This window comes from Mya arenaria, chromosome 8 (assembly GCF_026914265.1).
Source record: "Mya arenaria isolate MELC-2E11 chromosome 8, ASM2691426v1".
In the NCBI taxonomy this organism is placed as follows: domain Eukaryota; kingdom Metazoa; phylum Mollusca; class Bivalvia; order Myida; family Myidae; genus Mya; species Mya arenaria.
Genome location: NC_069129.1, coordinates 61,565,130 through 61,692,266, shown reverse-complemented (window position 1 = coordinate 61,692,266; position 127,137 = coordinate 61,565,130). Strand labels below are relative to the sequence as shown.

At 38.1% G+C, this 127,137-nt stretch overlaps 8 protein-coding genes, 2 long non-coding RNA genes and 2 pseudogenes across 15 annotated transcripts; 3 read left to right on the top strand and 9 right to left on the bottom strand.

Annotated features, from left to right (window-relative positions):
* LOC128244433 (uncharacterized) overlaps window positions 1-6,428 on the bottom strand; it is a 25,741-nt pseudogene extending 19,313 nt beyond the window's left edge.
* Window positions 6,429-16,067: 9,639 nt separating this feature from the next.
* LOC128242554 (steroid 17-alpha-hydroxylase/17,20 lyase-like) lies at window positions 16,068-32,141 on the bottom strand. 2 transcript variants are annotated; one of them, XM_052959745.1, is made up of 12 exons: window positions 32,101-32,141; window positions 31,826-31,950; window positions 24,967-25,161; window positions 24,541-24,618; window positions 20,380-20,478; window positions 19,839-19,932; window positions 19,235-19,393; window positions 18,203-18,420; window positions 17,917-18,042; window positions 17,634-17,738; window positions 17,302-17,436; window positions 16,068-17,025 (listed from the first exon to the last, which is right to left on the bottom strand). In XM_052959745.1, the coding sequence occupies exons 3-12, from the start codon at window positions 25,118-25,120 to the stop codon at window positions 16,679-16,681; spliced, it is 1,515 nt and encodes a 504-aa protein (XP_052815705.1). In that variant the 5' UTR covers window positions 25,121-25,161; window positions 31,826-31,950; window positions 32,101-32,141; the 3' UTR covers window positions 16,068-16,678. The 2 variants fall into 2 exon arrangements, with proteins under 2 accessions (XP_052815705.1, XP_052815704.1); XM_052959744.1 differs by lacking the exon at window positions 32,101-32,141 and having other exon boundaries at window positions 31,826-32,087.
* A 2,625-nt stretch (window positions 32,142-34,766) lies between these two features.
* On the bottom strand, window positions 34,767-43,943 carry LOC128242555 (steroid 17-alpha-hydroxylase/17,20 lyase-like). 2 transcript variants are annotated; one of them, XM_052959747.1, is made up of 11 exons: window positions 43,644-43,943; window positions 41,599-41,759; window positions 41,190-41,267; window positions 40,655-40,753; window positions 40,319-40,412; window positions 39,703-39,861; window positions 38,861-39,075; window positions 38,602-38,727; window positions 38,327-38,431; window positions 37,961-38,095; window positions 34,767-37,789 (listed from the first exon to the last, which is right to left on the bottom strand). In XM_052959747.1, exons 2-11 carry the CDS (start codon window positions 41,750-41,752, stop codon window positions 37,443-37,445), a joined length of 1,512 nt encoding a protein of 503 aa, XP_052815707.1. In that variant the 5' UTR covers window positions 41,753-41,759; window positions 43,644-43,943; the 3' UTR covers window positions 34,767-37,442. The 2 variants fall into 2 exon arrangements, with proteins under 2 accessions (XP_052815707.1, XP_052815708.1); XM_052959748.1 differs by having other exon boundaries at window positions 43,891-43,936.
* Window positions 43,944-49,726: 5,783 nt separating this feature from the next.
* LOC128244432 (steroid 17-alpha-hydroxylase/17,20 lyase-like) lies at window positions 49,727-53,056 on the bottom strand (annotated as a pseudogene).
* Window positions 53,057-53,739: 683 nt separating this feature from the next.
* Window positions 53,740-56,157, bottom strand: LOC128245053 (uncharacterized). The gene is made up of 3 exons (XR_008263043.1): window positions 56,035-56,157; window positions 54,116-54,306; window positions 53,740-53,780 (listed from the first exon to the last, which is right to left on the bottom strand). It is a non-coding gene; the product is annotated as an uncharacterized LOC128245053 (long non-coding RNA).
* A 1,834-nt stretch (window positions 56,158-57,991) lies between these two features.
* Window positions 57,992-61,890, top strand: LOC128243553 (uncharacterized). The gene is made up of 3 exons (XR_008262852.1): window positions 57,992-58,130; window positions 59,020-59,289; window positions 61,739-61,890. It is a non-coding gene; the product is annotated as an uncharacterized LOC128243553 (long non-coding RNA).
* Window positions 61,891-71,431: 9,541 nt separating this feature from the next.
* On the top strand, window positions 71,432-77,735 carry LOC128244430 (plasminogen-like). The gene is made up of 3 exons (XM_052962438.1): window positions 71,432-71,657; window positions 73,324-73,593; window positions 76,636-77,735. Exons 1-3 carry the CDS (start codon window positions 71,432-71,434, stop codon window positions 76,710-76,712), a joined length of 573 nt encoding a protein of 190 aa, XP_052818398.1. The 3' UTR covers window positions 76,713-77,735.
* Window positions 77,736-86,343: 8,608 nt separating this feature from the next.
* Window positions 86,344-98,173, top strand: LOC128243552 (plasminogen-like). Its single transcript, XM_052961394.1, has 3 exons — window positions 86,344-86,743; window positions 89,150-89,419; window positions 98,035-98,173. The coding sequence occupies exons 1-3, from the start codon at window positions 86,518-86,520 to the stop codon at window positions 98,109-98,111; spliced, it is 573 nt and encodes a 190-aa protein (XP_052817354.1). The 5' UTR covers window positions 86,344-86,517; the 3' UTR covers window positions 98,112-98,173.
* Window positions 98,174-99,081: 908 nt separating this feature from the next.
* On the bottom strand, window positions 99,082-102,438 carry LOC128243551 (uncharacterized). Its single transcript, XM_052961392.1, has 2 exons — window positions 102,299-102,438; window positions 99,082-100,065 (listed from the first exon to the last, which is right to left on the bottom strand). Exons 1-2 carry the CDS (start codon window positions 102,344-102,346, stop codon window positions 99,397-99,399), a joined length of 717 nt encoding a protein of 238 aa, XP_052817352.1. The 5' UTR covers window positions 102,347-102,438; the 3' UTR covers window positions 99,082-99,396.
* Window positions 102,439-102,644: 206 nt separating this feature from the next.
* LOC128243550 (F-box/LRR-repeat protein 8-like) lies at window positions 102,645-104,820 on the bottom strand. Of its 4 annotated transcripts, none has more exons than XM_052961389.1 (2): window positions 104,800-104,820; window positions 102,645-103,826 (listed from the first exon to the last, which is right to left on the bottom strand). In XM_052961389.1, exon 2 carries the CDS (start codon window positions 103,822-103,824, stop codon window positions 102,655-102,657), a length of 1,170 nt encoding a protein of 389 aa, XP_052817349.1. In that variant the 5' UTR covers window positions 103,825-103,826; window positions 104,800-104,820; the 3' UTR covers window positions 102,645-102,654. The 4 variants fall into 4 exon arrangements, with proteins under 4 accessions (XP_052817349.1, XP_052817348.1, XP_052817351.1 ...); XM_052961388.1 differs by lacking the exon at window positions 104,800-104,820 and adding an exon at window positions 104,720-104,786; XM_052961391.1 differs by lacking the exon at window positions 104,800-104,820 and adding an exon at window positions 104,519-104,549.
* Window positions 104,821-109,522: 4,702 nt separating this feature from the next.
* On the bottom strand, window positions 109,523-111,258 carry LOC128242466 (uncharacterized). Its single transcript, XM_052959623.1, has 3 exons — window positions 111,140-111,258; window positions 110,207-110,335; window positions 109,523-109,732 (listed from the first exon to the last, which is right to left on the bottom strand). The coding sequence occupies exons 1-3, from the start codon at window positions 111,189-111,191 to the stop codon at window positions 109,608-109,610; spliced, it is 306 nt and encodes a 101-aa protein (XP_052815583.1). The 5' UTR covers window positions 111,192-111,258; the 3' UTR covers window positions 109,523-109,607.
* A 6,609-nt stretch (window positions 111,259-117,867) lies between these two features.
* Window positions 117,868-120,007, bottom strand: LOC128242276 (uncharacterized). The gene is made up of 3 exons (XM_052959369.1): window positions 119,887-120,007; window positions 118,956-119,084; window positions 117,868-118,078 (listed from the first exon to the last, which is right to left on the bottom strand). The coding sequence occupies exons 1-3, from the start codon at window positions 119,936-119,938 to the stop codon at window positions 117,954-117,956; spliced, it is 306 nt and encodes a 101-aa protein (XP_052815329.1). The 5' UTR covers window positions 119,939-120,007; the 3' UTR covers window positions 117,868-117,953.
* Window positions 120,008-127,137: the final 7,130 nt, after the last annotated feature.

Sequence of the window (127,137 nt, the reverse complement as noted above, 5' to 3'; positions counted from 1 at the left end):
TCGTTTGCATCCATAATAGCTACGATAGTTGCTAAGAAATATGGAATGCCAATGTGAATCAAATTTGTTTTTTTCTCCAAAGAAATTAAAAAGGCAGAATCTCGACTTACGATCCTCCGAAGCATAAGCCGGTAAGGATATTGCCCACTATAAAGTTGATGTGTTCGACAGGGTCAAAGGGCGAGTCCGCGTGCCCGTCCATCTCCGCCAGTGCCGTCTCCAAGGCCACATGCACACGGTGTTCTAGGGCCGGTCCCTGCATGTAGTATCTGTGGAATGTGTGTGGGGGTTAAGATTATACGTGTCTTTAATGTTCCTTTACCTATTAAAATACATATGCATGTACTAATGCGCCAGTCAATTGTAACCACGGCCCCCACAGGTCCGGGTGTATACCGGGGATAGCCGGGGAAATGGGCCGTGTTTTTACTTTTCAGGTGGCCCCGCAGTGACGGGTGACTGCGTTGGTTTTGTCTTCACGCCAAACTTAGCGGGAAATTGGCCTTATCTAGGGTCCCTTGTATGCGGGGGCATTTGGCGGGGGGTTTACCAGCAGATTGTCCCCGCAGGGCGGAGACTTTGCCCGGCTTGGCTGGACCGAAATTCAAAGTCCCCGCTATTCCCCGGACCTGGGGGGCGTGGTTACAAATGACTGGTGCATAAGCATTAAAGCCTACCTCAGACTGATCACGAGAGCTTCATTCAGAACGAGTCAAAGAAATCCATTGGATACAACAATAGAAAATTATTTATTAACGAAGTGTACTCCTTTTAGTTATCAATTCATCAAGCGTCGTATGACGAAGATCAGGTGCAGATTAAGATGGGAATATTGAGCGATGCGCTCGAAGATCCTATCCTGTTCGGAAACTTTACAGACCTCAACACTGGATGGAGCGTTACGCATAGGGTAAAAATAAAATGAATATGTATGTATAAACATGAACAAACTCTTAGTTAGAACGTAGGTGAGGTTTGAAACTGATTGATTAGTTCTTGACTACGTGGCTTGCCCCTGTTCTTTCCAGTTGTATTATAAACAGTTATGTAAAAACATCGCATAGGAACCTTGAGTGTTTTTGCCGTACCTGAGGGCCTTTGAGGAGAGTTTACGGTGTAGTTTCCATGTGGGAGAGTAGTTACTGAACGCGATGTCCCGACACCCGTCCGTAAACATCTCGACTGGAGCAACATTGATTACACTTTAATTTACTACATATGTCGGAGAGCTATCAGTCACTAAAGCAACAGTTACCTCTGGAAAAACTGTTTACAACTCCCAACTTGAAATGTATCATGTTTAGCAATAGAACTGTCTTTCTTTATCGATTGAAATATGTATTTGCTATACTGGCATGTGTATCAGCGGCCGCATGTATCCGTGCGTTACCTGAGGGTGTGATAAGCCTGTTGGCAAAGTCTGTGGACTTTTTCACGAGAACCTCTAGCGCCTCGTCTATCTTGTTTACCACAACTGTCTTCATTGGACCTGCAAGGGAAACACACAATATCATTCTGATCATTTATCCAACAGAAGTACAGGGACCTACAGGGGGTCACACTCATTCCGTAATTATAGATCAATTGTCCCACAGAAGTACAGGAACCTACAAGGGGAACACACTCATTCCGTAATTATAGATCATTTATTCCACAGAAGTACAGGAACATACAACGGGAACACACTCATTCCGTAATTATAGATCAATTGCCCCACAGAAGTAAATGGACCTACAAGGGGACACACTCATTCCGTAAATATAGATCAATTGTCCCACAGAAGTACAGGGACCTGCAAGGGGAACACACTCATTCCGTAATTATAGATCAATTATCCCACAGAAGTACAGGAACCTACAAGGGGTCACACTTATTCCGTAATTATAGATCAATTGTCCCACAGAAGTACAGGAACCTACAAGGGGTCACACTTATTCCGTAATTATAGATCAATTGTCCCACAGAAGTACAGGAACCTACAAGGGGTCACACTTATTCCGTAATTATAGATCAATTGTCCCACAGAAGTACAGGGATCTACAAGGAGAACACACTCATTCCGTAAATATAGATCAATTGTCCCACAGAAGTACAGGGATCTACAAGGGGTCACACTTATTCCGTAATTATAGATCAATTGTCCCACAGAAGTACAGGGATCTACAAGGGGTCACACTTATTCCGTAATTATAGATCAATTGTCCCACAGAAGTACAGGGATCTACAAGGGGTCACACTCATTCTGTAATTATAGATCAACTGTCCCACAGAAGTACAGGAACCTACAAGGGGTCACACTTATTCCGTAATTATAGATCAATTGTCCCAAAGAAGTACAGGGATCTACAAGGGGTCACACTTATTCCGTAATTATAGATCAATTGTCCCACAGAAGTACAGGGATCTACAAGGGGTCACACACATTCCGTAATTATAGATCAATTGTCCCACAGAAGTACAGGGATCTACAAGGGGTCACACTCATTCCGTAAATATAGATCAATTGTCCCAAAGAAGTACAGGGATCTACAAGGGGTCACACTTATTCCGTAATTATAGATCAATTGTCCCACAGAAGTACAGGGATCTACAAGGGGTCACACTCATTCTGTAATTATAGATCAATTGTCCCACAGAAGTACAGGGATCTACAAGGGGTCACACTCATTCCGTAAATATAGATCAATTGTCCCACAGAAGTACAGGGATCTACAGATCAATTGTCCCACAAAAGTACAGGGATCTACAAGGGGTCACACTCTTTCCGTAAATATTGATCAATTGTCCCAAAGAAGTACAGGGATCTACAAGGGGTCACACTTATTCCGTAATTATAGATCAATTGTCCCACATAAGTACAGGGATCTACAAGGGGAACACACTCATTCCGTAAATATAGATCAATTGTCCCACAGAAGTACAGGGATCTACAAGGGGTCACACTTATTCCGTAATTATAGATCAATTGTCCCACGGAAGTACAGGAACCTACAAGGGGTCACACTTATTCCGTAATAATTCAGAAGTACAGGGACCTGCGACAAGTGTAGCGAAGAGAAATAGAGTGAACATTGCGTCAAAGCCCTCTTTCTTTAGATAGAGCTCAGATTAGTGACAGGGTATTGGTCCATGATTACGATTAGCCTGAAGGTCGAGTCTGGACTCAAAGATGGGATCAGTTGCACTCGCGACTATAAGGGTTATAACTCATGAACAGTGGAACGAGTACTATACTTTTTACACGGCATGTCGTCAAAGCAATAGCGATAATTACTGAAACATGGATATTATTAGAACTTAGCGTGAAATTAAAATAAGAAACGAACAGAAGAGCCGTGAATGTATATCTTAGAATATATTCACTCACCTAGATGGATGGTCAGAACTGGTCCGTATACCTTCGACCATTCAAACGCTTGCTGTGGAAGGTCATTTAACGTTAATTCTAAAATAAAAAAGTTGAACAGAGTGAGATTATAAGTATCTTCCAAAGCTGAGAGTGTAAGATAGGTTCATCCCGACCCGAGCGTAGGGTGTTTTGAGACAACGCGAAAACTTTTTCTTCTTCACAGGACATTGCGACAGGTAAACACTGAAAGTTTACCTGTCGCACCAATTTTTTACCTGTCGCAATGTTACAAACAGTATTCAGTTACATCAGCCTAAACCTTGATTTTAAGCCTCTTTTTTAAATAAGTTTTGTAATTCCCCATTATAACAGGTTTAGATCTTTTTGGTTAGATTTGTCCTACAGAACTATAATAAATTACAAAAAAGCCAAACATCATGTAAAAAAATCAATATTCGGATCTTATAAATGTCATAATTTTTTTTTATTCCCTTGCCTCCCAAAAAAAACTCATATCTGGTTCGTCTACCCATGGAACAGCTAGATCGTACTCTTTTAATTCATCTTTAAATTAAAGATACAGTACGGTTATAAAATGTAACGAATTGTACTGCAAGTCAAACTCAGGCACAACATTTATGCAAAAACGAAAGTTGTGTTCTTGTTATTGGCAATGTTAAACAGAGCGGAAAGAAAGTCAGCTCGGTATATTAATCAGTCATATTTAAATTAACACGATTGCCGGGAACCACTTCGCCGAAAATAAATACATACGGAATTTTGTAATTTCCGAACATTTCCGTAAAATAAAAGTATTAGAGGACGAGCTGAAATCGGAACCTTACGCGTTTTATCGGCTTTTACGGAAACATGTCGAAACAGGGTTTACAAATAGTGATACACAGATTAACACGCTGAATAATCATGATATAATAGTTAAAAATAACTCTGAACATTTATTTTGAAACTGAAAATAAATTTTCCGAAAATTAAACGGTGCTGACTTTAATTTCTCACCGGACATTGTGACCGACCAAAACAAAAGTTTCGTCGGTCAAAATGGAAATATACCGGACATGTCCGATTGTCCGACGGACATTCGCATTGTCTATGTTTTGAGGAAACGAGGTTTACCGAGTTTCCGCAAAACAGCCTGCGCGAGCGTTCGAATGAACCTACCTTACACGAGCGAATACGCTTTTTCTACCATCTCAGTGAAACAAAATTTAGTAAAAACTGTATTTCTTGCTGGACCTCTTTTGTACGTAGTGAAAATAAATGCGTATGAATGCGTGTGATAATTCGTGGTTGTGATGGATATGCGCGCAGTGATTTAGATTATGTTAATAGTCAAATCGTTATTTTAATAGTTCTGAGGAGAGTGAAGCATTATTTCTTGAAAGGTGCGTGAAAACTTTCTTATGGTGACATTTGAAACGAGAAATAAATAATTAGCATTCTAAATACAAGACATGGTTTCAATGATGCTACAGACGACAGTCTTTAACCAGGGAGGTAATTACAATGTGATGACCATTAAAAAGGAGTTCCATACGGGTTCTTGTTTTATCTTTGCCCATGGGCATTATAAGAATTTCTAGCATGGTTAAATTTTCGGATCTACTTATCTGGGTGGAAGAAACACATATATGCGATAGGTGGGTTAGGGGTGTGGTCAGAAACTATACCTATGTTGATAAAGATATTTAAATTTCTAAACTCGATTTATATGAAGAAAAATATCAAAGGTGCCGTATGATAGAGTGGATATATCGATGTTTTGTAGCTGCAACATGTTTCAATATAAAATTAAATTAAGTTGAAACAAGTATGCAACGCGAGAACTCTTATAGTAGTGTGGCTTAGATATCTTGATCGATTAAAGAAATCATGCAAAATAAAATGAAAAAATAAAATTTCAGTGGTGTTTTCCTTACTGTAAGCATGTCCCAGCAGGGGGAGCGCGATGCCTGGGCGGGGCGGGTAGTTATAGCGCATGCGCCTGAGCAGCCAGAAGGAGAAGAGGCCCGCTACCAGGGCAACCAGGCCCGTCGTGATAGGAGAGGAAGGCAGGTACGCCTCCACCGACATAGTTAGTCTGGAATATTACAAACGCTGTTTATTCACTTGGTTACGGTTCCATATGGAAGATGCATCACATGAAACCGTGATTTGTCATTCACATATTTTCTGAACAATTTTAAAATAAGCCTTGTACTAAAATTGTTTTATGTTGAAAATCTACACCAACAGGGATTTTAGTGTGTTTATCATAAACATGCAATAAGCAATATTGCACCACATGTAAAATTTAAAAATAAACCACTCGTAATGGATAATTGGGGGACCCCACCCCCCAGGGGGTATACTTGGTTAAGCTTGTCCGTCTGTCTGTCTTTATAAGACACATTCATATCATGAATAGCTTTCTTTTTAATATTTCACATTTCAAATTTGCGTGTTACCTTTATACCGGATACCATTATGTTTGGGAAAACATTTATATACATCTTACGTATATATGTAACAGTACAAATATTACTTGGCGGCAACAGAGCAATCTTACTGTACCCAATTTGCCTTTATTAAACATAAATCTGATGAGAACTGGTTAAATAGAAACGGTTTGTCTTTAAATATTCCAGTCTCGTTTAATAACTTATGAACGTGACAGAAACTATGATAGATGAATACAGTAAATATTACAATTAATATTAATGAATTGTTGAAAACTGTACAGAAAGTAAGTGCGTTTAATTAAATGTTGTTCTGTGACTTATTAATGAGCATCATTTTACGAAATTCTATTCTTTTACACATTATCAAAAATCGTAAAAACAGTATTTCAACGAAAAATTATTCCGTAGTACAGTACTCAGTGTTTCCAGTAAGAGCCTCACTTTATTTACTAAATGGTGATCTTACCTTTCAGATGTATCAGTTAGTCTAAAATAATAGACGTGTTATACGGGATTCTTCCAATCCCTAACGTCTAAACGGGAATGTGCAAAAAACGGGGTGTTTTAAAAATATTGAAATTGTTTTAAGTGAAGTATTTTATGGTTGAAATTGATCATAAAGAGTTATATTCATATTTTACCATGTAAATGAAATGTTATTTTGCACTAAACAATCATTAAATGCATTAAAACAAGTTGTTTACCTTTCCAATAAAACGAAAGTTGACTGACACAGACAACAATTATGCGAAGGGGAACAACTCGATACAATCGTAATAGCTCGGCCTCCTCCGACAAAGCTTCGAGATAGACCTCGTTATACAATTGTAACAACTCGGCCATGGCCGAAATGTTCCGAGCGATTTAAAACTGTGCCCTAAAGCCTGCAGGTGCCCTTCATGTATATATCGTTTTGTTTTGACAGAATGAAATGAAAAAAAGCCGTCAAACTCATAATTATAAGTTGGATATTTATTTTTTTGTGTACGGAACTAATATAAAATAACATTATCTGGTAATATTTCTTGTTTTTATGATATTTTATAGACGCTATATGCTTTAACCCGGAATCCTGATCGGAACAACTACCCACTTTTGATACTAAACAATTTGTACGTGAAGGATTTGCCATATCAAAAATCTAAAAAAAATCCGTCAATGTACAATTATTTGGACTAATGTATCAGTAAGAAAATTCCAAGTTATAATGACAACGAAATGTTCAGTCTTGTTTATATACGCATTTGCATCCTGCCGCAAATAAACCACAAGCTAGATCATAACATGACCTTTAAATTATGCATGACTCAGTCAATATGATTATTTTAGTAGTTCATACTTGTACACCGTATATCACGCGCTAGATCCTTCCAGTCGTGTTTCGATGTTTACAAGACAATGATACTTTCTAAAGAATATTTCCACAATGAAACTACACTCAACAATACTTATAAACACAAAATACACAATAAATGCAACCAAACAGGCTCAAAAGCAAACAATCGAATAGCTGGTTCAATCAATATTGAGGACCTGCCTGTGACGTCGAGGGTCAAAATCAAGCACATAACTATAACACAGATCAACATTGAGCACAGAATATAAAATAAGCGGTGAAAATCAAGCACAGAACTAATATAACATAGTTCAACATCGAGCACAGAATATAATTTAGAATAAACGGTGAAAATCAAGCACACTTTTGTTTCGTTTTCTTTTGTTTGCATCATCTGAACATTTAATTATATAAATACAATCGACTCAAAATAAAGTTTCAAGTATGGGAATGTGCATTTTATTTTAAATGCAGGAGTAGATTCATTTAGGGATTTTCCAACTACGACTTAATTCCTTTACAACGTGATACTTGCATGATAGGTCGAACAACGATGGTGAAATGAAATATCTTTTTATTTATCTAAATAATTAAATTATATGACATCAAAACATTTTAATACTGATTGTGACTTTGTTAGATGGAATCTCATGATATGAAATGATAATCTTAATATTTAGATGATAGCCAGGCGCGAAGCTAGGGCCAGTTTTGGAAAATGCAGATGGATACCTAACCCTTTCATCCACTACCCCCTCCCCCCGGCCCCCGTTTTTATTTCAAATTCAGTTATTTTGGTATGACAAAAGCTTCGACCTGTCAAAATTTCATTACGCAACTGCGTTTTTGCGTGCAGTCAGCTACGCGCCTGACAGCAGCAGCTGTAGCAGTATTAGTTGTAGAAATGGTCGAATCAGCATCAGCAGCATCAGCAGCAGCAGCGGGGTAGTAGTAGTAGTAGTAGCAGCAGCAGCAGCTGCAGTAGTAGTAGTAGTAGTAGTAGTAGTAGTAGTAGTAGTAGTAGTAGTAGTAGTAGTAGTAGTAGTAAAAGTAGTAGTAGCAGTAGCAGCAGCAGCAGCAGCAGCAGCAGCAGCAGCAGCAGCAGCAGTAGTAGTAGCAGTAGTAGTAGTATATAGTGTAATGCTAAAGGCCCTTAATTGCCCATCTAACCTCAAATCATTGAGCATTGGGTGCGGGGAAGGGTCCGGCTCATGAGCAATTTTAAAGTACGGCCATCCATGATACATTTGAGATTATGTTGACTTTATAAAACACATGAATGATAAATCCAATACAAATCTCCAACTTTAAATTGGGATTAAATTCAACTGAATGACTAGGTCGAGAAATATGCTATTATACACCGCAGTAACCTGAACTTAGTCAGGCGAACAATTTGGCCCCCAGAATGAACTGATGGTGAAAGGATTGAAAACAATACTATTATTGTAATACTTCATTATCAAAGGTAAATTTAAAATAAAATTAATTTCAGACTATACGGACAATTTTAAAACACATTTATTATGCAGTCCAATTCTGCATGTCTGAGTTAGAATGGAATTGAGATATTTCTGTAATACGTCCTGAAATATATGCTAATCTTTTTGATTTCACTTAGGTATATTTTACAAATAAAATCATGGTAATATATCTGTTTTTTTTCATACACTTAATGAATAGCAAGTATCAATTGAAGTGGTGCAAGGTAATAAAGCCAGCAATATATATCCCGACATACACGTTTTCTCTTATCGGCTTTAAATTTATTATTCATGACAGTAGCACTTTTTTTGTACAAGCATTGTTTATATTATTGATTGTACAAGCAATGCAGCCTGATATTGATTGTCATCATGTATATAAAACATAACGTTCCAAGTTTATGTATGTACTTATTGCCAACCAGAATAAACGGTTTTACAAGATACAAGATACAAGAATCTTTATTTAAAGCCGTGTATGTGTTAGCAAAACACATTAGCTCAATGAGCTATTTTCAAACATGAATAACAGACATACATAACATATAAAAAAATAACAATGAGTTTGTGACCTGGAAAATACCCATATATGTTATGGCGGAATGGAGTTTAAACTGTCGAAATAAAATAAAAAGAGCGTCGTGCAGAGTATTTGGTTGGCAAAGCTTAACTATTTCACCAGGCACGACAACCCCACTTTTCCAACTTCTGTTCAATAAACTTTAAAATTTGTACGTTACCACTGATTGCAGACTGAATATTGCAAATACGATTTGTATGCATCTAAATGCTAATATCACATGAGTATTTCAATATCATGATACAATACATAATATAATAAGGTAACAAAGCTTAAAAACCAAAGTAGCCATTTTCTCTTCATAAAATGTGTAGAAAAATCTAATGCATCAAAACCAATTTGAGTTATTTTCTTCCCTAACACATTTGTCGACCCCACGGTTATAAAAACAAAGAAGATACGAAGATACCGCACCTGTCCACTAGTCAAAAGGACATGCAAGGCCTGTATCCACTAGACAACGGATACGCGAGGCATCTCTCCACTAGAGCACGAAGATACCGCACCTGTCTCCATAAGTCAAAAGGACATGCAAAGCCTGTATTTATTAGACCACGGATATGCGAGGCATCTCATCACTAGACCAAGGACATGCAAGGCCTGTATCCACTAGCCAACGGATATGCGAGGCATCTCTCCACTGGACCAAGGACATGCAAGGCCTGTATCCACTAGACCACGGATATGCGAGGCATCTCATCACTAGACCAAGGACATGCAAGGTCTGTATCCACTAGACCACGGATATGCGAGGCATCTCATCACTAGACCAAGGACATGCAAGGCCTGTATTTACTAGACCACGGATATGCGAGGCATCTCTCGACTAGAGCACGAAGATACCGCACCTGTCTCCATAAGTCAAAAGGACATGCAAAGCCTGTATTTACTAGACCACGGATATGCGAGGCATCTCATCACTAGACCAAGGACATGCAAGGCCTGTATCCACTAGCCAACGGATATGCGAGGCATCTCTCCTAGACCACGGATATGCGAGGCATCTCTCCCCTAGACCACGGATATGCGAGGCATCTCTCCCCTAGACCACGGATATGCGAGGCATCTCTCCCCTAGACCACGGATATGCGAGGCATCTCTCCACTAGACCACGGATATGCGAGGCATCTCTCCACTGGACCACGGATATGCGAGGCATCTCTCCCCTAGACCACGGATATGCGAGGCATCTCTCCACTAGACCACGGATATGCGAGGCATCTCTCCACTGGACCACGGATATGCGAGGCATCTCTCCACTGGACCACGGATATGCGAGGCATCTCTCCACTAGACCACGGATATGCGAGGTATCTCTCCACTAGACCACGGATATGCGAGGCATCTCTCCACTAGACCACGGATATGCGAGGCATCTCTCCACTAGACCACGGATTTGCAAGTCACCTCTCCATTAGACCAGGGAAATGCGAGGCCTGTTTCTACTAGACCAAGGACTTGCAAGGCATGTCTCCACTATACCACGGAGTGGCCGCACCTTTCTCAATCAGTCAAAAGAACATGCAATGCTTATCTCAACTAGACCAGGACATGCGGGCCTGCCTCTACTAGACCAAGGACATGAGGGCCTCTCTCCACTAAACCAAGGACATGCGTGGCCTATCTGTACTAGACCAGGGACTTGCGAGCCCTGTCTTAAATTGACCACGGACATGTAAGTCAAGTCTCCACTATACCACGGAGACGCGAAGCATGGTCCACAAGACCACGGAGATGCGAGGCATGGTCATTTAGACCACGGAGATGCAAGACATGTCCCTACCAGTTCAAGGACATGCAAGACCCATCTTAACTAGACCACGGACATGCAAGGCATATCTCCAGTAGAACACACAAATGGTGGCCTGTCTCCACTAGACCACGAACAAGCAAGGCCTGTCTCTGATAGACAACGGCATCGGAAGGCCAGTCTTCACTATACCATGGACAATTGGCGGACATACGAGGCCTTTGTCCACTAGACCACGGAGATGCGAGGCCTGTCTCCACGAATCCACGGACATGCGAATAATGTCTTCACTAGGCCACGGAGATGCTAGTCATTTCTCCATTAGGCCACGGACATGCAATTCATGTCTACACTAGACAAGGGAGATGCGAGGCATGCCTCCGCTAGGCCACGGAGATAGATGGCAAGTCTCCACAAGACCACGGAGACTTAAGGCATGTCTACACTAGACCACGGACCAGGCATGTTCGCATTAGAGCATGGGGATGCGAGACATGTCTGATCATGGAAATAAATGGCATGTTTTCACTGGAGCACGGACATGCTATGCATGTTTCCAGGAGACCACGGAAAACTGAGGCATTTCTCCAGTAGACCACGGATATGTATGTTTGCACTAGACCACGCAGATGGGAGGCATGTCTACATTAGACAACGGACATGCGAGGCATTTCTCCAGTAGACCACGGATATGCGATGCAAGTTTGCACTGGACCTCGGAGATGCGAGTTATTTCTCCAGTAGACCACGGATATGCGATGTAAGTTTACACTGGAACACGCAGATGCGAAGCATGTCTCCACTGGACCACGAAGATGCGAGTTATTTCTCCAGTAGACCACGGATATACGATGCATATTTGCACTGGAACACGCAGATGCGAAGCATGTATCCACTGGACCACGGAGATGCGAGTTATTTCTCCAATAGACCACGGATATGCGATGCAAGTTTGCCCTGGAACACGCAGATGCGAGTTATTTCTCCAGTAGACCACGGATATACGATGCATGTTTGCACTGACAACGCAGGTGTGAGGCATGTCTCCACTAGACCACGCAGATGCGAGGCATGTCTCCACTAGACCACGCATAGATTAGACGCATTTTTCTTGCGTTTATGCTGTATGAACACAGGGTGGCACGCAATCTTCTTGAGCTCTTGCTCGCTTGCCGTACTGCTTTCATGAATCCAACATAAACGCAAAAAGAATGCGAACAATTACATATTTACGTATCAAATGATTATTCATTACGATTACATATAAGTAGTATCTTTATTAGTTGAGAATTTGTTATAACAGTAAAGTAACCGACGACATACGTTTGTATAAAGAGGATCTCAAATTCGTGTTTATTTTGTATCGAATTTATTTTATTCATTTTAAAACGATAAAAAGATTACCTCCGTGAATGGAGCACAATAAATGTTGTAAAATCCACCAGAAAAAGTGGGATTTTATGTGGAATCAGTGACTGTGAGAGTAACTGTCTGATCTTGAAGGTTGCTGGTAAACTGCCTTGCTATGAGCGTTTTGAAAGGAAGTAGACTTTCATTGGAGTACAGGAAGTCATTCTAAAAATGCCGTCCATGTTTCTTTTTTAATTATGTTTAGCCTAGACGTCATTCACAACAAATTTAAAAAACACTGTTTATGGAATAAATTCCTAAATTTGTATCCATTACCATATCCATTTTGCAAATTCACAAGCTATTTCTTCAAAATAGTCCTTTTTAATGCCTGATTTCAGTTGACAGACGCTTTCTTATTACCCAAAAGAAAATGGTTACACACAACTATATTTTTAGGTTTTAATCTGCAGTATTATTTATAAAATTGAACAACATTAATTGTCACATAATATATATTTATATATTAAATTTAACAAAAGACCAAAATAAGACTAAATATTGAAATAAACCTAAGTATGTATACCACGCCGGGTAATCATTGGAGCCATAACATTTTGTTATGTGTTGAAAATGCTCCAACGCGTCTTTCGTTATAGTGCCAATGAGTGGAATATGGATGTAAACAGTGAGTATGGTTTCTTATTTTTCATTTTTAGAGGTTTATACGAGTTAATTTAAAGATTTGGAGAATGTAGTTCCACATAGGAATGGCCATGAGTTGTTCTAAATGTAAAAGATCTGAATAAAATTTAATATCTGATCGTCTAGAACTTGCATAACTTGCTAGACGTGAGTGTTGACAACGTAAAAATCTGGACTTTCGTGAGAATTGTCCACATGCCTTAGGTTTAAGCATTTTCTTTACATGTGTGTGTGTTTTTATTGACATAAGGTTGCCGCGTTACAAATTATAGAAATTTATTTGTTACACTTGCTGCACTACGCTCGATTTTCTGAACGTTGTGGTGCCAATGAATAGGTTGTGGTGCTCATGAATATAATTTAGTAGGAAACGAATTGTAAAAAAAACTGAAGCAATTTCATAACATGAAAATTAACAATGAACTGAATTAATATCATTTTCGATCTTTTTAAAGTAAATTTTTGGAAATTACCATTTAAGTGGAATTGATAGAAGCACGTTATGGCAGAACATTGTTCTTTGCTTTTTTCCGACTAGAGTGCGTTTTTGACGTCAAACTTAAAGATGATAGGAGGTGCGTGGAGGTAAAAAAACAAACTATATTGGCAAACTTACAATAATAAAACTAATGTGTTTAATAGGTTAGTAATTAAACCATGACAAAGCCGGGCCTTTGCGTAATAATTGGCCTTCGTGTTCGTATAGACTACGTCTCGGGTCGTTTTAGACACTTGTGCACTTTCTGCCATGTATTAACTATATTTAAGAACTGTTTTGATAAAACACTGAAGAGATATATACAAATTAATTAAACATTGTTTCCATAATGTAAAAGAATATTTTTCAACTTAAAAAATCCGTCCGCCGTGAGTAACGTGCCTAGTTTGCGACGTGCACTCGCCAGCGGTTCGAAGAGACCTTATGAAGTTTCATAACACCTGTAAAGGCAAACTGCAAATTTTTATTCTTTATTATTCCCATGTCTATTATTCGAAGTAAGAGCACACTTTGAGTATTTATAATGTATGGTCGTTTTTGGACGAGAGGCTTGGTGCAAGCGCAAAAGGGAAAAAAAGTAGAAATGTTTTTGTGGCAATAGATGGCAATTAAAAACCTCGAAATAATTGGAGAATTTCGAACCGTGACTGGGAGGTTTTAGTTTTTGCCAGCATACATACAATTGATTGTTTACATGGGAGCACCAGGAAACTTAACCGCCTCCTGGCAGGAAGACGACAGGGTGGAAAGAGCTCTTACAGTTGCCAGATTGTACCTAAGGTTGTTCTTACCGCGAGAGTTACGAATTAAGTACTTGGAACAGTTTTTTGTTGTCTGAAGAGTGTGTCAGTATCTGAATGCTTTAAAGACACCAAAACAAAGGACACGGAGGCAAAGAAAAATCCAAGACATCCAAGTGAGCGCAAGTACTGCATCAAATGCACTTGTGCTACCTGCTCAACTTGAAAAAATAGAATGCATGCAAATGAAGTTTAATATCGATAATATTCCACAATCTGAATGATATTGCTATTAGTTATATTATGAAAAACTACATTCCTTTAATCTAAACAAAAATAATAAATGTTTGAAATAATTTCATTCTAATTATAATTTGAATAAATTATTGGTATACAATACAGCATTTAAGTTGCATTTAATAACGACAGTACTGCTAAGGGAAGTAGCAGCTCATTGTTCAATAGCTAATAGTTATGTGTAACCTTAACCAGAGAAAAGAAAGTTACATTTGGATGTTCTCGGCTTTATTCGTTGAGCAAAGCAATGGTGTTTGGTAATTTTAGATCGTGTTTGAAAATGCATGTTGTGTTAACAAATCGGAACAGGACTATTTAATGATATATACTGAAATCGATGTAAAAAGGATTACTTTTCTTGTTTAAATTGACTACACTTATATATTGGAATAATATTAATAAATGTGCGACGAAATTCTGGTCGGCATTTTGAACATGTTTATAAATTTTGTTGTGAATGACGTCCAGGCTCAACATCATTAAAAGAGAAGTCTGGACGGCATTTAAAAATTACTTGGATTACAGGATGCTGAAAAATTCCTTGTGTTGATTTATATGGCTAAAGTTTTCTTGTGTTGATTTGAATGTATGTGGCTATAGTTGTTTATAGATGCAATGTTCTTGTGTACTGATGTTTGCATACATGTAATCTGGTTCGCAGGAACATTGTTGTCATTCAATTTCTGGACGAGGTATTTTCTGGCACTGTGGTAAGTGAGGTGTTTGTTTGGATTCAGCGAAACCTTCAATACCATTCGTTTCATCGTGGAGCTGAGTTTGTTGACACGGAGATGACAATCATGATTTCTTTTGAAACATCGTTTCTGATGTTTGTTTACACATTTTTGACAGCGCGTATTAATATATTTATCCGTTGTGCGGTTACCTAATTTGCATAGTCATTACACTAGTTATATAAAATTATTGCATGGGGTTATATCACTCATGCGCCGAAAGTTATGTTATAAAAAGAATAGCTTAAATTATTTACGTTTATCATTGGATATATGACGTCCGCTTATCTAATCGAAGAGCAATAATGAAAGAAGCAATGACGTCATAACTTCTTTTTATTATACAATCTGAACGTGATTTTATCTTAAAAAGGACTAGGCTTGTATGTTTTTGCTTAGTTGTTAGTCTAGTGTCACTAGTAAAAGGCAGCATGTACCTGGTGTTTGCATTTTTGTATGGGCCACTGACTGTTGAAGATTTTTGAAATATTCTGTTCTTTGACTTCACATATATCGATTCTGACAAGTGCACCAGCAAACACCAAATAAGTTCAGAGTCCAATTTTGATGATCGACAAAAAAACGCGAAAGGGCTACCCACTCTTTTTCTGTAGATTGCCAAAAATGAGCTCTAACGGATTCTTAAACACCCTGTCAAATTTACTTGTAATAATCGTTATACCGAAAGAATACTTTGAGATCCATCTCAATTTTTTTTTAAAGAGTGTTATTTTATCATGTCTACAGTTTAGTTCGAAGACTTCTTTTATATATATATATATATATAAGAGAATTTACAGTTTACAATTATAAAGAACTTTATTAAGCGGTAATTTCAAATCCGTTATCCAAATGTATCAAATTATACAAAACAAAGTTAATATGCCTGTCAGTGTATTTTCATTTTTGCAGAAAACAATACAAAGCAGTCTTGATGCCGGATATTAAAATGCACTTTTGTCTAATCTTCGTTAATATAAAAAAAAAACATTTTTAAAAAACATGGCATTTCAATAAAATGTTTCTGAAAGTTAATACTTTCACTCCGTATTATGAAGTGAAAAATATCATTTTTAACTGTTGCAATTTCACTGATAAAACTCCATATTTCATCGAAAAGCGAGAGAGAAAATTATTTCATTCACGTTTCTGCATCTTACAAATTTGATAAATAATGTTATCGATTGTTCTGACAGACACGGATTTCAATCTGTAACTCAATTTTATTATTTAACCACCAGATTGAATGATTTCTTAATCCCCGCATTTAAATAATGACCGATTGATTTACTTCAAATTAAATTCTAGAATACTGCTATACTATTCATTATTGCCTCACAAAAACAAACAAAAAACAACAGATTGCAATTCATGTCACATCCTTCACATACAGATCTATATCCGTCTTTCCATGAGAAGTTTCTGTGACTTTGGAATGTTTGACAGCAGACTTCTCTCAGGAGAGATGTCCACAACGCGTCCTGCCTCTGGCGACCACCGATAACGCTGTAGTAAGCTGGCGAAGATCAGGTGCAACTCCGGTTTCGCAACGAACTCGCCCAGGCACACTCGTTTGCCTGCTCCAAAGGGGAGCCAGCTCTTGGGTTTTGGTCCGAGCTTCCCGTGCTCGTCGAGGTAGCGCTCGGGTTTAAACTTCTCAACCTCGTCCCAGGCATCCGGGTCGTGGTGCAAGGCCCAGTGGTTAATCATCACCGGCGTGCCTTTAGGGATTTTGTAACTTCCTGTAAAAGATGGGTTAACCGTCAAATAACAATTATTTTAAAAGGAACCCTCATGCCATGAGTACTTTTAACTGTCTAAGCATAAGGTTGATTTAACATTCTGAGACACATGCCTTTATTCATATACGGAATAACATAACGAGAAATTGTGTCCGTTATGACTTTACGATAAACTTATCATCTATGAATAAGGTGTTTTAAATAAATATATTTTGAGATCAGGGGTTTCGCAGCACTCCTCCGTTACACTTCTCAGCATGTCCATTGAATACTTACCTATGGATGTGTCACAAAGCGTTTCGTGCCAAACGCCGCTGGGGAGCACGGTGGCGATGCGCATACTCTCATGCAGCACGGCCTCAGTGTACGCTAGATCTGGTCGGTCGCTCAACCCTGGCAGACGACCACGGCCTATGGGTGAAACATACCCTGATTCATGAACTTAAGCTATGAAATTACCGAAACTGATATAAACATAGCTGAACATGTAACTTAGTGGTTCTTTTATCGCGTATACATCAAAAACACAGCTTCTATCATCCTGCATGTCTGTTACTTTAAATGCGTTGCTTATAATCTCCTGCTGTTGCATATTCCATCCCGCTTACCCACGACTCTGTCAATTTCCTCATAGGCTTTCGCTTGTATGTCCGGGTAGGCGGCCATATGTAGCAGCGCAAACCGCAGTGTCATTCGGGACGTGTCCACACCCGCTGTAAGGACAGGTAAGAGACATGAAATAGGATTTAAAGATTTACATATGGAGAAGTAGAATAAAGCCAAAAGTTGCGTTTTTCGGTATGGGTCGTTTATTGGCGATTTTAGAAATGTTGCTTCAACAAAAGATAGCCACACAACCATCAATCAATTGTTAACACACCGTCTTCTTACCAAAGAATATATCCGAAAGTGTCTGGATGATGCGTGTGTCTGTCAGGGCGACAAGGCCATCCCCTTCAGATTCCTCAGCCTCCATACGAGCAAGAATAAGGTGGTCCACGAGGTGACGCAACTCGTCTGGGGGAGGGAACAAAGGGGTATTACACATTGACACTGGATAAACAACATTTCACTTATTGTTATTCTACTCCTTTCCGAGTTTGGCAATACTGCTCTATCACAGACAATTTTAAGCATCATATTCATTATTGTTACTAAGTCACAAATAACGGCCTACCTCGTTTAAATGTCTTCTTTTCCTCATAGTATTTTTTTCCTATGAAGTCCTCTATTATGTCCTTGTAGAACTGCTCTAGTCTTCGGAATCCCTGTGACTTGTAAACGTGCCTGATGGGTGGCAGAAAGTCTTCCAGGGTCCCTGAAGCCAGCCCGTCCGAGAGCAGAAGGTCCTCTTGCTCTAGGATGAAGTTTACTTCCTTGTCCTCAAAAACGTATCTGGTGAAAAGTTTATGTATTTGAGCGTATCAACAAATTGTTTTATTTTCCTTGCCCTAGTCACGTTAGTGATCGTCACCACTGGTACTTTATTTCGTTTATACTTCTTATTCAGTGACGCAAACCGCTATAGTGTAACATGGGTATCCGTCGGGAAGTCGATTCTTCTGTCCGGCACCTGTGTGAAGGCTTATTTTTGGTAGCGTCAAGATGTTTTGTCCCCTAAATCAACCTCGATCAACTTTTGGCAGTTACTATCAAAACACCCATTATCCTACCAATTTTGGTATTTTATATCAAAATTCGACAGATATCATCATCATCATCATCATCATCATCAGTAACTTGAACAATAACTTTTACACGCCAACTAGATTTTTTAACAATTGACGCTGGAAATTAATAGAATTGTAAAGAAATAAAAAAAATAATCTGATAGGTAAAAGTCGGCGGCGGCTACGAAGACGTCAACGGCAACAAATCACGATAGTGATGAAATGATAAAGAAAATAACGATTTCCTAGAAACTACCAAAAAACGTTCCTTTGTACGATCCGAACATGTCGTGACAGTATGTACCCTTTAGGTAGTCATTTCCCAGATTTGGGGCCGCCAATGACCGGAGTATCACCCCTATGCGCGAGGGAACCTTTATCATTCCACTGTTACACTCTTTACTGGCATTTCAGCTCAGTATGTTGTGACTAAGTATTCCAAATAGCCACTATAGTTAATTAGTATTGTGAAATGCCGATTTGAGTCAAATTGCTCTTTTACTACAAAGACAAGGGCAAAAGGCAGAATCTCGACTTACGATCCTCCGAAGCATAAGCCGGTGAGGATATTGCCCACTATAAAGTTGATGTGTTCGATAGGGTCAAAGGGCGAGTCCGCGTGCCCGTCCATCTCCGCCAATGCCGTCTCCAAGGCCGTATGCACACGTTGTTCAAGGGCCGGTCCCTGCATGTAGTGTCTGTGGTATGTATGTGGGGGTTAAGAATACACGTGCTCTTAATTTTCCTTTACTAGTCAACATACATATAGTAAGAAATGAAACCTCGATCCGCCGGATAACTCGAGTTCCGGTCAGAGAAAATCCATTGGATCAGACAATGTGCAATAATTTTTTGACGAAATAATTCATTCATTTTAATGTTTATTACAACTAGCATCCCGTAACTTAAGAATGGACTTCTGCAAACGCGATGCCCGAAGATCCTGCTCTGTAAGGCAACTAGACAGGAATAAACACTGTACATAATAACCATAGGTCTGAATATCAAAACTCTTTTAAAATAAAACAAAAGAAAAGATTGAAAATGGCTCATTTTTACTAATGAGCTCGTCCACTTTTTCAATTGTATTATTATAATAACATAAAGAATAAACATAGGATGACAACCATTCCATGTTTATACCTAAGGGCCTTTGAGGATAGTTTCCTGTGTAGTTTCCAGGTTGGCGAGTAATTGCTGAAAACGATGTCCCGACCTCCGTCCGTGAACATCTCGACTGGAGCAAGCAAATAAGGAAATTGATAACACTTGTATTTATATTTTCTGCACATGTGTAAGAGTTATTGACGATTAAAATCAGGTAACTTTTGGTTAAAACAGTATAATATATACATGTATATATAAGCAAAATAAATACTGTTTAACCAAAGGTAGACTGAACTGAATATATATATACACACAACTTTTACCAGTAAAGGATAGAGGAGAAAGCCCAAAGGCTTATATGGAACCCCTTTCCTCAGTTTTCTTATATTACAAGAGTGTTCAAACAGTACGGTCGGACGGACGTGAGCTCGCAAATAGTAATTTTTTTATCTTCTGTAAATTATCTTAAAAACTCAAATTTTGAATATGTATAATGTCAGGCGCTAGAATTTTCATTTTGAATTATTTAAATATGTTTATTCCTTTGTGCACGCGCATCAGTGGCATCGTGCGTTACCTGAGGGTGTGATAAGCCTGTTGGCAAAGTCTGTGGACTTTTTCACGAGAACTTCTAGCGCCTCGTCTATCTTGTTCACCACAACCATCTTCATTGGACCTGCAAGTGGAACACACTTTATCATTTGATAATTATATATCAATTAACCCAAAAAACTACATGGTCCTGCAAGGGGAACAGACTTTATCATTCAGTTATTAAAGATCAATTATCCCACAGAAGTACAGGGACCTGCAAGGGGAACACACTCATTCTGTAATTATAGATCAATTATCCCACAGAAGTACAGGGACCAGCAAGGGGAACACACTCATTCTGTAAGTAAAGATCAATTATCTCACAGAAGTACAGGGACCAGCAAGGGGAACACACTCATTCTGTAAGTAAAGATCAATTATCTCACAGAAGTACAGGGACCTGCAAGGGGAACACACTCATTCTGTAATTATAGATCAATTATCCCACAGAAGTATAGGGACCTGCAAGGGGAACACACTCATTCTGTAATTATAGATCAATTATCTCACAGAAGTACAGGGACCAGCAAGGGGAACACACTCATTCTGTAAGTAAAGATCAATTATCTCAAAGAAGTATAGGGACCTGCAAGGGGAACACACTCATTCTGTAATTATAGATCAATTATCTCACAGAAGTACAGGGACCAGCAAGGGGAACACACTCATTCTGTAAGTAAAGGTCAATTATCTCAAAGAAGTATAGGGACCTGCAAGGGGAACACACTCATTCTGTAAGTAAAGTTCAATTATCTCACAGAAGTATAGGGACCTGCAAGGGGAACACACTCATTCTATAATTATAGATCAATTATCTCACAGAAGTACAGGGACCAGCAAGGGGAACACACTCATTCTATAATTATAGATCAATTATCTCACAGAAGTACAGGGACCAGCAAGGGGAACACACTCATTCTATAATTATAGATCAATTATCTCACAGAAGTACAGGGACCAGCAAGTGAAACACACTCATTCTATAATTATAGATCAATTATCTCACAGAAGTATAGGGACCTGCAAGGGGAACACACTCATTCTATAATTATAGATCAATTATCTCACAGAAGTACAGGGACCAGCAAGGGGAACACACTCATTCTATAATTATAGATCAATTATCTCACAGAAGTATAGGGACCTGCAAGGGGAACACACTCATTCTATAATTATAGATCAATTATCTCACAGAAGTACAGGGACCAGCAAGGGGAACACACTCATTCTGTAAGAAAAGATCAATTATCTCACAGAAGTACAGGGACCTGCAAGGGGAACACACTCATTCTATAATTATAGATCAATTATCTCACAGAAGTACAGGGACCAGCAAGGGGAACACACTCATTCTATAATTATAGATCAATTATCTCACAGAAGTACAGGGACCAGCAAGGGGAACACACTCATTCTGTAAGTAAAGATCAATTATCTCACAGAAGTATAGGGACCTGCAAGGGGAACACACTCATTCTATAATTATAGATCAATTATCTCACAGAAGTACAGGGACCAGCAAGGGGAACACACTCATTCTATAATTATAGATCAATTATCTCACAGAAGTACAGGAACCTGCAAGGGGAACACACTCATTCTATAATTATAGATCAATTATCTCACAGAAGTACAGGGACCAGCAAGGGGAACACACTCATTCTATAATTATAGATCAATTATCTCACAGAAGTACAGGGACCAGCAAGGGGAACACACTCATTCTGTAAGTAAAGATCAATTATCTCACAGAAGTATAGGGACCTGCAAGGGGAACACACTCATTCTGTAAGTAAAGATCAATTATCTCACAGAAGTACAGGGACCAGCAAGGGGAACACACTCATTCTATAATTATAGATCAATTATCTCACAGAAGTACAGGGACCTGCAAGGGGAACACACTCATTCTATAATTATAGATCAATTATCTCACAGAAGTACATGGACCAGCAAGGGAAACACACTCATTCTGTAATTATAGATCAATTATTCCACAGAAGTACAGGGACCAGCAAGGGAAACACACTCATTCTGTAATTATAGATCAATTATCTCACAGAAGTACAGGGACCAGCAAGGGAAACACACTCATTCTGTAATTATAGATCAATTATTCCACAGAAGTACAGGGACCAGCAAGGGGAACACACTCATTCTATAATTATAGATCAATTATCTCACAGAAGTACAGGGACCAGCAAGGGAAACACACTCATTCTGTAATTATAGATCAATTATTCCACAGAAGTACAGGGACCAGCAAGGGAAACACACTCATTCTGTTATTATAGATCAATTATCTCACAGAAGTACAGGGACCAGCAAGGGAAACACACTCATTCTGTAATTATAGATCAATTATCTCACAGAAGTACAGGGACCAGCAAGGGAAACACACTCATTCTGTAATTATAGATCAATTATTCCACAGAAGTACAGGGACCTGCAAGGGGAACACACTCATTCTGTAATTATAGATCAATTATTCCACAGAAGTACAGGGACCAGCAAGGGAAACACACTCATTCTGTAATTATAGATCAATTATTCCACAGAAGTACAGGGACCAGCAAGGGAAACACACTCATTCTGTAATTATAGATCAATTATCTCACAGAAGTACAGGGACCAGCAAGGGAAACACACTCATTCTGTAATTATAGATCAATTATTCCACAGAAGTACAGGGACCAGCAAGGGGAACACACTCATTCTATAATTATAGATCAATTATCTCACAGAAGTACAGGGACCAGCAAGGGAAACACACTCATTCTGTAATTATAGATCAATTATCTCACAGAAGTATAGGGACCGGCAACGGGAACACACTCATTCTGTAAGTAAAGATCAATTATCTCACAGAAGTACAGGGACCAGCAAGGGGAACACACTCATTCTATAATTATAGATCAATTATCTCACAGAAGTACAGGGACCGGCAAGGGAAACACACTCATTCTGTAATTATAGATCAATTATCCCACAGAAGTACAGGGACCTGCAAGGGGAACACACTCATTCTGTAATTATAGATCAATTATCCCACAGAAGTACAGGGACCTGCAAGGGGAACACACTCATTCTGTAATTATAGATCAATTATCCCACAGAATTACAGGGACCAGCAAGGGGAACACACTCATTCTGTAATTATAGATCATTTATCCCACAGAAGTACAGGGACCAGCAAGGGGAACATACTCATTCTGTAATTATAGATCAATTATCCTACAGAAGTACAGGGACCAGCAAGGGGAACACACTCATTCTGTAATTATAGATAAATTATCCCGCAGAAGTACAGGGACCAGCAAGGGGAACACACTCATTCTGTAATTATAGATCAATTATCCCACAGAAGTACAGGGACCGGAAACGGGAACACACTCATTCTGTAATTATAGATCAATTATCCCACAGAAGTACAGGGATCGGCAAGGGGAACACACTTATTCTGTAATTATAGATCAATTATCCCGCAGAAGTACAGGGACCGGAAACGGGAACACACTCATTCTGTAATTATAGATCAATTATCCAACAGAAGTACAGGCACCGGCAAGGGGAACATACTTCATCACTCTGTTATTATATATCAATTAAGTACAGGGGGCATTTCATAATAAAGGAACGGAACACCGACAAGTGGAGCGCAGAGAAATAGAGACGACTGTACATGTTATTATTCTAATAGCAGTAAACTTTCCGCCAAAATCGACTTTCTTTAGTTAGAGCTCGTTATGTGAAGGGCCTCGGTCCATGATTAAGAACAACTTTATGGTTAGTACGGACACACTTTCTTTAAGATAACTACTGTCATCTTTTTTCCGTTAGTTTTACAGAAATAAATGAAAAACGTGTACAACTTCAGATGGTTTTAAAATTTAGGAAATACAATTTTAAAACGTCAACTTGAAGGATTGTAACAATGAAATGAACATTTGCAATTTTGCCATTTAAGTTTGAACTCAGACTTGAGTGTTCTTAATCATATCCCTAGATCTTAAAGATCGGATCAGTTTTGACGGTATAAATACTTTTTACATGACAACACATGGGTTATATAAGTACATTGTATGAATTAGAATAAATAAATCAAACAGAAGAGCCGTGTTTGTAATGTTAGATATTCACTCACCAAGATGGACGGTCAAAACTGGCCCGTACACCTTCGACCATTCAAACGCTTGCAAGTAAAGGTCATTAAACGTTATTTCTGAAACAAAGAGTCGTATTGAGTGAGAGGAATACACATTCGATAGGTGGGTAAGGGATGTGGTCAGAAACTATACCTAAATGTGTATTGATGATAAAAAAATAAAACTTCTATACTCAATTATAACTACTTGCAGATATTAAAAGTGTGGATCTACCGATCGGTCGGAGCAAAATTAGCATGCCATTCATACGACAGTACGCACAAGATGACGGAATTGTTTTTTCATGTGAAATAAACTTTTATGAGACATGAGAACACGCAGCATGTGGCTTTAATCGCATGGCAACCGATGTAACAAGTTAATCAAAATGGATTGAACATGATAATACAATGGGGTTTCCTTACTGTAAGCATGTCCCAGCAGAGGGAGTGCGATGCCTGGGCGAGGCGGGTAGTTGTAGCGCATGCGCCTGAACAGCCAGAATGAAAATAGGCCCGCTACCAGGGCAACCAGACCCGTCGAGATGGGAGAGGATGGCAGGTACGCCTCCATCGCCATAGTTAGTCTTGCCGCTATGCCACAAAAGCTGTGTATTCACCCTGTTAAAATACAATATGTAAGATGCATCACATGTAAGATTGCACCATTAATCATATAATGCGTCACATGTGAACCACTTTTAAACATCAGTCTTGCTCCATACGTATTATGTGAAATTGTTTGTGCAATGTATCGTTTATGCAATTACAAATGCTGCATTGGAGGTAAAATTTTAAAATGGAACACTTTGAATTGTTGTCTTTTGGAATTTCATCTCAAGGTGGGACATACCGCGTGTGGGTATACTGGATTCAGCTTGTCCGTATGACTTTCTGCAAAACTTAATCTTGTGCACACCATCTAAAAATCCGTTCCGGGTTTGGATTGAACTCCGCAAAATTGTTTGATATAAATCGTTGGCAGAGTTCGCTGAGGGTATTTGTTTTGGCCCATAGAAATGTTTTCGTACATAAAGATTATTGTGCACGAGTCATCTCCAAAACCCTTAGTGGCTGAGTCTGGCTGAAACTTCACTGAAGTTCTAAATTTGAAGACAAGAAGTGCATGCCATTGGCAGGGTTCGCTCGGTCTATCGTTCACAGAGTAATGGCCATATGATCTTTGCGCACGCTTCATTTGACAAAATTCTTAGCCAGATCTGAATAAAACTTCAAAATGACTGAATAAGCTTAAGCATAGCGATGCATGTCGGGAGCTGAGTTTGATTGGTGTATCATTCACGAAGTTATTGCCCTTTGTTGTGTTTTTTTCTTAAAATATACTGTACAGGGATATAGCGTGAAAGTGTAGTCTGCATTACATCTGTAGTCTATTCGAATAAAGGCCTAAAACATGTATAGTCCTGTGTCAAGGCTGCGTGTTGTTGTTGTGGTTGTTGTTGGTAGTGGTGGTGGTGGTGTTGCTGTTGGTAATTTGAAATTGTACACATACATGGATTATAATCCTTAATCATTTTGTACTTTTAATTGCTTTAAAGGGGTTTGTACATCGCATGTCTTGGAAATTAATGAATTAAACTTTGCATATTGATAGATTTGTGTAGGAATTGTATCACATGCGTACTTTTTTAAGTTGACTCGTTCATACTTTGATTTTATTTAAACATATGTTGTCAAAGCTTAACTCGGAAACGTTTGAAAGTGATTTAATGAAACTTGGGATATAACTAGATGACAATGTGTAATAGGGCACTGCAAAATATACTTTTTGACCCGTTCTTGCAAAGAAACCTCTCTATAATTCTTGATTTACTTCAAATTAATATTGTTTACAAGAAAACGTTTTGTTGCATTTTATCTCCACTTACTTTTTTCCATTAACTCCCAACTATTATTTTATTAACTTTAAATAGATAATGTTTCAAGTATTAGCCTGAAATGAAATGATGATGATGCTGATGATGATGACGACGACGACGACGCCGACGACGACGATGGTGATGATGATGACTTCGACGACGGTGGCAGCATGGGTCGCGGCGACGACGACTCGGATGGTGGTGGTTCAAATAATAATGATGATGATGATGATGATAATGATGATGATTGTCGGATTATTTATTAACTATTGGGATAATAGATAAAGACTGCTATGTAATTTACGATGTTTATTCGACGCTATCTAACTACAGACTGCTGATAAGCTTGGCCACTCGCAGGTAGCCGATATCATATTACAACAATAATGATGATGGTGATGGTGATGATGATGAAGATGATGATGATGATGATAATACTGTTGCTGATGAATCTGATGATAATTTGATTGCTACAGCTGCTTCATTCTGACGACGACGATGCCAATGACAATGACGATGACGATGATGATGATGATGATGAATACTACATACGGTGCGAAAAACAAACAGAGAGTGCAGTGTTTTACATATGATGCAAGGCTATTTAAGTTTTAAATAGTTCACGTATTGGGCAGTTTTTATGATAACCTTCATTTATAGCAAATGAGGCTGTATACATCTTACATATAAAACATGTAACAACACGTATCAACACAAACATATAAGTCATTATCGCCTCGTTTTATGACGTTATTTAGTCTATGATATAAACAGTAAATTATCTATTCTAATGTCCTCATACCCTAGGAAATTATCCAAATATATATGTACGTGAAGTTAGCGGCCTAGCGGTCTAGCGGCCTAGCGGCGTGACGTTAGCGGCCTAGCGGCCTAGTGGCGTGAAGTTAGCGGCCTAGCGGTGTGAAGTTAGCGGCCTGGCGGCCTAGCGGCCTAGCGGCGTGAAGTTGGCGGCCTAGCGGCCTAGCGGCCTGGCGGCCTAATTATTTTTTTTTATTTCCAAGCAATTGTTAATGCGTTTTTTTTAAAACAATGATAAATCAAGGTTTTTTATTCATATAGTTACATAGCATTTGTTTTCAAATAAGTCAATCAAGCACTTCAGCGACCTAGCGGCATAGCGGCGTGAAATTAGCGGCCTAGCGGCCTAAATTGAATCCTATTTCAAAGCATGTATACATGCATTTACTTCTAAAACAATGACATTTTAACTGTTTTATGCACAAATTAACACATTGAAGCGATTATCAACAGTTTTTTTCCAAAAACGTCGATAAAGCAGTCAGCTAATTCAAAGCATTAAACATGCCTGTTCTTCTAAAACAATGATGTATTAACTGTTTTTATGCACAAATTATCACTCTGAAGCGTTTTTCATTTTTTTCTTCAAAAAAGTCGATCGAGCACTTCAGCGGCCTAGCGGCCTAGCGGCCTAGCGGCGTGAAGTTAGCGGCCAAGCGGCCTAGCGGCCTAGCGGCCTTAAATGGTATCCTATTTCAAAGCATGTATACATGCATTTTCTTCTAAAATAATGACTTATTAACTGTTTGTATGCACAAGTTAACACTTTGAAGCTATTAGCGATTATCAACAGTTTTTTTTAAAGCGTCAATTAAGCAGTCAGCTATTTCAAAGCATTAAACATGCCTGATCTTCTAAAACAATGATATATTTACTGTTTTATGCACAAATTATCATTCTGAAGCGTTTTTTATTTTTTTTCTCAAAAAAGTCGATCGAGCACTTCAGCGGCCTAGCGGCCTAGCGGCGTGAAGTTAGCGGCCTGGCGGCCTAGCGGCCTAAAATGGTTTCCTATTTCAAAGCATGTATACATGCATTTTCTTCTAAAACAATGACATATTAACTGTTTGAATGCACAAATTACCACTTTGAAGCTATTAGCGATAATCAACATATTTTTTTTCAAAAAAGTCGATTGAACAGTCAGCTATTTCAAAGCATTAAACATGGCTGATCTTCTAAAACAATGATGTATTTACTGTTTTTATGCACAAATTATCACTCTAAAGCGTTTTTCATTTTTTTTCAAAAAAATCGATCGAGAACTTCAGCGGCCTAGCGGCCTAGCGGCGTGAAGTTAGCGGCCTGGCGGCCTAGCGGCCTAAAATGGTATCCTATTTCAAAGCATGCATACATGCATTTTCTTCTAAAACAATGACATATTAACTGTTTTTATGCACAAATTAACACTTTGAAGCTATTAGCGATTATCAACAGTTTTTTAAGAGCGTCGATTAAGCAGTCAGCTATTTCAAAGCATTAAACATGCCTGATCTTCTAAAACAATGATATATTTACTGTTTTATGCACAAATTATCACTCTGAAGCGTTTGTCATTTTTTTTTCAAAAAAGTCGATCGAGCACTTCAGCGGCCTAGCGGCCTAGCGGCGTGAAGTTAGCGGCCTGGCGGCCTAGCGGCCTAAAATGCTATCCTATTTCAAAGCATGTATACATGCATTGTTTTTCTAAAACAATGATATATTAACTGTTTTAAGCACAAACTATCACTCTGAGGCGATTATCAACCTTTTTTTCAAAAAGTCGAACAAGCAGTCAGCTTTTCAAAGCATGTGAACATGCCTATCCTTCTCAAAAATATGTTGATAATCGCCTCAGAGTGATAGTCTGTGCATAAAAACAGGTAACATATCATTTTTGTAGAAGAAAATGCATATATACATTCTTTGAAATAGGATAGCATTTTAGGCCGCTAGGCCGCTAGGCCGCTAACTTCACGCCGCTAGGCCGCTGAAGTGCTTGATCAACTTTTTTTGTAAAAAGTTGAAAAACGGTTCAGAGTGATAATTTGTGCACAAAAACAATAAATATATCATTGTTTATCATTGTTTTAGAAGATCAGCCATGTTTAGTGCTTTGAAATAGCTGACTGCTCAATCGACTTTTTTGAAAAAAAATATGTTGATTATCACTAATAGCTTCAAAGTGTTAATTTTGTGCATTCAAACAGCTAATATGTCATTGTTTTAGAAGAAAATACATGTATACATGCTTTGAAATAGGAAACCATGTTAGGCCGCTAGGCCGCTAACTTCACGCCGCTAGGCCGCTGAAGTGCTTGATCGACTTTTTTTCAAACAGTTGAAAAACGGTTCAGAGTGATAATTTGTGCATAAAAACAATAAATATATCATTTTTTTAGAAGAACAGGCATGTTTAATGCTTTGAAATAGCTGACTGCTTTATCGACGCTTTTGAAAAAAACCTGTTGATAATCGCTAATAGCTTCAAAGTGTTAATTTGTGCATTTGTTTTAGAAGAAAATGCATGACTGTATACATGGTTTGAAATAGGAAACCATTTTAGGCCGCTAGGCCGCTAGGCCGCCAGGCCGCTAACTTCACGCCGCTAGGCCGCTGAAGTGCTCGATCTACTTTAAAAAAAAAAGAAAAAAAAAAACGCTTCAGAGGGATAATTTGTGCATAAAACAGTAAATATATCATTGTTTTAGAAGATCAGGCATGTTTAATGCTTTGAAATAGCTGACTGCTTAATCGACGCTTTTGAAAAAAATATGTTGATTATCGCTTAAAGCTTCAATGTGTTAATTTGTGCATAAAAACAGTTTATGTCATTGTTTTAGAAGAAAATGTATGTATACATGCTTTGAAATAGGATACCATTTTAGGCCGCTAGGCCGCTAGGCCGCCAGGCCGCTAACTTTACGCCGCTAGGCCGCTAGGCCGCTAGGCCGCTGAAGTGCTCGATCGACTTTTTTTTTAAAAGTTGAAAAACGCTTCAGAGTGATAATTTGTGCATATAAACTGTAAATATATCATTGATTAAGAAGATCAGGCATGTTTAATGCTTTGAAATAGCTGACTGCTTAATCGACCTTTTTGGGAAAAAAACCTGTTGATTATCGCTAATAGCTTCAAAGTGTTAATTTCTGCATTCAAACATTTAATATGTCATTGTTTTAGAAGAAAATGCATGTATACATGGTTTGAAATAGGATACCATTTTAGGCCGCTAGGCCGCTAGGCCGCCAGGCCGCTAACTTCACGCCGCTAGGCCGCTAGGCCGCTGAAGTGCTCGATCGACTTTTTTGGGGAAAAAAATGAAAAACGCTTCAGAGTGATAATTTGTGCATAAAAACAGTAAATACATCATTGTTTTAGAAGAACAGGCATGTTTAATGCTTTGAAATAGCTGACTGCTTTATCGACGTTTTTGGAAAAAAAACCTGTTGATAATCGCTTCAATGCGTTAATTTGTGCATAAAAACAGTTAAAATGTCATTGTTTTAGAAGAAAATGCATGTATACATGCTTTGAAATAGGATTCAATTTAGGCCGCTAGGCCGCTAATTTCACGCCGCTATGCCGCTAGGTCGCTGAAGTGCTTGATCGACTTTTTTGAAAAAAAGTTGAAAAACGCTTCAGAGTGATAATTTGTGCATAAAACAGTTAATTTAAAATTGTTTCAGAATAAAGGGTAAAGAAAAATATTCTGAATAGATAACAATTTAAGGCCGCTATGTAACTATATGAATAAAAAACCTTGATTTAGCATTGTTTAAAAAAAAAACGCATTAACAATTGCTTGGAAATAGAAAAAAATAATTAGGCTGCCAGGCCGCTAGGCCGCTAGGCCGCTAGGCCGCTAACTTCACGCCGCTAGGCCGCTAGGCCGCTAACTTCACGCCGCTATGCCGCTAGGTTGCTAACTTCACGCCGCTAGGCCGCTAGGCCGCTAACTTCACGTACATCAAATATATTGTAAAAGCCTACCTGAAAAGAACTTTTATGTACTCTTAATGTGATATTTGATCATTTATCTATCGCTCCTGGAACTCACATTGTATCTGTAATACCAACTGTGTTATGATACTAGTCAATTATTATTATGTTATATACCTTATGTTTATACTTACACTGCACTTTAGATATGGTGACCTATAGACCCAACGGGTCGGGTGCAAACGTTTGTATATATGTTATTATTACTCTGATTGAATTGCACATGCCACATTAATAAACAATTTACTTACTTACTTAATTAATCAATTAATTTAAATGTGCCTCCATTCATTCACTTACCCACGCAATATTAAACATAACAGGTCTAAATTAGCTGTCTACAGCAAAGGTCACAATTAATAATGAACGTTCAAAACTTTATTGATAGTATATATGCGTTTAAATAGCTGGTGACCTATTTTCATACTCTTAATAACCAATCTATTTACAACTGACTCTATTATTAATACGGATTCTTCTTTTGCCAAATCAACAATCATATTATCTAGACCTGAAATTAGTATTTACTATGCCTGATGATTGTTCTCTTATAATATTCTGCAGCGAATTCTGTACAGAAACGGTTAGATTATGTATAAACATACCTCTACAATGTATGCACACGATTATCCCAATTTGAATCCCAAAGAAATGTTTACTCGTGTGTTTATGTATGAATCGACCGTTGAATTAGAACGATCGCATCAGCATACCACCAGTCGATCATGACCTAGTCAATATTGAAAAGAATGTAAACAAATGCAGCGAGATATTCCCGGTGTAATGCTTCGGTCAATAGAATAAATCCACCGTGAAACTTCTCACAACAATTACTTCTAAATACCTAACAAACAAGAAATACAACCAAGCAATATCATACACAATCGATGAAAGCTGAGTGAAGCGTCACACTTCCCATTCAACCTGTGATATACAGGGCTAAAATCAAGCACATTCTTATAATATAGTTCAAGATCGAGAATAAACTGTCAAATTAAAAGCACAAAACTGCGACTTAGTTCACCATCCGTAATTCCTGTTTTCAATGCTTTTATCATGATATTTTGACATATCATCATCTGAAAATTGGAATGTGCACACGGGGGTTGGGGGACGTCCCCGCCCCTTAAATTTAACTTTTTATATCAATATCGGAGAAAAGGAGTAATTTAAGACGCACTAAAAATGCACCATTTGGGAATACGAATTGTTCAGACTTAATTTCCTTGGGGAGAAACCTCAAACCGATTTACAAAAACTTTGTATTCCATATTCATTTCAGTTCTGGTTGAGGGAAAGGCGCATGTCGAAAGGTTGCGCCCCTAAGTTACGCCCCCGACTAAGTCACGTCAATTCATGGGCACCGCCCCTGGTATTCAGGCTTGGAGAGTGGGTGCGTGAGTTGAAAGAATGAGGTTCGAGAAAAAACAGTAAAAGTTAACCTCCCTCTAGCGCTAAATCCTGGACCCGCCCCTGCAGTCTGAAATTAATCACGATCTGTCTCGCCCTTGTGGCAGAGCGTTATAGTACATGTATCTTGGAAGAGGTTTGTAAAGTTTGCGCGTAGCTCGTAGATCGTACATCAATGAAAAAAAATGAATTGATCGACCTGGATCGAACGTAGATAGACATTGTAATGGAAATCATATTTACTTGACCTGGGTCATAGATCGTAGCTCGACAAAATAAAATAACATGCACGTATTACCGACCTAGATCATAGATAGTTTATCGAAAATGTAATATACACCACGATGTGTTGCCTCATAGTTCAACACAATACAACAACATGCGAATTCTGTCGTCCTGTGTCGTATATCGAAAACCCTATAGCTATCGAAAATGATTAGCTCATAGCTCGACCAAAGAAAACAACATGCGAATTTCTTCGATCTGGATCGTAGATCGTAGAACGACACTCTGATAATCAACAACTTAGATCGACATTCTAAGAAACAACGAGTTCGGTTGACCCGGGTTATAGATCAAAACCGATCAATAAAACAACATTTAAATGTTGTTATTTTATAAAATGGAAATTTAAAAAAATGAACGTAAAAATATCAATTAAATTAAAGTCAAGGAGATAAGGTAATACAAATTCAAGTAGAAAGGTTTTCACCAACCGTAAGGACATAGGACGGATATTTAAAAACATATCGGTCTGATATCAGACTTCTATATTTTCCGATCGGTTTAAATATTCAGCATTGTCTTGTTCCCTAAGTTCGAATATGCGCCGAAATAAAATGCAGGTTACAATGTTTGCTGTTAAGGAACACCAAACGTAGGTTTGCGTTGTTAACCTAGAAATTACAGATACTTCAATTATATGGAAACCATATACGACAGATGAAAATTCATTTAAAAAGGATCCCGGCGAGTATCCCACGTCGAGACGACGTCGTACCGACCAGGTGTTTGCTGGAAACTTTTAACCGACCGAATTGGACGAAAAATTCGATCTGTTGAAAATTAATAACGATTTAATCATGATGAAATTGTTTCAAAATAATTTCTTACCCCCCACCCCCCGCGCGAGGAGACGCCAGACTACCGCCATTTCTAACGAATTGAAAGATAATGTTCAAAGTCTTCCGAATGCAATTAACTCAGAACAGAAATACAAGTACTACTCACTCTAGATACTAGTATTATAAGAATTTTTATTAACTAGACAGCTAGGTAATTATCGCGAAAATTAAGTGGTTTACACGAAACAGTTCGCGAACGCTATCATGTTCTACGGCAGTTATATGCCATCATATTTTTACCTTGCTGTTTGTACCGCTCATTTTAAGCAACCTTAGACATCACACATAAAATCATAGCGCTGAAAGCGCTGAAAGACTGTCGATGATGTAACTTAAGCAAGCAGTCTTTTCAAATGAAAAGCGATAAATCAGTTTCATAAATTTGATGAACTCTCTTAAAAGTATATGAAACAGGATAAATGTGATTATAATAAGCACACATATATCGCCCCTATTTAGTCATGTAATGGAATGGTCTTTACGATTTTCTTCTTATTATTAATGTGTCCTAAGTTTGAACCGCTTTAAGTCAGTTTAATGTATACATGTTGATGTTTGAAATGCTTCAATGTTTACTATTTGACGAAGTTTATACCAGTTTAAGTAAGCGTTTGCATGCCATCGTTAAGTTTAGTTTAAATGCAATGTCTTTAAAATGCAAATACAATACAAACTATACGCAATATTCAAGGAACAGAATGAACATATAACTTTAAATATGCTCTTTCAATGGCTTAGTATGCCTTCCAGAAATTCTATCACAGATTCACATACATGTATCTACTAAATTTGCTTTCTAGTTACACTTTCTTTAGTTATTCACTGTACAGTGAAAATAAATCTGCATGGTGCTGTGGCATCCTAAGAAGAAGAAAAAAGTAATGTCCTAGACTTCAAACCTGCAACGTCCATTTTACTTTTTATGTGAGTATTGCTAAACATAGTATTTAGGTGATACATACTAATAAGAAAATTACTTGGCCGATTTCATATTATTTACTTACAGTCAGGTATATAATAACTAGAAACATAAGCAAATCGGATAATTTACAACTGCAAAAATAAATGTAAAAACATAATCTAAGCACTCTTTTACAGCAAATTACAAGATCATCGACTTATTTAGTGGGTTAGATAATAAGAAGAAACAAAAGGTACACGAGATATTTTCCGACAGCAAATTTTAATTTTTTAACTATTACCTTAACATTAAATGCAATATACAACTTCTGGAATTTTTTTTCAACTGTGGAGTAGTATTGCTAAAAATGAACTGACAATGTCTGGGTAATGGAACCATGACTACAATTTTTTATAACCTATTTTGGGACTGCTAAAATATATGTACCACTGTATTCGAGGCATTTGGGCATTCTTCATTTTAATTAGTTGGTTAACATTTAATTTCAAAATTGTTGCACGAGAATCGAGGATTAAAAAAACAAACTCCAGATAACTTTTTCCACTTTTAAAATACTTGCATTTATAAAATCTAAAAAATTCAACGTCAAAAAGTAAAACTAACTTAAATACATTTCAGTGGTTGAGCAGCACAGGTTCGTTAAATTTAGTTTGGTTATTATGGTAATTGACTTACACTTCATACAACACGTCATATAGTATCATTTTGATATTTTTAAATGCTCATTGTGACACGTGCATGGGTTTTGATATGACAACAAACATGAAACTACACTGTGATGTTACCAATTTTAAATTAAAATAAACCATGTGAAAATAAACAGTTTTTCTCTGCATATTAACTAAATATCACACGAAATAAATGTGATTACATCATTCGAGTTATTCAAAAATAAATTTAACACTTTTCTTTTGATGATTTAAGCGCATTCTACAAAAGGTTTCCCCCAGTTATTCTATATTGGTCTCACAAGGTCAGATCAGCAAATTGGTTCCTCATCGCTGGGAACTATCTCTATAAAGTGATAGCAGTAGTCCGGAAAATAACCTTCTTCTGTCTTATAAAGTTGTAAAGTATTTCACAATTTGTGGCTTCCACCGTTACCGTTGTTTCTTTGGTAGGTTTTTCTTTGTGTATTTAATGTTTATGTTTGGGATTTAGTATTTCATATCTTTACTTAAATGGTGCATGATAAATTGATATGGAAGAAGTTATATTGTAACGGTTCACTTATTTTCTAGGGATAACCTAATCTGACAACCTTACTCTATAATGTAATTTATATATGAGAGGTTCATCCAAGAGAGTTATTAAAATGGAACATTCCTTTCTGGTCACGTGATGTGAGTTAATATAACCAAAAAAAACGAGAGGCATAGGAATTGTCAGTTCGTGTCTCGACGCCGATGGGAGCATCACTTCTGATAAATGCGTCAATTGCGATACAGACGGAGCAGCGCCAGTTCGCGTCTGATAATCTTACTCGAATTATGTTATGTTATGTTAGTTACAACTTTATTTAATATTACAACGGTTGTGAAACAAGCTATTACAACTTATATTAATCACTCTCGTTGGCACGATGTTGCGCGTTGTGGTGTGGCGGAAACCGGAGTACCCAGAGAAAACCCACTTGTCCGGCTTGGTGACCACTAACCAAACTCACATGCTCCCAGGCCGGGAATCGAACCCGGGTCGCCTTTGTGCGCTAACCACTGCGCTAGCTAACCGGACAACCAATTATGTTATGTTGTAATCACTAAATGTTTATTTTTTGTAATAGCTTTAACTGTCCTTATAAAACGTTCGAAAAAAGCTAATTATGGTAATACAAACATTATACGTGCTCAAGGTTTAAATTATCTAAATAAGTACTGAAAACATTTGCTTTCTAAGCCTGCCAAACTTTTTTTTTCAATTTGATGTTCGTTTGTTTTAACAAGAAATGATTTCATGTTAAAAAGTAATGGACAATGTTCATCTGAAAGAAAAGACAATACCTATCGATTTCAAAATGACTAAAAAGAGTAATACCGTCTTTGGAACGTCATAATCTACAACAGACCACACTATCACAAAACTACTTACGTCAAATCTCAATATCATTCTCAACTCATTTTACCACATAAAAGCATAGTATGATTCAAACTATTATATGTTTTTACAGTTTTAAAGACATATTTTCTCCTAGAATGTTTTTTTATAGAAACCTCGTATTGATATTTCGAAGAGAACTTATTCTAGGGCAGCTCATATATTGGAGTAATTGTTAAAACATACAGCTGTTCTCAAATACATTTTATGCTTAAGATTTCTTTTCATTGTATTCATGACCACAGTTTAAAATCAACATATCGTATGGGGGAATGCGCTTTATTAGGTGTAAAATCTTATTCAATTTTAAATAAGGTTATAAATTATGTGGTAAAATGAGCTGAGTCTAAGATTGAGATTTGACTTAAGTACATTGTGATACTGGGGCCTGGAATTCCCGGAAGCCAATGTTATACTTTTTTCTAGAATCTTTGAATGAAACTTAATTATCTATTGTATTTTATTTATGAAGCTGGTTTGGGATATGTTGGACTTACGATTTCAATCTGTATTCCAATCTGTATTCCAACTTGTATTGATTAAAATACTGCGACTATATTTACTCCCCCCACGTAGATTGTATACAATTACGTTTTCGATTCTACACGTAGTCAATGTCCGATTATTCAAATAACCAAATTACATTATATGCTACACCCTATAAATATGAATCTATATCCGCCTTTCCATGCGGAGTTCCTGCGCCTTGGGAAAATTTGAGAACAGGCTTCTCTCGGGAGAGATGTCAACAGGGTGCCCTGGCTGTGGTGACCACCGATAACGCTGTAGTAGGCTAGCGAAGATCAGGTGCAACTCTGGTTTCGCAACGAACTCGCCCAGGCACACTCGTTTGCCTGCTCCAAAGGGGAGCCAGCTCTTGGGTTTTGGTCCGAGCTTCCCTTGCTCGTCGAGGTAGCGCTCGGGTTTAAACTTCTCAACCTCGTCCCAGGCATCCGGGTCGTTGTGCAAGGCCCAGTGGTTAATCATCACCGGCGTGCCTTGAGGGATTTTGTAACTTCCTGTAAAAGTCGAATTTCCATTCAAGTAACATCGTTGTTGTAGAAAAATGTGTCCATAATGACATTAAGATATGCTCATCATCCATGCCAAGATGTTGAAAAGAAATATATTTCCCAGTTTTCGTACCTCAGCTACATTCACGTTTGTCATTACGTGCAATGAAACCTTACCTATGGATGTGTCACAAAGTGTCTCGTGCCAGACGCCGCTGGGGGCCACGGTTGAGATGCGCATACTCTCATGCAGAACAGCCTCCGTGTACGCTAGATCCGGTCGGTCGTCTAGCCCGGGGAGACGGTCACGGCCTATCGGAAAAACACACACTGTTTCGTAAATTTGAGTTAGAGCGTACAGAAACTGATATAAACATCCCTGAACGTGTAGCCGAGTGGATGTTATATCGAATATAAAACGCGGTATTCCTTTTACATGTTCTGGGATTTTGCTTTAAAAATGTTGCTTTCAACCCCTGCTGAAATTAGTCAACCACGTGCCACTTACACTCATTAAGATATCATCCATATTATCCCGCTTACCTACGACTCTGTCTATTTCCTCCTGGGTTTTCGCTTGTATGTCTGGGTAGGCGGCCATATGCAGCAATGCGAACCGCAGTGTCAGTCGGGACGTGTCCACACCAGCTTTAATGAAAGGTATATCGGTCAGGGAAGTTCAGAACATGGACTGAAAAACCTTTAATATAACAAACCAAGTTTGACTTTTTCTGTAGGCCTGAAATGGCAATTAAATATTACTTTGCCGATGCTAGCAACGCATCCATAAACTAATTAAAAACACGCCGTCTTCTTACCAAAGAATATGTCCGCAATAGTCTGGATAATGTGTAAGTCTGTCAGGGCGACAAGGGCATCTCCTTCCGATTCCTCGACCTCCGTACGAGCAAGAATAAGGTGGTCCACAAAGTGACGCAGCTTGTCTGGGGGAGGGATAAAGGGGGTAAGGCATATGGAAACTGGATATACACACTTTACTTATTTTACGTCTTCTTGTTTTACGGAAAGTTTTAAACATCATATTCATCATTAATGAGTCTCAAATAAGGCAACCACCTTTTTTAAATGTCTTCTTCTCTGCATGGTATTTCTTCCCTATGAAGTCCACTATCAGGTTCTGGTGGAAGTCCTCTAGTAATCGGAATCCCTGTGATTTGTAAACGTGCCTGATGAATGGTAAGAAGTCCTCCAGGGTCCCCGAAGCAAATTCTTTGATAAGCCGGTCCTCTTGTTCTAGGATGTAGTTTACTTCCTTGTCCTCGAAACCGTATCTAGTGATAAGTATATGTATTTGAGAGTTCACTATCGTGATCGTCAACCCCAGTACTTTATTTTGTTTACTACTTATTGACCAAAACTCGATCGATGTTTGATATCATCATCATCATCGCACCTGCCATCGCCACCACCATCACCATCATCATCATCATTATTATCACTATCATTACCTTCAGTAACGTTCACTATCACTTTAACATGCGTATGAGAGCATATTGTCAAAATTGCCGATGATAGAATTGTTTCAAATGTATATTATTTCTTTTAAAAGTAATAAGATGGTCGGTGACGAAGACTTCTACGGCGATGATGATGATGAAACGATGATGAAAATAATGTGTTTTTTTGAAAATTGCAAAATTACAATTCATTGCACGATCTAACTTGCTATTATATCACATTAAATTAAGTATCGTCACTTCTAAGACTCGGCGCTACCGCTAAACGGAGAACCTCACGTGTATACGTCTTAACCATGCTCAAAAGTTCCTAACTGATTTTTAATTGACTCAGTATTAAGTATAGTTGTTATACTACTGTATTATAAATATGGAATGCTACCGCAAGTCAAGTTCCCGTTTTATACAAAAGGTAAGGGGAAAAACAGAATCCCGACTTACTTTCCTCCAAAACATAAGCCGGCGAGAATATTGCCAACTATGAAGTTAACGTGCTCGACAGGGTCAAAGGGCGTGTCCGCGTGCCCGTCCATCTCCGCCAATGCCGTCTCCAGGGCCGCGTGAACACGGTGCTCTAGGGCTGGTCCCTGCATGTAGTGTCTTTGAAACGGGTATTGGGGATAAGAATACACGTGTTCTTAATTTGCATCTTAATTTGCATCAACTAGTTATAATACATATACTTGGAAACAAAGCCTTGCTCCTCCTGATAACTCGAGATTCTGTCAGAGGAGGTCAAAGAAGTTCATTGAGGACTTTTAGTGACAAAATAACCACTGGCATTACAACAAGCATGATGCTGCACCGCGTGATTCAAGAATGGCAAACGCGATCTGCAAACGCGGTGCTCGAAGATCCTGCCCTATTTGACACAACTTAGCATATATGAAGCTTAAACATATATGTATCAAAATGAACAAACTCTTAGTAAGAAGGAAAGTGAAGATTGAAATTGACTTCCATTTTTTACTAATGGTCTTGTCCAATTTTCCAAATGTATTATAATTAAGAATAATTTAAAAACATACATAGGATGAACATCATTCCATATCTGTACCTAAGGGCCTTTGAGGAAAGTGTCCTGTGTAGTTTCCAGGTGGGCGAGTAATTGCTGAAAGCTATGTCCCGATTCCCGTCCGTGAACATCTCGACTGGAGCAATCAAATAAGGAAATTGATTACACTGGCATTTAAATGGAGAGTTATCGGACATTGAGATTAGTTTTCTGGTCCTGCGGTCAAGCATTATGGACGGTTGGACGCGACCTTGTAAACAATAATGGAAGTTTCGTTTTTCAACGAGTGAACTATGAATTGCGATTGTGCAATGTGACATATATGTTTATGAATTATCTTGCACGTGTCTTAGTTGTCGCGGTGTTTTGGTGTGTTACCTGAGGGCGTGATAAGCCTGTTTGCAAAGTCTGTGGACTTTTTCACGAGGACCTCTAGCGCCTCATCTATCTTGTTCACCACAACCATCTTCATTGGACCTGCAAGGGGGAAACTATATCATTCTGTAATTATAGATTGATAAAGTCCACTTTCTTAAGGTAGAGTTTGACAGTGTCTGGGTTCATGATTACAAAAAGCTTCATGGCCATGTCTGGAGTCAGACTTAGAAAAGAACTTTTTTCGTTTCAAAGGATAACTTTTTTCCGTTTGTTGAACATATTTTTTGGTAAAACACGTACAATTTTGGATAGTTATAAATACTGAAAATACCATCATAAAAACTAGAAGGAATGTAACAATGAAATGAACATTTGCAATTTTGCCATTGGAGTCTGAACTCAGACTTCAGAGTATACTTAATCATATCTTTAGGTATTAAAGATTGGATCAGTTTCGCCGGTATTAATACTTTTTACATGACAACACATGGGTTATATAAGTACCGTGTATGTATCTTAGAAAACATTCACTCACCAACATGGACGGTCAAAACTGGCCCGTAAATCTTCGACCATTCAAAAGCTTGCAAGCAAAGGTCATTAAACGATATTTCTGAAATAAAAGAGTCGTACTAAGTGAAACAAATTCACAATCGATAGGTGGGTTATTGTTGTGGCCATAAAGTATACCTTTATTGGAAAAATATTTAAAAAATTCGATTATGACAAAATATAAAAGGAACCGTATACTAATGAGGATCTACCGACTTATATAGGCATCTGGTAACTAAAAATCGTATATCTCATAAGATACCTTTTTCATGTGGAATAAACTTTTATCAGACATGACAACGCGAAGCAGTGTGGCTATAATTGAATGACATCTGATGTAACAAGTAATGCAAAGTTGAATGTAAATGAAATTTCAGTGGTGTTTTCCTTACTGTAAGCATGTCCCAGCAGGGGGAGCGCGATGCCTGGGCGGGGCGGGTAGTTATAGCGCATCCGCCGGAGCAGCCAGAAGGAAAAGAGGCCCACTACGAGGGCAAACAGGGCCGTCGAGATGGGAGAGGACGGCAGGTACGCCTCCACCGACATAGTTCGGCTGGAACATCACAAACACTGTTAATTCACTCTGTTATGGAGCTTTATGTAAGCTGCATCACATGTAAGATCGCATCATTTGAAATAAAAATGTATTGTATGTGAACTATTCTGAAATTTAGCCTTGCACATTACGTAAAAAACATCATCATATCTGAAATTCTTTGTGCAATGTATCGTTTATGCAATTAACAATGCTGCACCACAAGTTGAATTTTAAAACACTTATTAGCTTGGGTTGTGTTTGACTTTCTGCAGACCCAATCTTGTTCACATCTTAACTTCAAAATTCCAGACCTAATTAGGATTGTACGCTATACAAGTGTTTGGTATGCAATGTTGGCAGGCTTAGCTGTGAGTTTTTGATTTTTCAGTTTTGAAGTTGTGTCCCATTGTTGTTTCATTGATTTTTGGACACTTTAATGTACATGCACAGAGCAATGGTCATTTTGTTCTTTTTACCATGACGTGAGCTTCAAAATGACTGAAAGTGATGCATGTCGTGAAGTTAACTCATTTTATACTTTGATTTTATTTAAACGCATGTTGTCAAAGCGTAATTCGGAAACGTTTGAAAGTAATTTTATAAAACCTGAGACATAAAAAGATGACAATGCGAAATAATCCACTGCAAAAAATACTTTAACTATTTGACCCGTTCTTGCAAAGAAACCTCTCTTTAATTCTTGATTTACCTAAAAAAAATTACTTTTTTAATACAAGTCTGAAACTTGTTTAATAGAAAGTTTATCCTTTTGCTCCATTATTATCTCCCCTATTCACTTCGCTCATTTCTAAGTCCTTTGCTCTTGCATATATATAACACTTCTAACATGCTCCCGTCATCAGATTTCGAATAAAACACGTCATAAACATTAAAATACTTTAAAAACGAATAAAACATGATGATGAAAATGATAATGATGAGGATGATGAGGATGATGATGATGATGATGATGATGTTGGTGGTGGTGGTTGTGGTGTTTGTGATGATGATGATGATGATGATGATGATGATGGATGATGATGATGACGAGGAAAACAATGACCACAACGACTAAGATTGCGACGACGAAGACGATGATGATGATGATGATGATGATTATAATGATGATGATGATGATGATGATGATGATGATGATGATGATGATGATGATGATAATGTTGACGACGACAATGATGATGCTGATGATGATGATGCTTATGCTGCTGCTGCTGACGACGACGATGACGACGGCACCAGCCGGACGACTATGAAGATGACGATGATGATGATGATAATGTTGATGAAGATAATGATGATGATGATGATGATGATGATGATGACTTCATACGGGTCAACACTTCAAAGGTACAGTTTTTTCATATGATGCAAGGCTATTTTTAATATGTTGCAGTTTTTATGATAAAATAATCTATAGTAAATCGGAGTTTATATATATATACATTAATGTGATATATGTAACAACACTTACCAATACACATATACTGGACATTTAAGCCTCATTTATGATGTAATTTAGACTTATTTATACAAATGTGCCTAAATTCAGAAACTAAACCACTCAATATTTAACATAACAGTTCTAAATTAAGAAGCTGTCTACAGCAAAGGTCACAATTAATAATGAAATATTAAAAACTTTATTGAAAACAAGACCGTTTAAAATGCTGGTGACCTATAATCACACTCTACATAACCCTCTAACTCTATTTAAAACCGAGTCTATTTTTAATAATAGTGATTCTACAACTGCAAAATCAATAATCCTACAAAATTATCTCAAAATACAATTACTATTTACTATGCCTGGTAATGGCTTCTTCTCCATTAATATTCTGCAGCGAATTCTATCAGAAACGGTTAAAGTATGTATGAACTTACCTGTAAAATTAATGAACACGATAATCCTAATTTGAATCACAAAGAAATGTTTGCTCGTGCGTTTATGAATGAATGGACCGTACAATAAGACCGATTGTGTTTATGTACGCATCGACAAACCACCATCAATGACCTGATATTAATGGCTTTGAAATATGAAACAGAACGTAAACAAATGCAGCTAGATAACTCCGTTTTCAAGACAATGTTACTGTCAAAAGAATATGTCCAAAGTAAAACTACTCACAACAATGACTTCTAAATACAAAACACACAACAGACAACTACAATCAAACAGTATCAAATACAAGCTATGGCTCTGACGTAGGGTTAAAATCAAGCACATTATTGAAATGTAGGTCAACATGTAGAACATCGTCGAATAAACTGTCAAAATCAACCACAAAACTAAAACATACGTGCACAGCGAGAATCAAGCATACGTAATTCCTTTTTTCAATGTTTTTATCATGACTGATCTGAAAAAGAAGACGGGGCGGGGCGACTACCCCCCCCCCACCCTTTAATCCTTAAAATTTTACATTTTTATGTCAATATCGTAGTAAAAAGTTATAAGATTTATTTATTTATTTATTTATTTATTTATTTATTTATTTATTTATTTATTTATTTATTTATTAAAATTAATTAATTAATTAATTAATTTATTTATTTATTTATTTATTTATTTATTTATTTATTTATTTATTTATTTATTTATTTATATTTATTTATTTATTTATTTATTTATTTATTTATTTATTTATTTATTTATTAATTTATTTTAATATATTTATTTATTTATATAAATATATTAAAATAAATTAATAAATAAATAAATTTCATTCATTCATTCATTCATTCATTCATTCATTCATTCATTCATTTATTCATTTATTTATCTCTTTTTATTATTATTGTTATTTTTCAGGCGTTAAGTTTTGGAAGAAAATGGCGCTGGATTCTTTTTTAATTTAAAAGTTCAAAACATGCCTTTTAATGCAAAAACAATAGTTAATTAAAGCGCGAATGCGCTGAAAGACTATCTGCGGGCAAATATGTAAGAGTTGCAAATTTTATTTGAACAATATGGGAATGAATGGAGGGCACATAGATAAAAGTGAAAACTGAGCCGAGGGCCAAGAGCGCTTGGGCCCATATTGGGCAAGGTAAACATACATATCTATATCTATTTTATGGCGTCTGGTGTCATTTTGTCTTTGCAAAAGTCACTTTAATCGTCGTAATCCCCCATCCCCATGTATTTAAGGTTACAATGCATGCCCCTTTCAATCGTTTCTAAATGTTTTTCGTTGCTTTGATGAGATATCATACGATAGGAAAGTATAATGCATCATATATATATCATTTCCTTTTATGAATATACACGTTTTGTTTAAGGAAAATCTTTTTTGTACAAACAACTTCAGTAATAATTCCTTTCAAAATGCACAGCTTATCACTTCAGTCGACGTATCCCCCACCCCCATGTATTTAAGGTTATAATGCATTCCCCTTTCAATCGCTTCTAAAGGGTTTTCGGTGCTTTGATTAGATATTATACGATAGGCAAGTTTTATGAACATACACGTTTTAATTGTTTAAGGAAAATGATTATATTTTACGAACAACTTAAGCAATAATTCCTTTCAAAATGCAGAGCTTATCAGATGATCGTTTTCCCGCGGTGAAGACAAACATGTAGTCAGTAAATGTATGTAGAAACTATTTTTAGATTATCGAAAATTGTCTGTTCTAAGAATGAGAAGAATATGATTGTGCTTTTCCAAGTTTTATTGATACATTTATGTTATTTATGTTTTATGTAAGTATCTTTGAAGAAATAGTACTAGTGCTGTTTTGAATGCTTCGCACTCTTAGAATGGTTTACAGGTTTAATCCGAAATACTTTGCTTGACCAAACGTATGCATAACTCACTGTCGTATCAGGGCATGTGTGCTTATATAAATTGAAAGCCTAATGTCTAAAACTATGCCACGAATACAACGGAACGAAGCTTTTAGGCAAATCAATGAAAACATCTTATTAGAAAAGTATACGCCTTAAGGCATAGAATAAATAGTATTTTGTTATTGTATAGCAGGCAAATCATAGTATTTGAAGTATCATTTTTGTTTCTTATTTCATAAAAGTAATATAAAAAATACACCATTAAAATTAAGCGTGCTTCAGGGTCACGCCGGGTTACAATAACAAAACCTGCAGGCGATGGGGCACTTGCGGTCGTTATAATTTCTGGAACATCTTGGGCTAAACTCGGAGTGAATATCATTATGATATCTTCCTACTAGAGTCTCCATTATTTTGACCCACATTAATCTGATAAATATAGCGATCTAAAAATAGTTATATGCTGCTAAAAATAAAACGCCGGGAAACAGAAATAAAGCGCGGAAATAGCCGAACAAGCAATAACTCATACTCGGACCGCAATACAACTAATCTATTTTTATGGTTTCGACGTCATTCTGCTAAACCAAGAGCGCATTGACACAAAACAATTGGTTAAAACGACATGAAAATAAGTAGTTCTTCGGATTTTGCGGTCTTAAGACTCCTGCATGCGCAGGTAGTCTTAAAACGACACGTTTTAATATGAAACATATGTGGATCATAAACAAACAAATACTATCGACAATAACTGAATATCAATTATCAAGTTGGCCTCACTAATACACTGTTTATATGTCTACAAGTATGATAAATGCTATGTACAAGGCTGTGTATAAAGTTTAGAGCCGTCTACAGTGCCAAACTTGGTTTGAAGGCCCTATACATGAAATGTTACAAACTTTCATTTGTATTCAGTTTGAGATTCATTATATAATGGTCTTTTGCATAACGTATCAGTGTAAACGAGAGTCAGTAAGCAAAATTTACGATAGAGGATTTTATCCAAAATCTGAAAAAAATGTTTTGTAAAATTTGCACATCTCCATATTACCCCTTAAAATGTTGCAAATGATTTGCGTTTTACGTCTGAAAGGGGTTGTTCCTCAAATGAACTCTTGAGATATTTTAATTGTTAGATTCACTGTGGATGAACGTCAACGCAGTCTGACTGAAGTACATGATCTTCCTCGCTTAAACTTGCTTCCCATAATGACAAAGCGTATTAGCATATTCCTTTTAGAGAACGAAATCGAGCTCTAAGAGTAAATAAATCCTAAATTTACATTGAAATGAAGTGTAAAGTTTAATGTATTCCGATTACGCGTTTTACTGCACATGCAATAATTTTGTTTTTATAAGATGTTCCAATGCTTGTCATAGTTTGTATGCTTAGTTGGAGTTCAAACTGCTTATGTTGTCATTATTGATCACTAGCTGAACGAATCGTAGTATGAATTAACATTTATCTCGTAATTTGAGTTTGATAAAGGAGATTAAGGATCATTAACAAAACATACCAGATCCAAATATAACTAGCGTGCATAACATAATACACACATAACATAGCACGGCTCATGCAATTGTGTATGTAATGGGGACCACATTTTACTTCAGGGCAAAATGCCTTTCATAACCGGTTTTTCGTGGCACTGTAACCCCCCATTTCGAATACAATGAGAAACCTCACGCGATGATTTATGAAAATGCGGGCAACTTCCGGGAGCCTTAACCTTGGGCGGCCCTGGGAGCCCTCCCCCATTTGGTTAGAAAGGAAAACGTCCAGCGGTGATTCATACGAATGCTGGCTCCATCTTCGAGCCGGAACCGGGACCATTCATTTTAGTGGCCGTATATGGGATGGGGACCACACATTTGATTCAGGTCAAACGGCCTTTCATTACCAGTTTGGGAAACACTGGGAGCCCTTTTATTTGAGATTAATATTTTATTAATATTATATTAACTACTTTTAGTTAACAAAATAAATATATTTAAAACAAGTTTCAATGTAATTTGTTCTTATTAAAATCGTAACCAATGACTTTTAAAGCTGCACTCTTACAGATATACCATTTTTACATCTGTTTTATTTTTCTGTCTTGGAAAAAGAAAAGTTTTGCGTAAATATCTGCAAAACAATTATCAAAGATTGCTGACAGAAGATCAGATCGCAGATTTTCGTATTTCCGTTCGAGAAAACATCAATTTTTGAACTTAATATAAAAACTGCGATGTATTTTTTGTCAGCAGTCTTGTATAACTGGCTTCCATAGATTTTCGCAAAAATTGACTCGTTCCAAGACAAAAGAAATAAAATAGTTGAAAAACGTTCAATCTGTGAGAGTGCAGCTTTAAGTGAGATCCATCAAAGTAACAATAGTTCCGGCGTAAACACTGAATGGCCTTACGTCCCGTTCACGGAACCGGACATGTCTGATACTAATAGTTAACGTTGGTACACGTCGAGAAATATGTCGGCGATTTGGGAAGTCTATCTCACTATTATCATCGCACACAGCTATGAGAGCACAATTGGGAAAATAAAATCTCTGTTTCTTCTAACCCTACTGACTCTATTTTTCTTCCCGATCGTACACTTATTTTTCCGTTTTGGTCGACATGTGGATCTTTTAATTAATTAATGATTTATCGAATGAATTTGAATGAGTATGTAAAACTTGGTAAACGAAGGAAGAAATTCTGTTGCTTTTAGTCGGTCAGCATGATAAACACATATCACTCAGAAACACACTTCCAAATGTATGCCAAAGCTGTTTATTGAATTTATCACTAAAGCAACCATATGGCGCGTTCTATGGACGGTGTCTTTTATCGCCTTAGATTTATGCGACATCTATTAATTTCTACGAACAATGTTTTGGCATCAAAGTATGAAAACAGTGTTGAACATCGCTTATTTCATTTGACATGTGTGCACCGTCATTTCTATTCATATTGGTGAACAACAACACTTCCATTGCTACTACCCCTTTCTTATCACGTTGTCAGTTGACCCACTGAAAAGTCATACAGTTTTGTAGTCAGCTTGAATATTCACCAATTAAGACATTTGGTATGATGCAATAAGCATAAACGGGAAAGAATTTGGCACAGCCTCAAATGTTTGAGTGGTATCGGCGATCCCGTAATGGAAGATGGTTACTAGAAGATGAGAAGGGGCCCGGCCGTAAGGGTTCAGCTTTGAGTGGACGCAACGTAAGCAATGATTAAAGACGGGAGATTGAGATAGGACTGTATGGCTGTCAATTAGTGGACAACCCTGCCTTTTTCAACACTATTTGATCAAATGTAGGGATCCAAACAATTGGTAAAACTTGATATTCAAATATTATTAAAATGCCAATGCACTTCCGTATCTTTCTCTGTATGTTATCTGTGATCAGGGGCATAATTATGTTAGATTCGATTGGCTAATTATGTCTTTCGCTCGACATAGTATCTCGTTTGCACGACTTAGAATCTTGTGCGCACGGCTTAGTATCTTGCGCGCACGACTTAGAATGCCGGTCACACGACTTTATATGTCGCGCGCACGATATGAATAAAAACATGCATATGTCACATCTGTTACACCGTAAACTGTACTACAGGTATTAAACAGAAATTAATTTTGGCAAGATATTGAACAATAATTAGAGTAGGTTTAGAGCGATAATTATGTGCAGTCTAGCCATCGGCAAAGGAATTACCACGGTTTGAGGACGCCTGCTCATTTTCACGGTTTGATCAGTATATATATATTATATGTATAATTATATATATGCAGGTGTATCAAGCGAAAGCAGGGTGAAGACATGGCATTATTTGATACTATTCATTTCAGGCAATAGTTTGAAGATGCTAAGTATATAGCCACGTCAATGAACTACAAATGTGGCTTAATGATAAAACAAAACCATTTTATTCGTGTTTTACTCATTACCTATATAGCAAACACTGTTATAGTCTTACGTCTTACAATCAGCAATTTCAAAATGTATCTAAACTTATATTGATTAAAATAAAAGTCAATTTTAAAACTATATTTACTAGCCTCAGGTATATTGCATTCGGGACATTAAATTATGTTTTCTATATTACACGTAAACAATGACCCATTATTTAAATAACCAGCCTGCGTTATATGCTACATCCTATAAATATAGATCTATATCCGTCTTTCAATGCGGAGTTTTTGCGCCTTGGGAAAATTTAAGAACAGGCTTCTCTCGGGCGAGATGTCAACATGGTGTCCTGGCTCTGGCGACCACCGATAACGTTGTAATAGGCTTGCAAAAATAAGGTGCAAATTTGATTTCGCGACGAACTCGCCCAGACACACTCGTTTGCCTGCTCCAAAGGGGAGCCAGCTCCTGGGTTTTGGTCCGAGCTTCCCGTGCTCGTCGAGGTAGCGCTCGGGTTTAAACTTCTCAACCTGGTCCCAGGCATCCGGGTCGTTGTGCAAAGCCCAGTGGTTGATCATCACCGGCGTGCCTTTAGGGATTTTGTAACTTCCTGTTAAAGTTGAGTTTTTATTCAAAATAGCATCGTTATGTAGGAGACATAGTTCCCATTATGACTTTACGATATGCTCATCTTCCATGAAGAGATGTTTACCAGAAAAAAATATTTCCCAGCTGGCGTATTCAAAATACATTCATGCTTGTTATTACGTGAAATGTAGCCTCACCTATGGATGTGTCACAAAGCGTTTCGTGCCAGAGTCCGGATGGGACAACGGTTGAGATGCGCATACTCTCATGCAGAACGGCCTCCGTATAAGCTAGATCCGGTCGGTCGTTTATTCCCGGGAGACGATCATGGCCTACGTAAAAACATAATCTGATTCATAAAAATTGGGTTAGAAAGTATAGAAACTGATTTGGACATCGCTGAATAGTTAACCCAGTGGGTTTTATATTGACTAGAAGTAACAAGATCGCTATTACATGTCCTTGGTTTTTGCTTGAAATCTGTTGCTTACAATTCCTTGCTATAATCAGTCAACAACGTGCCACAAATACAAATTAAGCTATCATTCCTTTAATTCCGCTTACCCACGACTCTGTCGATTTCCTCCTGGGCTTTCGCTTGTATGTCCGGATACGCGGCCACATGCAGCAATTCGAACTGCAGTGTAAGTCGGGACGTGTCTAAACCAGCTGTAAGGACAGGTGTATCGGTCAGAGGTGTTCTGATGAAATGGACGGAAAACCTTGTCATATAACTTTAGAGGTGTTAGAATCATACCAAAATTTGCTCTTCTCTGCCGGGAATGGTGATTAAATTTTACATAACAAATGAAAGCAACGCATCCAACATTCAATTTCAAACACGCTGAATTCTTACCAAATAGTACGTCCGCAATAGTCTGGATAATGTGTGAGTCTGTCAGGGCGACAAGGGCATCCTCTTCTGATTCTTCAGTCTCCAAACGAGCAAGAATAGGGTGGTCACGTAGTGACGCAACTTGTCTGGGGGATTAATCAAGAGGGTAAGATTTATAGACACTGGATATACAAACCTTACTTATTTTATTTCGTTCTTCAGTTATTGATACTTTTCATCACAGAAGTTTCTAAAGTAGTTTTCATCATTGTTTATTTATCCCAAAATAAGGCACCCACCGCGTTTAAATGTCTCCTTCTCTGCATGGTATTTCTTTCCTATGAAATCCACTATTAAGGTATGGAAGAAGTCCTCCATTTTTCGGAATCCCCGTGACTTGTAAACGTGTCTGATCGGTGGTAAGACGTCCTCAAGGGTCCCCGAATTAAATTCTGTGATGCGCCGGTCTGCCTGCTTTAGAATGTAGTTTACTTCCTCGAAACTGTATCTGGTTATAAGTATATGTATTTAAGATTTTACAACTGCTCGTCAACCCCTGTACATTTCGATTTCAATTGACATTAAATGATACAGATCCTAATAGTAAACCGAGGGAATCCGACGTTTAGTCGGTACTTCTGCCTGACATCAACACCATTATTATTACTGTCACCATTATCACAATCATGATCATCAGTAACGTGAACTATCCCTTCTGTATACACATACGAGAATGTTGTTAGCCTTGACGATAAAAGAATCGTAAAGAAATATCAAGAATATTATTCGTTTAAAGGTAATCTGATCAATAATAATCGGCGGCGGAGTAGACAAAGAAGACTACGACGGCGGTGATAATGATGAACGATGATGAAAATACAGGTTTCTTAAAAACTTTCAACTTACGATCCATTACACGATCTGAACTTGTTAGTTAATCACATTATATTACCTACCCTTTGCGTATTATTCACTACTAAGACTTGGCGCAACCAACAAACGGAGTTCCACACGTTATGTGTCTGAACCATTCTCAAAAGTTCTTTACTCTTGTTTAAGTGACTCAGTATTATGCATAGATTTTTAAATATAAATTAGAAATATGGAATGCCAACGTAAGGTCCTGTTTTACTCAAAAGAAGAGGGGCTAAGCCTAATCTCAACTTACTCTTCTCCGAAGCATAAATGGGTGAGGATATTGCCCATTAGGATGTTAATGGCCCGAAAGGGTCGAAAGGCGTGTCCGCGTGCCCGTCCATCTCGGCGAGTGCCGTTTTCTTGGCCTTGTGGACACGGTGCTGTAGGGCTGGTCCCTGCATGGACTGTCTGTGAAATGTGTGTGGGGGATACAGTGCACGTTTTTTATCAACAATTTATACTAGGTTATACTAAGAATTGAGGCCTCAATCCGCCTGATCACTCTTTTGTGTCAGAGGTGGTCAAATAACTCTATCGGATTCTATAATGTGCAATATATTGAAAAAAATATATTCATTTTATTGGTAATTAAAACTAACATCGCACGACTAAAGAACGATTTTCTGCAAACGCGGTGCTCGAAGTGAGACAAATTTAAAATAATAAAGACAGTATGACGTCTAAACATGTATCAAAATGAACACACTCTTAGTAAGAAGGAACATGAAGATTGAAAGGGACTTCCATTTTTTATCAATTTTCTAAATGTATTATTATCAAAAATAATACAAAGAGCAAAGATTGAATGAACAACACTCCAGGATTGTACCTGAGGGCCTTTGCGGAAAGTTTCCTGTGTAGTTTCCAGGTTGGCGAGTAATTGCTGAAACCGATGTCCCGACACCCGTCCGTGAACATCTCGACTTGAGCAAGCAAATAAGGAAATTGATTACACTTGAATTTAAAAGGACCATCGCCCATACAGTTATGTTTTCTGTTCGTGCGTTCAAGGAATATGAATGATCAATCGCGAGCTTGAAAAATAATAAATGAAGCTTTTGTTTATTAATTAGTGAAATATAAATTGCGATCGCGCACTGTAACATTTTTGCATATGCAATTGCTTGCACGTGTATCAGTGGCTGCAGTAGTTGTGTGCTTTACCTGAGGGCTTGATAAGCCTGTTGGCAAAGTCTGTGGACTTTTTCACGAGTACCTCTAGCGCCTCGCCTATCTTGTTCACTACAACCATCTTCATTGGACCTGCAAGGGGAACACACTCATTCTGTAATTACAGATCAATTATCCCACAGAAGTACAGGGACCGGCAAGGGGAACACACTCATTCTGTAATTATAGATCAATTATCCCACAGTAGTACAGGGATCTGCCAGGGGATCTCAATTATTCTGTAATCATAGATCAATTATCTCACAGAACTACAGGGAGCATATCATAACGAAGGACCGGGACACCGACTAGTGGAGCAAATTTCTTTAGTAAGAGCTCGATTTTTTGAAATGGTCTGGGTCCATTATTACGAACAGCACCAAGGCCGAGTCTGTACTCAGACTTAGAAAAGCATTTTATTATTAACAAAGGACATCTTTTCCCGTTGATTTTACAAAAATAAATGTAAAACACGTACGAATTCAGATAGTAAAAGTATTCATAAAATACCATCAAAGGAGTGTTACAAAGAACTGTTTTTTGCAATTTTGTTATTTAAGTCTGAATTTGAGTGTACTTAATCATAACCCAAGGTCTTAAATGTCGAATCAGTATCGCCGTTATATTTAATTTTTACATGTCAATACATGTGTTATATATGACCTTTGTTTGAAAAAGAATAAATAAAACAAATAGAAGAGCTGTGTAGGTATATCATAGATAACATTCACTCACCAAGATGGACGGTCAAAATGGCCCGTAAACCCATTCAAACGTTTGCAAGTAAAAGTCATTTAAAGTTATTTCTGAAATAAAAGAGTCGTACTGAGTGAGACAAATACACATGCGATAGGTGGGTTAGGGATGTGGTCAAATAGTAAACCTTTATGATAAAAATATTTAAAAATTCAAAACTCGATTATGACGAAAAATATCAAAGGTGCCGTAGGCCGGAGCAAAATATGAATGATTTCATACAAAAATAAGTACATGATATCTGAATTGCTAAAATTAAGTATCGAACATTGCTGAATAAATATATCTTTAGGAATCCTGTAACTGAAATATCATAATAAGAAACTTTTTTTAAATGTTCAAAGAGGATTAAAAATGGTATTTAAGAGGGGGGGGGGGTCCTTACTATAAGCATGTCCCAGCAAGGGGAGCGCGATGCCTGGGCGGGGCGGGTAGTTATAGTGCATGCCCCTAAGCAGCCAGAAGGAGAGGAGGCCAGCTACCAGGGCAACCAGGCCCGTCATAATGGGGGAGGACGGAAGGTACGCCTCCACCGACATGGTAAGTCGGGAATATCACAATTGCTGTTTATTCACTCTGTTACGAAACCATATATAAGATGCATCACATGTAAGATTGCACAATTTGTTATAAACAAAAGCATTATATGTAACTAAATATTCAGTCTTGCAACATACGTAAAAAAATCAACATCATATCTGAAATTGTTTGTGCAATGTATCGTAACTGCAATAAAAAATGCTGCACCACAAGATATATTTTAAAATATAACATAATTGTTGGCTTTGGTTTTGGTTAGGTTTGTTTTTCTGCTGACCTAATCTTGCGCACACTTTAACTCTTAAATTCCAGACCGGATTGGGATTGAAAGCCGCAAAAATGTTTGGTATGCATTGTTGGCAGGTTCGCTGCGAGTGTCCATTCTTGTTTTATTGTTGTTTTGACAATTTAATGTATTTGCTTTTTCTTATGTCACAATATAGTGTGTATACGAAGACAGCTGATCTAAATTAAACCTCAAAAATGACTAAATAAGATTAAGCCTAGTGATTCATGTCGTGATCAGGTCTTGATTGGTGTACTATTCAAAAAGTTATTGCACTTTGCTTTCCTCATAATGATAATGCACATGATGAATCACATGTGACTTTTATAGCTGGGGAGTTTGCATCGGCATATTCAGGGGTTGTCCTCGTGATTATAGTATAGTCCTGAATAAGCAAGAATAATCCTGTGACAAGGCTTGGTATTGTTGTTCTTGCTGTTGGCAATGTGAAATTGTACGCAGTGCAGGATTGTAATTCTTGATCATTTTGTACTTTTAATTCCTTTTCAAGAGGTTTGTACAACGCATGACTTGAAGATTAATGAATGGAACATTGAACATTTATAGATAGCAGTGTGAACTTGTGCACTGCGCAAGAATGGTATCACAAGGGCGCTTTGTGTGAAGTTGACTGCCTTTAACTTCGATGTTATTTAAGTTAATGTCGTCAAGCCATACTCGGAAGCGTTTGAAAGTAATTTTACGATACGTGGGACATAAGTAAAGGACGATGTGAAATAGTCCACTGCAAAATTTACTATATTTATTTGAACCGTTCTTGCAAATAAACCTCCTTTAAATTCTTGATTAATTCAAAGAAATATTGCGTTAAATATTAGTCTGAAACTTCCGAGGAAATAAATAGAAAGTCTGACCTTTTGCTGCATTGTTATCTCCCCTTAATGATCTTTTCTATTGCCTTTACACTTGCATATAACATTTCCAACATGCTTCCGTTTAGGAGTCATCCGTTTTCGAATACACCATATTATACACATCATTTCAAAGTCTTTTAAAATGAGCAGAATATGATGATGATGATGATGATGATGATGATGATGTAAGTCTATGTAAGTTTAAAATAGTTTACATATGGTTCAGTTTTTATAATCATCTTCATCTGAAGTAACTGATAGTATATCTATAATAAATTATGATATACGTTACAAAACATAACAACATAAATATATTGGTCATTTAAGCTTCATTTTATGACTAAAGGTCAATATTTATAATGAAATGTTCAAAACTTTATTGAAAGTAAAAGCGTTTAAAATGCTTGTAACCTATAATCATACTCTTCATAACTAACTCTATTTAGAGCCGACTCTAATTTCAAAAGGATTTCTAGAACTGCCAAATCTAATATCATACAAAAATATCACGACGTACAATTTACTATGCCTGGTGACGGCCTGTTCTCTTTTAATATTCTGCAGCGCATTCTTTACAGAAACGGTTTGTTATGTATGAATTACCTTTAAAAAGTATGAACATGATAATCCTTCACTGAATCACAAAGAAATATCTGCTCGTGTGTTTATGTACGCCTTGACCGTAAAATGAGAACGATTGCGTTTGACTTTCCACCACCAATGTCCTGACATTTAGGGCTTTGAAACATGTTTCAATATTGAATATAATGTAAAGAAATGCAGCTAGTTAACTCTGTTATCTCTGACCTACATCTACCAAACACACAGATAACTACAATCAAAAACAAGCTATGGCTCTGATGAAGGGTAAAATTCAAGCACGATAGTATAATGCTGTTCATAATTAGCATGCATAACATAATATAAATATGACATGACATGACCCATACTATAATGTAACCAATTATTGGCGGAACTGTGAGCACCCAATTCGGAATCAATAAAAAAAATCATGCGCCATGCGCCGATTAATGAAAAAGCTGGCTCCTCCCAATTAACTTATCTTAAATAATAAATGACTATGATACATGTCATAGAATCATAGCTTAAAGAAAATATATAGAAGACAATTGAGAATACTATAATTTAAGTAGAGACCACATAACATCTTCTATTATAGCAATCCTGACAATTTCATCCAACCATGTAATGGCATGTCTTGCTGATTTAAGACAGGAGCCAAGCTCTCACGGATGTATAACTTATAAATAAGTTTTGCGAAGATGGGATAATAAACAATGATGTTATGTTGTTCAAGATCTCAAAAACAGCAATCTTGCAAATTTGAAGGGCCATAATCCAGGTCGGATCAAACTAGTTTTCAACAAAGCTCTGATAAATATCTGACTACTATCTAAATTGGTAAACAGGCTTGTTTTCGAAAAGAAACGCGCTCATATGGGTATCTAGCTATTGTATAAGTTTGACCCGCCTTGCCAGATAAACTTTCTCCATCCACGGCACTAACCTAGTATTCTCTCTATATATTTTACAACGATTGTGAAGAAAGCTATGATAGCTTATACTTAGTCACTCTCGTTGGGTTGATTTTACGCGAGAGTGTGGTCTTGTGTTGTGGGGGAAACCGGAGTACCCGGAGAAAACCCCACTTGTCCGGCTTGGTGAAAAATAACCAAACTCAAATCATATATTTAAAGAACAGATAGTCCAGTTTAACAAAAGTAAGAAGGAATATTTCTCACGGACCATAAAATTTAATGCAAACTATTGTTTACGTTTATATAATGGTTGCAGGCACGGGCAGGAGGTGTGGTGAAGCAATTACCGATTCTACACCAGCACGTCAAGCGAGCTGTTCCCTAGCTTTACTGCAGTGTTTATTGTGTTTTAAATAATCAGTGTTGATGAAGGCTACACATGTTTATACATATTGATTTAACTTCCGTCGAGGCGGCGGGGTATTTATTCGATATGCCAACGCTTTAATACATCGAAAGATAATCTATTTCTCGTTTTGTTTTTCACTTTAAACATTCAAGCGATAAATTAGAGAATTACAACGACTTCAAGCTATGGTGGTAAAGTTCAAGTGTGCTGATTGATTTGCATTATCCGTACGGTTCATCGTCAAAACATTATTAGATAATTTTGAATTGCTTCATTTATTATGGAAATTACAGGAAACTTTTTACAAAGCGTTGATTTAACGACGTCGCAGCATTTTAAATTGATAGTTTATAATTGTACTGCCTTATTTAGCTTTATTTCGTTGGAATCGTTGTCTAAGACAACGTGCATAGTTTCGTGTTGATCGCTTTTAAAAAGTCGCAGCATTTTTAATTGGCGATAAGAAATTGCACTGCCGAGCTCCACATCATTCGTCAGGCTGGTTTAATATATTGATGTGTGTGGCTGCTCTTTTTAAAAACAGTCAGGGACAATAATCCGTAAAATGGCAACTTTATGGAAATATTCTTGTTTTATATTTATTTTGTTCCTTCTGTTCGACCATTCTCGCGCCGTGCGTAAGAACCGTTTCCATGGTAATGCTCTGCCAAACGAGCTCTATAGTTTTGACCGGTCGACCTTGGTGGCGGAAATACATACAGACACGCGGATCCAGTGCGCCAACCAGTGCCGTCTCCGCGCCTGCACTGCATTCCTCTGGAAATATTCGAGTAAGTGCATATGTTATTTTTACCATAATCCTATTTGTTTTGTTTATCATTTAATTTGTTTGAGTTAACGGCCTTAGTGTAAATTAATAAAACTTCTCAAGGACCGGGCGACACGGACAGAAAACCACGCCAAATACATCAAACACAAACACTTAGTCAGCACACACAACACCAACGCAACAGACGATCGTAAAATGTATCTCACAGGTATAAAAGCCAATGCAACTATTTGTCCATCATAAGCTTCACGCCTTCGACCTATCAATGAACCACTTGAACTAATCTTAAGCTAGTGTAAGTTCAAAACGGTTCGTTTAATAAAAATGTTTGACCCTTTGTGTGAGGTACGTTGAATTATGAATCCGATATCAAGCTCAACTATCGCGAAAATGCAAGTCAAATCGCACTCGCTCAATTCAAACAGATTTGCACTCTCTCAACAATTCAAATTTCTAGATGTTTTTAACCTTGTCAAACACATATTCTCTCACCAAATATGTTGCTTAAAAGTTTTGGTAATGTAAAATGAATTTTACAGCAGAAAATGTAATTCAGTACAACTAGTTATTTTTCAAAGAGTAGTTAAGTACATTCCTTGCACTATAATTGTTTTTCTATTAAATATTGACAAAGGTTTTTATCATCACATGATATGAGAAATGACGTTTTTAAAATAGTTATATAATAAAAAAATATATACAATATAAAAATATATTTAGATAACAAGATTTGTGTTGGAACTGCTCTGTTTCCAACAAATACACCTTTGTCCGTCTGTTTGTCTAATTAAGGTCTAATATGGTTAGATAATAATTATGTTTAGTGCTACACACATGTCAAATTATCCGAAAGTATTATTTTTATTTTTCAAACCCGTCTTGTTTCCCAGCTGTAAGCGACGACCGGTGTTTTTCGGCGGATTACTGGCAGTACTCCGGTACATGGGCGCGGACTAAGGGCGGAATAGCCTGTCAGCGCTGGGACAGCCAGTTTCCCCACGGTCACTCCTGGAACCCTTACTACATCCCGGATAGCTCGCTGACGGCAGCCCAAAATTACTGCAGGGACGTTACTAAGTCAGGCTACCCCTGGTGCTACACTGTCAGAGGCGATGTGAGGTGGGAAACGTGCAACCTCTATAAATGCTTCTTCAATGACAGTAAGTTATGGGATACGTATAAAACTCCACGGAAATCTCGATACCCAGTAGTTGATAATACTTAAATCAGATGACGACCATCATTGATTATTTATTTCATGATGTATTTTGTTTTATAACAAAATGTATAAAATTAAAATACACGTGTGTTTTCGAATTAAATTTTGGCGGGCATGCCTTGGCCGCAAATGGTCAAACTCGTTTTGGATTGTTTTTGTTCATTCGACAGAATCGATTGCTATATTTATCCGCCTACCTAATGATAGTTTTGGGAAATTGTCTGGCAACGCAAAGTTGGTGAGGAGTTTGGCGATCTATGAAAGTGGGGATTATTTTACACACAATACACTCACATTTGTATTTCTGCAAAAACACTGTCTATTGAGGGTTTTAAGCAAAGCGTTCAAACTACAATTATCTTAATGCCACTTAATGTAACTTTGAACGTTTTCGCTTCCAGTCTTTAAGACGCTTAATGTATATTTATTGTTTATGGAATTAAAGTTTCCTTTTCCATTTCTGAAAAACGCTTGAATTTAAACATGAATTTTTGAAATAAAGGTTGGTGCCAGGTTGGAATAAGACAGGAACGGTAGAAATGTTTGACATGGTAACCCGTCATTTACCCGCTGTTACTTGAGTACCTATTCAATTTATACATGTATATATCGGACAACACACACCATTTAACAGTTGAAACTATTCCAAAAAAGGTGTCCATCATCTCCGACTGTGACTGCCATCAATGATACTATTCAAATAAAGGTGTCCATCATCCCTGGTTGTGACTACCATCAATGATAATATTCTTATAAAGGTGTCCATCATCCCTGGTTGTGACTGCCATCAATGATAATATTCAAATAAAGGTGTCCATCATCCCTGGTTGTGACTGCCATCAATGATAATATTCTTATAAAAGTGTCCATCATCCCTGGTTGTTAAGGCCATACATGATGCCAATTATATAAATGTGTACAGCGTCTCTGCCTGTTACTACTATTAATTATATCAATGGGTCAAACATCTCTGGCTGTGACTGCCATATATTATACCAATTATAGGTGCAATAAAAGTAGTGATGCAAAAATTTAACTTCGGTACTGAATTAAAATAAGAGCCAATTATTTACTTTTTACAGAACAGTTTTATTGTTTAAGACTAGCCAGTTTTTAGTCGTCATGGGACATTCTAATTATTAATTTTTCAATCAATTAGCCAATTATAGTATAGTCCGTAGTGAGTTTATTTTTAATTGAGTCCATAGCATCATCAATATGTCCTTTATTTATTATTAACCATAGAGATGATTTTTGCCCATAGGACATTTTGAATATGAATTAAACATATCAAATTTAATAACAATGGCTAAAACCTTTTCATGATGGGTGAGTGCTGATATTGTCTGGACGGTGGCCGGGCAGAGATTTGGATGGTTTCTTATAAATAGGTGGTCGACCACTTTTTGTTATCACTTGTTCCAATATTTTTCCTTTAAAACTATGCGTATGTTTTCATTTGCAGGTTTCAGTCATGCTATATTTCGATACATTACGTATGTCTGTTATTCACGTCGGAAAATATCTGATTGAGCTTATGTTTCTTTGTAACATATACCCGACTTTGAATAAACATTCTTATATGTTTAAGATGTTCAAAGACATCAATGTTAAACAGATTGGAATATGTTTCCATGCATATTTTTACAGTAGTGTTAAACCACTACGATAGCCACTTTAAAACTGCCGAGGAAATGTACACATCTTTTTTACATGTAGTTATATAGACATTTATAAATTAAGTAACGTTTCTGCTTATTGTTAGGTTCGTTCATTTAATATAAAAAAATATAACAAATTTTTAGTTTATTTTTCGTACCAACAGGAAGTTGTGATTTAAGGGCTCGGCATTGGGTGTATAGGAGCTAGGCAGTTAGACTGCAGACTTCGCTGGTTCTTTCCAAAGACACCGAAGGGTAATTCTTCTGCGGACAGTTGATGTCTGATATTTATGTTAAAATAATACCGTTAACAAATGACCACATTCCTAACCAAATTTTTACGCAGGACAGTTTCAAAGATTGCTTTTATCAAACTTTAATGATGAAAGGTGTTTAGGGTCGACTTTTAACGGGTTCAAAGGTCAATGTAACACGGACCGAACAAGAGGCAGGTGGAGAATGTAGACGGTTTCGCGTATATTGTCATTTATTGTGGCCCGCGCAATACGCCATGAGATCTAATTAATAACTGTTTCTTGTATACAGAGACGCGTGATGCCAGCAGGACCAGATCCATTGGTTCACATACAACATGCATGAGGTATCTACGGCCAGTGTGAGTAGCTTGTGGTCCTCCTGTGTGTAGGAGGACAACCAGAAGATGTGGACAGTTTAACCTATATAGCCATGGTCTGAGGCCCATATCACCCTCTCATGTGTATATTTCAGATAATTGCCGACTGTACGGAGTCGCAGGGGGACATCAGGAGAACGTGGACGGTCTTACCTATATGGTGATGGCCTGAACCATCGGGACGCTATGAACTTCGAGATGCTACAAGTGTAACGATCCTTGGGATAATAAAACTTGCGGATTTCTATCTCTCGTTTTCTATTTTTACTCCCTGATATGCGTTCTCTCTTAATACTTTCTTTTCCACATAAGGTATTTTGCCTTTAACTCGACAAATGGAAAGATTTAAACTTAATTTGAGCGCAATATCCCTATTGGACAACTTGTTCAAAAGAATCGGAAGACATATTGTAACAAAACAATGAATAATTCAAAAGAAAGACATGACGATACTATGTAAATAGAATTTCAACTATTATTACCTCATGTACAGTTCTATATTTATGTTAGAAGCCAGAATGTTCAGTATTGGATGTTATTCTTAACCACTCAAACGTTTCCAAATTGAATGAAATTTGATTGTATATTTCATAAAGCTTGTATGCGAAAGCAATATCTAACACATTACAAACGAAAATGTATAATGAATAGGATCGTCATTTTTGTTGCATTCAGGACGCTATAACAGAAAATTATGCAATCCATGTATGTTAACAACGCATTTACGCACGCTTCTTATGGCGCGCAAACTCGGACATTCTGTACCTTTCTTTCGGACCATGCTTAATGTCAGTATTTGAATGATAATATATTTTATAAAATCGACTTTATGATAAATTTATATGTTAATTTGTGTTTCGTTGATTTAAACATGTTTTGTATGTAGAACAAACATATGAACGTACTGGATTCAAGGGAAGCCAAAGGCGTGTATGGAGCCCTTTTCCTTACTATAAACAATCGTATGAATTTATGACATCCAGTGAAAAACGATTATATTCTGTGTGTAATGAAACATAAATTGTCAAACAATTGATTGTAGATTTATTCATTTTCGACCATAATTTATTTGTGTTCGCCATAGTTAATCTATTCCTGAGTGAAGTATGCGGTTGTATCCACTTCACCGCATCCTCAATAATGACTTTGGAGTAAAGATGTGCTTTCAAATTGCAATAATGAGTCCTGAGCATTGCATGCTGAATACTTGAAAAGCGGTCACCAAAGTTGAAATGTGATGGAATCGAAGTTTTTTCCGAAATGTTCCGAAATTTGTATTGCTACAAAATGAGCTCGACCGCTTACCCAGACAATCCGGCTTCGTCATCTAAATTTAAGGTGACCATAAAACCCATAATCAGTGGAGTGTTTCATAGCAAGATTAGACACTGCCTGTTCCGAACGGGTACCAACGCCACTGATATTGCAACCCATAGTTTTCGACAAGGTGGTGCAACTTATGGCTACCGTATGGTCTTTCTCCAGATGCCATATGGACAGACACTTGGTGATTGGAACTCTTCGTGCTACCAGTACTATATTTACAATAATGCTCAAACTAGTATTTATATTGTAAAGAAAATACAAAGCTCTATAAAAAACTAAAAGTAATCCTTTTCTACTTACTACTTCTTAGCGGTATTGGACTGTTAATTTATATTTTAACAACAAATGTAATTTGAATAATTAAGTTTTTATTTGTGTTAAAATTGGAATGCGCTGATTATATTATGTACTTGTTTGCCATATAATATTTTGTATGTGCTTTATACAATACTGTATTGTTCGCGCGCTTCTGTAGTTTTAAGCAATAGTTTAGTGTATGTGATAAAACTCCTTTTAACCCCTTATGCAGTTGTTTGTTTAAGTTTAATTTAGCTACCAAATTGAATTAAGACAAACTACTGCTGGTGCCCCTTTTTCACACATTCTGGTCATGTGACCTCTTTTGTGTTTTCTTGGAGCCAATTCCTCACTTCATGCCAGTCACATGCGTGCTTATCAGACTGGAGGTTTGCAATATATTCAAATTAGCCTCCCACCCAATCCCACTTTTCTAGATACCGTTAATAGTGTTACTTACTTTTATCCTCTGATGTCGATGACGCTTAGTTTACATTTTATCAATATTTTATCAACAAATGCATTTTTTATTATTTTTTATTGTTTATATTTGTGTTAACATTGTAATGCGCTGATCAAATTTACTTATTTAGTAATTATTTGTCATATAAAATTGTGTATGTGCTTTATATATGTATTGTTCGCGCGCTTCTGTAGTTTGTGTACTGAAGCTCCCTTTAACTCCTTATGCAGTTGTTTGTTTAACTATAGAACTCTGGTAACTGAAACATTATACATGTATATCTAATAAGAAACCTTTTTTAATGTGGAATAGACTTTTATGAGACACGAGAACACGCAGCAGTGTGGCTTTAATATCATGGAAACCGATGTAACAAGTAATGCAACGAGGATTAAAAGATAATTCAGTGGGGGGTTCCTTTCTGTAAGCATGTCCTAGCAGGGGAAGCGTGAAACCTGGGCGGGGCTGGTAGTTGTAGCGCAACATTTGTGTTTAATGTGCCTACATTTAGACTTATCCCACTCAATATTTAACGTAACACTTCTAAATAAGCTGTCTACAGCAAATGTCGCCATTACTAATGAAATGTACTATACTTTATTGAAAGTAAGGGCGTTTCAAATGTTGGTGACCTATAATTAGAATCATAATAGCCAACTCTATTAAGAGCCCAGTCTATTTTGAATATGGATTCTGCAATTGCCAAATCAATTATCATACCAAATTATCTCCACGTACAATTAATATTTTCTAATCCTGGTGATGACTTGTGCTATTTTAATATGATTTCGCGAATTCTTTACAGAAAGGCTTAATTATGCATCGACATACCACCAGCAATAACCTTGCATTGAAATATGTTTTAATATTGAATAAAAGGTACACTTATGCAGCTAGTTAACTCCGTTTTAAATGACTTTATATGTACCAAACACACAGATAACTAGCCTCAATTACAAGCTACGGTTCTGACGTAGTGTTAACATCAAGCACGACGTTAGAATATAGTTCAACGCTAACTAGCATGCATAATATAATACATAGGTAACATGACGCGACACATACTATTATGTATGCCATGAGGCCACACTTTTGTTTTAGGTCAAAAGGCCTTTCATAACCAATACGTATACCATGAGAAAATTCATGCAGCGATTTATTAAAATGATGGCTTCTCCAGGTAGACTGGACCATGCCTCAAAATAAATAGAGTATATCTACTTCCCACGATCGTTATAATTCATCCTTCATACTAGATTTAGTTACAAGTCTGGTGTCTTTGGTTAATTTTGCAGTGAATTTTGGATATGCTGAACTCAAAATCGATAGGTGCATGATTGTTTACTTGTCAGGACCTTCTGTTTTTGAGAACAACCGGGCCAAGCGTTCTTTTATTATTATCTGTCATTGTTTATGTCACTGTGACGTCAAAAGGGGTCCCCGGGAACTTGCCTACAAAGATTTAGGCCAGACCTCACCTTGATGATTGAACACACGTTTAGCACACAGTCTGACCGACATACATGTCCAAAGCGACACATCCAACTGCTTCTTTGATTATTATTATTTATTCATATATTTTATAATTATTATTTGGAGGGGGGTATGATAATCAGAGGGAGGTGTGTGATGTTAATTGAATGTAAGATCTGGTACTTGTCGGCTGCAATTTTAACTGCCTGATTCTTTTTATAGTCAGAAACTCATCATGGTAAGAGAAGCTTTGCTAGTCACTTTCTGTGGTATGCAATGCAGATTTATATCAATTAAGATTTAAGTTATTAAATATTAAACTGATTTAACCTATATGTGTTTTTGACTTGCGTAAAATATAAAGAAATATCAAATTTAACATTTACTTATCTTAACTGAGAAAATGACTATGAAACCATAGCTTAAAGCAAATAAATAGAGGACAGTGTTAAATTAGAATTTCAGTAGAATTTTCAGATAGCATCCTCTATTACAGCAATTCTAACAATTTCAATCCAGTCATTTATGGGTATATCTTGCTGATTTAAGAAAGGAGCCAAGCTCGCATGGATCGGTATCTTATCGGTATCGGTAACTTATTTTTAAGTTTTGCGAAGATAGGATAGTAAATGAAGATGTTTTTGTGTTCACAAGTTCAATAACAGCGATTATGTAAATTTCTAGGGCCATATTCCAGTCATGCTTGGTCGGATCATTCTAGTTATAAACCAAGCTCTGATAAATATCTAACTACTATCTAAATTGCTAAACATTAGATAGTAAAAATAGGATCTCATGTGGCCACACGGTCAATTATTGCTATTGTGAGTATTTTAAGGGTAATAATCCAGTCATGCATGGACATATTTGGCTGGTTCAGGAAATAACCGATATCACACAGATATCTAATCACTGTATATGTTTGGTAAATTTCGGAAAGTACATGAAGTCGCTATTGTGTTCAAAAGTTAAATAAAAGCTGTTTGCCAGTTTTAAATTTAAATGGTCACAATCCAGTCATTTATGGATAATGGTTTGTTTTCGAAAGGAGTCCATCTCTTATCTGGCTAGTGTAACAGTTTAGAGAACATCGGATAATAATTTTTGCTATTGTGTTCAAAAATTCAATTATGACAAATTTCCAAATTTTAAAGGGGTAAATTCCAGACATGCATGGACGGATCTGACTGGATTTCGGAAGAAGCATATTTTTAATTATATCTTACCTCTGTATTAGTTCTGTAAATATCGGATTATAATTGAAGGATCTATTGTCATGATCACTAGCTTAATAATTGCACTTTTGACTACTTCAATGGCTATAAGAGCCTGTACGGATCTGGCTGATTTCAAAGGAACTCATTGATATTTTCCAACTGTAAAAGCTTTTTTTAAACATCGTATAATAAATGATTGCATTATCTTGTAAGGATCTGGCTGTTTTCGAAAAGAAACGCGCTAATATGGATATCTAGCTATAATAATTGTTTAAGTTTGGAACACGTCCGATAGCAAATAAAGATAAAATGGCGCTCACGAGCAACTCATTACGGATGGATAGACGGACGGACAAGGCGCCATGGCATAGTCTCTTCTGACATTTGGCCAGTAAACCCAATAAACAAGGAGGTTTTAATTACACGAAGTCGTGTACCATACTTGTCGTACTTATGGTATCTCTCCGTAACACTCAATGTAGATCCTCTTATGGTCAATCCTTGCATCGGGAAATTGACAACGCTTCAATGTGTCTCGTTGGTCAATTTCTTAACGCGACACTTAAAGTACGATTTTTTTAATGCACAGTTATTTCATTTTGTATGATATGCCTCTCAACAAGCGAGTTCCTCGTTAAGAAAAATGGTTAGACATACTGCTAACCACTCGGGAGTCGACCCTGTTTCCGCGCTTAATATTAACACATTTATTTATATATTTTTGGCAACAGCATCTCCCCCAACAAAAACACTCACCAAAATGTCTATATTTGAACAATTGGCCTTTTGGAAACTTTCTTCTTTGATGATCACTGCTGTTTCCATTGTTTTTTCTTCTTCTTGCACTCTTTGTGTTTGAATGCTCGTCGCATATCTTTCTCTTAAACTCTGAAGGTATTGGCTCCAAATTGTCCAAAACATATTGATCGAGCAATTATAGATCAGTAGTACAGCTACAATGGGAATATGTTCTGAGTAAAGCTTTAAAGCACATACTATTTGGGAAAATCCCTAAACATCTAATTTTTATAGGGAGAGATGTATAAGTATCGATACATTTCAGAGATTAGACGTTAAATGTTTTCTAGTAAGAGCAGTAACTATTAATAATTTTATTTAAACTTTAGTTTAGTTTAAATCAACTTGATCATATATTATGTAGTTCGTAATTCATGCTTTATAGCTGGGAATTATTTTCACGTCAAATGTTGCTTATTCAGGATCAACCATTGGTTCCACATGAATGAGAATCAACCAAACAAATACTTATAATTATGCACATGTGATTTCATAACTGCCTTGCACTTTCCATACATCCACTTAATATGACAAGGGCTTTCGTAATGTCAGATTCCATGATGGTTAGAATAGCACCCGCAAATCTGTGTAAGCATTGCGTTTCATCCGATTTCGGCCAAGTGTTTTGGAGGTGTCAACAGTCAGGTTTGAATCTCTTTCAAATAACTACCTATTGATCAATAACTCATTGTAAAATAGTTTGAACTGAACGTTCAGAAAATATACACAACATGGCTTGGTACCAATCATTCCTTTCCAGTGTAATTATACTTCGACCAGTGGTTATATAGCACAAGTTTCGACAAACTAAAGAAAGACACAAGGATATACAGATGGATGGACATACGGTGAAGGCAAACCAATATGCATCCACATGAGCGAGGAGGCAAATAATGTTGTTGTTTTTTCTACTAGTAAACAGAGACGTTATTTCTTTGTGCAACCGATTTTAGTCAAAGTTTCTAAATAATTATATGGCATGAAAGTCTGTGTCCTTTAAATTTCATCCAGAGGCCCTTTGCAGTACAGAAGTAATTCATCAACTTTAAAATGAAAACAAAAGTATATTTCAAAGATAAAATCAAGCCATGTACATCAATATAAAGAAGGAATGTTTGATCATTTTCCAGATTTCCCCAGATGACTTTTATATATTTGCCATGCGACTAATAAACTTAAATAGCATTTAATTCCTTAGGCAGTCATGCTTTATTCCAGCTGCGGAATAGTTAACAAGCGACACTGACAGCTTTAACAATATCGAATTACTCATAGAATAATTTGTTGTTCACCATGGCATGTGGTTGGTAACAGACACCATTATTCGCGTTCGGGGAACCTTTGAAACATTTGGACGTTAATTATGTTACCCTAAACGCCACAAGTCAATTGATTCATGACGATGATAACCATTTGTTTTAAGACAAACTATACCGAAATAAAATGATACAAAAACACAAATCCGTGATTTATGCATTTGATGAAAATTTGCGGTAAGCACAGTAGCAGGGAGGACACTTCGACATCGCTCAGAATCGGCCATTACCTGCCCATTATTTTATTTCCATAATCGGTGGATAATATTAGTGCTGATGGTCATCAGGCGAAACAAGTTTACCACTCTAAATAAAGTGAAAAAACATTATTTCGCCGTGCTTGCTCCTTTCATTAAACGACCAGAAAAATGGTTTTGCCAAATTCACTCGCTCGCTCCAATTTGTTTCGTCCAAAATCCATAGAATAAAAAAATAATTGTGAGAGGTATTTATTGGCAAAACGTGTTATATAATTAGGTCACAATTAAATTAGGTAAAATGCGTTGTCAATGGGAATGCATTCTAGTTTTGATTTATGTGAAAGTGTATATTCAAAGAATAAATTGCGTGATTAATGTAATTATCGGGATATGAAGGATTTCACGCTACTTTAACCAGCTCAACTGCGTTTGTATCCCTGATAATGACATCATGCAGTTCACTTCTTTTATTATATGATTTAGTGCGATTTATAGAGTTGTATATATGAAAAGAAGTTGATATTTCACTGTTTTAAACAGAGAATATATCAAATTGATACTTTTCATTGTATTGAAATTTTAGCCCGCTCTTAGTTCCATTTGAAACATCAGCAGTCATAGGGCTGGGACTCAATTCTAACGACATAATTTCCGAAATAACGTTACGTGCATCTACGAATTGGCGCGTTTTTCTAAAACCGTGTAACGAAATGACTTTTAGCTCCAATTCTAGGCATATAATAAAAGGAAAATTGCCTTTTTAAGTTCAAGATAGCAAAACATTTCACATCCAGAACACCAGGCAATTTTTTTCACTCGTGGCCACGCCTCTCGTGATATATATATATTGTGTTCACTCGGTGAATTATAGATCTTACACAGAAACAAACACGTATCCTCTATATATTTTCACTAACAGTTTATCATATATTTCCAGTTTTGTTAAAAAATTACTTTTTGTTAATTAATAAAACCTGACAGTAAATCTTTCTCATCCATTCTGTAAAACGAACGACTCGACCCTACCGGAAAAAAACAACATATGACGTAATAATAACGAGTGGAATTTTAATCACTTCATAGTTGATACATTAAATCACTTTTTAACGTTAAATTCAAACGCTTATGACAACAATGCATTAAATAGGTCCTTAGTCAACATTTTTCAACATGTTCAAGTTGTTTGTGATGCTTTGTTTTTGTGTTCTATGTCTTTGGCGTTTACCCAGTGCCATTAACCAGGGTTTATGTTTAAACTTTTCGCTACTGAGCTTGTTTCTGTAATTTTCACATGAGTATTGTTCTTGGCTTGCTGACACAATAATAACAAGATAAACATTTTTCATTTTATATTTAAACACGATAATTGGGGATTCGACTACATCCGAAGACGTTGCGTTTAGCGGAAAATATTTGCAACTGCAATTGAAGGTAGGAAGGTTGAGGCGTAAATTAAATGGTATGGTGTAAGGTTTTTCCAAGCGCATCATTAAGACTCTAGATCGCTCACATCAAATCATTGTGAATGGATGTGGGAACGAATCTGGCTCTTGATCCTGTTTGAAATCAGTACCAGCTTCCAATGATACATTTTAGATGGTATGGAAATTAGAAAATATATAAACGAATAAATTAAATACAATCTAATGCAAAATCTTGGGGTTTACGTACTGATTAAATCTATTAATCGATCGATATGCATTTTAATTTGAGAACATAGCAAAAATGAATACTGAGAGAGTATTCCTATCCAAACCTTTCGCAACAAGTAGTTTTAAGTAAACAGTGTGAACCGAATCTGCCTTATGGTAAATTCATGCTATTATGTTTTTGTTCCAAGTACACTGTGATTATATTAAATTATTAACAAACTGGAACAAGTAAGCAGGGTCAACCTTTTGAAGGTAAAACATTTACAAGTAAAACCAAGTCAATGTATCTATTCACTCATACTCTTGCACAACATGAAAAGAATGAGGTAATTGATAAAGACAATACAAATCAGATGCTCAATTAAAGTATTTAAGCATATAAGATATATTCAACTTTATCATATAGTTTCGTTTAACAAAAGTTAGGATGCATATTGCACATGGTTCATCGGATTCAACGTAAGATATTGTTTACGTTGATATAATGGGTACAGGCACGGACCTGGAGTGGTATTGAATATGCAACTTAAGTCAATCTTATGGTCATACATCATTGACTTCATTTGCTCTATTGGTCAGCTATTGATAACAAGTAAACCGATTAGCTTCATCGTCCTCAAGTTAAGAGTGAATAACAGCCCAGCCCAGCAGATGTAATGAAGCAATTTCCGACTACACGCCAGCGCGTCCATCGAGCTGTTCCCGAGCGTTACTGCAGTGTTTATTTAGTGTTGATAAATATTGATGCATTCTACACAATCATGTCTCTACAAATTCTTTTTTCTTCCCTCGGGTTGGCGGGGTGTTGATGTAAGAGTGGAAACGTCAACTGCCATATGCGTCGCAATACAATTTATTTCTCGGGGTTTTTCACTTAAAACGTTCAAGCAAGTGTAAAACACTTATTAGCAGATAAATTCGAATTGCTTCATTCATTATGGATATGACAGGACAATTTATGTCAAATTGTAAAATTGCACTGACTCATTTAACAGTATATATATTCGTTTGAAAATTTGCTAACTCAGTGACAAAACAAACGCACGATGGCGAGCATATGGAATTATTCTTGTTTTATATTTATTTGGTTCGGTCTTTTCGACCTTTCTCGCGCCGCACGTAATAACCGGTTCCATGGTAATGCTCTGCAAAACGAGCACTATAAATTGGACCAGTCGATCACGGTGGCGGAAATACACACGGACACGCGGATCCAGTGCGCCAATCAGTGCCTACTTCGTGCCTGCAAGGCATTCCTCTGGAAGTATTCCAGTAAGTGCAGTGGTTCTTGTTACCTTATACCTGTTTTTGTTTTATGTTAAAAAGAAAAACAAACAAACACATACAATATCGAAATATCTTCCACTCTCACTCACGCGCTTTTGTGCTCGCCTCGGTCTCGTTTTCCCGCGCTCTCGGTCTCACTTTGGCGCGCTCTCGGTCTCCCCCTCTCGAACAATAACCTAATATATTGTACATGTTTATTGAACTTAACGGAAAAACAACCACATTATTTTGCCTTAAAAACATCATTTTCTGTTCGAAAATTGTTGTCAGTGCAATCAGAACAATAGAGATACTCAGAAAACCCAATTGTTCTAGTTCTTAATTTTGTAGAAAGTATATGATAATTAGCATTGTTATTTATTGTTTTTTAGTTCACTCAATAATATTTTCTTTCCTTATTTATCAGTTTCAACACTCGTGATTTATGTTTTACTTTCTGAAATAAATACTGGTTAATCCAAGGTTCGAAATTGCGGTAAAAGAACGCCCTAGAGCATCACTTGGGGATTAACCGGTTGTAAGGTCTAAATAAAGTCGTGGATTCCTAGACCCTGTGTCATAAGAAGACCACTATGGCATAAGCCGGATTAAAGGTTTTAATTTAGTCTTGGATTCCTAGACTCTGTGTCCTAAGAACACCACTTTTGCACAAACCGGATTAAAGGTTTTAATTTAGTCTTGGATTTCTAGACTCTGTGTCTTAAGAACACCACTTTTGCATAAGCCGGAATAAAGGTTTTTAATTTAGTCTTGGATTCCTAGACTCTGTGTCCTAAGAACACCACTTTTACATAAGCCGGATTAAAGGTTTTAATTTAGTCTGGGATTCCTAGACTCTGTGTCTTAAGAACACCACTTTTGCATAAGCCGGATTAAAGTTTTAATTCCGTAACTCTGTGACCTAAGAGCACAAGATGGGGAAACCCCCAGTTTAATAAATCTTGTCGTGGATACGTTGGCGCTATGACCTAAGAACACCACGTTAGGATAAACCAGATTTAAAATCTGAATATATTCCTTGATTCCATGGCTCTGTTATAGCCTTATTTTGCTTTTTGCAGGGGAGCTTAAGAGGCTTAAACTAATCTGAAGCTTATATTAATTCCAAACAGATCGTTTAATGTAAATAATAGTGTATAATGCTTTTGTGTGAGCTACGTTAAATGATGTATCTGATATCAAGTTTAAATATCGCGAAAATTCAATAGAAATTTAAAATCACTCTTTATATTTAAACTCGTAGATGTTTTTAACCTTTTAAAACACGCATTTCCTCAGAGAAAATTTTGCTTAAAAACTTTGGTAAAGTTCCAAAATAAATTCTGCAGCATAAAAACTACCTCAGTGCGAATCGTTGCTATATAATAAGCATTTAAGTACATTCCTTGTTCTAGAATCATTTTTCTATGAAATATTGACAAAAGATGTTTATCAACACATATAATATATGATGTTTAACAAATAGCTAAACTATACAAGATATATTCAAATATTAAGATTTGTCAACGGCACTGTTATCGACAAAAACACCTCTGTTTGTCTGTTAGTCTAATGGAGTTTTATTATGGTTAGCTAGTATGGTTAGTGCTAGTCACATGTCAGTACGTCCCAATGTATCATTGTAATTAATCCAACCCGTCTTGTTTCCCAGCTGCAAGCGATGATCGGTGCTTCTCGGTGGACACCTGGCAGTACTCCGGTACATGGGCGCGGACTAAAAGTGGGATAGCCTGTCAACGCTGGGACAGCCAGTTTCCTCAGGAGCACTCAACGGACCATTACAACATGCCGGAAAGCTCGCTAACGGATGCCAAGAATTACTGCAGAGACCCTTCTAGGGCAGGCAACCCCTGGTGCTACACGGTCAGTGATGCTAAGAGGTGGGAGAGGTGCAACCTCCATAGATGTTTCTCCAACAACAGTAAGTCATGACCGTTTACATAGACTCTCTATTGAAAGTTCTTTAATCGGAAAACGATAACCCTTGATTAATTATTTCATTATGTATCTTGTTTAGGAAAAATATACTATATCAAGATATACGTGTGTTTTAGAGTTCACTTTTTGCGGGCTTGCCCCGGCCACAGATCGTCAAACTCATTTTTATTTTTTTTTGTGCGTTCGACAGAATCGATCTATGTTAAGTAAATGAACAGAGCATTTGACAAAACCAGCTTAACGAATGATATTTTGTGGAAAAACAAACTGACTGAAATATATTCAATGAAACCATTTTTGGTGCATTGGTCGGAATTGTTTTACGTGAACAACACAATCACCCAAACAAAATTGCAAACTCCAAATGTATTTGTTTGTTAATGTGATTCGGCGTCATGTACATTTTATGCCACTTTGTTAAGGTTTTTGTTAGGCATTTAGACATGCGGTTTAATATTTTATTATGTTAAGGATCCTATTTCTTCTTCTTTTAAAACCGTCTTTTGCTGGCTAAGAATATTCCGGCATGTGATGTCTTTTTCTTCAAATAGTTTACATAGGTAATCATTTCGAAATTATGTTTTGCTTATGCATGTCGTTTTTATTTTTAATAGTGTGTTCTTTATTTGTTCCTAGTTTTAGCTCAATGATGCTTTTTATTATGAAAATCTATGATCACACAGTCAGTCTAAAACCTTTTATTTTTAAGGCAGACCGTTCAAAGGCGGTACCTAACAATCTTTGAGAAACATACCTAGTTTTTATAAAGTGTATATACACTGTGCTATTTGTGGAGTTTTGTGCTATTGTTCAATGTTTCTTGTTTGTGATTTTGTTTTGTTTTTGTGTTTATGTCTTTGGCGTTTACCCTATGCCATTAAACGGACTTTATGATTAACCTTTTGGCTACTGAGCTTGTTTCTGTAGTTATCAAATAAATATTTACCTTGTCTGTGAATTCGGTATGGTGGTAGATTGTTCTGTCTTTGTAGAGTTTGATGGAAATTTTGCCCGCTTATGTACGTAATGGTTGGTTGTTTTTATTCTTTATATGCAGAGATAAGGCATGTGTGGATAAAACATGAATTTTCAAAAAGGCTGGTGCTAGGTTTGGACAAGGCAAGGACGGAAGATCGTCAACTACCCGCGGGTACACGAGTAACTTTTCAAAACACACATGCATATATCGGACAAAATACGACATATAACAGTAACCATAAAGTCAAAAACAACAAAAGAACAATTTGGAAGTGTTTTCTGTCCTTTGTCATATGCAAAAACTAGAAGTCGTCACTGTTGTTACGAGCTTAGGCAAAGAGATGAGGAAATGACATCTATGGAAATGTACATGGAGAAAAAACACCTTCCATTTACTTCAAAAATCAGGATACGATGAGGATAACGTCAAACGCCCCCAAAACACCAAACTTTAGATGGTATAACGATAAGGATCGGGTTATCGGTACGGAAATTGTACCCGGCTTGCGGATGCCCGGGTACAAGTCCTGCATTTTATATAAATGGTTTGACCGTCTCTGGCTGTTACTACCATCTATGATATTAATTATTATTTGTGTCCAACATCTCTGGTTGCTTCTGCCGTCTTTGATACTAATTATATAAATGGGTCCAATAGCTCTGACGACTGTTACAGCAATCTATGATGCTTATCATATAAATGTGTCCGACATCTCTGATAGTGGCTGCCATCTATGATACTATTAATATAAATGGTTTCACCATGTCTTGCTGTAACTGCCATCTGAATTGAAAATAAGTGCAAAATGTTCAATTTTACAGTACAGGTCCATGTTTTAGGATATCAAGTTTTTAGTCGCCATGGGATATCTTAAATATTTATTTTTCAATAAATTAGCCAATAATTGTACAGTGCGTAGTGAGGTTTTTAATTTAGACTATATCATCATAAATGTATATGCCCTTAATTTAAGATTACCATAGAGATTGTTTTGCCCATAGGGTAGTTTAAATATGAATTAAAGATATCAATTTCAATATCAATGTCTAAAACCTTTTCGTGATGGGTAGTTGCTGATATTGTCTGGACGTTGGCCGGGCAGATATTTGGATGGTTTCTTGTAGATAGGGGGTCGACCCAATCATTGGAGCAACCATGCTTTTGTTCGCTACTGTTTCTAATTATATCAGCAAAATCTAATATAATAAATTAAGTACCTCCTCTTAGCATAACTTTCGTAATAATATATGTCAAGCAAGCTGATCACCAGCTCGTTGTGATGTTTTGATATGTTATGGGTTTTTTTATCCATGTCGGAAATTAGCTCATTGAGCTAATGTTTCTTGTTAACATATACCCGACTTTGAATTAAGACGCTTGCATTTTGTATCTTTTCGATATTAAAAGGCACCAATATCGAACAAATGGGAATATGCTATTACATGCATGTATTTTTACTGTAGTGTAAAAACACTTCGATGGTCACTTAAAAACTGCCAAGGAAAACATCTATTTTACATGTGTGTACAAAAACAGGTATACATGAAGACACGTTACTGTTTGTTTTTATTATCATTCGTATAATGATATATAGGAGGTGGGTTTATTTGTCGTACCCGCGAGGAAATTGTAGATTTTAAGGGCTAGGCAATTCGACTAAAGTCGCTTGTTCTTTCCAGAGACACCAAAGGGTTATTATTCTACGTACAGTCGATGTATAATGTTTATTTTAAAAACATACTGTTAACAAATGGCACATTACTAATCAAACTTTTACACCGGACTGGACAAGGAGCAGGAGGAGAATGTGGACGGGTTCGTGTGTATGGTCATTTACTGTGGCGCTGGCGCTACGCCATGAGGTCTAGTTAATAACTGTTTCTTGTAGTCAGGGACGCGTTAGGCAAACAGGACAATATCCACTGGTGCACATACAACATGAATGAGGTTATTATATACGGCTAGAGTGAGTAGCCGGAAAATGTGGGCAGTAATTTAACCTATATGGTCATGGTCTAAGGTAACCATCTCGTGTGTATATTTCAGATAACTGCCGACTGTACGGGGCTGCAGGGAGTCAGAATGAGAACGTGGACGGTCTTACCTATATGGTGATGGCCTAAGCCACCCGGACGCCATGAACTCCGAGATGCCACAAGTGTAATCATCCGATCCTTGTGTTAATGAAACTTGAAAACATTGATTACTGTCTGTTTCTCTATTTTTGATCCCCGATATGCGTTGTCTTTCAATACTTCCATGTCCACTTCGGGTCTGTTGTCTAAAACTTCAACAAATGGAAAGATTTTAACTTAACTTGACCGAAAAATCCATACTGGACAACTTGTTCAGAAGAATCAGAAGACATATTGTAAAAAAAAAACAATGAAGAATTCAAATGCAAGACATGGTGATACTATTTAGATACCGTTTTAATTATCATTGTACTATTCTATTTTCAAGTTGGAAGCTAGAATGTCCAGTATTGGCTGTATTTTTTTACTACTCATATGTTCCCAAATTGAATGAAATTTTTATCGTATATTTCATAAAGCTTGTAGGCGAAAACAATACCTGACAAAATACAAACACAAAATGTATAATGAATAGGAACGTCACTTTTTTGCCATCAGGACGGTATAACAGAATATTATGCAATCCATGTATGTTAACAACGGAGAATTGTGCTATAATGGATAGTGGTTTTGTTATCATTAATATTACCAATAAGCACTCTTTACCTGCAATAACTAACGCGCGTATTAAACGACATTTCAGCAAACGCACGCTTCTTATTATGGAAGGGATTATCCGCCAGTTAATGAATGCTGCTTTATGACATTTCTCATTTTAAATTGCAAGTGCATTCGTCTTAATGGCAGGTGCTTTCGTGCAATTGCTTCGTGCCTATTTGTTATTGACAAACGCATTTGACAATGTTTACAACTTTAATTTGCCTTCACTTAATTGCTTAGTGTTTACGTCTAAACAACAAATGACAGGCATCTAGTTCTTTCATTTAAATAACTTAATAACTAAATTGTGGCAAAAATATATCTGTATTGGGTTCAGTAACTTTTGCTTGAATCACGTATTACAATCTACAGTTTCCTAAATGCTATAATAAAATAAAATTACGATGATAATTTCAAGTGTTATTGAATCATTCATTAGTTATACACTTCCCCTAATCCCTGTATGCAGCATGGCCTTCTGTCACCATTAAACCACCCTCACCAGCAAATGTGCAAACTATGTTCTATTCACTTTCACCTTGTCCGATCAAAAACTCCGAACAGAAGATAATGTTGTCTCAATTCATTGGAAAATCAGACTCACCCAAAGACCAATAACGTACAGTGCCACTTATCCAACTTGTTGTCTGCAGTATCCGGCACGTCGTAGTTCACACCAAATGACATAGGCACACTTCCACGTAAAGCAGCCACCTACCCGTTCTTAGCCGACATACCGGTCAGTGACAAATCTTCCCTGAATGCGTGACGCCAGAAGCCGTCGGCGTTGGCATCCCACTGAACACTTAAGGCGACCCCGATCGGCTCATTCTTCAAGAACGAGGCTCTTATAAAACGGATAGCTATGGTCTTCTATAATTCTTTTACCTGTCGAAAAGCCGGTAGTGTGTCATAAAAGAGTTGAACATACAATATTTCAGAAGACATGTGTGAAGTCCAAGGCGAGGCCCAGTTTTCTTTGAGACCAACTATTATGTCAATATATGAATGATAATATATTTTATAAAATCGACATTGTGATAAACTGATATATTATTTTTGATTCGTTGATTTAAAAAGTATTTATTTAGTAACATGTTAAAGAATTAAGTCGAAGAAAAAGGCGTGTATGGAACCCCTTTCCTTACTATAAACAATCGTATGAATTGATGAAATCCAGTGAAAAACGTTTATATATTGTGTAAGTAAACATAAATTGTCAACATAGTGAAAATCCTAATGGAGAAATACAACAAATGAGTATACGTGACGGAGAAGTATAGAATGGTATCAAATTCTATCTAAGTGTGAGTATGCTACTATTTTATCTAATAACCATTTTATTCGTTTGAGTATAAGCTATACAGTATTTTGCTATGATAGCGTATCGATGTATTGATATATATATATATATATTGGCTATGGTTGATCTTGAAGTAACATGAGTGGACAATTTATGACTGGTGGTGATAAGTTGAGACAATAGGTGAACATATAAAAGAAAAGAAAATTAAAGTATGGTCGCTCAGTGTCACCTCCTTGGAAATGCTTAACATACTTTCAATTATATGCTATTGGATCAAATACCATGAGATGTATTGATCAAACGATGAGGTTCATTGAATATTGATATGCTTGATTGTCAAGAAAATGGTTATCCTAGAAGAGGATCGGGTTTAGAAATGAAAACAATCGTTTGTAGATTTCCGACCATAATTGATCTGTGTTCGCCATAAATAATTTATTCCCAAGGGAAGTAAACAGTTGTATTCATTTCACCGCATCCAAAATAATGTTTTCGGAGTAAAGATGTCTTTTCTAATTGCTTCAGCGTCCTGAGCCTTGTATGCTAAATTCTTGAAAAGCGGTCACCAGTATAAATATGAATCGAAGTGACGTTGGATTTTTTATTTAGATATTGGCAGAATTTTTATGACGGATCTCTGAAGGGAGATTGTTCCATGACGTGATGGTTGATGGTAGAAAGGAAATGTAATAAAACTGCGGAACATCTAATGGGTTTGCGTGGGATACTTTGCAGCCTCTGCCTCTGGTACTAATTATCATATGCTATGTATGTAGGTGTTATGTTGTTTTTCATTGTGTAGACATTGATAAATGTATGCAATAATATTCTAACTAAGCATTATGAAGCCTGTTTCGGCATAGAGCTTTGTGAGAGCTTTCTGAGATAACAGTATGATATTGTCAGAGATTTTAGCTGAATTTGTTCCAAAACCGTGTTTTTTAGCCTTTGTTAGATTGTCCCAAATGACATCAGTATATTCGAGAATTAGAAGACCAAATGTTGTATACAAAATTGCTAGAGCGTGTCTCTCTTATGAACATTTCATAGAACGACGTATACCAATACCAGGGGCGTAGCCAGCGTTACGCATTTACGCATGTGCGTAACATCAATTTGAAAAACGAAAAAAAAATATGGCCAAAAATGGCATCAAAGTCGAGGGCTAAGCTAAAAATGATATCAGACACCAAAGGAAGATTAGCTTAAGTAAGCATTGCTGCTCTGTGCTAGATAGCTTACTGAGTCTTTATCAATCACTTGGTAACTACAAAGTGGGCAGTCTCGAACCTATAAATCCGTCCAAATACATCTCAGAGCTCAACATGGTAGTTCCATTTTCCATTTTTGCCATGGTGAAGACCCCCCCCCCCGAAACCCCTACGGCTACAGAGATATTTCCCACACACCCTTCCCCTTTCGTGTGTAACATTCAGACAAGATTGACTACGCCCTTGAATACGGCTCCATTCCTTCATAATATGTGATAATATCAAGGCGTGCACGCCACTGACCATTGCTAAATAAAGCAACGCCAAGGTATGTGTGGATGGCAACTTCAGAAATAGTTGTTTTACGCATGGTCATCGGTGGATGATGAAGTTAAGCATGTTTTCAATTGCAAGATATCAACTAATTATTAAGTAAACTTAAGTTTCTGTTTAATAAGATTGAATGAAACTAACCCATTATCTGCTAATTAGAAATTTCAGTGAGATAGCCGCTGCGGAAGCATTATCTTTTGTCTAAGTACTAAATTGCATTTCTTCAACAATCATTTATAAAAAACAACAAAAATAAATAGACCCAAGATTTTGTTTCGCTAATATCCAAGTAATTTTTCCCTATCTGTTTTAATAAATTGTAATTTATTTAATGTGTAATGCTTGTTTATGTGTTTTACAGCCCGTATGCTCAATGAGCCATTTCGAGATATATATTTTATAACCCTAGGGAAGGGAAGACGTAAATTAAAAAAAGAAGAATATAAATACAATAGTGCACTTCAAACTAAAAGCTTTATAATGTTAGTCAAATATCTGTTCAATACTGAAATAGATCTGAAATACAGGTCGCGGTGCGGAATCAAACATTACAGTTCACGGACAAACAGTACATGTCACGGACATTTGCCCTCTATTCAAGAAGAAAAAGGGTAAATGTTTAACCCATGTTTGTTTATTAACAATGCTGTGCACGGACCACGCGATAGTGAAAGCTTTCATTCCATATTCTTTAAGCTTTTTAGTTGAGTATTGTATTGCTAGCAGATAGTACGCATCAAAATTATAAATGATTCTTCATGCCCAGTTTCAACTATCATACTATCTTAAAAAAGGATTTTCCCTTTTCGAACATATCATAAATTAATGTGATACTCGTATTTAAAACCAATGCATATCCATGAAAAACAAACATAAGATTGAATGATAAACCTTTGACTACTTACTAAATAATGTTTTCATGGAAAATATTAGTTACTGATAACAAGATTGTAACCGCGTATTAAACAGCTGTCAACACCATCATTAAATGACTGTGGGTACTAAACTATTACAGTGTTAAACCATAGTCTCATTAGGCAGTGTTTTCTGCACAACTCTTTCAAATAAACCACAGTATCCCTCTTAAGAATCATTGTTTTCGTTATTTATTCATCCTTTTCGATAAATTAAAACAATTGTATTATTTGTGGTACATCTTTTTTGAGAGTAAGAATGCGTCTTAAAGCTACACTCTCACGGATTGAACGTTTTGGCAACTTTGTTATTGTTTGTCTTGGAACGAGTCTTTTTTGCAAACATGCATGGAAACCAGTTATATATAGACTGCTGACAAAATAATAACTATAAATTATTTAACGAGTTGAAGTTACCATTTTTAAGGACGCAAGCTCCGTTTGATGCTTACAATCCGTGGTTGGGCGATCACAAGCAGGTCTGCCTGGTTCTATTCTTCTTAAAGGGACTGTGTTACAGATTGGCACCAAAAAAGAATGTGTTACGCTTTGATATCATAATTTTAAAAAAGTACCAAAATGTAAAAAAAATGGTGTCGGAGACCGGGTTCGAACCCGCGTCGCCAAACTCGAAGTCTAGCGTCTTACTCACTGAGTTACAACGGCTTATTTTACATGTGTGACATAATTAAGCTTATACTACCTCGGTAATATCACGTGATAACACCGACTAGCCAATCACGCATAAGGAATTAATTCTACATGGTAGACATACCCAGTAATCTTTATTAATGGAAAAATACGAATTAACTGCTAAACTTAAATAAATTGTAAACTATGTGGTACTTCAGTTCCTAAGTTTCAATGCATTGTACACATCAAAGCCAAGTTTATGTCAGTTTTCGACAAATTATTTTTCGCTATTTTATCATACGTGAGACAGCCCCTTCAACTTCGATATCAATATGATTAAGGAGCAATACATGTTTATTTTGGTTCGTCCCGACACCTCATGAATCTTATTTGACTAATTATAACCGTACTTGTATATTTGCATATTTAAGAATAAGAACTCCACAAATAATACTTATATAACGCAGTTGATATAGCAATATTATGTATTTCTAATTTCGTACACATTTTTGCACGCGTTTATTGATAAAACAAAGATGGCTTGTTCTATTTGTATACCTTCCATGGATTTACTCGTCATAACAACTTTCCAATAAATATTCAAAGTGTTCCTTCTTAATGAAGTATATATGCACTGTGCTGTTTTTGGTGTTTTGTGCTGTTCTTCCGTGTTATCTTGTTTGTGATTTTCTGTTTTTGTGTTCTATGTCTTTGGCGTTTACCGAACGCCATTAAACCGGTTTATGTTTAAACTTTTGCTGCTGAGCTTGTTTCTGTAGTTTTCCACAGGAGTATTGAAATAAATCGTTCTAATTCAATAAAAAAGGAAATAAAACAAAATTCTCGCTAGAAAAAATAATGAAATGTTGATGACAGATACCGATGTATGTGCATAGGAACGCCATGCATGCATTAACAGAAGTATGAAGGTCTTGCATTAACATATGTTAACGCGATCTGGAGCACGCAGGCGGTAATGCAATTGCAGAATGATAATCATTTTGGATGAAAGTAGGACGTGATAACAGTAAACTACACTTAGACTGTGACGTCATCGTTTTGTCGTGACAGTACAAATATAATGGTGGCAGTCGTGATTTTCTGTGACTGCAAGCAGAATGGTGACAGTGATAATTAGCTGTGACTGTGCAGGCAGAATGGTGACAGTGATGATTAGCTGTGACTGTGCAAGCAGAATGGTGACAGTGATGATTTGCTGTGACTGTGCAAGCAGAATGGTGACAGTGATGATTTGCTGTGACTGTGCGAGCAGAATGGTGACAGTGATGATGTGCTGTGACTGTGCGAGCTGAATGGTGACAGTGATGATGTGCTGTGACTGTGTCAGGAGAATGGTGACAGTGATGATTTGCTGTGACTGTGCAAGCAGAATGGTGACAGTGATGATTTGCTGTGACTGTGCCAGCAGAATGGTGACAGTGATGATTTTGACTGTGCAAGCAGAATGGTGACAGTGATGATGTGCTGTGACTGTGCAAGCTGAATGGTGACAGTGATGATTCTGACTGTGCAAGCTGAATGGTGACAGTGATGATGTGCTGTGACTGTGCGAGCTGAATGGTGACAGTGATGATTAGCTGTGACTGTGCAAGCAGAATGGTGACAGTGATGATTTGCTGTGACTGTGCAGGCAGAATGGTGACAGTGATGATTTGCTGTGACTGTGCGAGCAGAATGGTGATAGTGATGATGTGCTGTGACTGTGCGAGCAGAATGGTGACAGTGATGATTTGCTGTGACTGTGCGAGCAGAATGGTGACAGTGATGATGTGCTGTGACTGTGCGAGCAGAATGGTGACAGTGATGATGTGCTGTGACTGTGTCAGCAGAATTGTGACAGTGATGATGTGCTGTGACTGTGCAAGCAGAATGGTGACAGTGATGATTTGCTGTGACTGTGCCAGCAGAATAGTGACAGTGATGATTTGCTGTGACTGTGCGAGCAGAATGGTGACAGTGATGATGTGCTGTGACTGTGCGAGCAGAATGATGACAGTGATGATTTGCTGTGACTGTGCAAGCTGAATGGTGACAGTGATGAATTTCTGTGACTGTGCAAGCAGAATGGTGGCATTGAAGATTTTCTTTGACTGTGCAAGCTGAATGGTGGCATTGATGATTTTCTGTGACTGTGCAAGCTGAATGGTGGCCGTGATGATTTGCTGTGACTGTGCAAGCAGAATGGTGACAGTGATGATTTGCTGTGACTGTGCAAGCAGAATGGTGACAGTGATGATTTGCTGTGACTGTGCAAGCAGAATGGTGACAGTGATGATTTGCTGTGACTGTGCAGGCTGAATGGTGACAGTGATGATTTGCTGTGACTGTGCAAGCTGAATGGTGACAGTGATGATTTGCTGTGACTGTGCAAGCCGAATGGTGACAGTGATGATTTGCTGTGATTGTGCAAGCAGAATGGTGACAGTGATGATTTGCTGTGACTGTGCAAGCTGAATGGTGACAGTGATGATTTGCTGTGACTGTGCAAGCTGAATGGTGACAGTGATGATTTGCTGTGATTGTGCAAGCAGAATGGTGACAGTGATGATTTGCTGTGACTGTGCAAGCCGAATGGTGACAGTGATGATTTGCTGTGATTGTGCAAGCCGAATGGTGACAGTGATGATTTGCTGTGACTGTGCAAGCTGAATGGTGACAGTGATGATTTGCTGTGACTGTGCAAGCTGAATGGTGACAGTGATGATTTGCTGTGATTGTGCAAGCAGAATGGTGACAGTGATGATTTGCTGTGACTGTGCAAGCTGAATGGTGACAGTGATGATTTGCTGTGACTGTGCAAGCTGAATGGTGACAGTGATGATTTGCTGTGACTGTGCAAGCCGAATGGCGACAGTGATGATTTGTTGTGACTGTGCAAGCCGAATGGCGACAGTGATGATTTGCTGTGACTGTGCAAGCAGAATGGTGACAGTGATGATGTGCTGTGACTGGGCAAGCAGAATGGTGACAATGATGATGTGCTGTGACTGTGCGAGCAGAATGGTGACAGTGAGGATTTGCTGTGACTGTGAAGCAAAATGGTGACAGTGATGATGTGCTGTGACTGTGCAAGCAGAATGGTGACAGTGATGATTTTCTGTGACTGTGCGAGCTGAATGGTGACAGTGATGATGTGCTGTGACTGTGCAAGCTGAATGGTGACAGTGATGATTTTGCCTGTGCAAGCTGAATGGTGAGAGTGATGATTTTGACTGTGCAAGCTGAATGGTGACAGTGATGATGTGCTGTGACTGTGCAAGCTGAATGGTGACAGTGATGATTCTGACTGTGCAAGCAGAATGGTGACAGTGATGATGTGCTGTGACTGTGCAAGCAGAATGGTGACAGTGAGGATTTGCTGTGACTCTGCGAGCTGAATGGTGACAGTGATGATGTGCTGTGACTGTGCGAGCTGAATGGTGACAGTGATGATTTTGACTGTGCAAGCAGAATGGTGACAGTGATGATTTGCTGTGACTCTGCGAGCTGAATGGTGACAGTGATGATTTTCTGTGACTGTGCAAGCAGAATGGTGACAGTGATGATGTGCTGCGACTGTGCAAGCTGAATGATGACAGTGATGATGTGCTGTGACTGTGCAAGCTGAATGGTGACAGTGATGATGTGCTGTGACTGTGCAAGCAGAAAAGTGACAGTGATGATTTGCTGTGACTGTGCGAGCTGAATGGTGACAGTGATGATTTGCTGTGACTGTGCAAGCAGAATGGTGCTAGTGGTGATGTGCTGTGACTGTGCAAGCAGAATGGTGACAGTGATGATTTGCTGTGACTGTGCCAGCAGAATGGTGACAGTGATGATGTGCTGTGACTGTGCAAGCTGAATGGTGACAGTGATGATTTGCTGTGACTGTGCAAGCTGAATGGTTACAGTGATGATGTGTTGTGACTGTGCAAGCTGAAAGGTGACAGTGATGATTTGCTGTGAAGGCTTATATTGAAAGTCAAAGACAACATACTGTAGAGGACGAATACAGGAAAAATGTTTATCCGCCAACGCAACATATCTTTTTACGTTAAATTATATGATATATATGACTGATTGAAAGCGAATGAAAGCTTTCATAATCGAGCGTTCCGTGCCTCATTGTTAAAGCTGCACTCTAACAGATTTAACGTTTTGACAACCTTTTTGTCTTGGAACGAGCCATTTTTTGCGAAAGTCCATGGGAACCAGTTATATAAGACTTCTGACGAAAAATAAGATCACAGAATTTTATATTTGAGTTCAAGAATTGATGTTTTATTCATTTTTTTTAAAACGTATGTAACGGTTTAAGCCATAAAACATTATTTTTTGAACGGAAATATGAAAATCTGCTATCTGTTATTTTGTCAGCAATCTTATATAATTGGGTTGCAGATATTACCGCAAAAATTGCTTTTTCCAAGACAAAAAATAAAGAAAACTTGTAGAAATGGTAAAAATGGTAAATCTGTGAGAGTGCAGCATTAAAGACACAAACGAAGCATTAAACATTTAAACTTTTCCCTCCCGATTTTACGGATCGAAAGCGCTATTTGATTCTGCACCGTGTTAATTTCGAAGAGCTTCATTTATTATGGAAATGGCAGGAGGTTTCCGCTGCGCTCATTATGTGCGTAGTTTCGTGTTGATCGCTTTGAAAAAGTCGCAGCATTTTTAATTGACTATAAGAAATTGCACGGCCGAGCTCCAAAACATTCGTTAGACTGGTTTTATATGTTCATGTGTCTGGCTGCTGTCGGTAGAAACACTCCGGGACAATAATCCGTAAAATGGCGAGCACATGGAAATATTCTTGTTTTATTTTTATTTGGTTCGGTCTGTTCGACAATTCTCGCGCCGCGCGTAAGAACCGTTTCCATGGTAATGCTCTGCCAAACGAACTCTATAGTTTTGACCAGTCGACCTTGGTGGCTGAAATACATACGGACACGCGGATCCAGTGCGCCAACCAGTGCCGTCTCCGCGCCTGCACGGCATTCCTCTGGAAATATTCCAGTAAGTGCAGGATTTGTTGCTTTTCTTAATCTGCTTGTTTCGTTTATTTTGCTTGTCGGTCAAATAAAACCATTTTGCCTGTCGGTCAATTAAAAACATTTTGCTTGTCAGTCAATTAAAACCATTTTGCTTGTCGGTCAATTAAAACCATTTTGCTTGTCGGTCAATTAAAACCATTTAGCTTGTCGGTCAATAAAAACCATTTTGCTTGTCGGTCAATTAAAACCATTTTGCTTGTCAGTCAATTAAAACCATTTTGCTTGTCGGTCAATTAAAACCATTTTGCTTGTCGGTCAATTAAAATCATTGTCAGTCAATTAAAACCATTTTGCTTGTCAGTCAATTAAAACCATTTTGCTTGTCAGTCAATTGGAACCATGTTGGTTTACACAAATTGGTAACTTCTCGATATGTTCGATTCGATTCTATTTTTTTATTTGCCTTTTTTTGTTGTTCTAATAAATCTGATTTTTTTTTTAAATTCCATGGTATTCCCTAAGATATTCAATCTCTTGCGAGCACTATGTATTTTAAAATAATTAAATTGGCGAGTGAAAGACAGAGTATTCTGGCATACAGTGCAGTGGGCAAAACACTTCTTTTTATCGGGCTGGTAAGAGTTCGACTCCATGAGCATCTATTACTTTCATACATTATGACTTAAAAGTTCATTTAACATATTTTGTCTCATTTAATTACATGTTTTCTTTGTTATTGAACAAAGTTTAAACTGTCGACTAACATAAATAATTAAAATGATAACAAATATCAGTGTTGATTTATCATCAATTAAAAATCATGTGACTTAAAAGCAATTTAAGCATGTATTGTTATTGCTTGTTTTATATTGTCTTTGATAAACCTATATTACGAAAAGTTAATGGAAGAAGAAATGATTAATTCTTGACATGTTAGTAGACTTCGAACCACAGAATCACATTGATTGTGAACATCACCAATGGTCCGCAGTTAAATACATTGTCACACATTCACAAATTTGAACCACAGTTACACACATGGTCCACAGTCACGCACTAAGCTCACCGTCACACACTTGATCCACAGGCACACACTTGATCAACAGTTAGACACTTGACCCACAGTCACACACTTGGCCCACAGTCACACACTTGATCAACAGTTAGACACTTGACCCACAGTCACACACTTGACCCACCGTCACACACTTGACCCACAGTCACAAACTTGACCCAAACTCACACTTGGACCACAGTCCCACACTTGGTCAACAGTTTCACACCTGAACCGCAGTCACACACTTGACCCACAGTTACACACTTGGCCCACAGTCACACACTTGGCCAACAGTTACACACTTGACTCACAGTCACACACTTGGCCGACACTTACACACTTGACCCACAGTCAACACTTGGCCCACAGTCACACACTTGGCCAACAGTTACACACTTGACCCACAGTCACACACTTGGCCAACAGTTACACACTTGACCCATAGTCACACACTTGGTCCACAGTCACACACTTGGCCAACAGTTACACACTTGACCCACAGTCACACACATGGCCAACAGTTACACACTTGACCAACAGTGATACACTTGGCCCACAGTCACACATTTGGCCAACAGTTACACACTTGACCCACAGTCACACACTTGGCCAACAGTTACACACTTGACCCATAGTCACACACTTGGTCCACAGTCACACACTTGGCCAACAGTTACACACTTGACCCACAGTCACACACTTGGCCAACAGTTACACACTTGACCAACAGTGACACACTTTGCCCACAGTCACACACTTGGCCAACAGTTACACACTTGACCCACAGTCACACACTTGACCCACAGTCACACACTTGACCCACAGTCACACACTTGGTCAACAGTCACACACTTGGCCCACAGTCACACACTTGGCCCACAGACACACACTTCGGTCACTAGCTGTCAGTTTCTGAATTTAAACACTCCTAGTGGTTTGCCACTCTTTATTTCGTTAGAAACTCAAAAGTGCTTTTAACATAACATGAGCGAGTGCCTTCAAAGTCATAGGTCTGACATTTGCAGAATACATGAATTTTCTCAACGGAACGATCAAACTAAACCAGTATGTGAATTAGGGAGATACGCATTATATGTTAATAGGTTTCCATTTAATTATAATGTGTTAAAACTATTTCTTTTGATGCTATTGAGTAATTAGGCCATACAATACAATGTCGAAAATTATTCATATTCGTACTTATTGGGTTAAAAATGTAAAAAGTCTCTAAATTTGAAACGAGGGTTTGCAAATGAACATTTATGTCTGTCGGATAATCTAATGGAGACATAATTTTATGTTTAGTATAACTCGAATGTCAGTTCATCCGAATGAATTATGGTAATAATTCAAGCCCTTCTTGTTTCCCAGCTGTAAGCGACGATCGGTGTTTTTCGGCGGATTACTGGCAGTACTCCGGTACATGGGCGCGGACTAAGGGGGGAATAGCCTGTCAGCGCTGGGACAGCCAGTTTCCTCACGGTCACTCCTGGAACCCTTACTACATCCCGGATAGCTCGCTGACGGCGGCCCAAAATTACTGCAGGGACGTTTCCAAGACAGGCTACCCCTGGTGCTACACCGTCAGAGGCGATGTGAGATGGGACACGTGCAACCTTTATAAATGCTTCTTCAATGACAGTAAGTTATGACGGTTTACATTTACTATGCTTATGTTGGTATGAAACCTATTCCGCCTATCCCAAGTTTGTTGGGATTGTTGTCTTCCTATGGAAAGGGTGGTGAGGGATTTCGTCTACCTATGAACATATTGTGGGAATTTTCCCACTTATCCATAGTTGGTTGGGGATTTTGTCTACCTTTGCTAAGATTGTGTGTGTGTGTGGGGGGGGGGGGATTTTCCCCGCCATTTCAAAGGTTGTTCGGATATTCTGCCACTTACGTTATGGTTATTGGATATTTTGTCTACCTTTGCAAAGATTGGTGGGTATTTTGCCTATTCCAAAGGTTGTTAGGTATTTTGCCACTTACGTGAAGGTTATTAGGGATTTTTTCTAGATATTGCAAAGATTGGTGAGGATTTCCCCCGCTATTGCAAATGTTGTTGGGGAATTTGTCTGATCAGTTATCTCCATCTATGCAACGGGATGTGGAAGATTTCGTTTACCTTTGAAAAGGGTGATGGGACATTGTGTCTACCTCTTGGTTGAATATGCTATTTGACAATAATAGTGAAGGTACTTATAATACTTATATAAATGTGCCCACAATATCTGGTTGTTATTGCCACCTTTGATAATAACAAATGACAATCATGCGCAATTCAACTGTCTTCTTTTTCTGCATTAAAATCAGAGCAAACTATCCAATTTTACAGTAAAGCTGTTATGTTTAAGAATACCAATCAATGCCGCTATGGGAGGCTTTTATTATTAATGTTCAATTAAAAAGCAAACCATATTATGTTCCATAGAGAGCTTTTGCAAAACTGCTTATTAAAAACATAGATTCATGAATACATCGAGCATTAATTTTAAATGACAAAAGAGATGGTTAAGCACATCAATATCGAACACATTGAATATGTTAAACCATGCATGTAGTATCACTACTTGTGTAAATCAAAGTGCTGAAAGCACTGATGGACTAGGGCCTCATTCAGGGGAATGTTGACAACCATGTTCTAAACATTGAAAAAAATCGGCTCATATCACAAGGGGTCACTGTTTAATGGGCTAGCTTAAACTTTAGACTAAAACTGCTTGCAAGCTGCAAAGGAAATTTGAAAAATCTAGTTAAGTGTGTGTAGAGTGAGGGGGGGGGGGAGGGGGGCTAAAGCGTTAAATCAGATAAAGTCATTGTTCTTTTGAATTTCCCAAAGTCATTAAATCAGACTTGTACAAATTAATTTACGTGGTTGGCACACATACTTCTTTAATTTGATCAATTCCTTTTAATCAAAGGACTGTTATTTGCAGTTTCAGAGAAGATTTTCAATGATGTAATTATATACTATATAGAAAACCGGTCGCCTCTTTTTCAGGGGGACTTTAAACCACAGAGCCATACTTTAAACAATCTTTGTAAAAGACATCTACATTGTACACCTATGTCATACTGCATACACAATGCTATTAGGAAGTAGTTTTTATTTAAAAAGTGAATAATTATTTTCTCCCTCTTAATTTGTGCTTGGTATTCAATTCATATAACATGTTACCATGATAACTTAGTGCTGTTGATAAATATTAGGCACTGCCTTCTGTCTAATACTATTCATATAACTGCTGCAGACTTTTGTACATAGCAAAGCAAGTTGAGTAGACTAAGATGAGATGAATATCGTTTTTAAAGTATGAAATATTGAAATGTCTTTTAAATACTTTGACCATCAAATTTCATAACATGGTATCAGCAGTTCATCACACTGCTAGTGAGAATGGAATAACAAACATAATTTTATTTGTTATTTTATACCCATCATCAATCCACATGCAATACATATCACAAAATACTTTAACCCATATTCCGCTCCAGTGCAATACGGCCAGATACCACTCTTGTGACGTCGGTACGCCGCTCTTCTATCTGCTGTTGTAGAACCGAGCGTTCACGACGTAAAGCATCCAGAGAGACGTAAGAGGTCTACTTCTTCGGAGTCAAATTCACAAGCTCCTCTTGTATTTCCTTGTTCTCCTCTACTAGAGACTCAATGGCCTCTTGAACTTTTCGCGAACCCTTTGTCTTCGGTCGAGCGCCATTTTCTGATGCCGCCATTTTTTTTAAGTCAAATACTGGACGTCTGGACGGGACGAAATTAAACTGAACAATGACCAGATCGGATTAACACCTAAGCGTCTATGGGTGACTGCGCATAAAAGTAGTTCCCATAATTATAACATTTTAGGCTAAAATGTGGTAACTGCGTTTTGATCCGGATATGGTGGAATGTCATATTTGATTATGGTAGTTTTTTGTAGATTTTGATTTCACTCGGCTTGTGCCTTGTGGTGTCCGAATCTGCAAAAATCTACTTGAGTCGAATACAACCTGGATCAAAACGCAGTACTTATAACCCTATTATGTGCAAAACCTGTTACCCCGTGGACAGAGCATCTTTAACCCACAGGGCCATTGTAACTTTGAACAATCATTGTAAAAGACAACTACATACATATACAAGATGCTTACAGAAGTAGTTTGGAAAAATTTAGAATTATTTTCTCCGTCTTAATTTGTATGCATTAGATAACTCAATAAATGCAGCAGTTGGCCATTCTTATATTGTCCTCTGTCACTGTCCTGATAGCTCCCTATCTCAATAGATGCAAAAGGTTGTAGGTTCATGATTCCCTGGTCCAATATGTCATACAGAAAGAAGATGTTGGACGTAGAATCAAGAAGCTTTCTTTTCAGGCACTCCAAATTGAATAGTACTGTAACATTTGGACTGCCAAGAATTTGTTGGATTCCTAGGCAACAGGTATCAGGTGTTGCAGTACATTTGGAAAATACTTTTCACCCGTCCTTGTAAATCTAAAAAAGCTTTCATTTCGCAAAAGAAGTTCATATAACTAAATTAAGGTTGCTAAATCAGAGTTTGAATAATTCTGAGAAATAGATGTGCCTTTAATTGCAGCAATTTGAACTTTAACTCATAATGTCAATTAAGCTGGTTATGCAATACCTTGGTGTTGGGATTGCTTTAATTACTTGAATAAACAAACAGTTCTTGTGTTGGAAAGTACAATGTATTAACATGCATTTTTCTTACCCTGACTCCATCCAAGCCTTAAATCTTAGATCAACATGTACTTGGGGCTATGTGTAATATCAATGAGAAGTATAAATTATGTTCAATTTAGTGCCACTTATGATATTTCATTCCACATACAAAAACACTAACATGTTCAAACCAATATCCTATGTTATGATAAAACCATTGCCAAGTTGGTAATTTGAAAAGACAAGAAATTATATCTGGTCAGGGTTTGACATAGTCTTTCTAGACAGCTGGACTTGTTTTGCAGTTACTTTGAAAATCTTCAAAAGCTTAACTGAACAAAACTTGAGCAAAAAACTCACAATACCAAAAGGGGTTTTAAAGACTTATGAGATCATTCTCACATCACCTATACCATTAGTTCTTATCTACAAACTTAAGTCAACATAATATTGCAATGAATAAAACATATTGCAATAAGTGCCAATAACATAGCAATCAAGTATGATCACTATAGGCATAAACATGAGATTTCGACATTTTCCTGATAAACAATAAATAATTTTACTTAACAATTTTCTCATTTTTTACACAAGCTGAAAAAATGGTCTCTTTTTGAATACTTCACATATTTCATGGCTTTCATCATTCAAACTAACATTTCGCTTGTTATTTCAATATTCAATGATTGTGTAAACGTTCATAAATGATGGTTAAACTTAGCATTCATGCTAATCATTCCTACCAAAAGCACCTGACTGAACAATCAGTATCCAATTTTGGCAGGGCTTATTGGTGGTTCATTGAACTCAACCATGACCTCCCACAATCTGCACTGATCAACAGTAGTTAATGAATTGTTTCAATTGTTCTTAGTTTCATAAACTTAGAAAACACAACTGCAGTGAATAAAATTTAATCCTCATCACTGAGAGAAAGTTTAGAAAAATGAACGAAGCCGGGTTACATCTAGTAGGATATCAAATCCTACAAATGTATTCATCATTGTTTATAACCGTATTTAGTAAATGTTAAATTTTTGTATGTCTAAAAAGTTTCAATGCATTAATTGTACACATATATACCAAGTTTATGTCAATTTTCTACAATTTTCTTTAAATTGTTTGCTTTTTCATCATTAACTTAGTACAGCCCCTTTAAACTGTACCTTATAATGTCTGTGACTTATCAAATATTTAATAGTAATGGTCTACAACCAAGATTTGTTTTAATTATTCAGGTTTCAAACCGCAATGTGTATGCGATTGGAAAGGTAATCTTGAAAGCTCACCTAATATAATTTTTACAAATAATACTCACCCTGCAAGGTACTCATATTTGGATGATACAAAAAGATTTGCACAGTCATTTATGTATATTTGCATTTATTGATAAAGGATACCTTTTTCAAATCTTTGAATTAGATTACAAAGTATAAGTTATATAAATAAATATTTATTCTTAACTTTATCTGAATACACAAGCTAATGCATCAGTCAATTGTAACCATGCCCCACCCCGCCCCCCGGTCCCGGTATAGCAGGGACTTTTACTTTCGGTCCAGCCAAACCCAGCTAACGTCCCCGACCTGCGGAGATAATCTGATGGTAAAGTCCCCACCAAATGCCCCGCACCCAAGGGACATTAGGTTAAGCCCCATCCACACTGTATTTTCCGGGAAGACCTGGCACTGCGGGGCCACCTGAAAGGTAAAAACATGACCCATTTCGCCGGCTATCCCCGGTATACCCCCGGATGTGAGAGCCGTGGTTACAATTGACTGGTGGATAATGATACAAAGTGATCCAAGCTCATGCCAAGATGATTTCTGGTCTGACATCGCGAGGTTAGATATTCCTAAGCATAAAAAAGCATTGACAGCATTTGAGAAAGACTGTTGTGAGATTAAATCTTCATTACTTTACTATTCCACAACATAAGGGATCTTTATTGAATAGTTTGATGTTGTTCCCTAAACACCACAAATCAACTGATTAATTAATACAAATTCAATTATATCTCCACAATTTTCGGCACTGCATTGTTCAATAAAACTCAAAAGTTACACTTATTTAACCAAATACTTTTCCCTCAAATACTTCACAAATTTATATTGATCTATCAACAACAATGCATCACCATACTGTATCTCTGACTGATTTTTGATATTATTCTTGGCTAGAAAACAAAAAGTGAGCACAAAGCGTCTTCAGAAAAAGAACTTGTAAAGTGTGCACCAGACAATTGTAACCACGCCCCCCCCCCCCGGATTTTCATCCAGCCAATCCCCGGTAAAATCCCTGCCCTGCAAGAACGAACTGGTGGTAAAATCCCGTGAATAACCCCACACCCCGGGGATCTAAGGTAACAGCAATTTCCTGATATATTTTGAGGGAAGACAAAACCACCGCAATCACCCAGCATTGCGAGGACACTAGTTCTGGCTTCCATAACTGTAATGTTGATATTTATTTTTTTGATGTTTACAACACGTCCAAAAAGGTAATATATAATGTGTTCGCTGAAGTTCTTTAGCTACGAGGGCACCTGAAAGGTAAAAACACAGCCCTTTTCTCTGGTATATCGTCGAGGGGGCGTGGTAACAATTGACTGGTGCATTATGTAAGAGAGGAAATCAAACTTGAGCATGCAAGATTGTTTTATCAATGCCATGGCGATGGTTTATCACAATGTCATGTACTTACACTGAGAGTGGCTCCAAGATTTTTCTATGCACATAGGTAAACAATCATCTTATTCACAGATGCTGTGCACATATCCAATATTTGGCTTTATTTAGAATGAAACTTCATAAATAAGTATGCGCATATTTGATATTTTTCATCTCCATTTTGCAAAATTGAAATCACATAGAGTTTTTCAAACGAACTTGTATTGCTTAACGTGTCAAATTAAAAATGCTACCCTCGGTAAGATGAAAATAAATCCGTTTGATGGTGGTAAGCATTCAATGGCGGCTTTATTGATAAATTTCCTAAATAAAACACTATGAAATTCACATCATCAGCATCCGGAAGTAGTGATAACATACATGTCTGAATCATTCGGCCCATCTGTTCAGAGTAAATTTTGAAGTCAATAAGTAGACTGGTACCCTGATTTACTTTTCCTCAAAAAAATAAAGTTATACAGGTACGCGGCATATGGTTTTTAGTTAACATTAATAGTATTTGAACAATAAATACCAAAATCATGTTGTTTTTAAAAAATTGCTAAGTGCCATGCGATGATTAGTTAAAAAAAACTTTGTATCGAAAAGAAAAAAATCACGGAAACATGCAAATTATGTCGAAAAAAAGATCAGGGACCGACTTCGGAATACCAACATTGTATACAAAGGATAACACTACTTTTTTTAAACCAACTTTCCTGGTTGTTTTCTACTTAGACCGCACGCTTTATTCGCTTTTAATACGTATGAATACACAAGACATTTCGAATGCGCGACGTGCACCACGGTTAGCTGATACTAATTTCTTTTCGGATAAAAGCGAAAGAGGGTACCAGTATATCAATACAGAGCATTGAACGGAAAAACCTCGATGCGTACTTTTCCAATATGTTCATATTCTTATTAGAATAAGAACATTCATGTGGTTAACCCGATTAACTCACTCGCTACGTATGCATTTATTGTGCTTCATTAAAAGAACATACAGTTAGCTTGAATTGTTAGGAGAACTATTTTATTGGATGTTGTGATTGTAATCAGATCTGGTACTACTTTGAGTATTCAAATTCATATAATCTGTCCGTATGCAAGAACATTCATGTGGTTAACCCGATTAACTCACTCGCTACGTATGCATTTATTGTGCTTCATTAAAAGAACATACAGTTAGCTTGAATTGTTAGGAGAACTATTTTTATTGGATGTTGTGATTGTAATCAGTTCTGGTACTACTTTGAGTATTCAAATTCGCTGACGGCAATCCAATTAAAATACAGCGTATCAATACATTACGTCAGTGAACCCTCATATGCGGCTTGAAAATGCAGACATCGCGGTTATGGCTATGAACTAGGCAACAAGTGCCCTAGTCCAAAAACACTTCGGTGATAATTCTAGTACTTGAGAATTCTTGAAATAAATACTTAAAACACTGTATTAGGACTCAATATATACAAATCTTTCAGATACAGACGTATTCAGTGCATAACTTTTCAAAAGATACAGTTGAATGCAGCGCATAACGCATTAATAGATACAAATGTATGCAGCGCATAACGTATAAATAGATACAGATGAATGCAGCGCATAACGTATAAATAGATACAGATGTATGCAGCGCATAACGTATAAATAGATACAGATGAATGCAGCGCATAACGTATAAATAGATACGGATGTATGCAGCGCATAACGTATAAATAGATGCAGATGTATACAGCGCATTACGTATTTATAGATACAGGTGTTTGCAGTACATAGCGTATTTATAGATACAGATGTTAACAGTACATAACGTATTTATAGATACAGATGTTTGCAGTACATAACGTATTTATAGATACAGATGTTTGCAGCGCATTACGTGTTATAGATACAGATGTATGCAGCGCATTACGTGTTATAGATACAGATGTATGCAGCGCATTACGTGTTATAGATACAGATGTATGCAGCGCATTACGTGTTATAGATACAGATGTATGCAGCGCATTACGTGTTATAGATACAGATGTTTGCAGCGCATTACGTGTTATAGATACAGATGTATGCAGCGCATTACGTGTTATAGATACAGATGTATGCAGCGCATTACGTGTTATAGATACAGATGTATGCAGCGCATTACGTGTTATAGATACAGATGTATGCAGCGCATTACGTGTTATAGATACAGATGTTTGCAGTACATAACGTATTTATAGATACAGATGTTTGCAGCGCATTACGTGTTATAGATACAGATGTATGCAGCGCATTACGTGTTATAGATACAGATGTATGCAGCGCATAACGTTTTTATAACCTAGGTCCTTGTAATTTTATTAAACATAACTTGGCCTATGGATTATAAAAAAAGTAAAGTCCCTTCAAAATATTCTCATTGGGTTACCAGCCTACTCATATAAGACTGATTTTTTGCCAGGTATCGTTTAAACATATAAATGGTTTAACTGTCCGCTAGACAGTTGTAGAAGGCATTGCATGTAAAGAAGCTAGTCAGTAAGCTTGTGGTCGTGGATAATTCTTTCCAGAGACATACCTAAGCGTGTCCCTACTACCGACAGTCGATATCTCATGTTTGACTTAACCGTTCAAAATCCCATTACTGGTACAATCTTACACTGATCAGTATTCAAATGTTTTGATTAACACTTAATGTTGAAATGTCATCCAGTGTCCATACCCAACGGAAAAAGAATAAATGTCACATAAGGCAGGCGGAGTAGGTTGAGGGGCTCTCGAATATGATCATTTCTTGAGGGCCTAGCCATGAGGTCGAGTAAATAACCCTCTGCTTTGTACATATCAGATAACTGTAGACAATATCGACGGGTTTATGTACATCATGCTCATACATCTCTCTTATGTATATTTCAGATAATTGTCGACTGTACAGGGCCGCAGGGGGACATCAGGAGAACGTGGAGGGTCTTAAGTATATGGTCATGACCTGAGCCACCGGGCCGTCATGAAATACAAGAGGGCAAAAGCGGACCAATTCGCGTCTTGTGATTATGAAGTTCACCAACAAAAATAACATTTTGTAAAATTGTATATCCATCGAATTATACTTTTCGTTTTTGTTACGCGGTGTGCTTGGCCCTGTAATACCCCCATTTCGGTCTGTTGAACAAAACATCAACAAATGGTATTACATACGAGCAGTGTTTATGACTAAAGACTATGTTTGTTTCCGGCTCCCCAATCTACCCTATTTTTGGCCCCGACCCTAATTATTTTTATTGCCTTGAGAACTATTTGTCCGATTTCTTTTTATTAATTTTTTAAAAGTTAAAATTGTGTTTAGGCTTTTAACATGACCAGCGATGCTTTAACTGGTTGTATTATATACTATAGATGTTATTCGGCATACAAATTATTTACAGTTTTTGGAAACTTAAAAATCTCATAAAACAAAATGGCCTAATAAAAAAAAAAAAAAAAAAGAAGAAGACTTTCTGGCTTACCTAACCTACTTTCTGGAGGTATGAAACCGGAACTAAATAATATTTTTGACACTATATGCTATCTGTCAAACGGCAAATGTGCTAACCATAATTGACATTTTTTCTGAAGTCATCGCTGAAAAGAGCGTTCAATTGTCGAAGATTCAAGCTAACATTTCTATTATATTTCTTTACCTAATACATGCATATATAAATAAAAAAAAATACATACTTCAAGGTAGAAGTCTGCATGTCCAGTATTGGATGTTTCCCTACTATTCTTGTGTTACAAATTTTAATGAGAGTTTTATCGTATAGTTCATTAAGTGTGTAAGCGCAAGGAATACCCAATACAGCTTTAGATAGACGAAAAATGTCCAAACAAAGCAACGTATAATAATGGATAGAATCTTAACTTTGGTTTCATGCAGTACAATATAACAGACAAGTATGCAGTGTATGCTTGCATTATGTCATATTATAGTGTTTCAATGTTTTTATTCATTCATAAACGATTACTAGTAAGCAGAGCCTAACCGTGCAATAAATTCCGTGCGTATAAACTACAATAATATCAATAAACGCACGCTTCTTGCTACACTGTAAGCTTGACAACATGTTACAAAACAGCAACTTCATCCAAACCTCAAGATCAGAACTATACAAAACTCGCTTAGCAACTTTAAACCTTACTTGGTAGAGTGGATGCAGTAATAATTACTTATATTACTAATTACAATATCCATATTCTTAAGGTTACAAAATAAATTTTAAATCCACAAGTGTTATTGAATCATTCATTTGTTATACACTTCCCATAGTCACTGTACGCAGCATGGCCTCCTGTCACCTTTAAACCACCCGCACCAGCAAACGTGCAATCTTTGTAAAAGTTCTCCAACAATAGCTCGAATCCAAATTTATCGTAAATTCTTCTTGAAAAATCCGACGATGATTCGCCTTTAACATACACCTTGTCCAAACCGAGGCTCTTAACGAAAGCTAATGCTGTCTGGAACAATTTTGTAGCGATTCCCTTCCGTCGGTAAGCCTCATGCACCCCCAGACCAAAAAAATGCAGGGCCTCTTGGATATCATAGTGCTGGAAGAAATTGGACTTCTCGTGGCAGTAGTTCATATAAGATAGAAACCGCTTCAGCCTGTCGTCGGCAGAATCCGGTACATCGTAGTTCACACCACGGGTTATAGGCGCAATTCCACGTATAGCAATCACCTGTCCACTATTAGCCGACACGACAGCCAGTGATAGACCTTCACTGAAAGCGTGACGCCAGAAGCCGTCGGCGTTGTCATCCCACTGAATACCAAAGGCGGCTCCAACCGGCTCATCTTTCACGAACGAGTCTCTAATAAAACGGATAGCGGATTCTATGATCTCGGGTGAAACCAGCCGGACTTCACCCTCGGGGACCGGATATAAGTCTTTTACCTGTCGAAAAGCCTGAAAGAGGTCATAAAAGAGGTGGTCATTCAATAAATCGGAAGAAATGTGTAAAATTAAAGGGACTCGTTCATGTTTTGGATCAAACTTTGTTTTTCACGGTAGTTCATCTGAAGGTCGACACTTATATTATAATGATTTAACTTTTTAATACCAACATTGCACAAATAATACCATTAATGTATATAAAAAAAAAGGCTGTAGTGAGGTGGGAATCCACGCCGGTCCAGTCAACAACAGAATAGAACACCAAAACTGCTCTCAAATGAGGACTCATATATGTATACAAGCCGAGAAATAACTTTACCTTTCAGCCTTTTCTTTAATCTTGTTCCTAACTATTTTAGAAATCGTGGACTTCAAAAACAATATTTGAGCATATGGCCACAACAAATTGATCATTTGTTCGTCGGATTTGCCGCTCCTAAAATTCGAAAAACGAAAAAAATAAATAAAAAAAAACTTTTTTGCGCCCGCACATACTATTTGGCCGCGCATATTATTTTTATTTTTTTTACTTCTGAATTTCCTCTATTTTCTGAAGTTTTTTTACTTAAAATTTAAACCTGCAACGTCGACTTCGCCCTTTTTTGAAGGTATTTTTATTCCCCGCGAGCAAACTTTCCTCGTGTCAGGACAAAATCAGGTCCGGGTAACCGCAAAACAGCCGATATTTGTTGACAGTTTTTTTTGTCGGGAATATTTTGCAGGACGCACCGTTGTTATTTATTTCCGGTATTAATTTGCAGGATACTTTCAGTTTTCGTAAATGTAAAATACACATTTTTAATTGAAAATCAGTGTCATAGTCAATGGATTATAGTCTTCAGTAAACAACAACAGTTTCACAGCGTCGAAGGCAATAATTATTTATGTGTGTTTTAAGTAATTCATTGTTTTGTACTCAAAATTTAGTATTAAATAATAACTAAATCAGATTTTGAGTGCAAAACTTATATTAAAATACACGGACACTCGACTTACAACAAATGAACATGTTTCCGCGAGTTATTTTTTAAATTCTAAAATGCATTTCTCAGTTTTTAATTCTCAATGTCAAAGTCACTACAACCTTATCATTTCCTTCAAGAGGTTCAAATATAGACCTGACCCAATTTTTGGAAATGCTCAAATGATGAATTACTCTTACTAGTCTAAAAAAAAATCTTATGGGATAGTATTAAGTTACGGGATGAATACAATAGTTTTCTTTTTGGTCTTCGAATAATTGCACGTTACTATGAGGAATGTTGTCTTTACAATATATCCATGCTTAAATTGAACTTAATAGTAAAGCACTGGATCTAATTGCCATTGTTTATATATTGAGACAGATTTTCATGTGATACAATCAAAACCTTTTAATTTATATTTAAACTAAGAACCTATGTTTGCAATTAAAAAGCATTTCTTGACATATTGCATGAAATATTTGGTAAGAAATAAACTTTTTATATTTTTTTTTTTAATTTTTCGCCTTGCGCTCGCCTCTGAATTGCCTGAAATTTAAAAAAAAGTATTTTTTTTTTTTTCGCTCGCTCGCTCCTACTTTTTTTGGGCAAAATCCGTAGAACAAATGATCAATTTGTTGTGGCCTATCTTAACAGTACCGTGATAACATGTAGTTTTAACACTACTAGTGATATGCCACACTTTGATACGTCATAAAAAGTGCAAACAGAACATGAGCGAGACTCTTTAAGGTTGACGCCATGTTTTGTATGATACCGCATTAAACTATTATGATAAGATCGATGTTTGAATGATAAGATTATCACTTTATACATATACATGATTATGATAAATTAATGTATTTTATGGTTGATTTTTGTTTTTGTAGTTCTTTAAATTATTAAAGGCGTAAAGGTGTTATTTTAAATGTTCATGTACGTGCATTCCTTACTGAAATAAATCTATATATCTAATTATATCTATCTAATCTATCTAACATGTAAATACACTGTGGTTCTATGTCAAATGTTTTGATGTCACGGTTTCACAAATCTTATTCTTAATAAGCTATGCCGAAAAAAAAGAAAAACGCCAATTCGAAAATAGATTTCGTGTTCAGGGCTATGATTGTTTCAAATGAATGTGACGACTTTTATTTAACTGTGCCAAAATACACTAAACGCTTTTTAGGCTTCTTGAATATCAGGTGAATAAAGAATCAGTTCATGTCAAGTATTGATTAAATAGAGCAAATGTAGAATACGACCATTATCCAACATACCCCCTCAATGTTTTCTTTGGTCAAAGCTGTCCCCTGTAAGTTAGCCATTTAGTCCACTAGCTACATCACGTGAACCATCATCCGTCCAATCTGTATATATGTGTGTATGTACATGTAAGTTTTTCACAGCATGACTCACAGTAATTTATGCTTAAAGGGAAGCAACTTCTACAAAACCAATACGCCTAACATTACACCGTGTTATCCTTCTTGGGATTTCCCACTAAAGGGAGCATATCTACATTCGCATATTTATAACTACATAAGTCCACTGTCAGAGAGGAAACATTCCGATAAGCAACACACTAGTATTAATTATATAATGGCATTAGCCGCCACCGCCACCGCCGCTGTCATCAATCGCCCTCCTCCACACCCACTACCCAGGGCTCCGGCTCAACCACCGACTTGAGGATGTAGGAGCCTCGGGCGCGCATTTCCGGTTGCAGCTGGAATATCTCATCGATTGTCTCCTCTCGCACCACGCAAAACACAAGGAGCGATCTGAGCCGCGCACAGCTCCGAGCCACCGCCAGCAGCGCATCCTCCAGGGCTGCCGTGTTCCGGGTACGCAGTACCAGCTTCGTAAGTGTCTCGCTGTAGTAGGCGGCCGCCAGCGACACTTGTTCGTGGCACTCCGCGAATGTTTCTAGTTTGAGAGTTCTCACTGGTATAACTGACTTCATAATGATGGGTATCACATTGAATGGGCATGTATGATCGAAACCTAGAGTAACCCTCATTTGAGGGACGTTTAATGTTAGTTTTTCCCAAGCATCTGTAGAAAGATCTGAACCGAACTTTTCTTCACGACGGCACATTATGGACAAATGATTTAATTTTGCTACCCTATCTTCTTGACATAACGCTTCCAAAACATCGTCTGACATACTGCAGTGGTAGAGTCTCAGGTCCGTGATTCCACGGCACTTTTTCACCAACCTCAGAATACACCCTGGTGTCACCTTGCAGACAATTACTTTGTTTTGAATGTCCAAAAACTCCAGTCCGGGATGGTTGTCAGCCAAGAGATTTAATACCTTGTCATCTATAGGTACAGATAATCCACAAAAATCAACGTGTTGCAGACAATTTAATGGGGGTGCTATGTTGTCTGCAACCGGCGAAAAGAGAATGCTTAAGGCGTCCAAAAACTCCTGGCCAGAATAGAACAGCGGATTCTCCCCAGTAAACACAATCTCAAAATCAGTTACCCTCCGTTTTCCGATTTTCGATAGTAGCTCCAACAAGGCGCATGCGTTCTCCCGGTTATGATCAAGCATTTGAATAACCCCGACGAAAACAGACTTGAAATATTTCCCATACTTTTCAACGCCCTTTAAACTGTCTGCATGGCTCGGCAGGAAGAACCAAAAGTCTATGTGCAGCCAAAGCGAGGGATGCTGGAACGCCTCATGCCACGCCTCGCACACCCGCGAGGCCCGGTTCCGGTCGGTTGGGCGCAGGAAGGAAAACACGTGCACCACGATGTCAAGGGGCAACAGTCCCCAGTCAACTCGACTCATAACTAGAAAAGAGGAAAAAAATCATATAGGTCAGGAAAAATGTTTAACTGCATAAAATATGTGAGGATTTTTTTTTCAGAAAGGACAATCATTCGACTGGAGTCCACAGTAGCTCAGTGACATGTATCCGTCTGTGCTCATATTGATATACATGTACATGCATTAGTCAGCAATCGAAACACCATTTAAATATATCATGATCTATCATATGACCACTAGTCCTATTTGGAACAGTTTCTAAGTCACACATATGTTCCACAATGATTTTGTTCACTCGTTCACAATTCTAATGTATATAATAAAATTAAATCATATAAATATTCAAAATAACCTTAAAGAATCAGGATTAATAAATGTCGAAAACAATAGTTCTTATGAAGAATAATATGTTGAATTTGAAAGAAAGGTGAAAAAACACACGGTTTTTCTATGTTATGAGACAACAGTAAATCACAGTTAATCTTTTAGCATTCACCAACCATTTAATAATTTTGCCTTTTCAGCTATTAAATACACGGTTGTTTACTTATTACCAACAATTAATATTTTCTATAAATGCATTATTTAGTAAGAAGTTTATCACTCGAAATTCATGTTCGTTATACATGTGTATGTATTGAATTTGAATAAGAATGTCACTTTAATTATAACACTTACATACCTTAGTTTAAATCAAGGTTTCAGTTGTACTTACAAACTTTAAATGAATACACTGAAGACGCAACCTTGAGATCTATATTCTAAACTTTGATTTAAGGTTACACGTTACTAAATCTTTATTATGCGTCGCCTGGTTCACGTAACTCACTGTTTCGTAATGGTAACAAAACATGATTTAATTATGAAGTAATATCTATAATGTCGCGATTGATGCTAATGATTGAAAGAAACATACCGTTCATCTGTATGTCAGAAATCTAAGCCGATGATAGCGTTATACATGAGATAAAACATAACATGAAAAATGTAACTTACCTCTGTTTCATATCCTACACGGAAATAGGAATGAGTCAGTTCTATAAATAGCTTGTGAAGTATGGCGTACAAGCTGGTCCAAAACTGCTTACTTGTTACAAAAAGCTGGATATGGAAGCTCGCAAGGTAAATAATGTGTGAGGACTATAGAAATACCACCAATAGGTACGATTTTCAATTGTCAATTTGAAATAGCTAATAAACATATTACAAATCACTTCAAAGACTATTTCTGCCACATGAAGATATGATCAGGTAGTCTCTGAGTGAATGTTCGCCTGAACTCGAGGTTAACTGTCTAACTTCTGCACTTTATCTCAATGCTCGACATAATATTGATTTGTGGATTTCATTGATACTTAAAACAGTAAGATGGCCGTCAAATATTTTTATTTTAGTCTTGGTTCCCATCGGTCAGAAAACTTTGTCCGGAATGTTTTACAATTAGTTATTTCTGAAATGTCACTTTAGTCACTTTGTGGGTCTTGCATATTAGCTTATTCCAAGATCGCATCGAAGATGGCCACCAAAGTTTGTTAGATAAATTCACTAGCGGATTCAGGTGTGTGTGTGTGGGGGGGGGGGTGCGTAGTTTACTTTATATTTCTGTATAGGCGAAAAAGAGTAAAGCAATATGCAAAAACGCACAATTTCGTACTAGAAAATGTTAAAAGCTTCTAAGCGGAGTACCCCTAAGCCCTCTGTCAACACTTAGACCCAATTATTTTTTGTTCCGGGGGAGGGGCGCAAGCAAGTCAAAAAGTTACGCCCCCTTAATAGCGCATTAAATCCAGTATCCTCCTCTGAAACGGGCATATAGAGGATATTTGTTTATTTCATTGTAATATCGTATTTTATTTCACGAGTGTCATAGAAAAACATATTTTCACGGGTGGCGAAGCCACGAGTGAAAATGTAGTTTTTTATGTTCACGAGTGAAATTAAATACGATCTTACACTGAAAAAAAACAAATTTTCTGTTTCTTTTATCCTTATTTTCGGAGTTTTATTTGTTTTTTTTATTTATTTCTGAATTACCCCCTTTTTTGAAAAGGGTGGGCTTTACGCCGCTACCCGTGGGGCGCCCCTCATTCATAATTATAGCTGTCAACTTTTCTACTTTCGGTTTGCTGAGAAATAGTTCTCTGCTATTCATTCTTATAGCTTAATTTTCGCTCGTTTTTTATTGCAGAGCTTTATGAACAGTAAACAATGAAGTATTATTAGTGCACATATGTTCCAACAATAATGAAAACACTTTTTATTTTAAGATGGGAATGAATACATAACCAAATTACTACGCCGCGATTTAAAGAATGAAAATTTGGAAGGTCAAATGTGTTAGCAAAACAATTGTGGATACTCATTGGATTTTAACCATTCTTCTTAGTTTAAGACTGCATGTACGCGTGTTTTTATTCAGTCATCTTACTGTCAGAGACCAGTCTGTTTCGCTTTAAAATGTCACGCTAGTTTGTTGACACATTTTTAGGTGTGGGTGGGGTAAAAAATATCGGATCTATTTGTAAATTGTTGTGTGAATTCTCCAGGAAGCTCATTTTACGTACTACAACGGTTAACAGTTCAAAATACATTTGAACGATGATATAAAATTGTATTTATGTTCGAACAGTTGTTTTTGTCTGTAATTTGTTTGGTATGAAAGCAAATGTTCGAACATTCAGCTGCAAAGATCAGTAAAATGTTTGATAAACGGGATAACCGGTAATAAACGGTAAGTTGTTAATTTCCAATTATATATTTATTTAAATTTATAAAATATTTCTTTATTTTTTTTTACATTTTTTGACATAATTTACTGAAGTCCAGTGTTCTGTTTTGATCAAGGCAAGTACATGTAACAACAAAGGAATTTAAAAGTAGTTATGAAAGTTGATATTTTTACTCCTTATTTTGCAGTGAAAATATCACATTGATAACTGTTGTTATTTCACTGTTAAAACACCATATTTCATCGTAAAGCATGAAAGAAAATTGTTTAAGTGATCACTTAAAATACATATTTTAACACTTTACACTGTTCAGATTCAAGTAAATGAATATTTAATATTTTTAACGCCATTTTGAGGGTCAAAAGGTTATTCTTGAGGAAAATGCACTATATGATTAGTTCTGTTTTTATATATTTTTTAATACTTAGTATTTTACTGTGTTTCTACAATTTAAGTCGTGATGGCGTCTAGGTGGGGTCAAGCCATGATGCAGCCAAATTGGCATAGGAAGATATTGCTATACTCAAATAAACAAATCAATGTACATGACATATCGCAATGTAAGACCCGGTAGACAGTAGAGACTGAAATTAGACTTTCGTGTAAAACTAAAAAGAAAAGATACAAACACATTAAAAGAAACGTATACTTATTCTGCAGTGCATACCAAAAAAAATCCAGGGCATTCAGTTATGCCTTATCTTTATGTATCCTCAATGTTTTCAAGTAACTAAAGGAAGGCGTCAATTTTGATATTTGGTCAAAGATTGGTTATATTAACTGCGAAGTTTGAGGATACATGCTAAATGTGGGTGACAGTTTCACGGTCATACATTTTTTTCTCAAAATTATTTAACGTCGCATCGTCACTGTACAACATCGAGTGTTATATTTAAAGGATGTCATGTCCGAAGCCTGTGTGTTGTTTAATTATTATTTGCAGCACCAGTCAATTATAACCACGTCCAACCCCCCCCCCACCCCTACCCCAGTTCCGGGGAAGGAATAGTGGGGACTTTCGGTCCAGCCAATCCCAGGTAAAATCCTAGTCGTGCGGGGACAAATTCCTTGCAAAATCCCCGCAAAATGCCCCCCCCCCCCCCCCCCACTCCGGGTCATCCTAGGTAAGGCCTATTCACCGCTATTTTCGATACTGCGGGGGCCAACCGGAAGGTATAAGCACGGTCAATTTCCCCGCTACTGGAAAGCATAGCTAATAAGATTTACTCGTCTCCGTATAAGATTCTGTTTCTGTTTAAAATAACGCATGACTTAAACACAAAATATGACCTACTATACTTGTGTGGAAAGAGTTAAAGGAGACGAGTCAATATGGCTTATCTTGTCTATGAGCTTTCGAATTTGTAAAGCTCGCGTTATCGTATTGGAGCTGCTTGGACTGTTACTGGTTTCAACCAACCTGGCGCATATTAACACATTATCTTCCATTCCGTAGATGTACTGCCTTTGGACATGTGAATGAAAATTAGTTATCTTGTTATTATTTGTATTGTGTCAGCATACCACGAAAATAGCCAAACTTTTCTCTCTTCAGTCCAATTATTTTGCTGCAGCCATTTGCAATTTCATAAAATACAAAGCTAAATAACAAAAATTGAATTTTTATACAGTCATAGGTTTAAATGACTTATTCGGTATGTAATTTTAGCAAAACAATATGTTTCTTGTTAATATCTGCCTAATTGTAATAAATGTTAGGCAGTGTATGTTAATCTTTTTGCCATAACTATCCATAAGTGTCGCTACAGTATACAGTCAAACCCCGATAGACCCAAACTCGCTTGGCTCGAATTCCTCGATGGCTCGAACTTGATGTAAAGGACCGATTTTTTAAACTGAATGAGAGCATTACCGCTTGGCTCGATTTTTCCGAGGCTCGATGTATTTTCGCTGGTCCCTGGGAGTTCGAGCCAGCGGGGTTCGACTGTATTTTAAAACTAGGACGCTATGCTGCTAGGCGCACGGCCGCTAACTTTACACCACCAAGCCGTTAATGTCACGCCGATTTCTCGCCGCAAGTATGACAGGCTGCCATGCGGCAAATAAATCGCCACTAGGCCGCTAGGCCATCAATTTCTTTCAACTATAAAGACACAACTTGGCCTCAGACACGACACTGCAAGGACACCAGCACGACGCCACGAGGCCAACAGCACTATAACTCCTAGCCACAAGCACCACGCCACTAGGCCACGAGCACGACGCTGCTAGGCAACCAGTACGACAGCACAAGGCAAAAACACGACGACTCTAGCCCACCAGTACGACATCGAAAGGCCACCAGCACCACACCTCTAGGCAACCGGTGTGTCGCCGCTACGGCGCCAGCACAACACCGGCAGGCCACCAGCACATCGCCGCTAAGCCATAAGCTCAACGCCACCAGGTCACCAACACGCCGACACTACGCCACCAGCACGTCATTGACACACCTCGTAATATAGGTTTAATGCCGTAAAACAATTCCTTGCTATTGCTGTTTTTCTACCCGTAAACGAAGCCCTTTCTAAAAAAAATACCAGTAAAATAAGACATGGCTTTTAAGTAAAAGTGAATCATGGTCTTTTTTGTAATCACAGACTAATCAGTTCAGACCAATTGTGTTTGATCTGCAATGAAAACTAAATTGATCCGCTTGAATGTCTGTGTGGCTGAAGGGACAGCAACTCGAATCTTTCTTATTGGTTCCAGGGGCAGTGATTACGAACAGTCTCAAGCCTGGGTTCAGACTCAAGACTTTACATGGCAAAAATTCATTTCATTGTAATTTTCATTCTATCAAAGCATTGATTTGAAATTCACTGAAATGTATTACAATTTAACTGTTTTGCTATTATACACAAATATTTTTGTAAAAGAAATCAAATAACTATGATTTTTTGTTGCTTTTATGAGTCTGAGTCTAGATTTGTACTTGAGACTTGAGTCCCAGGTTAAACTGACAATTTTGGTTGAAACTAAAAGTCATATTCAATTAACGTTTTTATTAAGACGCTGTATTTATACACAGTATGTTTGAACATGTTGAATTCATGGCCATCATTGTCCACTGTGTTACTTTCCTATGGCGATGGGGAAGCGGTCGCAGATACACTGGCTGTCCTCGCAGTGTCTAGCATCGTCCGAACAATTCAACTCGGGATATGCTGGAAGCGTGCAGTTACTTCTGTACACGCACGCTGAAACCGGTATAAGAAACATTTAGTGCATGGCAGGGCGGGTCCAGGTACAAGAACAACTAATCCAATGTTAACAAAAGAAAATACATAATGGTAACCAAATCACGAATAATCAGAAGCACCGTAAGCACCCAGGGTACAAACGAAGTTTATAAATTTATGTTTGATATAGAATCCAACATTGCTTTTTTTGTTTTTAAATTAATGCAGGTCTGTCAGCAGGCTGCATTATGGCTTCACCCGCCATGACTTCATAAAACATCAAAGGTGTCTCCAAATTCCGAAAGAGGCATGTGACAAAGCCTTTTCGAATACCTCGGGTTATCTCGGGGGAATTTTAAATTCCAATGCGATGAAGGCGATGCAAAGAAGAAATTAAATTATACTTGCTTTTGCTTAACTTCAATCGAAAAAATTGTAACATATCCGATAAAATGTATTTTATAAAATATTTCTGATGTAGAAGATACGTACTATCTTTGCCGACGGAGCACGTGCAAAGGCCAGTGGCATAGCCGGGACGTTGCTGGCAGTACTTGTGGTGCGTACTGAAACATTGCGTGGCAATGCAGTCCGCCGTGACAGAGCAATGCTCAGCGTTCGCTGCGAGAAAACAAGTAACTTAATTTATTACATTTTTATTTTTGTTTATTTTTTCACATCGGTTGTGAAGAATGATATGTTTACTTATGGTGAGTCACAATTGTTGGCACGATGCAGGGTTTTGTTTGAGTGTTTGTTTTGTTTTGTTTGTTTGATGAGTGTGGTTTTGTTTTGTAGGTGAAACCGGAGAAGCCAGAAATCCCACTTGTCCACAAACCACAAACCTAATCTGATATACACCCGAGCCGGGAATCGCACCAAGGACGCCCGGTTGAGAAGCGCGTGCACTGTCAACGGCGCTACCCGGACAATCTAACGTTGAGGAATGAGCGCAAAAAGCAGGGTTTATCTGATTCGGTATTGAACGCCACTCAGAGGGCATTTGGTCTTATTCTTAGAAATTTAAGATAGTGCTGTTTAAATGTCAACGCTATATTGAATGACTGGTGATTTTTTGTTCGTCTGAAATACTGTACATTACTGTAAAATTCAGAGCATTTAGCAAAAAGTGACTAAATCGGGGGTTGCCGATACTAATAAAAGTGATACAAGAATTGTCAATATTTTTAACACGTCTCAGACAATTTACAATCCTTCTTAAAAAAGGAATATATACAATGGAACATTTTTATAAAAAAAAATATAAAAGTACTTCAGTATCATAGTAGGCATTTTAGACAATTTTGGCGATATGTGAATGTGAAAAACAACAACACTTAACCCTCTCAGTACGTGGCCTACACGATAAAAAAGTACAATTTTAGTATAATCATTTTAAATATAATATTATATAGCGCTACCTACCGAAATGAGCAATAGCTACGACAGCTCCTACAATACAAAGAAGAGTTTTCATCTTTTGCTTGTTTTCTCTCTGAAAGACGTGTCCGTTAAAGCTTAAATCACACGAACATTCGCTGACTGATAACGCGATGCCTTAAGTGGCATTTTTTTAAATATATATGTTATGATAAGTGTGCGAGGAGATCTTCACGCGTGTGACCTACCACATTGACTGATAAGGACACACAAGCACTTGCTTATCCAATATATAACGCTAGGTTTCGTTATCACATTGAAGACTATATGGCCTATATGGACGCTGATGAACTTTTGTGTTCACACATATTTGTGGGCCAATTTGATTTAATTATTACTAAACGATAAGTCGCCAATGGCATGTATGAACGGTCGCCGATGGCTTGTATGACCGGTCGCCAATGGGTTGTATGACCAGCCGCCGATGGTTTGTATGACACGTCGCCGATGGATTGTATGACCGGCCGCCAATGGCTTGTATGACCGGTCGCCAATAGCTTGTATGACCGGCCGTCGATGGCTTGTATGACCGATCGCCGATGGCTTGTATGACCAGCCGCCGATGGCTTATATGATCGGAGGCCAATGGCTTGTATGACCGGTCGTCGATGGCTTGTATGACCGGTGGCCAATAGCTTGTATGACCGGTCATCGATGTCCTGCATGACCGATCGCCAATGGATTTAACGACCTTTCGCCGAAGGCTTGTATGACCAGCCGCTGATGGTTTGTATGACCAGCGGCCGATGTCTTATAATGATCGGTGGCCAATGGCGTGTATGACCGGTCGTCGATGGCTTGTATGACCGGTCGCCAATAGCTTGTATGACCGGTCGTCGATCGCCTGCATGACCGGTCGCAAATGGATTTTACGACCTTTCGCCGAAGGCTTGTATGACCAGCCGCTGATGGTTTGTATGACCAGCCGCCGATGGCTTTTTTGACCGGTCGCAAATGGCTTGTATGACCAGCCGCCGATGGCTTGTATGATCGGTTGCCAATGGCTTGTATGACCGGTCGTCGATGGCTTGTATGACCGGTGGCCAATAGCTTGTATGACCGGTCATCGATGTCCTGCATGACCGATCGCCAATGGATTTAACGACCTTTCGCCGAAGGCTTGTATGACCAGCCGCTGATGGTTTGTATGTCCAGCCGCCGATGTCTTATAATGATCGGTAGCCAATGGCGTGTATGACCGGTCGTCGATGGCTTGTATGACTGGTGGCCAATAGCTTGTATGACCGGTCGTCGATCGCCTGCATGACCGGTCGCAAACGGATTTTACGACCTTCCGCCGAAGGCTTGTATGACCAGCCGCTGATGGTTTGTATGACCAGCCGCCGATGGCTTGTATGACCGGTCGCCAATGGCTTGCACGGCCAGCCCCCGATGGTTTGTATGACACGTCGCCGATGGATTGTCAGACCGGCCGCCAATGGCTTGTATGACCAGCCGCCAATGGCTTGTATGACCGGCCGCCAATGGCTTGTATGACCGGCCGCCGATGGCTTGTATGACCGGTCGCCAATGGCATGTATGACCAGCCGCCAATAGCTTTTATGACCGGTCGCTTATGGCTTTTATGACCGGTCGCCAATGGCTTGTATGACAGGCCACCGATGTATTGTATGACCAGCCGCCGATGGCTTGAATGATCGGTCGCCAATTGCTTGTATGACCAGCCGCCAATGGCTTGTATAACACGTCGCCAATGGCTTGTGACCAGCCGCCGATGGCTTGTATGACCGGTGGCCAATAGCTTGTATGACCAGCCGCCAATGGCTTGTATGACCGGCCGCCAATGGCTTGTATGACCGGCCACCGATGTATTGTATGACCGGCCGCCAATGGCTTGTATGACCAGCCGCCGATGGCTTGTATGACCAGCCGCCAATAGCTTGTATGACCGGTCGCCAATGAATTGTATGCCATGTCGCCAATGGCTTGTATGACCGGTCGCAAATGGATTCTACGACAGTTTGCCAATGCTTTGTATCAGCAGTCGCCAATGGCTTGTATGACCGGTCGCCTATGGCTTGTATCACCGGTGGCCAATGGCTTGTATCACTGGTGGCCAATGGCTTATATGAACGGCCGCCAATGGCTTGTATGACTGGTCGCCAATGTTTTTTTACGACCGTTCGCCGATGGCTTGTATGACCAGCCGCCGATGGTTTATACGACCATTTGCCAATTGCTTGTACGATCAGTCGCCGGTAGTGTGTAAGACCAGTCGCTGATGATTTGTACGAACGGTCGCGCATGGTTTTTACGACCGCTCCCCGACTGTTGCTCGAACAATGCCAGATAACATCTGAATATAACAGATTGATGCATATATCTGCAACTAGTTGGCAGCTTATAGGCCATTTATCGACGGCAATCAACGACTGGTTGCAGATAAGAGACCGACGTATAGATATTACAGAATTTTGTAAATTTGTTTTAAATTTATTTAATCTCAATGTGAACGTTTAATTTACCTGTTTGAGTTTTCAACACCGAAAAATGATTGTTCATTGAACACCTTCAAGCTTTTTTTTTTTGTATATTTCACACATAAAATTGAGCTTTTATTACGATAACAATGATGAATAGTCTCTTCTCTATGTCTTTGTTTAAACTTCATGATTCAACTACGAAGGGCACGTGCGATTGGTCAAATGGTATGGTGGTCCGCCTATAAAAACGATCCCCCACCAGGGTAAGAGTGTTCTTTTGTATAAGTGTCCGCCTCTCACCAAAATCCCCACCAGGATAAGAGTGGTATAGAAGTCCGCCTCTCGACAAAATCCCCACCAGGGTAAGAGTGGTATAGAAGTCCGCCTCTCACCAAAATCCCCCACCAGGGTAAGAGTGGTATAGAATTCCGACTCTCACCGAATTCCCAACCAGGGTAAGTGTGGTATAGGTGTCCATCTCGCACGGAAATCCCAACCAGGGTAAGAGTGGTGTAGTGGTATAGGTGTCCGCCTCTAACCAAAATCCCAACCAGGATAAGAGTGGTGTAGGAGTCCGCCTCTCACAAAAATGCCAACCAGGGTTAGAGTGGTGTAGTGGTAAAGGTGTCCGCATCTCACCATAATCCCAACCAGGGTAAGAGTGGTGTAGTGGTATAGGTGTCCGCCTCTCACCTAAATCCCCACCAGGGTAAGAGTGGTATAGGAGTCCGCCTCTCACCAAAATCCCCACCAGAGTAAGAGTGGTATAGATGTCCATCCCGGACCGAAACTCCAACCAGGGTAAGAGTGGAGTAGTGGTATAGAAGTCCGCCTCTAACCAAAATCCCCACCAGGGTAAGAGTGGTTTAGGAGTCCGCCTAACACCAAAATCCCAACCAGGGTAAGAGTGGTGTATGAGTCCGCCTCTCACCGAAATCCCATGAAAGGTAAGAGTGGTGTAGTGGTATAGGTGTCCCCCTCTCACCAAAATCTCCACCAGGGTAAGAGTGGTATAGGTGTCCACCTCTCACCGAATTCCCAACCAGGGTAAGAGTGATACAGGTGTTCAGTAGAGACTGAAATTAGACGTTCGTGTAAAACTAAAAAGAAAAAAAAATACAAACACATTAAAAGAAACGTATACTTATTCTGCAGTACATACCAAAACAAATCCAGGGCATTCAGTTATGCCTTATCTTTATGTATCCTCAATGTTTTCAAGTAACTAAAGGAAGGCGTCAATTTTGATATTTGGTCAAAGATTGGTTATATTAACTGCGAAGTTTGAGGATACATGCTAAATGTGGGTGACAGTATCACGGTCATACATTTTTTTTCTCAAAATTATTTAACGTCGCATCGTCACTGTACAACATCGAGTGTTATTTTTAAAGGATGTCATATCCGAAGCCTGTGTGTTGTTTAATTATTATTCGCAGCACCAGTCAATTATAACCACGTTCCCCCACCCCTACCCCAGTTCCGGGGAAGGAAAAGTGGGGACTTTCGGTCCAGCCAATCCCAGGTAAAATCCTTGTCGTGCGGGGACAAACTCCTGGCAAAATCCCCGTCAAATGCCCCCGCACTCCGGGTCATCCTAGGTAAGGCCCATTCACCGCTATTTTCGGCACTTCGGGGCCACCTGGAAGGTTAAAGCACGGCCAATTTTCCCCGCTACCCCCGGTGTATTATAGGACGAAAAGTATTTTGTTTGTGCATATAATGCTTTCGGAGTTTTCTTGCTAGCGCTGTCGTCCTGTTCATTCTCAGATTTCAATGAGATTTGGCACATGCGAATATATTATATGACATGTACTTATTTATTTAACATCTGGAAAGCATAGCTAATAAAATTTACTCGTCTCCGTATAAGATTCTGTTTCTGTTTAAAATAATGCATGACTTAAACACACAATATGACCTACTATACTTGTGTGGAAAGAGTTAAAGGAGACGAGTCAATATGGCTTATCTTGTTTATGAGCCTTCGAATTTGTAAAGCTCGCACTATCGTATTGGAGCTGCTTGGACTGTTTCTGATTTCAACCAACCTGGCGCATATTTACACATTATCTTCCATTCCTTGGATGTACTGCCTTTGGACATGTGAATGAAAATTAGTGATCTTGTTATTATTTGTATTGTGTCAGCATACCACGAAACACCATAATCAACATGTTGAAAACCGTTAATTTATGATAAGTTTAATGTACAATTTTAGGTTATTAAAAAAGTGATTTTATTTATTAACTATGAAGTATTTTTTCCGCGTCATTAGGTCGTTTTATAATTACCTACGCCCGCTTACGGTAACGTCGCTCTGTTCACAGAATGGGTGATCAAGAATAATTGTAAGGTTTTCTTAAATGAAATTAAGAAATTCCATAAGTGTCGCTACAGTTTACAGTCAAGCCCCGTTGGTCCGAACTTACTTGGCTCGAATTCCTCGATGACTCGAACTTGACGTAAAGGACCGTTTTTTTTTAACTGAATGAGAGCATTACCCGCTCGGATCGATTTTTCCGAGGCTCGAGGTATTTTCGCCGGTCCCTGGTAGTTCGAGCCAACGGGGCTCGACTGTATTTTAAAACTAAGACGCTATGCTACTAGGCGCACGGCCGCTAACTTTACACCACCAAGCCGCTAATGGCACGCCGATTTCACGCCGCAAGTATGACAGGCTGCCATGCGGCAAATAAATCGCCATCAGGCCGCTATGCCATTAATTTCTTTCAACAAGGTCATCAGCACGACAACGCTAGGCCACAATAACGACGCATCTTGGCCTCCGCCACGTCACCGCAAGGACACCAGCACGACGCCACTAGTCCACCAGCACGATAACGCCTAGCCACAAGCACCACGCCAATAGGTCACGAGCACGACGCCACTTGGCCACGAGCACGATAACTCCTAGCCACAAAGCGCCACGCCAATAGGCCACAAGCATCACACCACTAGGCCAAGAACAAGATAACTCCTAGCCACAAGCACCACGCCAATAGACAACAAGCACCACACCACTAGGCCACGAGCACGATAACTCCTAGCCACAAGCACCACGCCAATAAGCCACGAGCACGATAACTCCTAGCCACAAGCACCACACCACTAGGCCACGAGCACGATAACTCCTAGCCACAAGCACCTCGCCAATAGGCCACAAGCACCACGCCACTAGGCCACGAGCACCACACCACTAGGCCACGAGCACCACGCCACTAGGCCACGAGCACCACACCACTAGGCCACGAGCACCACGCCACTCGGCCACGAGCACGACGCCACTATGCCACGAACACAACACCACTAGGCCACGAGCACCACGCCACTCGGCCACCAGCACGACGCCACTATGCCACGAGCTTGACACCACTAGGCCACGAGCACCACATCACTTGGCCACGAGCACCACGCCACTCGGCCACGAGCACGACGCCACAATGCCACGAGCACCACGCTTCTAGGCCACCAGCACGACGCTGTAGGCAACCAGTACAACACCACAAGGCAAAAACGCGACGACTCTAGCCCACCAGCACGACATCGCAAGGCCACCAGCACCACACTTCTAGGCCACCGGTGCGTCGCCGCTAGGGCGCGAGCACAACACCCTTAGGCCACCAGCACATCGCCGCTAAGCCATTAGCTCAACGTCACCAGGTCACCAGCACGCTCACACTACGCCACCAGCACGTAATGGACACACTTCGTAATATAGGTTTAATGCCGTAAAACAATTCCACGCTATTGCTGTTTTTCTACCCGTAAACGAAGCCATTTCTAAAAAAAGACCAGTAAAATAAAACAAGGCTTTTTTTAACCGTAAAGTCAATCTTGCCTTTTTTGCAATTACGGACTTATCAGTTCAGACGAATTGTGATCTGCAAAGAAAACTAAACTGATCCGCTTGAATGTCTGTGTGGCTGAAGGGACAGCAACTCGAATCTTTCTTATTGGTTCCTGGGGCAGTGATTACGAACAGTCTCAAGCCTGGGTTCAGACTCAAGACTTTACATGGCAAAAATTCATTTCATTGTTATAATCATTCTATCAAAGCATTGATTTGAAATTTGCTGAACTGTATTACAATTTAAATGTTTTACTTTTATTTGCGAACATTTTTGTAAAAGAAATAAAATAGATATGAATTTTTGTTCCTTCATGAAAAAGGTTTTCTGAGTCTGAGTCTAGACTTGGACTTCAGACCTTTCGTAATCATGGCCCCAGGTCAAACTGACAATTTTGGTTGAAACTACAAATGTCATATTCAATTAACGTATTTATTAAGGCGCTGTATTTATTACACAGTATGTTTGGACATGTTAAATTCATGGCCATCATCGTCCACTGCGTTACTTTCCTATGCCGATGGGAAAGCGGTCGCAGATACACTGGCTGTCCTCGCAGTGTCTAGCATCGTCCGGACAATTCAATTCGGGGTATGCAGGAAGCGTGCAGTCACTTTTGTACACGCACGCTGAAACCGGAATAAGAAACATTTAGTCAATGGCAGGGCGGGTCGAGGTACACGAACAACTAATCCAAAGTTAACAAAAGAAAAGACATAATGGTAACCAAATCAAGAATAATCAGAAGCACCGTAGGCACCCAGGGTACACACCAAGTTCATAAATATATGTTTGATATAGAATCCAACATTTCTTTTTTTGTTCTTAAATTAATTCAGGTCTGTCAGCAGGCTGCATTATGGCTTCACCGCCATGACTTCATCAAACATCAAAGGTGTCTCCAAAATCCGAAAGAGGCATGAGATAAACATGACCACACCTACTTATTATCATAGAGACAAAGGTTGCGATACAAGCAGACGCGGTTGCAATACCTTAGATCTTTAAGAAGAAACCTCCTGGTTCTTTAACGTGTCTGGTGTAAACATGGTCACTGGGATACAACTTTCTTTTTTTCCCAGTACTAATATTTTTATGTCGAGCGCCCGGCCCTATATGACACGAACAGTCGATTGAACCCATCACCTTTCTCACCATAAGAGAACGCTAAACCACATGGCTATCAGAGTCGACATCATTTTTGAGTTTCCACAAAACACATCTATACCCACATAAATTGGCTTTAACCAGGTTGGGCCCCAGGCAACTATTGATAGGGAGCTCATGCATTTGTGATTCTGTTAATACAACAATGCGTGGTAATTAACACATAGCCTTTTCGAATACTTCGGGTTATCTCGGGGGAATTTTAAATTCCAATGCGATGAAGGCGATGCAAAGAAGTAATTAAATTATACTTGCTTTTGCTTAACTTCAATCTAAATAATTGTAACATATCCGATAAAATGTTTTTTATAAAATATTTCTGATGTAGAAGATACGTACTCTCTTCGCCGACGGAGCATGTGCAGAGGCCAGTGGCATAGCCGGGACGTTGCTGGCAGTACTTGTGGTGCGTACTGAAACACTGCGTGGTAATGCAGTCCGCCGTGTCAGAGCATTGCTCAGCGTTCGCTGCGAGAAAACAAGTAACTTAAGTTATTACATTTTTATTTTTGTTTATTTTTTTCACAACGGTTGTGAAGAATGATATGTTTACCTATGGTGAGTCACAATTGTTGGCACGATGCAGGGTTTTGTTTGAGTGTTTGTTTTGTTTTGTTTGTTTGATGAGTGTGGTTTTGTTTTGTAGGTGAAACCAGAGAAGCCAGAAAGCCCAATTGTCCACAAACCACAAACCTAATCTGATATACACCCGAGCCGGGAATCGCACCAAGGACGCCCGGTTGAGAAGCGCGTGCACTCTCAACGGCGCTACCCGGACAATCTAACGTTGAGGAATGAGCGCAAAAAGCAGGGTTTATCTGATTCGGTATTGAACGCCACTCAGAGGGCATTTGGTCTTATCCTTCGAAATTAAGATAGTGCTGTTTTATTGTCAACGTTATATTGAATGACTGGTGATTTTTTGTTCTTCTGAAATACTGTACATTACTGTAAAATTCAGAGCATTTAGCAAAAAGTGACTAAATCGGGGGTTGCCGATACTAATAAAAGTGATACAATAATTGTCAATATTTTAACACGTCTCAGACAATTTACAATCCTTCACAAGAAAGGAATATATACAATGGAACATTTTTATAAAATAAATATAAAAGTACTTCAGTATCATAGTAGGCATTTTAGACAATATTGGCGATATTTGAATGTGAAAAACAACAACATTTGACCCTCTCAGTACGTGACCTACACGATAAAAAAGTATAATTTTAGTATAATCATTTTAGATATAATATTATATAGCGCTACCTACCGAAATGAGCAATAGCTACGACAGCTCCTACAATACAAAGAAGAGTTTTCATCTTTTGCTTGTTTTCCCTCTGAAAGACGTATCCGTTAAAGCTTAGATCACACGAACATTCGCGGACTGATAACGCGATGCCTTAAGTGGCATTTTTATGAAATAGATATGTCATGATAAGTGTGCGAGAAGATCTTCACGCGTGTGACCTACCACATTGACTGATAAGGACACACAAGCACTTGCTTATCCAATATATAACGCTAGGTTTCGTTATCACATTGAAGACTATATGGCCTATATGGACGCTGATGAACTTTTGTGTTCACACATATTTGTGGGCCAATGACAACCGAAGATTAACTCCATTTACTGAAGCTCTTCATTTAGAATACAATCTACATTTTAAGCCAATGAAATTGCAGATAAGAAATCATTTAGTTCTTGTTCAATCATTAAGAATTTCACCTTTCGCGGGTTTCAAAAGGTCCGCCTACTGCCACTCCTCCAATACACATTACCTGCGTCAGATTTTGCGTTGTCAATGTGTCAGCCAATTAGGTTGTATTTAGATGACCTGTTTGAACTGTCGCCGATGGCTTGTATGACCGGCCGCCAATGGGTTGTATGACCAGCCGCAGATGGTTTGTATGACACGTCGCCGATGGATTTTATGACCGGCCGCCAATGGCTGGTATGACCGGTCGCCGATGGCGTGTATGACCGGTCGCCGATGGCTTGTATGACCGGTGGCCAATGGCTTGTATGACCGGTCGTCGATGGCTTGTATGAACGGTCACCGATGGCTTGTATGACCGGTGGCCCAAAGCGTGTACGACCGGCCGTCGATGGCTTGTATGACCGATCGCCGATGGCTTGTATGACCGTTCGCCGATGGCTTATATGACCGGTTGCCAATGTCTTGAATGACCGGTCGTCGATGGCTTGTATGACCGGTGGCCAATAGCTTGTATGACCGGGCGTCGATGGCCTGCATGAGCGGTCGCCAATGGATTTTATGACCTTTCGCCGAAGGCTTGTATGACTAACCGCTGATGGTTTGTATGACCAGTCGCCAATGGCTTGTATGACCGGTCTCCAATGGCTTGTATGACCGGTCGCCAATGGCTTGTATCACCGGTGGCCAATGGCTTGCATCCCTGGTGGCCAATGGCTTGCATCACTGGTGGCCAATGGCTTGTATGACTGGTCGCCAATGGTTTTTACGACCGTTCGCCAATGGATTTCACGACAGTTCGCCGATGGCTTGTATGACCAGCCGCCGATGGTTTATACGACCATTTGCCAGTTGCTTGTACGACCAGTCGCCGGTAGTTTGTAAGACCAGTCGCTGATGATTTGTACGACCGGTCGCGCATGGCTTGTAAGACCGGTCCCCGACTGTTGCTCAAACAATGCCAGATAACATCTGAGTATAACAGATTGATTGACTGCTCGTGCATATATCTGCAACTAGTTGGCAGCTTATAGGCCATTTATCGACGGCAATCAACGACTGGTTGCAGATAATAGACCGACGTTTAGATATTACCGAATTTTGTAAATTTGCTTTAAATTCATTTAATCTCAAAGTGTACGTTTAATTTACCTGTTTGATTTTTTTCAACAACAAAAAATGATTGTTCATTGAACACCTTCAAGTATTTTTTTTGTATATTTCACACATAAAATTGAGCTTTTATTACGATAACAATGATGAATAGTCTCTTCTCTATGTCTTTGTTTAAACTTCATGATTCAACTACGAAGGGCACGTGCGATTGGTCAAATGGTATGGTGGTCCGCCTATCAAAACGATCCCCCACCAGGGTAAGAGTGTTGTTTTGTATAAGTGTCCGCCTCTCACCAAAATCCCCACCAGGATAAGAGTGGTATAGAAGTTCGCCTCTCACCAAAATCCCCACCAGGGTAAGAGTTGTATAGGTGTCCGCCTCTCACCAAAATTCCCCCAGAGTAAGAGTGGTATAGAAGTCCGCCTCTCACCAAATTCTCAACCAGGGTAAGAGTGGTACAGGTGTCCATCTCGCACCGAAATCCCAACCAGGGTAAGAGTTGTATAGGTGTCCGCCTCTCACCAAAATTCCCCCAGAGTAAGAGTGGTAAAGAAGTCCGCCTCTCACCAAAATCCCCACCAGGGTAAGAGTGGTATAGGTGTCCGCCTCTCACCAAAATTCCCCCAGAGTATGAGTGGTATAGGAGTCCGCCTCTCACCAAATTCCCAACAAGGGTAAGAGTGGTATAGGTGTCCATCTCGCACCGAAATCCCAACCAGGGTAGGAGTGGTGTAGTGGTATAGGTGTCCGCCTCTAACCAAAATCCTAACCAGGGTAAGAGTGGTGTAGGAGTCCGCCTCTCCCAAAAATCCCAACCAGGGAAAGAGTGGTGTAGTGGTAAAGGTGTCCGCCTCTCACCAAAATCCCAACCAGGGTAAAAGTGGTGTAGTGGTATAGGTGTCCGCCTCTCACTGAAATCACCACCAGGGTAAGGGTGGTATAGGAGTCCGCCTCTCACCAAAATCCCCACCAGAGTAAGAGTGGTATAGATGTCCATCCCTGACCGAAATCCCAACCAGGGTAAGAGTGGTGAAGTGGTATAGGTGTCCGCCTCTAACCAAAATCCCCACCAGGGTAAGAGTGGTATAGGAGTCCGCCTAACACCAACATCCCAACCAGGGTAAGAATGGTGTATGAGTCCGCCTCTTACCAAAATCCCATGAAGGGTAAGAGTGGTGAAGTGGTATAGGTGCCCGCCTCTCATCAAAATCCCCACCAGGGTAAGAGTGGTATAGGTGTCCGCTTTCACCGAATTCCCAACCAGGGTAAGAGTGTTCTTGTGTTTAAATGTCCGCCTCTCACCAAAATCCCAACGAGGGAAGAGTGGTGTAGTGGTATAGGTGTCCGCCTCTAACCAAAATCCTCACCAGGGTAAGAGTGGTATAGGTGTCCGCCTCTCACCAAAATCCCAACCAGGTTAAGAGTGGTGTAGTGGAATAGGTATCCGCCTCTAACCAAAGTCCTCACCAGGGAAAGAATGGTCTAGTTGTAAGGCTGTCCGCCTCCCATCGAAATTCCCTACCAGGGAAATAGTGGTGTAGTGGAATAGGTGTCCGCCTCTCACCAAAATCTCCACCAGAGTAAGAGTGGTAGAGGTGTCCGCCTCTCGTCAAAATCCCAAGCAGGGTAAGAGAGGTGTAGTGGTATAGGTGTCCGCCTCTCGCCATAATCCCCCACCAGGGTAAGAGTGGTATAGGTGTCCGCCTGTCACCAAAATCCCCACCAGGATTAGAGTATTTTTGTGTATAGGTGTCCGCCTGTCACCAAAATCCCCACCAGGGTTAGAGTATTTTTGTGTATAGGTGACCGCCTCTCACCAAAATCCCCACCAGGGTTAGAGTATTTTTGTGTATAGATGTCCGCCTGTCACCAAAATCCCCACCAGGGTTAGAGTATTTTTTTTGTATAGATGTCCGCCTCTAACCAAAATCCCCACCAGGGTTAGAGTATTTTTGTGTATAGGTGTCCGCCTCTCACAAAAAATCCAAACCATGGTAAGAGTGGTGTAGTGGTATAGGTGTCCGCCTCTCACAAAAATCCCCACCAGGGTAGACTGTTCTTCTGTATAGGTGTCCGCCTCTCACAAAAATCCCCACCAGGGTAATGTGTTCTTCTGTATAGGTGTCCGCCTCTCACAAAAATCCCCACCAGGGTAGAGTGTTCTTCTGTATAGGTGTCCGCCTCTCACAAAAATCCCCACCAGGGTAGAGTGTTCTTCTGTATAGGTGTCCGCCTCTCACAAAAATCCCCACCAGGGTAGAGTGTTCTTCGGTATAGGTGTCCGCCTCTCACAAAAATCCCCACCAGGGTAGAGTGTTCTTCTGTGTAGGTGTCCGCCTAGGGAAACGGACTAGGGAGAGTTATTCTATAAGCTTTTGTCACAATCGAGCTAAAAAAACTAGCATAAACTATTAACTAAGGATGAGTTAAGGTGGTGTGTATAAGAGGACTTGATTAAAGGGAGATGTATTGCGTATAGGCATAACTGATCTATGCTTGCTCGGGTTGAAAGTCTAATTGATAACAGCAGCTTGAACGTTTTGAAGTCACAGAAATACCATAAAAAGCAGTTATTGCAGATTGTCTCGGAATTGGCAAACCAGGTGTAACAAACTCAGAAATGGAGCGTTTCATAACGTTGACGCAAAATTTCTAGAATAACATGTTGGTACGTTATTGGTAATTTTACCGTTTTGCGACGTATTAGACAAACTTGCTGGCCTTAACGAGTCAACGACAAATTATGCTACCACGTCATGAAGTGGGCACAGTGTTTTTCAATGGTGTCGAGCTCAATGGGTTTGGGTTCAGACGAGTCGAGAGCGCTCGGCTTTAAAAAAATGAGAGTGTTTTCTGAACTCTTGTGAGTTGGAAAGGAATATACATTTTGGGCGATAGGGTCATGGTTTGGGGATGAAATCAAGTGTGGCCGAAAACACCTTGATGATGTTCAGTGCAATCTCAGTGCATAAGGCTACATTGACAAGACTTTGCGGCCTAAAGCAGTTCCATTCTTGCAGTTACAGCAACAGTTCTTAAACGGAAGTGACGTCAATGTGTTCCATTGCCCCTTACCAGATATGAACACTATTGAGCATATTTGAGTGGCAGAGTGAGGTCATTGACGACATTAACAACCTGCATGATTAAGCAAAGGCTTACAATCTGGAATATAATCAATCTTTTTGACGTCATTGGACGGTCAATGCGTAAATGCATTATGGCGTGTATTCGTAAATCAACAAGTTTTAACATCAATTCCTACCGATTGGCATGTGAAGATATTTTCTTTTTACCCCCCCCCCCCTCCAAAAGAAAAATAGAAAAAAGATGGTTTTAGTTATATATTCTGATTAAAACATTAAAATGAAACATCACACCCTTTTCTATTAGAAACAATATATTGAAATAACAAACTAACGTAATAAGTGAACACTTTCTTATGCAACATAGTTTAAACCGCTGCCAACGATAAGTGCATATATGTCATGACGCAGTATGTGATACATATAGGCAAATAAGATAACAGTGTTCACCGATTCACCGAGATACATATATGTTGTACCTACTGACGCCAAGATTGAGGTCATTAGACCTCTTAGATATGTTATTAAAGCTAATGATTTACGAGACTACTAATGTAAAATTTAATTATGAGAAACAGTTACAATGCAATAGAACTGTTGTACTTATCACTTTATTCCATAACATATACATTTTTATTCCTTGTTTATAATTTATTCATTTTTGAATGTAATGCAAATTGATTTGAATTGGCATAAGCTGTACGTACATGTATGTAAATAACTATTATGTTCTGTTTTATTTTTATGTTGCCAGGATTACTGATCTTGTTGCCGGCGGTTTCCACGTCGTCGTCCACAGCGTCACACTGTCATGTGTGCTCTCTTGTCAAAGCTTTACCAAACTTGGTAGCTATGTTTGTGAGCATTTGAAATCTACGAAATAGGAATGGCAACCGCTAACGGGTTTTATGCAGTTTTAAATAATTAGCCCTTGAATAAGAATGTCACAAATTGATTATATTCATTTTGTGTACATTTTTATTTCATCCTTTATCATCTGTGGTAACAATGTTTACGGGCAAACTATTTCGACCGATTTTGATAAGCAGCATAATTACATATTTAATACAGATGTTATGGTCATTGACTTGTTTTCTCCACAACTTCACCATATTCACCATGTCAAAATGTAATCAACGAGTGTGCCACAAAATCTCTTCAATTCTCTTTGATTTAAATTTTAAATGAGTGTTGTGCACATGTCAGTGATTTTAGACACGTCGGAGTTAATGTCTTATCTTTATGAAAAGATCCCAAACACACACCTGTTCACTATTTTTTATCTTCATTTTAACAGTTTAACTATTTTAAGTCAAATAACAATCCACAGTAAATATCTTTAATAGTATACAGTAAGTAATGAATTTATTTCAAGATTTTAACGCTTTCTAAACATAATAATCCAACATTTGGTCACGTATCCAATTAAAAAAGGCTTGTCCGCTTTTACCCTGTACGATGTTTAAAACTCTTAACGCTTAACAAGGTTCTTTTATAAGCTGTGTGAAGTTAGCTAAACATACGACATTGGACATTGGACATTCGAAATCGAATGTTGTGCTGGCACGACATTGGACATTGGACATTCAAAATCGAATGTTGTGCTGGCACGACATTGGACATTGGACATTCAAAAGTGAAAGTCGTGCTAGCACGACATTGGACATTGGACATTCAAAATCGAATGTTGTGCTGGTACGACATTGGACATTGGACATTCAAAAGCGAAAGTCGTGCTAGCACGACATTGGACATTGGACATTCAAAATCGAATGTTGTGCTGGCACGACATTGGACATTGGACATTCAAAATCGAATGTTGTGCTGGCACGACATTGGACATTGGACATTCAAAATCGAATGTTGTGCTGGCACGACATTGGACATTGGACATTCAAAAGTGAAAGTCGTGCTAGCACGACATTGGACATTGGACATTCAAAATCGAATGTTGTGCTGGCACGACATTGGACATTGGACATTCAAAATCGAATGTTGTGCTGGCACGACATTGGACATTGGACATTCAAAATCGAATGTTGTGCTGGCACGACATTGGACATTGGACATTCAAAATCGAATGTTGTGCTGGCACGACATTGGACATTGGACATTCAAAATCGAATGTTGTGCTAGCACGACATTGGACATTGGACATTCAAAAGTGAAAGTCGTGCTAGCAGTTAGCACATTTAAATCAATGTATGACATGTTTTATGAATGAATGTTTTTTTTACCGACTTTAAATTAATTTTGATTGCATGCAATATTCGGATTTTTTGTTTGTTTGAGATATTGTCTTGAAATTATTTGAAAAGGGTTAGAGATCACAAAGCAATGAACCATTATAAAATTTATTAACACCAAGAGAGCATTGTCATGACGATTCCATCGCAATATTTGAAACTTAAGCATGATTCAGATATATATGATGTCACATATGCAGAGAAAGGTTCAAATGAATATACTTATGAATGGTCGTGGATTATATGTGGACAAACAGTGATAATGCTTTCAAAATGGCATATTTTTAATAAGCTTAATTGTTTACACACCACTGCTACACATCTAGTACCATTTATAAACGAAGTGAAGATAAT

What these genes read in the sequence shown, in the direction of transcription:
- LOC128243551 (XM_052961392.1), bottom strand. Translation starts at nt 102,346, where the DNA reads ATGGCTAACTTACAGGGGACAGCTTTGACCAAAGAAAACATTGAGGGG. An exon ending in CCAAAGAAAACATTGAGGGG is followed by an intron (nt 100,066 to 102,298) that starts GTATGTTGGATA and finishes GACCTCTTTCAG; the next exon opens with GCTTTTCGACAGGTAAAAGA.
- LOC128243552 (XM_052961394.1), top strand. Translation starts at nt 86,518, where the DNA reads ATGGCGAGCACATGGAAATATTCTTGTTTTATTTTTATTTGGTTCGGT. An exon ending in ATTCCTCTGGAAATATTCCA is followed by an intron (nt 86,744 to 89,149) that starts GTAAGTGCAGGA and finishes CTTGTTTCCCAG; the next exon opens with CTGTAAGCGACGATCGGTGT. An exon ending in TAAATGCTTCTTCAATGACA is followed by an intron (nt 89,420 to 98,034) that starts GTAAGTTATGAC and finishes TGTATATTTCAG; the next exon opens with ATAATTGTCGACTGTACAGG.
- LOC128242554 (XM_052959745.1), bottom strand. Translation starts at nt 25,120, where the DNA reads ATGGCGATGGAGGCGTACCTGCCATCCTCTCCCATCTCGACGGGTCTG. An exon ending in AGTTTTGACCGTCCATCTTG is followed by an intron (nt 20,479 to 24,540) that starts GTGAGTGAATAT and finishes TTCCACTTGCAG; the next exon opens with GTCCAATGAAGATGGTTGTG. An exon ending in CTATCCTCAAAGGCCCTTAG is followed by an intron (nt 19,394 to 19,838) that starts GTATAAACATGG and finishes TACATACCACAG; the next exon opens with ACACTACATGCAGGGACCGG.
- LOC128242466 (XM_052959623.1), bottom strand. Translation starts at nt 111,191, where the DNA reads ATGAAAACTCTTCTTTGTATTGTAGGAGCTGTCGTAGCTATTGCTCAT. An exon ending in CGTAGCTATTGCTCATTTCG is followed by an intron (nt 110,336 to 111,139) that starts GTAGGTAGCGCT and finishes GTTTTCTCGCAG; the next exon opens with CGAACGCTGAGCATTGCTCT. An exon ending in GTGCTCCGTCGGCAAAGATA is followed by an intron (nt 109,733 to 110,206) that starts GTACGTATCTTC and finishes TACCGGTTTCAG; the next exon opens with CGTGCGTGTACAGAAGTAAC.
- LOC128244430 (XM_052962438.1), top strand. Translation starts at nt 71,432, where the DNA reads ATGGCGAGCATATGGAATTATTCTTGTTTTATATTTATTTGGTTCGGT. An exon ending in ATTCCTCTGGAAGTATTCCA is followed by an intron (nt 71,658 to 73,323) that starts GTAAGTGCAGTG and finishes CTTGTTTCCCAG; the next exon opens with CTGCAAGCGATGATCGGTGC. An exon ending in TAGATGTTTCTCCAACAACA is followed by an intron (nt 73,594 to 76,635) that starts GTAAGTCATGAC and finishes TGTATATTTCAG; the next exon opens with ATAACTGCCGACTGTACGGG.
- LOC128242555 (XM_052959747.1), bottom strand. Translation starts at nt 41,752, where the DNA reads ATGTCGGTGGAGGCGTACCTGCCGTCCTCTCCCATCTCGACGGCCCTG. An exon ending in CTTTCCTCAAAGGCCCTTAG is followed by an intron (nt 39,862 to 40,318) that starts GTACAGATATGG and finishes CCCGTTTCAAAG; the next exon opens with ACACTACATGCAGGGACCAG. An exon ending in ACTTTGTGACACATCCATAG is followed by an intron (nt 37,790 to 37,960) that starts GTAAGGTTTCAT and finishes CGACTTTTACAG; the next exon opens with GAAGTTACAAAATCCCTCAA.
- LOC128242276 (XM_052959369.1), bottom strand. Translation starts at nt 119,938, where the DNA reads ATGAAAACTCTTCTTTGTATTGTAGGAGCTGTCGTAGCTATTGCTCAT. An exon ending in CGTAGCTATTGCTCATTTCG is followed by an intron (nt 119,085 to 119,886) that starts GTAGGTAGCGCT and finishes GTTTTCTCGCAG; the next exon opens with CGAACGCTGAGCAATGCTCT. An exon ending in ATGCTCCGTCGGCGAAGAGA is followed by an intron (nt 118,079 to 118,955) that starts GTACGTATCTTC and finishes TTCCGGTTTCAG; the next exon opens with CGTGCGTGTACAAAAGTGAC.